We start from the raw sequence: 121,778 nt of genomic DNA, 5'->3' as shown, positions 1-121,778 counted from the left end.
CGAGTGACTAAAGATTTGAAGGCATCATTGGAACCGGCTATGAAAACAACTCCACCAACTGTAAAGTATGGTGGAGGAAACATCATGTTTTGGGCCTGCTTTGCCGCATCAGTGCCTGGCCAGCTTGCAGTGATTGAGGGGAAGATGAATTCCCAAGTGTATTAAAAAAATCTTCAGGATAATGTGAGAATGTCTGTACATCAGCTGAAATCTGTAGAAGTTGAGTGATGCTACAGGACAATGAACAAAAACACACAACAGAATGGCTTCAGAACCAGTTAGTATTTCCAAGGGTTCACATATTTTGTTTTTTTGGTTGTTCTCAATAAAATCACAAACATCCACTTATCCGCTCATAAACCCAGAAACTACACTGTCACTAGCTAGCAAAGACCTGCAATGTGGTTGCCATACAGTAATTTTCATAGATCACATTTTCACAATTTCAAAGTTTCTAAAATACATCTGGACTATACTTGTACATCTGTGTTAGAAACAGCATCAAATTCAATCAATAGTGCACATTAAAATATATTGTGTTGTTTGTGCAGTAGTTCTGAACAAAGAATTTAAAGTGGACTTGTAGTTGTTCTACTTGTAATACAGCATTTTTGTAAGCTAGTTGTATTGCATTGTATTGCATATAGGCCATCTTACAGATATCTTCATCTCTAAGTGTGGTTAATGTTTCTGTAGGCTAAAATACCAGCTAACACCCATGGTGGCTGTGAACAAAAACAACACTTAGAAAAACACTGATTCCAGATGTCATCAAAAAGGTGTGACGGCAATAATGAATATGCAGTAAAGAGTTGAGAAGCGAAGTGCAAAATGCCAAATAAGTTCCTGTACCTTAAGAACAAGGTATTTTTCAATAAAAGTCAAAACAATTCAGAATGCTCTCTATAGAAAATGAGAAGACAGATAAGTGCACATGAAAATAAACTGTTTTGAAGTAGATTTGTCTATTAAGTACAAAGAGTGCATCCAAATTCCTCTCTCTCTCAAATAGGTAAATTGAAATGGTTAAGAAACTAAGTTACCTTAGTCAGACTAATCAATAATTCTGTTTGAATGAGTAAAACAGCCAGTGTTACGTGATCATCTGTTTTCACACCATTAAATGTAAACAATGTAATACACTCCTTTGTGAGACTATTGATTCTGCTGTGATAGCATAGCAGGCCCCTGTTTACATAGATCAAGGGTTTGCCAAGATTACCAGGAGGTGCGGCATTCAGAGATAGGCTGTGGATGGAATCTGGTATGCAGCGTGTGAGCTCATCAACAATAGTGTGTCTATGCAGTGGGCTAGAGGGAAAGTGCCCTCCTGGGCTGGCTCTGTGATGGCACAGTGGATGCATGGCGATGAAAAGCAAAACACCTCTATTCAAAACAATCACTCTACAGTCATCTGAGAAAGAGGCAAGAAATAGACTTTATACTAAATTCTTCTCCTTAGAGTTACCAGGATTGAGGTGATTGTTTTCCTGCCAGATCTTGCCTGGGTAATGTTTTTGCAGAAAGAAACCACAGCAGGCCACATGGCCAAACGTTGCTCCTCTGCGTCTATTTGACTAACAGGTAGGGCTACAAAGATTTTACAAATATACTGTATTCTGGTCAGACATCCACATGGTTTGATAATTGCTGTTATCATTGGGTAGTAGCAAGTGACAGAAAACAAGAACAGAGAAAGTAGATCTATGTTTCATAGTCAACAGCTGCGATTAAATTACAAAAAAATTCAATCACATGAAGTGCCCCCCTTTTATGCAGCTCACTATAAGTTGTACACACAACCCTGACATATTGCCATGCCAAATCTGTGAGTAAGCAATTGTTTATTGCCACACAGTAGACAAAGAGCAACACTGGCATTCGTTTGGAGTCCATTTCCTGGATATCCAGTAAATAAAAGGCCAATAACCAGTCTGCTGTTACCTTTGTTTTGATCTCTACTAACTCTTCAAGGAAATATCCGTATCGTTACCTAAATGCTCTGCTGCATTCACGTACCTAGCTACTCACTAAGGCTATTTTTCTAGTGATTGGTGCAGGTGGTGGTATTGTACACATTTTTGCTAATATCAGTGTCTGCAGCATTGAGATAAGGAGAGTGTGAAGCAAAACAAATACTCATAGGTCATAAAATGAAAACTGTGAGCTTAAAGATGCTAAGCTGCTCTGTACAGGTAAAGAGGACAAAAGCAAAGTCATGTTATAATTACCTGCACATTCATCGCTAAGATCTAGAGTGCTCACATATTTATTTGATCCATTATTAATATAAAAACACTGATAGTAGCAGCTTTAATTGTTCTTTGTCCTTGTGCTAAACTAAGTAGGCATTTGCCTACATATTTTCCTGCATAACTTTTTCATAGTGGTGAATTATGGTGTGACACCTTTCTCCACTGTCAACCACTTACAAGCAGATTTATATCACCAGTCCTTACTGTGCCTCTCTCTACAATTTCATAAGTTATATTAGGCAGAAGAAAGGAAACAGGAATTCAGTCCCATGAAGTCTAATGTGTGAAAGGGATGTCATTTTTTGCTTGAGCCATGCTGTTTGTAAGATACATTGCCAGTAAATTTAAGCTGCGGTGGTGCTATTCATTACATTCACTACCCTAAAAAGAAAAGCAACTGATAATTATAGTAATATTCATGCACAGCAGGTGCAAAATATGACACAGCAGTGACAACATTTTTACATTGACACAGTGCACATTTCTCCTGTGCACTGTGTCAGTGCACAGGAGTCTCAGATTCACTGACTCTACATTCCAGTGTAGCAGCTGTACCTCACATTTCACATTGGTGTTCATAGACAGTACACGCAGTTCTCACGTGCAAGATACAATTTACTGCTCATGCTGTTCTTAATAAATATAGTTATTATGATGATATATTCAATGTCTAAGTAATCTACATTGCAGGCGAGGTATTCTTTAAAATGTCCACTTATTTTGTTTAAACTATCTAATGTTTAAACTAGTGTACGCCTTAATTTGGCTTGACTTTCCCCTTCTTGTGTTTATTCACATACAAACATGTCTCTGTGATAAATCTGTCAATAACCCATTAACTCCCAAATCATTCCAAGGCCGTCTCACTCGTTCATGCATCGCTTGTAAACATGTGTGCAGGCAAAACAAACAGCTGTGCCTCCTTTGTCGAGTTTTCACGATTTATTTATCTTACACGCAGAGATCCTAACTTTACAATCATAAAACAAAAGATTATGTGATTGCATAAACGTGTATTTTACAATGATTTGGATGTTAATGAGGTGCTGAGGCCTCATTTCTCCAAAAGGCAGACACACACACACACACACACACACAAACATTTATTTTTCCTCTACAAATGATGCACAAACCTCTTAAAACGGTTTAATAAAGTCTTGTTGTATGCCAATTTGAAAGAAGAATTTGTCCTGCACACTTTTCTTGTTAGTCACATCACGTTTTCAGACGAGGCTGAAGGGCAGAAAGCAGAAAGGGTGGTGACATGGAGGTGCTCAAAGCAACATAGAGAAGCAAACAAGTCGTCTTTTAAGCTAATTACAGGATGTTTGTTTGGATGTTAATGTGTGTGACAGTTATGAAAGAGGGTCTGGTGTGGAACATTCACAGATGTGCACTCAACAGCACCACTGCTGAAAAAACTTAGGGGAGACATTGTGATTTGCAGTGCACGTTACAGTTAAAGCTTAAAGTGTGCGACTTCTTTATACAATAATATTAACAGCACAGTGGACAAAAGACTACACTGACATTTGATCAGCAGGGTTCTGTTCATTTGCTACAGAGACTGCCATTATTCAATTACAGAGAGACAAAAGCACAGTAGGAAGTAGTGGATGTTTGCTGTAGAGCGTGCTGATGGAGACTATGCCCTGCAGGGTAAATGAGGGAGCAGTTGTCTGAGTTACACAGCAAAATCAATAAACAGCGCGTCACATTATTTTCCATGCAGTGACCACAGCAGGAGTTGATCCTGTCAAAAGATAATTTCTCTTCTTGCATGTCTCTTGTTTAATCTCAGCAACAGTGGTAAAACTGTCATTACTACAATACACAATCCATGTCCAGCTCTTTGAATGGGATGGCTGCGAGAGAACAGAGTGTCCCAGGCTGTGGTCTGAAAGTGATTTGTTGGTCAGAACTGTGGATGGGTTCACTTTAAATGGAAAAATGAAAACAGAGACCAACAAAAGACCTTTAAATTAGGTGTTATAAAGCAGGGGAGCCATGCTGAAACACTGGTTAGGGAAACATGTTACAATATTGAAGAGAACCAACCACATAAAGCCCATGATGCTGCCTAATGTAGGGCAGACAGGCCAGTTAATGTTAGCGAACACCAACATTGCACAACTGTACACCAACATTTGATGCCTTAGCTTTGTTAGCATTATTGAGTATATATGATCGGGTATATACATAATTTAAAGCCTTTAATCACTTTCTTTGTCTTGTAAATCCAGTAAACAATGATCATGTTCAACTTTTGGACTTCTCATTAACAGCAGGTGAAGAATGCCGTAATTGTTATACTGGTAACAACCAAGCAAGTAGAAGAAAGTAGAACAAGGACCAACCAGCTAATTCAGTCTTATTTCATTAAATTCCCTTTGAAGACTGCAGGAAAGTGGGAATTGTTTTAATATAAAGTAAAAATATCAAAACTGTAAAAGGGATATTGTATTACAACAATGGAGCACATGCCTATGCTATTCCCCTTTGAAGCAAACTGCATGACATGTTCTGTTAAATGTGTGTTTGCCCACAAATACACTACCGGTCATGGGTCACCACTGGGTCATCAGGTTGTCACTAAGCAGGGACGTCATGTTTTCAGGTCAATGAAAGTGGTCATTGAAATGTTGAAGAATCAACATAATGATTGTACCGGTTGGTTTGTCAGCCCTTCATTTTTGTTTGTTTATTAGGACGTCCCATACGATTACTCATAGTTACTGTAATGTAACAAAGCTCGTCTGTGTCAGACCTGCATACAAACCTGGTCATGGAAAGTGGGAAACAGGGAAACACAGCTATTACACAGTAGAGCTGCATAACCCAGTCTCTGTTGGCTGTGACTGACCCAGTTTTCCAAACCCAGAGAAAAAAATGATTATGCAGTTTAAGGGTGTAAAAGCATGTGACTTTAAAAAAGTATGTTTTATAATGGGACTACAAATCAGCTAAATAAAATATTATTAATGTATACCATTTGTAAAGTAGTGGAAAGACACTTAGTTGAATGGTGAAGTAACATAGTACACAGATCTTACCAGCTTTTACCCTTTTACTAATGGCATGATAGAGCTCAAATAAAATGTAAATGCAAAATAACATGCATGAAGAATGGACTTGAATATTGTTCACTAAACGTTTTGGTCTGAATTTACAAATGCAAAACTAGAATCTTAGGAAGAAACTAAATAGACTAATGAAAGATTCTGTCCTCTGATTTCCTCAGAGTCGTTTCAACAACAAGCTGAAAAACAATACCACATTAGCAGAGTCAGTGGCACTTACCGCATTTTGCAGTCAACTGTGTGATTTATGATCATCACCAGCAGTCCACTGCTCTCTGCTGCGGATTGGATTACAGATGCCAAGCCTATTCGTAGAAATATACCCCTAAATGACACAGCAACAAGAGTTAATTGTAGTAGCCCACACTCATGGTATAAAACAAGCTTTAGCAAATAATTCTTTAAGAGAACATATTAAGGCCCTGTAGCACAGTCAAAGTCAAATTAAAATGGAAATAAGATTAAAATAATAGCTGCAAAGCAATTATAATATCACTAAAAATGAGCAGCTGGGGCTAATGTTTTTAGTCTCTTACATCCTTTCTGTAACTTGGCGTATGAAATCTTCAGTCACTAATGTTTGTTAATTGGCTTCCACTTTTTGGATGGAAGCTGGTTAGCCTAGCTTCCAAGTTTATGCACATCGAGACTGCTAAACTAGCTACATCACCTTATTGGTAAAGTGCATCCAGAAAATATTTAGTGCTTTTTCCACATTTTGTTATGTTACAGACTTATTCAAAAATTGATTAAATTAATAATTTTCCTCAAAAGATACCCCATAATGTCAAAGCCATAACATATAAAATTTCTCATCTCTGGGGCACACTGTAACAAACTGCTGTAAATTTACAGTGGATACACAACAGTATTTCATAGAAATTGTACAATACTGTTAATTAATCAACCTTTATATGTAAATGAGCAGTTAACAGCATTTACCATTATTTTTAGTATTTATCAAGCTGTGAAATATATGTGCAATCATCCTTGTGCAAGTCTAGTCTTTATCCAGTTCAATCGTAGTCAAGGTTGTAGGTCACTGGTTTTCATAGCAGCACTGTGGTATTAATGTAGTAGCTCATACTAGGCTACTCATTTTTGAGCAACAACACATGAATGACCTAGTTTGACTCTGGACAGCTCCGGCTTCATTCTATGTAGAGTTTAACAAAGCCAAGGTAACGTTAGATATAAGATCAACTTTTAATCCATTTGCCTTCTGAAATTAGAAGTGTCCAGTATTGTTTTGTCTGTGTGTATTGTTAAACTGTTTAGATACTGTGATGTTAGATTGACCTGCTAAAATTGGTGGAAAGTCCTGAAACTTATTAGGTAAGGCTAACATTAACAAGATATTATTTGGTTTTTAAGGTCGTGTCTTCATGTGTGTAGCATTGTTTAAAAATGTCAAACTAGCATGTGATGTTATGCTGTGATATTTGTCATAAAAGTAAGCTTTATAGACAATTGAGTTGTAATAAACAATTTCATTTTATATTCTCTTTGTTGTTTCCTTTTCTTTCTTTCTTTTTTACATTTTGCAACACATACATGCAAAAGCTGCAGAATCTTATTGCTTCCAGTAAATGAACAGGAACATGCTGGCACATACTGTAAAAAACAGTAAGACCACAGTTATATATCGTATCTAATATACAGTAATCTACTGTACATGCACTGAAAAATATTGGCATCTCTGTGGCCAGTATTCTACTGTTATTTTAGGTGAAATTCTTTACAGTGTATCCTGTTTCCACTGATCATCCTTGAGATGTTTCAAGTCCACCTATGGGACATTTAGTTGATTGGACATGATTAGGAAAAGCATTCACCTCTCTATATAATGTCCCACAGTTAACAGTGCATGTCAGAGCACAAACCGAGCCATGAAGTCCAAGGAACTGTCTGTAGACCTCCGAGACAGGACTGTATTGAGGCACAGGTGTGGGGAAGGGTGCAGAAAATTTTCTGCAGGATTCAAGGTTCTCAATGAGCACAGTTGCCTCCATCATCTGTAAATGTTAGAAGTTTAGAAGTTCTGGTCTGATGAAACAAAGATTGAACTCTTGAACTCTTCTGTCTGGAGAAAACCAGACACCACTAAGCACCTGCCCAGTACCATCCTTACATTGAAGCATGGTGGTAAAATGTTTTATTTTTAATAAATTTAAACTTCTTTCACTGACATTATGGGGTATTTTTTGTAGATGTTTGAGAAAAGTAATGAATTGAATGGAATTAATTTCGGAATAAGGCGGACTGTGTATTTCTGATGTTGACCCACTGGAAATGAGTTTGTTCTCAACTTTTAGGATCTGTCACATCAGATATGATTTATAGAGCTATACTGGTTTTCCAAGCAGAACTAATACAATCACTCAATTTGGGAGCGACATGTCAAATTATGAAGCACAGATATGTGTACTTGTACATAACAAAGTGACAACAAGACAAAGGTCTTTGCTTTCACTTAATAACACTGAAAGGTATAAGCAGCCCTTGCTCTAATCAATTTTATGAGCAGTTAAACATTTTGACCCTTGCATCTCAACCCCCAGTTAACCTTGAAACTTTATGCATCGGTATAGCTTAATGGACGACTACAGGGTATCATGCGCCTGAAATACTTGGGGCATGATTATTTTCCAGGCAATCATTCCCGCTCTCCCATTATCAGTACTGTCAGTGAGGCTTATCTCTGCCTGCCTGCCTCACCAGTGAAGGGCTTGGACACATCCTCCAAGCAACCACCATGCATTGTTCTAATGAGGTTACAGCCTGAATCAAAGTGATTTGTTTGGGAAACGTTATTATGGTGGCCTTTTGGCTGTGTCCATAATTTCATCAGTGAAGCACTAATGCACAGCAAAGGTCTGATGGGAAACTGGACCATGCTGAGGGACTTTTTGACATCCTCACAGTGGCAGTTGCATAACCTGCATACCAGAGATAGTTGTGTTTTTAGGATTGAAGGATCACCTTATTCATTCATAATTAGTGCCTCAGATGTTGACATCAAATTAGTTTTGATGGTTTGTTTTGATTTAAAAAAGGTATTGTCCTTCATATTTTCAAAGGTAATTATTTTGATGAACGTCATGTTTAGTAGAGTGAACAGAGCATTTTACAAGAATGATCCTCATAAATAAATATCACAATGACTTTAAGAAGACAAGCAAGAGGAACTTTTGTCACTCTGACAAACCTAAACACATTTTCAGGGTCATCTTGTTACTGAAAAATATGACATTAGGTTGTTTTTGAACTAAAATACTAGAATGCTGTGTGAGAGCAGCAATTATTGACTTACAAATTAGTTAAATTACAGCATTTAATGGCGTGTATATTTAAAGACAGGTTCATTGTAAACTTTGACAAGTAAACCTAGCTATTACAGTAGTTAGAATGTATGTTTAAGGTATGCATCTTTTTACTTAAAATACCATAGTCTAATTAAATTTAATTTGTTATTTCCATGTGTTTGCAACTTCAATAAACTTAGTTACTATGACTTTACTAAAACTTTTTAGGAAATGTATTCTCTTAAAAACTAAGCACGACAAATAAAAAATTGTCATGGTGACAAAGGAAGCAGCTATTAACATTTTGCAGTGTTATCACGGTGACAACGCTAAAGACACATTAAACAGATTAGGGTCTGCTCTGCTACGCTCGATTTTACATCCTACAATTTGAAGGCACATGATAATATCTGTACTAGGACCCTCCCTAACTGATTAATGCCCAAAGTCTTGCATACGCCACACCCCCAAGTTTGTAACACAGGCTTTCTGTGTTACAAACCGCTTGGCCGCTTGACTTCAAGGCCAAGCGGAGATAACCTACTGCCAAGTCCTCCAATTTAAACCACAAAATGTGTTGTTTATCTCAAGTGTTCTCTAATCTGATTCCCCATTCACAGGGCATGTATTGTCAGTGCCTTCCAAGTTTCTATGAAAAGCTTCAAGTTTGGCTAAAAGTAACAACTTATTATTAATCGTGTGGTTCCATTTAAAGACACTAAGACCTTTCTCAGCAAATGTTAACTGTCTAACAAACATTTAGCATCTCGTTGACCTCCCTCCGAAGTGTTTATTGCTTCAAAACAACGCCACATTCCCAACAGAGAGGTCATTATTCCTAGTGCCACATTTCAACATTTGAAATGCTGCTTCCAGAAATTCAAAACACATTATGCCACATTACGTGTGGCTTAGTTTATTTTCAGTTTGTCTTGCAGGTCCTGATGAGCTCATTTATCAGTGACAAAAATGGTTATTCTAAGCCCTGCTCTCCCTCACCTTTCATACTGCACAAATTCACACATTTTGTTTGTTACTGGAACATTTTGCAGTCCATTTTAAACAAAGCCTTCCAGGTGGTGATAAGTGACAGACGGGACATGTTGTGCAGATATTGTCATTAAGTTATCTCTGTAGAGACATTTCTGAATCTCGCCAGGTATAAATGCAAGTGTGTATGCATGATAACTATCATCCACCCCTTCTTTACATGAAGTTATCACACAGCTGACAGTTATGTCAAGTTAAGTGTAATAAAATGTGTCACAACATGGCTGTGGTTTAATTATACTGTTGAATTCTGGGATGATGTGACATCATCTCCGTGAGCCTTGCTGACTCTAAGGGGCCTCCAAATTTTGGTTTTCTCATGTTACTACATGACATCACATGAAAAACCTCAGTTCGTACACGCTAGACGTTAACATGTTAACTTTTGTGCAGTAAGCATGTCAGCATGATGATGTTAGCATTTTGCTACAATACCTGCTGTGCTTAAATCCTCACAGATGTGCATGGCTGTGAACTCCACTTCAAACCATGACCTATTCTCCTGAGCTTGAATTAGTTGAATCATGCTGAGATTTGTAAGAATAATTAATCTGGGGTTTTGCTGAACTGTCCGATGCTTTCAGCTTCCACTATTATGAGTTTGTATCTGCATCAAAGTATGAAAAATATTTACAACTGCAGAACACATGTTATTCTGATTCTCTGGTGTGGTTTCTTTTGTCTGCCACATGTGTTTTATGTACTGGCTCAAAATGGAGATGAAAGTCATTGCATCTTAACACACTCATTACATTATAAAAAACTGCTTAGTTTGTGCACTTCTGAACTAAATATATTACTGTGTTCTTGTTTTTTTTTCATTTGCTTTATTCGAGATGAGTTTTGTCACATTAGCAACATCTGAATGTGATAATCAAGCATTTCAGATTCTGGTCGGCTGCTTTGAGCAAAGATAATGTCTGAACGTTCAATCAGGCCCAGCTGCCTCCACAGTGTGATCTTTGGCATAGTGCAGTCTGCATGTCACAGTCAAATCAAAGTATTGTGAATGAAGCCCTACATTCTCTAAGTGCCAACAGCACTGCTCTAAATAGAGATTTTTAAATAGACAATAGCAACTATAAATACCCACTAGTTCTGCTCCATTTTGACTTTTGTGGAACTCCTCTCCTCGCAGTTACTCACGCACTACTCCTGAACATGTGCTGTTGTTTATTTTTAGATGCTTTGAGGATGATCTCTTGCATGAGATCAGGTTCTCAGACACACAGTGAAAAACTTTTTTTTTTCTTTCCCTAAACAAAGTCACACAAATGAGCCTGTACGTTTTTTTGTGCAGTAGATTAAACTAAATATTTGAGTTGGAAGAACATAGACTTTCAAAGAAACATATGTGTATAATGAGAATATTTTTGTATAATTTATTGTTATTTTTTTATCATTTGTATTTTAGTTTATGCAACCCTGCATTTTACTGCAGATTTTAAAAACTCATATGAGAAATAAATCGAGTCTTGCATAGTGTACTTCTTATGTAAAAACATAAGCACAGCCAAAAACAACACCTGCACAAACTATTCACCACACCCCATAAATAATATGAGTTCAGTTTCTAATAGCACCTAATTCATCTGCCAGACAGCTTTTACAAGAACACTGTTTCCCAGGAACCGGAGAAGCAGAGGAAAACCTAATAACTGTTACCTTGTGATACAGTGAGAAGCTCATGATAATACACGATAAGTGAATTATTGTTTGATTGATGGTCCTCTGATTATCTACACAGCAGCTAATAGTACAGTAGATATACAATAGTACTGATGTCACTAAATACTTGTTGCATTAGACCTCAAAGATTTGACTGGTGGTGAGTGTTCAGTAATTATTCAGTCTTCACTATTTTGTTAAAATTACACCATACAACATTTTTAAAATAAAATAATGATAATAATTTTTTAAGACCCAGTAGATGTGGTCCAAAATGTTGACCTTCACTGATCTTCATCTAAGTCAAGAGTATTAACAAATATAATGCGCCTAAGACAATAACACAAGGAAATTCTGATCTTTCATGTCTTTATTGAAAACAAGTATAAAACCTCATTGTGCTAGGGGAAAAAACATGTGGCTAACATCTGTGTTCATTACATAAAACATTGTACAAGCAGGGTCTCTATGGCAGGAAATCATGAAGGAAGCCGCTACTTGTTAAAAAGAACATTGCTGCGCACCTGAAGTTTGTGAAAGAGCACATTGACACTTACTGGACTGATGAAACTATACTGAACTACTTGGAAAGAACACACATCACTGCCTCTGGTGTAAAAAGGTTACTGTATATCATCATGAAAATCATCCCAATCGTACAGTATAGTGGAGGAAACATCATGATTTGGGCCTGCTTTGCTGCATCAGAGCCTGGCCAGCCTACAATGATTGGGGGGAAGATGAATGAAGTGTATTAAAACATTCTTCAGCATAATGTGAGAATGTCTGTACGGCAGCTGGAACTTTGTAGAAGTTGTGTGATGCTACAGGGCAATAAACAAAAACACTGAAGCAAGTCCACAATAGAATGACTTCAGAAAAACAAAATCGACCTTTTGGAGTGGCCAAGTCAGAGCCCAGACCTCAATCCAATAGAGATGCTATGGAACGACTTAAAGGGAACCACACATACGAGACGTCCGAAGAAAAAGACAGAGTTAAAGCAGTTCTGCAGGAAGAATGGGCTAAAATTCCTACTGCTGAACAATGTGGAGGTCTGATTCACAGTTGAGTGTCAACCCGTTTTAATTCCAAGGGGTCATATTCTTCTTCCACTAACACTACGAGGTCTTTATGGTTGTTCTCAATAAGACATAAAAGATCAGAATTTGTTTGTGTTATTATTTTAGGCACATTATATTTGTTTATACTCTTTGACTTAGATGACGATCAGATCACATTATATGACAAATTAATGCAGCATACCGTGAAATTTCAAAAGGTTCACATACTTTGTCACACTGTATCTTGGTAAATCTTCCCTTTAAGAACAAACATTAATCTCCCGGATATCATCACATTATTCATGTGGATAAGTACGGCCAGTAAAATCCAGATATTCCTGTTCGTTTTGTTTAATTCACCCAGCATTTTAATAGACACTGTTTGTGTTTGTTTTTGTGTCTGTGTTTTTTTTTTTTGGTGAAAGTCTTGAGGACCATGTAATGTGATGCTCATGAGATGAAAAACTATCTAAAAATAGTCATTTATCACTGAAAAAGCCATAAAACACATAATCACACTGCAGAGTTAACAGCTGTAACAATGATGTTAACACATGAACACACTCTCCCAAGTCAAGTAAAGCATCATATAAATATCTGACTTGCATGTAATGTGCTGTGTTTTAAGGTAACCCCTTATCTACGGTGAGACTTTGTTAATGCTCTCTCCTAAAGTCTACCTTAAAATGTCAAGTGAGGTCCACTTTTGGATGTTTCCCCTGAGCATAAAACAAATGACACATCACTCCTGGATGCAAAACATCTGGAAGACAAAAGACTTGGAGGAGTTTAAACAGAGGCAGCTGTGAGGGAGTCCAGCAGATCAACTGATTTCTTCAACATGAATCGTGCTCTGATGCTGGTGGCGTTGTCTTTGCTGGCCACTGTGGCAGCTCAGTCTCCGGACCATTATGATATGGACTGGGTGAACAGCTACCGCCAGGGCTTCAACTTCCAGTGTCCCCATGGAGAGGTCCTCGTGGCCATCAGGAGCTACTTCAGTGAGGCGGAGGGCTCAGATCGACTGTGGTCATTTGAGTGTCAGCCCACACCTGAGGGTCTGGGGGAGCCCAGTGACTGCTGGTGGGACGACATCAACCGTGCTGGGATGGAGTGGTGAGTCTTATATCTTTGTTTTATTCATTTATTTATTGATTGAGAGCTGAAGCATGATGGAAGTCGATCACATCTGTTCAGGATTAGGAATGAAATCAGGCAGTGTGCAGTTTACAATTGTAACTTTTATTTAAACATTTAAATTTATAAACATCTATTTATTAGATTTTTAAGAATCTAAGCAGGTTTCACTTCAGTCTTGTTCTTTGCAGAGATGCAGAATTCACTTTGATGAACTGTTGCTGCAGGTTTTTCTCTAGTTTGTAATCACACAGCAAAAAGCACCACATAAAATGTGTGGATCAACAGAGATATAACCAGCAATTATATGAATAAATGATACACAATGATATACGGTCACAGTAATTCAAATCAGTCATCTGGGAACAATTGAGTCAGATTACACGTGGACAGTCAACATCACAGCACAAAATATCTGTGCAGATTAAGTGCAGATTTCCTCTTACCCTGGACGGCAGCTGGGAACACTTTTTAATTTGTTACACTAATTTATTTGTAATTTATTACAGTATGCAAGAAAAACATCTATAGCTACAACTTTTGGAGTAAATGTTGCTCATTAATATCACTTTTAGTCATTTTAAGATAAAATAAGATAAGATAAGATATTCTTTATTGATCCCACATTGGGGATGAGTTTAGACACTCACACAGTTTGGGCAGCGTTTAAAACCCAACACATTATCGCTGCAGTTGTAGTAAATGCCCACTTACTAACTTACTAGCCTGTAGATTGTCAGACTGTAGGGGATGACTGCACCCATCTCTTGCATTATGCTGCACATTAGACAGTAAGATCTATCAAAACCCCTGATAATGTGGTAGTGTGGGGGTAATTTAGTGTTAATTTGGGGAGACTGAGCCTGTCCTTTCTCCCCAAGGATGAAATCAAACGGTGGAAGAAATTGATGGTGTTTTGCCACATTCATCCGTTCGCACATTTCATGCACTGTTGGAAGACCAAGTCGGTTCAGAAGTGGCTTGGTAACTCCCCTGACCTCAAACCCATAGAAAATGCCTGAAACCACAAGAAATACAAAGTTCAGGATGTGCAGCTGTCCAACATTGGTGAGCTGGGGAACGTTTGTGTGCATAGTCACATGGGCTAATTTGTCAAACTGGCAGATTTGATGACCACAACATTGCACACGGTTCTAAAGGGAAACATAGAAAAGTACTACATGTTTGAAAAGTGATATGTCATAAAATATACGTAAGTAAACATTTTTGTTCTATTCTTTTGCCAATGTAAACCTTTCTTTTTCTATTGCGATTACTATAAATAAAACAATCAAGATGAACTAATTGCTTGTGCAGCACAATTCAGCCTGACAAACTTACTCATTTCAGTTGGCTAAAGCACAGTCTCAATCACAGATTTTACCTCACACTTTCCACATGTGTATTTTCCGTTACTGTGATTAAAAAAAATTGAACTGTGTCCACTGTTTTCTCTCATTCAAAGGAACAAAGCCAGGTCCTCCTGGGCCTTCATGACTCACTGTCTCTGTCCATATGCGTCTTCAACTGACAGTTCCTGGGAACATAACCAGTAACTTTTAACAAGATTCATCCAGCAGGCTGTGTCGATGGCTCTTCGGTGATATGTCATTGTATTTTATAGGCCGCAGCATTTTCCTGAACAACACACCATTCACAAAAACTGCATGGTAAAAACAGACTGGGCAACAGGTTCACTCAGATTGGATGACGGAAAGGAAAAATCCTGTCCCTGCTTTTTATTTACTTCTGGTGTCTGGTTTTCTTTATGCGCAGTCAGATCATCTCTTTTCATTTAACCCCACTCCAAATAACTTGCTGGCTTCGTATAAACATGTTCGACTAACTGTCAACTGAAAGGTTGACGTAATTAAAGGAATCAACCTTTAGAAAACCTGTTTGGAGGGAGAACCGTAGCTTGACATTGCTATGTAAACAGCAGCTCGAGTCATGAATCTAACAGATAATGTAGCTGATTCAGCTGTATCTGCTTCAGATCACTTTTTCCAAGCCGGAGCAGAAACACATTGGTGCTCTTCAGATTTACATTGAGTTAGGCTCGACTGCACCCCCTGCACTGATTCAGGGACACCGCTCTCTATCACTGTCACACTGTTTGAATTACACTGGCTGGGACATTACCCTGAATGACTGAAGACTGTGCCCGTGTTGCCATGACAAATTTCTCCACGTACACTGCAGCTCCTGCTGCCTGGACCTGGTATTCTCGAATAATGTGCTGTGGTGATAGCAGTGTGTATGGGCCATAAATTATCTGCAGTGTCAACAAACCAGTATTTATTCCAAATGATATAAACACATCTCTTGTTGGTCTAAAAAGTCTCTCACAAAAAACACTTAAGTTTTGTGTTTTGTTGGAATGAATGGAAGAAGCACAATGATTTTTTTTTTTTTAACTAAATGTCTTTCATGTGTCTCTGCAGGACTTCAACTTGCACCCGCAATGGCCTGGTAGCAGGAGTACAGAGCAAGTACTTTGAATCAGTTCTGGACCGGGAGTGGCAGTTCTACTGCTGCTATTACAAACGCCGCTGTCCTTACTCCTGCATGTACGTTTGCACAGAAAAATGAATACGTTAAAACTATGACATCGAGTTAGATGAGTTAAGCATTCATGTGAACAGTGGCACTGGGCAAATCTTTTACAAAACCTTGAACAAAACAAAGTTAGCTGTTGTCTTTGTTCAGATTTGGTGCTAAACAAGTCTAACCATCGTCTTTCTGTAGCTTTATATTTAGCTGACAGTCATGAGAAATAAATAAATGTGTTTCTCAAATTGTCAAATCGTTCTGTTTTTCCCATTTTTATTGCTTTCCACAGGAAGACATCTGACATTCCTGAATACTACAGAGAAGAGGGAGAGCTGGTGGTTCCCAGTTATGGCTACTTCATCCGAGGAGCACAGACCACCTTCAGTGGAGTGCTAAGGTTGGCTTCAGATTACATGTGGCAGCAGTTTCACTCTACCCAAAAACTGCCTAAATTCTCTCATGGCTGAGTTGGAAGAAGAGCTTTCAGTTGTGAGGCCCATGAGACCTGAATTTATTGTCAGACCAGGCAAAAAGAAACCATAAAGTTTGGTAATTTATGATGCTTAACTGACACGACTTGTCCTTTCACTTTGTTTCAGAGATCGGCAATGGAAGTACATCCTGTGCAGAATGACAGACTTTGACTGCGAATTTAGGAATTTATAGACTTGTAAGCAGTAATTTAACCTTTCACAGAAAGTTCTAACTAAAATGCCATGTTTACTCTTACATTTAAACAAAAATATTATACTGACATTACACATAACTCATATGTTTCATGTTTTCATGTATTTACTTTTAATAAATGAATCAACCACGGGCATGTGATGCCTGTATAACCACTGTTTTTAGTCTAGCGTGCACAATGACTTCACTGGGGATTGCTGTTTTCATTTAGTTGCAAGCAGAACTGAAAAAGTGGTTTTACAAAACAAACTCAGTTACTTGATGCTGTTCATGGTGGTGGAAAACACTACGTCAGGCTGCGCTCCAAGATTTCGTAGTTGAGGTCAGGTGACTTTGAAAGCTAAGGAAAAGGGCTCACGCCATTTTCATGCTCACAAAAAGGATAAAGTGAGCTGCAGTGTGACTGATGGGGATATTGTCTTGGAAAGAGCGTTGGCAACAGTCACGTATGTGTTAGAAGTAATAAAAGGCTCATTCAGAAACACTGGCAACTCGAGCTTCGCATGCAATGAAATGTGTCCCACCTGCTTTCAATTGACCTTACATCGCTTCTTTATTAAAGTGTCTTGTTCACTTTGGCAATTTCAACTATACTGTACTGAAACTAATGTAGCCCTCTGTTTAAATGAGATTAAAACCAGGACATTTATTTAAGGTAAAAGTGCTGTCTGCTCATTCATTTAGGATTTTTGTGACATTTTGCATCATGAAAAAAAGATCCAATAACATAACATTTCATTTCATGTAAGAGTATATTTCAATTCAAGCTAGAAATAAGAATAGGAAGTAGAATAGCATTGAGTCTATTGAATACAAAACTAAACACTTAAACTGTCTATTGAACAGGATAATGCAGAGTATCAGTCTTTCAAAAGAATGAACTCAGCCATGACGATACTAGCGGCTCCTTTGGGCTCATGTTGCAATGCTGGTTAATATTGCCATAACACACATAGACTGCTTCAAGGGATTCCTATATCAGCAGCTAATCAGTTTTTTTGTTGCAATATTTCTGCCCTAACCCTAACCCTAATTTGAAAAGTGGATGAAATATTTTAATAAGTATAGCATATAATGCAATTTCAAGTAATTAAACATTTCAAAGAGATAGTCATTAGTCATTATGGGAAATACATTTGAATTATTGTAAAAAAATGTTCATATTGTTTTCTTAACACTGACTCACTTCAAAGTTTCATCCTATGGTTGAAGGCTTGTGTAGCACAGCGTTCTCTAACCTTCTCTCTTTGTTGACTGGTAATGAATGGTTGGCTTTTTTTACCAATACATCTAATAGCATGTGAACTCAAGTGAAGCAGTAACAGAGCAAAATAAAGTGTCCAGCAGACACCTAGTCCTCGTGTTTGTCCCACTTGTTTCGAACGGGAACAGTAGCATTTCTTCACCAGCTTAACTCTTGAAAGTGAACTGAAAGCCGTTTGAATGGAGTGGAGTGATCTGGTTGAAGGTCAGCGGGCTCATTGCACTTGTCTTGAAAAGAACTGGGGACTGGGCCAGTAGCCTTCAGCAGTGTTTGTTTATGGCAACTGCTGTCTCGAGGCACATGGCCAAACAGCACAGCGTGACACAGCTGTCCCCTGAGCCAGTGGCCAGTGGACAGCCACACGCCTGCAGAGGCCTCTAGCCCTCAGAGACCCACTGTCCCTGTGGTGGAAACTTCCTTCCTCAGCTGGGAAAAATATATTGTCGTGGGATATATTGTTCTGCTTCTTCCTCTTCACTCTCCAATACGTTTTCATTTCGGCTGGATGAAAAATGATCCTTTCAAAACAATATTCACACTGGCTGTAATTAGAGTTTAGGGAGGAGCCACAAAGCTATTAAAGTCTCCTTACTGCAATCACTTTTAGAATCTGCAGTTATCCAACATATAATTAAGAGCTAAGTATACATTTATGGCAACAAAGCCCCATAGAAAAGAAGGGTTTAAGTTCTGATGAAAACCGGCTCCTTCCAGGGGGTGGCTGTAGATCAGGAGGTAGAGCTGCCATCCACCAATCGTGGGGTCAGCAGCTCAGTCCCAGGCTCCTCCTGTTCATATGTTGAACGGCCCTTGGGGAAAACATTGAACCCCAAGTTGCTCCTGGTGGGTCAGGTCATCACACTGCATGATAACTTCTGCTGTTGGTGTTTCTGTGTGTGTTTGAGTGAATGAGAAGCAACACCGGGAAGTGCTTTAGGTACCGGTACGGTCTGTGAGTGCTTGTTATCATCTACCATTTAGAACAGCATACATTAGATACACTTTGACTATGAATACTGAATTTAATTCTAATGCATATTTACTTCATGAATTGCAATCACAGTGGGCATTTATTGGATTTTATGTAAACATAATGTAGTCAAAGAAATTCACACATTTGAGAAGAAACTGAGGGCTTACAGTCAAATACTTAGGGACCTAACTTTTTATGTTGAGTAGCCTACTAGGTACTACGTGACGTTTTGTTTTGTTGCAGAAACAGCTGGAATGAATCTCAACTGAAAATATCTGTACCAAGTTTCATGTCACAACAACAGTCACAACACAGAGTGTATCAGCATCATATTGGTGCTAGAGAGCGAGTCTGAGCGTATCTAGTTTAAAATTAACCCTGAACTAATCAATCATTAGAATAATAAATATAATAGCAATGGAGCACTTGTATCCATCTTACAACTTAGAAATCATCAACTTCACAGCCGATGCATGAGTACATCCCTCTCTCCATTCAGAACTTGAGACCAGCTTGTGCAGTAAATGCCTGCGTTCATTAACTGTGATCCAGTGAAGCTTCTGTGCAGCCAGAGCTAAAAATCAGACACAAACAGCTTCTCAGAGAGGCTGTAACAAAAATCCTTCTAAAACTAATTTTAGTGTTACCAAACAGGTCAGTGCTCAGAACACAGTGCTGGACAAAAATAAATACATTCACATGTAGTCATTTCTGAACTATTTTAGATGTCAACACGTCGTTAGTGTCAATAGCTGCTCCTGTGCTCTTCCTGCAGTCACTAAATCATCCGACAATTCACCCACCTCAAATATTATAATACTGTTATAATTGTACCCTGCAAAGAACGCACAAGCTGTGTTGGATGTTTGTCACTTCTGGACCAAAATGAAATATTTTGGTAAACATTGGTTGGATTGCCACAAAGTCAAACCAAAATGTTTATTTACAAAGCTGATTTACAGAAAAGTTGGGAGTTTTTCTAAAATGCCACAAAAACTTGAACCCTTCAGTCATGTGGTAAAAGACAAAAACAAAAGATTTTCTGTGTCTGACCAACGTTTCTGCATTTTGTAAAAGTAGTTTGATAACTGCAACACACTTCAAAATAGTTGGGACAGATGCAGATGCTTTCCTTTTAATTACTAGGAGAGGTGATGCAACACCTTGAAGAAGGTGAAGAGGAACAGGTGAGCAGAGGGAGGAGGGAGACAAAGGTCAGGTCGGGTTGTTCTGTGGTACTTATGTATTTAGCATTGTGCAGAGGAATGAAGGTTAGCTGCAGCAAGACAGAATAAATGTGTGTGAATGAGAGAGAACCAAGTGGAACGGTGAGGTTACAGGGAGCAGAGGACATCTGACATGGGCTGTCCCTCTGATGGACTCATTCCTGTTCCTGTCCATCCTCATCACTCCCAAAGAGAACCTCAACTTCTTATGCTCTGCTACCTCCAGCTCTGGCTCGTGGTTTTTCTTCAGTGACACTGTCTCTAAGCTTTATAGCATCGCTGGTCTCACCACCGTCTTGAACACCTTTTCTTTTATTCTCGCTGATCCTCTTTTATCACACACCAACACTTTTCTCCAGCCGTTCCATTACTTCTGCTCCCTGTAACCTCACTGTTCTGCTTGGTTCCCTCTCATTCACACACATGTATTCTGACTTGCTGCAGCTAAGCTCCCTCGCCCTCCCTCTCGCCACAATGTCATCTGCGAACATCATAGTCCATGGAGATTCCTGTTTAATCTCATCTATCAGCCCACCCACCTCCACCTTGAACTCCTGTGTCACACCTACAGCACACCTCACCACTGACAGCTCTCATGTCTGACATACTTCTCTGACACTCCAGACTTCCTCGTACCACAGCTGCTTTCTCTGCACCTTGTCATACGCTTCTCTATCTCTATGAAGACACAATGCAACTCCCTTTGCCCATCCCTGTACTTCTCCATCAGCATCCTCAGAGCAAATACTCTACTGCCTCCTCTCCTAGACACTCCCATACCTCCACAGGTATGTCATCAGGACCAGCTGCCTTTCCACTCTTCATCCTCTTCAATGCCCTCCTCACTTCACTCTTACTAATCTTTTTGCTACTTCATGCTCCACAACACACACCTCTTCTACTTTGTTCTCTTTCATTTTCCTCATTCATCAGCTCATCTTCCCATTACACTCCTAGCACATGTCAGTACATTTCCATCCCTATCTTTAATCACCTTAACCTGCTGCACATCCTTCCGTTCTCTATCTCTTTGCCTCACCAACCTGTACAAATCCACCTCTCCCTCCTTACTGTCCAACCTAGTAAGTCCTCATCTCCCCTTCGTTTGGCCTTCGCCATCTCTACCTTCACCTTACGCTGCATCTCCCTGTACTCCTGTCGACTCTTCTGTCCTCTTTCTCTGTATACACACCTGGACTTCCTCATTCTACCACCAAGTCTACCACTCTCCACCTCCCTGATGACACACCAAGTACTCTCCTACCTGCCTCACACCTTCAACTTCCAGCTTCAGAGTCCTCACCCTATCTGATACTCTTTGTACCTCCAGAACAACCCTGACAATCTCCTCTATCAGAATAACTCCTACTCCATTTCTCTTCCCATTCACATCATGGTAAAACAACTTGAACCCTGATCCTAAGCTTCTAGCCTTGCTACCTTTCCACCTGGTCTCCTGGACACACAGCATGTCCACCTTCCTTCTCTGCTTCATGTCAAACAATACTTTAGTCTTCCCTGTCATAGTCTGTCAAGTGTTTTTTTTTTGTGAATTGAAGCCTGGGAAATTCATTATGTATTAATAACAAGTTCTTTTGGGGATGCAAATGCTTCTTTGGATATGAAAAGTAAATTTAAGGAGCACACTTTTAATTTTATTAAACTTCAGTTTACGTGCATTAACAATTTTTCGAACTTTGCCACTGGTCATTTTCTTAACATACTGTTTTCATCGAAGTAAAATGTCCTGTCCTCAGCATGTGAAGAAGTGAAAGGCTGTGTGTGGAGAGCTCAAGTAAGTTAGCACCCCTGGGTGTGACCCTGACCTAGCCCTGGGGCTGTACAGATAGCTTGTTTATTTTAGGGAGCCTCTGCCGCTCTCGCTGCTCTCACTTCAGGACAAAAACAGCTTTATTGTTTCATGTCTGACAACATGGGGCACAGTGTAGGGTAGACCAAGTCTTTCTATACAAGAAATGTACCCTTAACACATGTCTAAAAAGACAATCATGTGCCTTTAAACTATACATATAATAGAGAATATTAAACAGGTAGATACTATGGATGCACACATGTCCCTATAGTGAGAATTTTGCACACTGACTATAGAATGACTAAAGACATTAGAAAGATTTAACATCTCTTTCCAGATACAGTGTCCTTGTTTATCTGAATAATCCACAGATTCCATTGTTAGGAATTTTAACAAATCCCATTTCTTCAGCAGGAATCCATTCAAATCAAGGCTTCTAACCATAATTGCCATATCTGCACGACTAGATTTTACTATTAAGTTAGAACATGTTTTTTCTATTTTTGTTGATCAACATCCCCTAAAAAGGAAGTATTTTGGTTTTTTATTGGTTTAGTTCACATTAAAGTCAAATTAAAATGACATTTGCCTTCATTTCCCAAGAATGAGTCAGTTGCTTCAAAGATGTCGTTAAGGGACCTTAAGTAGGTCAGGACAGTGTGTTTACTCCTTACTCACTAATGTACATTATACACAAACATTTACCACCACAAGCTACTGGTCATACCAGACCAAATAAGGCTGTAGCAGTACAGAGCCCTATACAGTTCTGCTTTCGATGTATAAGACCATGATTGTGTTATTTCTCCTGTCAGCAGTTACAATGCATAATGTAGTGCCACTTTGATGGCTTGCTGGGGATAACCACAAACACTGGGTTTCATTTAAAACCTCATGAGAATCAGTTCCACCTGGCCCACACGTGGTAACATGCACAGTACACTCAGCCAAGTGTAGCTTTGAGTGAGATCAAGACACACAAAGGTTGTTGCCCGTGGGAGAGAACGAGACAAAAAGAAGCATGCGTAAACCTGTGGTTTGATGGGCACGGCACAGGTTATTAGAGTGGGGTGTGGCTCTGCTGTGATTCCTCTCTTCTCCTGTGGAAGTCATATTTCATCACAAAGGAGCACATGATGTTGATCCTCCCATCCGTCAACCTCGAGCAAAGCTGGACATCTCCACTAAGAGCTTATGGCTTATGGCTAGGCCTGATGACCAACAATAGACTGATTCCCATGTTAAACTGTTTCCTTGATGCTGCTATAAGCAACACTTTTGTGGGAATGCACATGAACAAAATGCTAATGGGAATCTTCTACTTCCCAAGTGTTACTGTTCGCAGTCACTGGCTCATGGGAAACAGTCTTTGCATTGAGGACTCAGGGGGGAGCTCTGTACTTCTGTTTACGCAATGGACTCATGTTCGTCGTGTGCTCACGTAATTATGGTATCAGATAATAGAAGCTGGTTGAGATGTAAAGTTAAGAATAACAGCTTACTCACTTTTCCCCCTCTGGGTCTGTGGAGCAAAAAGTTTGTGATTTGAGAATACAGCCGAGGCATTGTGGGAACAAGAGGTGTAAGCTGAGCTCACTGACCTACTGGTTCCCAGCCTTCCCGTTAGGCTTTCTCACTTTCCCTGCTTGCAGCGCACCTCCAGACAAAAGGTCCAGCTTATTGCTCTTGGATTCTTTACTGGGGAATTCTTGGTAGTAAAACAGCACAGAATAAATTAGACACTTTATGGCCTGTGATGAAGAGAGGAGAGAGAGTTGAATGGATCCATGGCGATTAAGCCAGCATCTGGTGTTTCCACTCATTCAGACGCTTAGTGGGAAATGTTTCGCCACAATATTTCCATTGGTGGGTTTGGCTCGCTCATTAGTGAGCTGCGATGAGCTTGTGGCTGCATTTCCAGGAAGGGCTGAGGATGAAACAAATGGTGCCACACGGAGCTGTGTCTTTGTTCTGCGGGACTGTGCCTGCAGGTGAAAGGTCAAGGCTGAGTGTGAAAGATGTACTGAAGCTTGTCACTGTGTTAATCTGTCTGTTGGCCAGAGGCCCAGGACGAGAAAAGGGCAGGACGAGTAACGGTATTGTGTTACACAAAACAGGCTCTTCTCACATCATGGAGATGGAGCTCATGTCTTAGCTGGAATCCAGCCGTGACCCAGAGTTTAGATACACTTCTAGAGTTTCTCAGGATGTAGAAAATACATCATCATCAGTGCTCACAGGACACACACTGACAGTCTTTACATGATGTTTTTCATTTTTCTGAATGGCTCAGTGTCCTCTGATCAAAACATTTAGAAGAGCAATCCGCTAGTTATACTCAGCAGATCGTTTACCAGTCATGATTTGTATTATCCAGATTCTGAAAACATTTGTATGATGTTTGAGCAATAACCCTGATGTCATATAAGACCAAAGATGTTTACAGAAACCCTCCTGTGGAAAGTTTTACATTCTTTGAGGATGATCACAAAGGTGCTGCTGAATTGCACTATGGGAAGTGTAGGATAATTTTTTTGTAGCTCTGACTCAAACAGAGGACTAAAGGTAGAATTATGTTTCACTAGAGATGCGCGTCATCAAGGGTGTAGTGGGTAAATGTAACTTGAGAGGGTTGGAAAGAGAGATGCAAACAACTACATACACATGAGTAAGTAACAGAAAGGCCAACCCCTCAGTCATATTGAACCCCTGAAACCCTGCAACAGCACCATCATCTACTGTGTGTGAAGTTGTCCGACAACAATTTCCCCATAGGAATCAATAAGTAACTGTTTAGCCTTGCTTCTAGCCTTTATGCTAAGCTATGATCTTCCTGGTTCCTGTTCAATCTTGAATGCCCAGACATGCAGAGCTGCCAAACTATTCCTTTAAAGCACATGCTGTTGCATCATTTTAAATCCCACACCACATTGCCTTATTTCCATTTTACAGCCTAACATTAAATATAATTAAAGTATTATCCTTTCACTGTTGTCTAATTAGACAATAACAGAAACCAGGAACCAATTACTTTACTTTCACACTATGATCTTTATCCTATGTGCAAAAGTCTTCAAAACCAATCACAAGAGACAGTATGTGAACCAATTTGGAAATGTAATGGTTTTCTGTATTAATTTGTCATAAAATGCAATTTGATGTTCACCTAAGTCAAAAGTATTAACAAATATATTGTGCCTAAAGTTATAACACAAAAAAATCTGATCTTTCATGTCTTAACTAAGAACAACCATAAAAACCTCATAGTGTCAGTGGAAAAACTATGTGAATCTTGGAATAATGACCCACAAAAAGCTAATTTGAGTCAGGTGTTAGCAGAAGTTAAGAAAATTAGTTTGTAGGTTTGGACTAGAGTTACTTTGACTGACAAAAAACATTTTAACTTTTTAAGTTTGCTCTGCACAAGAAGAATACGCTTATGTGAGCCAGAATTTCTTTTGTGTCATTATTTTAAGCACATCATATTTGTTAATACTCTTTGACTTAGATGAAGATCAGATTGGATTTTATGACAAATTAATGCAGAAAACCATTCAATTCCAAAAAGTTCACATATTTTTTTTACTCCCCTTTAACTAAACCTACCATTTCTCAGTTCAGTACATTCAGATGGCCCATTTCTGCTACTTTATTGGCCGGTTGTGGCTGGTACTGTAGCTTATGTGGTTAAAGTTTGAAGAGTTTACATGCTGCAGTATATATATATATATATACATACATATATACTGTCCTGTGTTATTTTGGACATCTGTGTGAAATTAGAATAGATGACTGTCACCGAGCATCTGCAGCTCACCTCCAACTTTAACTTCAGCAGCCTCTCACTTATCAACAGCCCCACAGAGATTTTTCCATATAATGACAAAATAAATTTAAATACATCTATTATAAATGATTACCTGTCACATCAGAGGCAGTGAGATCTTTAAAAGTGTCTCTCTCTTATTGCTTCTATGAAGAAAATCTACAATCTCTGTAATAGAAAATCAATATCACCTTGAGCACAGCGTGATTCCACTGCAGAGAACTTGTTTGTTCTGTGCAAAGCATTTGTGTTGAGTCTATTGTGGATATAGAAGATTTAAGTTGCACAAGCATAAATAATTCTCATGTATTGACCCTGCTGCTGTGTCACCACTGTGATGTAATGATGTCAAATAAAAGGGGGCTACATTATTTGGTCAGTGTACAACAGAAAGTGGAAGTGCAATAAAAAACTGTATTTAAAACGGTGGATATGTTTTGAACATGTTTTGTGTGTATTCCAACAAAAGTGTTTCTGTTGTTTTCCTCCACAACTCGAAAAAGCACAGGACGTTTTGAGGGCCAGAAACAAGCTCACTGGCTTTATTATCCACAACATGTCAGCCAGCCAGACAACAAAGCACTGAAGGATAAGCAAAAGTGGTGATACGAGCAGAGCAGGGGATTGTGCGCTCTTGCATCATCGCTGTCCTTTGTGTGAGACACCGTTTTATTGTGACGCAAACTTTACTTTACGGATACAACCGTGAGCCAAGTTTTAATCTACACGTGTGTCCACAGCTTCCCTCCCAGCCTGCATATTTACAGCTGGCACAGAGATTCTCCTCCGGCAGTGTGTAATGGAAAAGTACTCCAGTGTCAGCACAGCCATTGCCATTTCTACCACTATGTTTGGCCTTGGGCACAGCAAGAGCGAGACAATGAGAGATAAGGCCGTCTCTGTGAGGTCAGTTCCCCAGCTGTGTTTGTCCTTAGACAGACAGACACCTTTATCTCGTTCAGGACTCTGGGCAAGACACAAAATCTTCTACTGCTGCTAAGCTCCACTTTGGAGCCATTAGTGTAACAGGACAGATAGTGGAGCATCATAGATAGCAAACCAAGATTACAAATTTACTGTAGACCGCGGACCCATACTATCCTCTAAATTGCTTTCCACTTGTCCTGTGATTGTACACACACACACACGGGCCAGTATGTATTTTACAGCCCATAAGCACGAAGGGAGTTAAGCAAAAGTTTTACAATTTGTTGAACATGTGTTTTAGCAGCATTGGATTATTGAAACCAGTCAACCAACATACACACACACACACACACATTGTATTTTGTACCTCTAAAGCTCACTAATTAACACACCGTAGGAAGTTAGTTAATTCACACAGAAACTAGAAATTTGCACTTTGCACTGTTTCTTGGCTCGGAGCCACTGCCGACATCCAGCAGACACTCTGGGAGGTTAGTCCGGGAGTGTCATAGCTGTCTCGACTAATTAATCACAAAGCACCAAAGTGCTCAGTAGAGATGGGAGATGTGGACAAAACTATTTTCATAGTGATCTATATTGATGATTGTATAAATAGAGACACAAACACACATGTACTGTATTATTGTTATTAGATATCAAGGACACACACAGGGTGAGCAACACTAAATGTAAACAAGAACAATCTGTGGATTTATACATCCTTGAATTTCAAGGAGTTTACTAAATTATTATTAGCTGACGTCATGGTGGTGTTTGACAGCAAGATCACCGGTTAGAAACCTGTGGCCTGTTCATCTTCCTGTTTCAGTCTGGTGTGAACTGTGGCTATTGTATTTCGCTTGACAATATTCCAGGAGCTCTATGAAAGGGTAATAAATACAAATAGGGCCATTGCACAATACGGAAAAGTACTGTATGTCTGCAATTCGAGTCACATGTAATTGCCCTTTTGTGCAAATAGAGGCTTTCATTCAGTGTCGATGAATGAAAGCCTGATGAGAGATCAGGCAGTTTAGGGATGAATAGCAGAGAATTTGTGTTTATGGTTATGATTATGAAGCGTTTATTGTCAGTGCCGGCTTGATTCAGTGGCATCATATCTGCTGTGGATGGATTCATCTGTGATCAAATCACAACACAAATGATTACAGTAGAGATGGTAGTTATTCTGCTTGTGCCAAGACACCAGAAGATAGCAAATAAACTGCTACGGTAGGAGCTAGAGAACACCCTCTCCATAAATGACTGATGCTAATGAGCACACTGAAGTGGATGGACAGCAAAAGTTCGTTAGTTAGTTGGTTAGCTATTTCCAGTTACTATGGTAAGCTTCATATTTACCATGCAGACACGTCTCATTCAGCTCCAGACAAGAAACTGAATAAGCATATTTTCCAAAATGTTTTTCTATATTCTATTTCCAAAAATATTGAACTATTCATTTCAGCTCATAGCTCTCAGTTCAGCTGTGGCTGAAGGGATCAACTTTCTAAGCCGAGACCATGTTTTGTTTTTTTAATTTACCTGGTTAAAACACACACACCATCCTTTCTGTTCTGAGTCACGAATGCATTTGTGGTTGTACCAGCAAAACTGCACCAAAACCAGAGGGCACCTTGAGAGAGGAGGAAATCAACGCTAGAACAAATACCTCACCCAGAGGAAGTGACGACAAGGTGTGCTGAGCGGCTCTCCAGCAGCGCGGAGACAGTGGAAACTGAACAGAGGCAGCTTTGTTTGACAGAAGTTTAAATGTGAAGCTATGAGAGATGACATTACATCCAAAAAACCTCTTATAGTGGCTGGATGGAGCAAGCAAATGGCCTCTAACACAGAAACACGCTGACAGGATGCAAATAACCTCTTTCCCAGCGTTTGGATAAACACTCAGTGACACGTGTTGAGGGGCCTGCCAACTGCAACTGAGAACAAACATATTAAATCTCTGCCTCATAGGAGGGGGAATCCAACACATAACATCTGCTCAGTATGGGAAGTTAATAATCTAATAGTCTATCGCTGGTTTCCTTTTTCTTTGTATGTGCATGTAGAGGCAGAGGTAAAGTTTGACCCACGGCTGGTTGAGTGCTGTCAGAAACCAGTTCTCCTCGGTGAGTCGGGGATTTGCAGCGAGGCTTTAGTTCAGGCCACAAAAGGCAGATTGTGAAGCAGCTAAAAAAAGCGACAGGGCTGAAAAGACATGGCAACAGGTGGAAATTTGCCTGAAAGTGAGACAAGAGGCAGAGTAATTGTGACAAATGTGACGACGAGAGAGTCCAGAGCTCTCCGCATATTTATCACCGACCTAGGTCTCAGTGGAAAAACGTGCCACTTTATTTCAGACTTCAACAGGTTCAGTCAGTGTAACTGTGAGAGGTGGAATGCAGCCCTGAGACGCATTACTGACCAGCATTTGATGTCAGGTTTGGTATGTGACACATGGATGAGCAGCAAATTGTGTCCCCCCCCCTCCAGGTCAGGGAAACTCTTTGAAAATGTGGCGAGGTGGTGGAATGAATAATTCCTTCTCGCCAAAAGCCAACACATGAACTAACTCTGCAGTGGCCACATGAAGACATATTATTTCTTATTTTAGCTTCTGCAAAATAAAGCAGACGGTGTGAAGGGTTTTCTTTTTACTTTTTAGTTATGGCTCAAGCGACTGCTGTGTCAGTCAATACAGTCCAGTAGGCTACTTTACTTCATGTTCAAACACCTTCAAACTAATTAATTCACTATCACTAAGTGTCACTCTGAGCTTAGTGATAATAAAATGTTAGCTGGATAGAAAACATAATGGTACCTGCTCAATATCTGCAAGTTGGCATTTCCTCTTGTAATAGATTAAATAATCACATAATTAAAAAAGTAAAATCACTGATGAATCATTCATTTCTTACAACCTGCTGGACCTCTATCTGCTGCAGTCCTATCCGGGGGCTGATACACAGGTGATGACATAAACTTAGTGACAATGACAACAACATTTTCTAGAACAACAGAGTTGCTGCATCTCTCATCACCCAGCGTGGATGGTAATTAGCACAGACGGTCTTTTAGACAGTCTGCTCTCGTAGCCCTGTGTCAGGGTTTTGGGACGGCCCCGCTGCCTACATGTCTGTGCTCTGTGATTTCTACTGTGGGTGTGAAAAGTGAGATTTGTTTTGATCATTTCTTAAGAATCTCCGAGCCTGTTGGAAAGATGTTTTTAATCTCAACACAGGTGATGCGACACTCACGGTGCTTATCCCACAACTGTAGCTAGTGTGGAAGGTGTTGTGTACAGCAGACACAGATATAGGCTCTAACTGATCTCTACCACTGGGACAGTTTAGTTATCTACACTTCTGTCCTGCTCGTTGTGCTTAATAGCAGAGAACAGGGCTGAATAGCAGAGGACATAAGGGAACACGTGTCTCGATCAGTCTACCAGCCTGTAAGAAGTTGAATCTATATAGACTGCTACTGACTAATATCACAAAGAAGTACTTTCATACAGGAAGCAAACACTCATCTGAGTTTTCTCTGATTTCATCACTTGACAAAGAGACAGATCAAGACAGGGAGTTTACAGTGGTAACACTGAGTCAAAACCTGACTGTGACAGCTGGTGTCAACAATGGAAAATGAATCTGAAGAGGAGAGTCTGAGAGAAGGGTCCAGGTAGAGCATTAGAGGAAGAGGAGATCAGGAACATCCACTACTGCAATAATATGAGCATTTGAAGTGAACTGCACCCCGACTAGAGATTACACAGCAACAACTCAAGGTCATGTTGTTATGCTCACCTCCTTAATGACACCATGAATACACACTCACACACACTCACAATGAACCCTTCACTAACTGGACGGCAGCGAGAGGCCCTCAGCAAAATATGTGAAACAGTTTCTTCCCATTTTGTTACATGTAGCTCATGGTGTGTGTAGGGACACATTATATGTTCACTTCCAGTACAATAGAAACCATCTCTACCTAAACTACTGCAACATTTCAATATTGTCTTAAACAAAAAAATGTAAACAAATATATAAATAAATCTACCAGAAACTGTGAAATATCGTTATTCCTGGCAGAGGTAAGGATAAAATAACGATGGTGACGTCAACGAATACACAGATTAGTAGATCGATTTAAAATGAATTAATAAGAATAATAGCTGAGCTGTGTTTCTACTGTTTGGACATCGCGCCCCCTTGTGGTTGGTAATGGTCATGAACTACTTCCGCCTCTGCTTACGCAAATTCCGGTTGTGCAGCAGCCATTTTGTCTGTTCGGGCAAGTCTACCCTGACGGTTGCGAACTGCAGTTCCACCTTAGAAAACAATTTAAAATGCTGTTGTTGCATTCCTGTTTCATGTTATTTGCCGTCTAGTCGTCGCACAAAATTAACATCTATTTTTCTAAGTCCGAAGAGGGTCCCCCTCTTGGAGATAAATCCATAATTGAGCGTGAAAAACGCGGCTCAGCTGAGACATGTCGTGTGAAGAAAGCTACTTGGCCATCATACGCTATCTGACTGACGAACGGGAGCCATATGCGCCGGGGACGCCTGGTAATACCAAGAGGAAAATACGCAAGGCGGCTGCCTGCTACGTTGTCCGAAACGGGACTTTGTTTTATCAGCGTCGACTGAAAGGCCAGAATGAATTCACGGAGCTGGAGGTGGTGCTGCAGGACAGCCGGAGGAAGGAACTTATCAACGAGGCGCACATTATGGAGGGAGGGGAGCACCTCAACCAGCAGCTCACCTGGGATTACATCTCTCAGAAGTACTGGTGGAGAGGTGAGTCGATCAGGTCACAGCAGGTTAGTGGAAGTGGTCACCCCGAGGTCAGTGGATCTAAACATGAGGCTGGAAGCAGCATCTGCACTCAGCATCTAACATGTACGCCATGTACAGCCCCTCTCTGTCTCCATCTAGAGGCTGAGTTAAAGTGCTGCACTCTCTGGATCCTTCATGGTTACTGTTCATTTTATTTCTAAATGGTCTGCACTTATATAGCGCTGATCTAATTTGTCACAGTCTTCTTGGTAAAAAAAAAGAGCTTAGGTAAAAGTGTCTGTTAAGATTTGTTTATTGAAACCTGCGAAGCATTTCAAGTGGGATCTCTTCAGTCAGTAAAAACTTTGTCCCATTCAGTATCTCCCACATAGCCAGACCAGTATGAGGCAGCAGGTCTTCATATGATCTCAATCTGAAACTATGAATGAATTGTTCTAGTTTTGTTCTGGATTCGCCCTGAAAATCAAATCAAGCCTGCCCACTGTCTCCAGTACTTCATAGTTACTAATAACCACGGTACTGTGTTGCAGTCATGTCCAAAACACTGGACATGGACAAATATGTAAATTAATAAGTATTCACTTAAGAAATGCTCTTCAAGGTGCTGTTAAAGACGCTGTCCTGTTTTTGTTTTTTGTTTGACTCTCTCAGGTATCCTGAAGCACGTGAAAGACCACATCCGAGAGTGTACTCACTGTCAGACCAGGCGAAACGCAGCTGATGGTTCTGGACCTCGACAGTTCTCCCAGCAGGGGAGACGCAAAGCAGCCACGCACATGAATGAGGAAGAGGACGAGGATGAGGAGGAAGAAGAAGAGACAGATGATGGTTCCCTGTTCGCTGACTCGGCTTCTCAGCTGAGATCCAAGTTGAAAACTATGGCCGCCAAGCACGAACTGGTCTTTGTGAGTTTCCCTCCTCATCATGATGATGTGCGATACTGTCTGATCTACAACTAGATCTTTGTTGACATGTGGGTGTGTGCTCTTCAACAGGTGGACAGCAAGGGCGAGGTGAATCAGTTCCTGCCCAAACACAGCCAAACCATGTTGGAAAAACTCAACCAGCAGCGTCTCAGCAACCAGTTCTGTGACATCACGCTGCTGATTGAAGGAGAGGAATACCGCGCACACAAAGCTGTGCTGGCAGCGTGCAGCGAATACTTCAACGAGCTCTTTTTTGAGAAAGGGGCTGTGTCCACACACGAAGCTGTGGTCGACCTCTCCGGTAAGCTTTTGCTTTTGCGGGTTTCTCTTCACACTGTTGTTTCTCATTGGCTCAGTTTGAACCCTCACTCTTTTCTCTCCAGGTTTCACCAAGGCCAGCTTCTTACCGCTGCTGGACTTTGCGTACACATCCATGCTTACCTTTAATTTCTGCATAATGGCAGATATTGCCAACCTTGCCCGACATTTGCTGATGACGGAGGTGCTGCACATATGCGAGTCTGTGCACAAGCAGGTGGAGGAGCAGAAGCTGACGGTGTATCAAAGAGGAGACGTGCACACTGTGGTTTCAAGCCAACCGGCTCCTCAGGAGGGCCCGAAAGATGAGTCCAGTGCTTATGTGGTGACCATCCAGAGTGACGGCAGGGCAGTGGTCACCCACAGTAATGTGGCTGTAGCGTGTGAACCTCTGGCTTTTGTTGAGCCTCCCAAAGAGGCTTATATCGAAGAGTCAATGACAGTTGTCACAGAAGCTGTAGAGAGAGACAAAGAGCATGATGGGGTGGCTGCACAAAATGAAACCGTGACTCTGATCACTCACAGTGGACAGACTGAGCCGGGGGAGACTGTCACTGTTATTTCACACAGTGCAGACGGAATGGAGGGGGAGACGATGACAGTGGTCACCCACAGTGGTCAGGCCGGAGCCAGCGAGTCTCTGGCCATGGTGTCAGCCTGCTTAGCGATGGAGCAGCCGCAGGTCGCTGAAGCAGGAGCCTTTGTTATAAACGTGGACCCAGACAAGGTGAGCCCATCAGAAGATGTCAAACTGGCTCCTGCAGACGCGACCGAAGTCGCGACGCTGCCTCAGGAAACAATCATGTCAGAAGCTACGCCCCAAAAACGCAAACGAGGGCGTCCAGCGAAAGTGAAGAAAAAGGTGGAGGTAGAGGAGTTCTTGCCACTGGAGGAGGAGGATCCTTCTGCTGATGAAGCCCAAGCAGACAAGCAGGAGCCAACATCAGACGACACCAATAGACGGCGGCTCCGGCAGCGCTCTATCGCAGAGGGTGGTTACGCTCGTCTACACATGGGACTGGAGGAGGAAGAAGAGGGGAAGAAAGTCTCCACCCAGCCGCGTGTCACCACCCCGAAGGTGCAGTATTTCATTGTAACTCACATTATTGCATCACGTGTTCTGTTGACAGTGAAAATAACTTGACGGAGTGGATTAACCACCATAAACCTGCTTTTAGGTGGGTCCCAGGCCTGGGAAAAGGGGAAGGCCTCCAAAGCAACCTCTGGAAACTCAAGTGGAGGGACAGTCTGTGTCTGACGCTGCAACAGAACCAGAGGTCACAGCTGTGGAGAGTGCAGCAGTCGGAGAGGTCGGCACAGAGGAGGCTGCAAAGGAGGTGGCAGAGCCCGAAACTGGAGCCAAGCAGGACCAATCGTCAGAGAGTGCTGTGGATGGAGAGCACACGTGCTCCGAGTGCGGCATGTCCTTCCAGAGACGCTACTCTCTCATTATGCACACTCTAAAACACGAGAAAGCTCGTGGATACAAGTGCAGTGTGAGTACTGGTGCTGGTCAACATGTCACGTTTATTTATTCTTTGCAGTGATGTTCTGACCTTAGGTTTCCCGTGTTCCTCTTTTAGCTGTGTAGTAAGGAGTTCCAGTACGCTGCCTCTCTCCGTGCCCACCTGGCCCGACACAAGCAGCAGAGCAGCCAGCGAGCACCTGTCACCAAGCCCTCCGCAGAACAGAGCTCCCAGGCGAAGTTGGACGGCGATTTCGAAGACAAGACTTCATCACCACTTACCAAACGAGAATTTGTGTGCGACATCTGCGGGAAGACCTTACCGAAGCTGTACTCCCTGCGGATACACATGCTGAATCACACAGGAGTGCGGCCTCACTCCTGCAAGGTCTGTGGCAAGACGTTCGCCCACAAACACAGTCTGAAGATGCACAGGGCGCTGCACGACGTCACCAAACAGTTCCAGTGTAAATACTGTAAGAAGTCTTTTGTGAGCAAGCGGAGCATGGAGGAGCACACCAGCATCCACACAGGTCAGTGAGCACCAGGTTGAGTCTGTTTTAAATGTTAAGTAGTGAAGCGTTTCTTTTTCTGATTTGAGCAAACTGATACCTTATTTCTCTGTGCATACAACTCAAAAACCTGTCATACAACCACTGTCGCATGGCTGTCCTCACTGCTAACTACAAAATTAATTTACAGGTGAATCAAAGTATCTCTGCAACACGTGTGGAGCCACTTTCCATCGAGCTTCAGCTCTGAGCAAACACCTGAAGAAGCACCAGCCCAAGCCTGACGTCCGTCCCTTTGCTTGTGCTCAGTGAGTCTTTAAATGAAACATGGGTCAGGCCAGAGGTTTAAAGACAAGAGGTTCATGTGTAATTTACTCTGCTTAATCTCTCCTGCAGCTGTGACAAAAGGTTCTATGAGGCCAAAGATCTCCAGCAGCACATGAACAAGCACATGGGCCTGAAGCCCTTCCAGTGCCAGGTGTGTGGGAAGTGCTACAGCTGGAAGAAGGACTGGTACTCCCACGTCAAGTCCCACAGCGTGGCCGAGCCATATAAGTAAGTCTACCGCAGTGTGAGTCCATGCTGTGCTTCTGTTAACAGTGTCCGGAACATCGCTGCATGCTGATGACGTTTGTCTCGTCAGGTGCAACGTGTGTGGGAAGGAGTTCTTTGAGAAGGCTCTGTTCAGGAGACACGTTAAAAAAGCCACGCACGGGAAGAAGGGCAGAGTAAAGCAGAACCTGGAGAGAGAGTGTGAGCAGTGTGGAAGGAAGTTCACTCAGCTCAGGGAGTACAGACGCCACATCAACAACCATCAGGGTGAGACAACAACACGATGGTGTTCTCATTTCAGTCGTCTTTTCTTTGTCCTAGTGCTGATTGTTCGTTTTTTTTAGGGGTGAAACCGTTTGAATGTCTGACTTGTGGTGTCGCCTGGGCTGATGCGCGCTCTCTGAAGCGCCATGTCCGCACACACACAGGAGAGCGTCCGTACGTGTGCCCCATGTGTCAGGAAGCGCACATCGATGCACGCACTCTGCGTAAGCACATGGCCAAGTACCACGGGGACAATCTGCCTGGGAAAATAATGCTAGAGAAGGACACCCTCCAGTTCCACAACCAGGGCACCCAGGTGGAGCATGCCGTCAGCATCCTGGCGTCCGACCTCCCTCCCGAGCTCCGGCCACCCCAGCAGCCGGCCTCAGAGGAGATAGAGACGGTGCTGATCACAGAGGAGACCGTAGAGGCTGTGGAGGCCGTACAGGCTGTTCAGGCTGCGGCCGACGGCTCGGTGGCAACACTCTCCGATCAGGGCATCATGCAGGTTGTGAACTACGTGCTGGCCCAGCAGGCCCTGAGTGGGACCAAGCCCGAGGAGGCTCCCGAGGTGATTCAGACCATGGAGGTGGAGGTGGCTCATGTGGCCGAGGTTGAGTAACGTTTTGACAGCGAACACGCAGACTGATCCCATTATTCCTCCCAGTCTGTATAAAATGTAACTAAATGTAAAAAGATGCTTATTTTTCTGAAACTGTATATAAGTGTTTAAGTGAGCGGAGTATTCGCTGGCTGTTTGTTTGATGTGTGTGCACATGCATTCACATTTTTGTGTTGTGTATAAATACTTAGACAGACGGTAACAAGGTTTACTCATCAGCTGCATATGTGACTTGTGATGCTCAGGAGAAATAAAAGTAAAAATAATATACATCAATAATATACAACTTTTTCAAAATGGATTTTGTCTCTGACGGACAGAGATAAGCTGTGAGTTTTTAACATTTCAAACCTCATTGTGGCTTGAAGGATGCACAAATAAAATGCTGAGCAGTCACGTGCTTCTGTGTTCCACCATGAGAGTGGTTAAATTAAAAACGCTGACACCCTAATGATAAACATTTGTGCTGTGTTGAGTATTTCAGTGAAGCCACACTCACAATAACTGACACAAAGAATGATTAACATGCGATACAGCAAGTATGGATATTTATTTCAGATTTATATCAAAATACCCTTGATACATTGCAATATATTTACAATACATTGTACAAAAATATGAAAATGAACATGTTTATTGCTTTCTGACAATGCCGAGATGGTGAAAGTTGAACATGGGCTACAGGCCCCTGTGCCACACACACACTGTAGTCGCTAGTTATGTGGGTAATAACTACCAGGCAATATTCACATCAGTATGCTGTGTTCTGTGTTGAAAATTGTGCATTTTCTTTTGGGAGTCTTTCAAAAACAGAACTATACAAATTTATATACATTTATGACCATGTTTTGGCCAGTTATCAAAATGAAATAGCCCTCTACCAAAACATGGTTCATTGATAAAAAAACAATACTTGTACTAAATGTCCACGGCAGGAACCAAGCTTGCTGTCAAAAAGCAAACAACCACTTTTGCACAGTAAAAACACACAAAATCAAAACATCAGTCAGTATAGTAGTAGTAGTAGTAGTAGTAGTAGTACCTGTACTGTAAAACACTGGATCAAGAGCCTTAGGCCTGTATATGGCTACATCAAATGAACGAGCATCTGTCAGATACACATACTTCACAATCTGACACGTAAAGGTGATGCCATGGTTTTAACAGACATTTAAAAAAAGCTAAATATAGAAGTTACAGCAGAAAACATTGCCCTTAAATTGACATAATACTTCTGACAGAAAATGTTGAAATGTATACAATCAATGTTGACCGCCGCCACAAATAAAAACCAGTGTATTTGACTAACTTAAAAGTATTACAAACTAAAATACACTTTTGCTATGGCCCATAGCAGAAATATAAGCCCTAAGAACCCCTCTAATGCAAGTTTGTTTCCAGTCATGCATTAACATGGGAATGAATCATGAACACTTAACAAACCTCAAATCTTGAAATCCTCAGCATTTCTTAAGTGCTCTCAAGAAATTAGAACATAATCAAATGTACCTTTGTGCAACACCATTCATTTCTCCTCAGCAGTAACAAGAACCAGGACAACAATGAAAATAAGTGCATGTCTATGAGAATATGTATGTTGTTCTCAGCAGTATTTGCACTAAGAGCAGGTTTTCAAATGAAATGTTCCAAAGCGGGTGTGAAATGAGAAACGGGAACATTGAGAACAAGGCAGGTGACGTCTTACTCTCCCTCCTCCTTGATGCGCTGCTGTTTGTTGCGGCGAGAATCCAGGTCAAAGGAGAAGTCGGACCACTCGTCGCGTGGTGGAAAGGAGATGGTCTGGCGCAGAGTGAAACGCACGGCATCGATGACGCGTTCGCCTCGGGCCTCTGAGGAGCCTACGCTGACAGTGGAGGCCCCGCTGGTGGTGCGCACTATGTGGGAAGGTGGGGAAAAATCCATGGCCTGTCGGTGCTCCATGATGCCCTTCCAGATGATGTGCTGGAACTCTGCGGGAATCTTCAGCCTGGACAAGTCCTAATGGTCATTACACAGGGGAGCGTTAGTATTCGCAGGGGGAGCCACTCTTCTCTCTAACCCATCAAATGACTCGTGTTGGATAGGCAAGGGCTCACCTCCATGTTATAATTCTCAATCTGGTAGATGTTGGTTAGGCCCTGTGCTGTGAAGTAGTCCAAACAGCCTGCGCAGCCCAGCCGTATGAGGAAGCTGCAGGACAAACAGGCAGAGGAGGTTTTTTTAAATGATCATATCATTTATTAACACTGCACACTGACTCCTAGTATCTGCAGTTAGCCACAACATTTACTGTAGACATTTAAAACCTCTCAATAGTGGATTTATCATTTTAAACTTTACACAAACTTTCAGATTTTACAAAACTTTGAGCAATTAAATACTATTAGAGCTGTTTAGGGTTGCATTACTGTTGAATAATATGAAAACGTCCAATACTTTATACATTCAATATCAAACTATAATATAAAACTAAAATTATTCAAATAAGATCAAACATATTAAAACTTGACTCTTTATTGTGAAATATATTTCCTAGTTTTAGAGTTTATTTGTATTTAGTAAAAGAAATTGCTTTTGTCAACATGTGGTCTAATTTTATTAAGAATAATTTCCCCCGAGTGAACATTTATTTTCAGTGATAGCTGACTTGTCTTCAGTGACTTTTGTCTCTTTTAGAAAGCAAAACAACCCCCGACTGACCAACTAGCTCCTGTTAGCTGTAGCAGCCAAACGGAAGAAACGTAGCGACCTTAACACACTGCTGACGTAACATTATTGCTGCTAATCCAGGCACACAACCCTGTCTAGCTAGTTAGCTGGACAGTAACATTTGTAGCTTTATTAAGCCAAACGACAGGAAGCGTCAGTGTGGCGAGTTGTGTTTGTGTTAATATATATATATATTATTTATTTATTAACAGCAGCAGGTTCTACCTGGTTTGTTGTTAAGCTAAGACATAATGCTGTTATGAAATTAAGGAAACTGACTGATTAAAAATGTAAAAACTGGACGTATGCCTGTTTGGTTTGATAAGGTACCTGGAGATGCTGCTGTCCATGGGGTATGGAGGAGGGGGAGTACAGTGGGAGGAGGGCACCAGCGGAAGCTGTGGCTGCAGTGCGTGTGTGGGGCTCAGTGAACTCATGTCAGCGTTCATGGGGATGTGAGTGCCCATCATAGGAGTCACTGCAAAGACAAAAGGGGCTTCTGTAAGCTTTCTTCTACTGCTCTGAGATTTGGATATTACGCAACGTCAACTTAAACACATGGACGGGGACATGTAAAGGTTACTCTCAGCATGACTTATAATGCATCTTAAGTCCTGCTGGAGAGTCTCACAGCGATCAGCTTTTTGAGGAGACACTCTCTGGTAGTGGGGAATGTACGGCCTGAGATAGACAGGAAGAGGAACAAAGGGCCACACTTACTGTCAGTCAGGCCTCCAGACATGCTGGATGGGGTGAGTGTGTTACGCTGCTGGGGGTTGATGAGCTGGCTGACAGAGGGCAGCTTGTTGACTTTTCCATGAGTTGGGGAGCTGGACCCAAAGGAGGGCTGAGGCGGCATTGAGGTCCTGGGGCAGGAGAGAGGAGGTTAAAGGCCGTTACTATCATTGTCCTACAGACTTCAGCTTTAAAGACACAGGTCTGAGTATTTACTGTAACTAAAGACACAGAATATTACAGACTAAGTAAAAAAAAAATATATATATATTGTAGCCTGATAAATAAAAGTGCAGCCGCCACAGAAATAACAAAATAATCTGTTTTATACAGATGTTCAAATATGTTCCGTACATCACCAGTTTCTTTTTTAAAATACATTTTATTGAAGAACGTTAAAAACCAACACAAACTGTCTGTCCTGCAGTAACTATATAAAACATGTCCAGCATATTATTAAAGCCCACCCCCAGACATTATACATCTCATGAGTCCAGCTCTAGTGACAGAACACTTCCAGCTGAATACGCTCTGTAAGTCAAGTAAGATAGAAAACGTTTAAGCTTGGTTCCTGTCCATTTTCAGCCAGAATCAAAGGTTGGCTGAACATTTTACAAACGGATTCTATGCAACAGTATATTAGAAATATCTTTTTGTGGACAAAAATAACACATGCAAGGAAAAGATCAGCGGAGCCACTAGTTAAGGGTGGATAAACCAAGTCTGTCCAGCATGTAGCAACAGCTCTCAGTAACAGAGGTTTTCAGTGTCACATCCTCAGTGCAGAAGAAGTTAGAGGATCAGTAAAATCAAAGGTGATGAAAAGGAGACAGAGAGGAGGTCCAGGTAACTTGGAGGAGCAGCAGGAGGAGGAGGAGGAGGAGGAGGAATGTGGGGCAGTTTCAGGAGGAGCTGCAGCGCCGCCTCTGCTCTCCTGCAGATTCCAGGAGCTGGCTACCAAGGCGTGTTTTTATCAGACTGCAGGAGGAACCAGAAAGAAGAGAAAGCAGAAATAAGGGCTGATGGAGGAGAGAGGGGAGAGTGACCCCCAGAGAGGCCCGGGGGTTTAGAACTACAGCTTTATAAATGTTACTGGAAAGAACAGCAAAGAAGAGAGATACACACAGAAGGAAGGCGCAGACAGATGCAACTTAACACGTTCTGCATTAATACCAAAGCCCAGAAGGTGGCACTCTGTAAACGCAGATTACAGCACGTCACTGCTGGAATGTGCAGCGATGTTATTTAGGAGTCAGAGGGAAAGGAAAGGCCTGAAACATTCACTGTTGACAGAACCTTTTATTTCAAAGGCTGCGAGGGAAACATTGCAGAAATTACAGAAAAGAGAAAGTGGTGTTAACTGTGGGGACCTCAACAATGTCCAAACACAAAATGCATGCTAAGTAGTCCAATGTGATACTGTGACTTCAGAAAACAGTTAGTAAAATACACTAAAATCTAAATGTCTTCTTACTGGTTTATTATTCATAACATTTACATAACTACCAATACCTTAGTGACTGTCAGGAAGCAACAGGTAAATGAAATAGGTAAAAAAAAACAGCAAATGCCCACAGTGTCTCCCTGTGAGTCTGTCTGCCAGTGTCTTAATGGGAAACTATAACATAAGCAGTAATTATCATCACAGGCCTGTCAAACTATCATTTACACCCATCTCTGCTTTTTCGTAGCTTATAGTGAAATGGGCGTGGATGAGGAAAAGTGTGTGTGAACATGTGCGTTTGAGACAGTTTTAATTATGCTGAAGAGAATAGATGAGGCAGAGGCACGGATTTTTTTGGGTGCTGTTGTGCAAACCTGGCAGAGCAGCCAAAGGCGTTACCACGAACCCTTGGAAGCTCCTCCTTAACAAAGCATAGCCAGGTACATTTGTCACGATTCATCAGCTTTGGCTCATAGCCCATGAGAGAGCACAAGTGAAAAAAAAAAAAACCCCAAAAAAACAAAAAAAAACACAGCTCTACTTGATGCAGGGCCCAACCTGTGAAGTTGTCAGCACCGAGCAAATCCTAGGTAAATTCTCAGCTGCTGGTAAACACTGAATAACAACACTTTTAGAGCAATTACTATCAGCTATTGCTGCTTCAACGCTTCAGTGGCAGAAATAAATCTCATGCAAAACCTTTATCTGTGCAATCCACTTGTACAAAACAATGGGACCCCCCCCTAAAGGGTATGTGTTCAAGCAAAGACGCATTTACTTAGAATATGGCAGAGAATACATTGCTAAATACCAGCCATCCACTCAAATTCACTCAAGTTCCCAAAAGGTGAACCTTTTAATGTAGGTCTGTTTTCATAACGTACCTGAGAACAAAATCAATACTTTATGATAATCTGTACTGGTACTTACTGTTTTTGAAGTAGATTTTGTTGCTGCTGTCTGTATGATTCTATGGTATGTTGAGGAAGAAACTGCATGAGTTCCAGAGACTCTTTGATTTTTACCAAAATCTCATAAATTTCACGGCCTTTGATCTATAAGAAGAAAAGAAAGACAGTGGTCAGTGCTCCGACAAACTCACCACAATGTTTTAAAGCACCCCATTGAAAGCAAAGGGCCACTTACAGGCAAACAAAAAACCTCCTCATCTGTAGATCTTCTCTTCTTGATGGTGGACATCTGTATTCCGTGTGAAACCTGGCGCAAGGCTGAAAACAGAAGAGTAACGAATGAGTACAAGTGGAACATGGGGAACAGGTAACCTAAGCCAGAGCAGGAGGAAGCAAGCGAGGGGGAAACAGGAGGAATGGTTGAGTGGTTGGCAGCATTCGCTGAGCCCAGTGCTAGTGAGTGCAGTGGTTAAGAGTCCTCATCGCTGGCAGCAAGTCAGGTAAGTCCAAAGCCTGTCAGCCCACCACCAGCCCCAGCACTACTTACGGCGTTTCGTACCATCACTGCTCTTTGTGGCGTCTGTTACGTGCTGCTTGCGGATGCTGTCCTCATCTGCCTTCCGGTCTCTGCCTGGGCAGGCGCAGATCCTGGCCTCAAAGCACCGGCGGCCTAATACCTGACCACTGGGGAAAGGAGAGGGACACAGAGCAGGCAAAGCCCCGGTCAAAGACAATCCACCACCTAAATCGAGGCATGACAGAAAACCAACAAGGACAGGGCTAATGATGATGGTGTCTCTTACTCTCTAGTTTCCAGAGTGACAATGATGAGAATTGGGCGTCTGTTCATTCCACCCACGCAGCTCGAGTTGCACATGAAGTTGTATAAAATTGTGGTGAATTCTGTCCCCACCTGAGGAGGCGAAAGACACTGAAGGTGAATGACAAAACTGGGTGACAACGAAGTCAAACAGGTTTAAGAAGTTAAGAAGAAGAATGTAAAATGTTAAATGTTTTTGTGTTCTGATGTTTTAATGGCTGCTCTACATCTGACCAAGGGATAACAGGTAAAAATCTGCCTCTTCCCTAACATCGCACATTTACAGTAATGCTTGATTAATGTGCAATGTCTCAGTAAAACCTGTGTTTACAAGCATTCTTGTCATTACTGATCAGAATTCTCTCCAGCCACATCAAAAGTTTTAAAATTAAACTGCCATGTTTTAGGTTTGTGATACAAGATGAAGCCTAGGAAACGTTACACACAAAGAGAAGTGGACAGGGAATTTGTTTATCTATTTTTTATCCTACAGTCAGACAGTTTCTTTCTTAGATCTACACAAAGCCAGACTTAGGCGGTGGTTGCGAGGAGTCACTGACAGGGCATTCAGCTAGCCTTGCTCCAGGATAATAGACAGCTCACCTGAGGAGGTTCATAAGGAACTAATACGCTCTGTCTTCCAGTGATGGAGTCCTCCACATACTGGGCATGGTTGTTTCCCTCCACACGGATCAGATGGCTTGGAGGGGCTATCTGACCTGGAAGCAACAAGAGTTGTGTGATTGACGTCAACAGCAAAAAAACTGAAACATGAGTGGGAATGTGCATGAACCATAACTGACCATCGTTGAACTCGCGACTGAGCTCATGGTTCGGGCAGCGTTTCACCACTTCGGTCACATGTTCTGCTTTCTTGTAAACAGGCATGGCCCTGATAACGGCACCCTGTGGTGGAGTGGTCAGGACTTTGATCTGAATGGGACACGTCTTGGCAATTTGGCAATATAACTTCTTCAGTTCTGTTGAGTACTAGAGAAGAATAAAGAAGACAAAACACAAAACGTTACATGAATCACTTTATGTACAGACAAATCGATTTAAGTACATTAGGTATAAATATATATTTTAAAGTGAATAAGAAAAATGTTCTGAGGCTTTAAAACTAATTTTGCCTAGTTCTAAAAGCACAGATCAATCTGTGTAACACCTGTTGCCTGGACTATGCACTTCTGGTTTCCCCTGAAGAAAAATGGGTTAAAGACAAGACTGTGATTATGACCTACATAAATAAACACACACACACACACACACAAGTTCTGGTGCTAGTGTGTGTTGGGAAACCTCAAAAGATGTCTCATGGAGAGCCTCTGGGACTTCCGAGGAGTGCCATAAAATGGACCCCTCCAGCAGCAATTAAACTGGGCCTGGCTTTCATCTTCAAGGGAGGAGTACTCTGCTAAAGCGTCTATTGGCCACTCATCATACAGAACAAGGCTTCTGAAGAGGCTGGCAACCAAACGCTGCACAAGGTTGAGTGCAGCTTTCCTTGTGGGGTTGGAAGAAAATGACTCCGTTTGAGTACAGGAGTGAAGGACTCATCACAGCAGTCACAAGATCCATCTGGAGCCAGATTGTGATGGTTGCTCACACACACACACACACACACACACACACACACACACACAGGCTAACATTCAAGTCTGTAAGCCAGGAGTGATGAATAATGGATGTACCTTGATCCCTGGCACTGTTAGAATTGATAACCAGTAAGCCATCAGAAACACTGAATTGTTACTAATAGGCATAACCCAACTGTGTAAACAAACCATTCAAATCACTGCTGTGTAAGCAGAGCTTTAAATCCTCTATGTGCAGTAGACATTGAGTGGGGGTGGAGGGGAAATTTTTTCCTGTCAGATTCGTTTCTGAGTGAAGAAAAGTGAACATTGTGAAAACCGCTTGGGGCTGTGTTCGAGAACAATGAAACATAAAATTCCACGTTTATTAAGCTTGGTTCCAAAGAAAAGGCGCTCATCCCAGTACCTGTCTGTGCTGACTTCAAATATTACTCAAGTTTGGCACGGACATTTTCTACTCTGCTCCCCAGGCACAACCTTTCCTTTCATCAGGACAAACCCAAAACACAACCTTCTCATCTCTCCTATATTCTTGATGGCAAATTACACACTGTGCATTTCAGCCAGAGATGGATCCTCTAATACCAATGGGTTAATAATATCCCAAATTCTCAGCTATGCTCCTTTTCTCAAGTGACCTCATTATAAAACGTACATCCACAGGATGAACTAACACTACATGGTGCTACTAATGTGCACTGCTGGAAAGTTAAGACATTAAATGTTGAAGCAAATAGTAATGAAAATTAAAATTAAAACAGTATTATGTGTTTTAATTTGCCATTTGTGCATAAACACAAGTTGTTAACTTGATGTATGACTGATGAGCACAGTTCAAGCCCTGGGACATGTATGTCAACACGGAAACGGAGCTGATTCTTCCTTAAAATCAAAGCAGCTTTCCCAAAAGGTCTTCTTTAAAAAAAAGCCTAAGATGAATAGTTGTAGTTTCTAACCTGATACTCCCCGTACGCCTCTGTCAATCAGCTAAATGAGGTGGAGAAGCCAAGCAGATAGGGACGGGGGAAAGAGCAGAAGAGAAAGAGAGAGCAGAAGATTATGAGGGATGGAGAAAGAGAGCAATGCTGTGTAAAGGGTCAGTGCATAGTGTTTTGAATAATTACATTGTGCTGGTGTTGTGTAGCTGAAGGCGAAAACAGCACAACTCCAAGATCTAATCAGAGATGTTAGAGGCAGAAAAGACGTTTGTTTAGATCCTATCCCACTGTCTCAAACTTGCGCACACACACACCAGCGAACCATCCCAGCCCTGAAGCTACAAACTTTGAGCACACAACTATTTGCTGCTGGTGCCGTGTTTGCTCAGCAGTGAGAGCAGGAGCTGCTGCTGAATGCTGAAAGAAGCACCCGACTAAAGCTAACACTGTTCAGGGTGGAGTGCAGCCAGTTGACTGATGGGATTCAGTGGCTCACACAGGGTGCGGTGCTCAGGTGTTAACATGTAATTATGAGCCTTTCATTGGTCACAAAGTGAATTACACAGCCAAGAAACACACCGGTTCACAATACAGGGCTTCTTATTCACAACCATTTGTGCCATTTGTGTTTTTAGAGAAGGAAACTTTTTTAAGTGTTTGTAAGAACAACACATGACACATTTGTTCAACTGCACATGTGGCAGCGAGGCAGAAAAAAAATAAAGAATGACATGTGGTGTAGTTCATATTTACGAACTGCCCACTCTGACTGCTGGACAAACGAAATAAAGAGTGTGGTTAGTTCAGTAAGCTTGTGTAATAATGAAACAATGTTCTTAAAATAATCTAGCTGCATGCAACATACAATTTGTTCTGATGCTTGTGCAGTGCTGCATATGTGCAATTACTTTCTAACACATGCTGCACTTCGACACACAAACACACACTTCCCGTGCAGCACAGGTTAGGGCAGGCCCACAGCTGTAGCATTCTTTTCTCCCTGACAGCCGCTGCGGGCGCATGCAAAAGTCAAGTCCTGACAAACATCAGGCCTTAAACAAGCACCGTTTGGCGCCTCTGGTCTTGTCTTCTTCATACCTGACATGTCATGTCATGCCTAGAGCTTCTCCCAAATCTGTTTAATTCCACAATAATGCAAAGATTTTTTTCTCTCCTGTTTTCTTTGAAACAGAAGCAAAACACCTGCTTTTCAGAAGACATTTTTTGTGGTAAAATAAAATTTTACATATAACTCTGTCTCTAAAAAACAGTCATCAGTTCCCATCTTGACCACCCAGTCTCAGTGATGACATCTGTCCCAAGGCAAACCTGTAAACTGACATGTGGCATCATGTTTATGTAGCCACTGCTGAAAGACTCAAATATGTATCTGTCACTCTTGGGGTTAGCCAATTGAATGCTTATCTTCACCATTGCTCTGAGTAACTGTTAAATACAACTGAGTTCACTGCATTCAAAACTGAAAATAAAAGCCAACAAGTGGGACAGTATGAAAAATAAAATCTACATAATAACCCTGTTTGGTCTACTTGTGCTTCAAGGAAGTATAAAAGCTGCAAACATGTTTGTGTTATTCTAAAGTTTAGTCATCACACAACAATGATTTCTGTGATGAGAGCTCTAATGAACTCAGTAAGGATTTGGTTAGTTCTGATCCGAGGAATGCTTTTCTTCCCATGATGACAGACTAGTATCGCTTTTGTATTTATATAACTACAGCACAATCTTATTTTCTGTTGAGGTAAATCACTGCTGCAGGTATCTGTATAAGGATGGTTGTTAGGGGTAAAGAAAGAATCTTGTAATCTAAACTGTAAGAGAATGGGCTTTTCCACAACGATTATGGAGAAATCCCATAGCCCATATCATAAAAACCTTTTCAACTCTGCTTTTAAAAAAAATCCCCCTCTACCTTTTCCCATCTGTAGCTTTTAGGGCTTGTCTCCCTGTGATGGGCGAGTCATGACAAGCTTCTTGACACAAACAAGTCTCAGCCCCATCTCGTGAGGCGTGGGACGGGCCCGCAGATGTTCCAGGGACAAGTTGTGTCTTGCTGCCTTTCGCTGGAACACTCTTCTCTTTGAGCATAGAAGGGCTCTCCTCCTCCTCTGGCGCAATGTGAGAAGCAACCATCAAGCTTAACTCTCTCAAAAAGAGCCCACTCCAAGAGCACAGGGTTCAGAAAAGAGGCACGCAGTATTTACACAAGTATTATCTGCAGGTCCTCAATCCATTACTGTAATCCCCTGAGCTCTACAGCGTCCCACTGATAGCCCAAACCATGACATTACTCTCCTTTGACTACTATATGTGGTGGCAGTTAATGCACACTGCAAACACAACCAATCTTCAGCCTCAATACTTGCATCAGTCACCAACAATGGTTGCCTCATTGGCAACACTCCATTAATTTAGTAAAGCAAAGAAGATGAACCTGTAACCTGTGTATTCTTTGGACCTGGTGATTTTCTTTAACTATGGAACACCATGGAGACTGCAGGAGTGCCAACAAGGAAGCTGTGTGGGAGCAGTTCTGGGAAATGTTGACGTGTTGCATCTGTGTGTGCGTGTCTGTGTGTGTCACAGTCACTCTAGACAGGAAGAGGTTAAGGTGTGGGTTAGGGATTAGGTGTGTCTCCATAAGAACAGTCATCAAACAGCACAGTACACAGTCCACTAAGTCCTGTGGAAGATCCCACAGGTCTTCAAAAGGGGGCATTAACAGATCTATGCACAGAGCAAAGTTGTGACACCTTCAGTGGCTCTCTGCCATTAGTCCATCAGTCCAGCAGAGGAGTTATTGGGTTGAAATTATGGAAGCTTTGCAAAAGATCTCCTCAGATCAAGCGAGGGAGCCTCTTTCAAGATAGGAACCAACAGTGTAATCACTGTTCTTTAGAATAGCTGCTTTAGACCACAGGGAAACTGAATCTCTCTATGAGTCATTATGTAAAATTATCAGCATAACAAAATAATGTTCAGTGACGGAGAGTTCTGCCAGCATTTTGCTGTAACGTAACCATTCAATGAGAAAACAACTTAGAGGAGTATTAAAACAGTACCGAATAAAGTGTTATTGTTCTTAGATTAGTGACATTTCGTACGAGGAAACATAGAACCCATTAAACAAATAGTCTGAGTGTGACAGAACATTTCTGTAGCTCATTTATCAAAACCACAGACTAACTTAAATAAATCTGTTTCAGTAAATGTGTCTATTTTTCAGACATTTTCTTAATTTAACATACATTTCATAATCCTTCCAGAAGACGGAACTCAGTGAATAGTCTGATTTAGGCTATTTATTTCCCCAGAGTATACTGGGATAATAAAAATGAATTCAGTTTGATGGCTCTTGTATTGCTAACCTTTGCATAAAAAAGTATTTAGTAATGTTTTTTCATGTATATGCTGTGGTTTAAATCAAACACCAGAAAAAGACACAGTACAGCAAAAATACAATCCACTTTTTTTCCAAACCAATCAGACTAGTCTTGCATCATGTGTTATGACTGTGGGATACACAGTCTGGCAAAATACACAATACATATGTCTATGATGGGGATGTGTCCTAAACCAGTGTGGCTCACATTCTGGGGCGTGCCTCTCACAAACCACACTCTTAACCTCCTCACAGTTGCACATCAGACAAACACTTTTGTTTTTGGACTGTGAAAATGAGAGGGATGAGGCAGTGTGGGAAATGGGTAAATGTCACAATCCCACACTCGGCGTGGCCAAGGAATAAGGTGAGATTGCCCAGCACTCCCTGAGTTTAGTCTGTTTACTTGAAGGCACAGTGCATTTAATTCACTGCATTAAGCACAGCAGGTTTTTCAACAGTCCCCTTTGGACACATTTGGCACTGATGACTTGTATTACCTGTTATATATCAAACTTACACCTATCATAGACCATCTTTAATGACCATTTCCATTTAAGGTGTTTCATCCAAAGTTGACAATCCTAGATTTGGTGCATTATGTAATCAAGATGCTATGTAATTTTGATACGGTTGTTCTAATTTGGTCAGTAACCCTGCCCCGTCACCTGTAACACCCCATCCTCTCTATCTGCCATATCACTGTTCAATCAAAACTGTCCAAAACACGAGCTTAAAAAAAAGCTCAAGAAACAAACAAACAAACAAACAAACAAAACTAATCAAAATGCAAACGGGGACAAAAACCCCTGACACCTATGTTGTCCGCTAGGGTGCATTAATACACTGAACTGCACTGTTACAGTGTCTGCACAGAGCAGTACAGATTAGACACATAAACAACCAAACAGGTGGGGCTCTAATTCAACAGCTGTCCCCAGCTCTGTCATGCATAATGACAGAGCAGGAGGAGCTGGTTGTGTAGGTTTACTGAGCATCACATGGTGACATCTAGCTGCACAGGGCATCACCACACCTGGGCCAACTGTAAAGTCTGTGTACCTATGTCATCAACAAACTACTAGTGCACTTTGCGAGCCATATGAAGGTATCTGTGGAATTAAGATGGACTTGATTTTCATTTTAAACCACCTATCCATGTTATTTAATTTTTAATTTTCTTCTTTCAGCAAGTCAAGTTTCCTCATCCAAGAGTCTGAGACTTGCCTGGGGTTTAGTCATGATTTGAAGTTATACATCTCAAGTGACATTCTTCCCTGCCAGATGTAGTTGTGCAACGCAGTACCTTCAAATGATGTGCACCTAAATCTGCCTAGAGCACTGATAGTCAGATAAGAAGTTCATGTGTAAAAGTATCTCTTTAACCTCTACCCTGACAAATAACCTGTTTTGATGACAGTTATGTGTCTCTATGGGTCTGTATAAAAAAAGACATTTTTCTTTTCTTTTCTTTTTTTTTACTGTAGAGCACTGGTGGATGGCACTTATTATTCATATTTCAAACTTCCAATTTACCATGGTAAAAAAAAAATGTAATCTATACAAAAAAAAAAATCTCAAAATACTTAAAGTGTTTCTGTAATGCTGGAGTACATCTCTACACGCCATGCATTCATTTTTTGCCATTACTGTCTGACCGAGAGCTGCAAATGAAAACACTTCATGCACTCTGCACAAACTTTGGCACAAGCCAAAATGTGTCTTACCGTCCAGGTGGCAGACTTTGCTGTGCTAGACTGCTGGAAAGACACATCAAAGGTGTGGGGCCCAGCATAATCTGTGTTGGATGGGATGGCTGGTGAGGGAGAAAGGGCATCAAAAGTGGAGCTGGGCTGGGTGTAGGGTGATGGTGCTGTCACATTGTTCTGTGCATGGTCATTGTTGTAGGGGCTAGTAGAAGTTGAGCCGCCATTCTGGATGTTTTGATCCATGCTGTTCAGGAGCCCCAGGTTTGTATACTGTGACTGGAGACAAAAATGGAGGGAAAGGGGACAAGAGAGGAAAAAATAATGTCGTCAGCCATTACAAGAATCTTTCAAGATGATTAAATCAGACAAGCAGTTACATTAGGAAACAGAGGGACTGTCATCTGTTAGATACTAAATAAACATTGAGAATTTGACAAAATATTGCAAGGCTTGTCTTTTAGTTTTAAAATATACAAAGATACTAAAGGAAATTATTACACAACACCATGTTATTTCAGGTCAATTGATGAACGAAAACCAAAACCAAAAACACCCATTTAAGTTAAAGTTAAGTTAAAAAATGTATTTATTCATGATTATAATTAAGTTCTCAACAAAAGAAAATAAAAGAAGAAGAATAAAAAGATTAATGCTCAAAAAACGAGAGATACTCAGCTCTTTTGTTAAAAACAAAAAAGAAACAAAGATTAATAAAAATTCATAATATTAAATTATGAAAATAATTCATTAATTGCTTACAGTCTATCTCCTTGTTGCAACTTCTTAACACTGTCCTCATCTATGTTTGACTACAAACTAAACTGCCTCACTTTCCCATTTCCACAATCAAAACTATTCAGATGGAATTAAACATAATGGAGAATACACCTGGGTTGTAGCCAGTCCCTTCCTGCTAGCTCTGCTTGCCATTCACCCCATTCCTTTCCATTTATAAATGGCACATTCCTGGACGAGGCGCAATAGCTCTCACACTTTAGACAGCCATTAATCTCTCCAGGGTCTCTTGTTTATTTCAAGCACGGCTGACCACAGCTGTCCAGCTCACACCCATTAGACTGCCAGGTGTTAGTGGTGTGCCAGATGACCAGCAAAACACTAGGTAGGATCTCTATTAATCAAGGTAGTGACTAATGAAGCAATGTTGCTGCTTTATTACATATACGTAGACACACACACACACACACACACACACACACACACACAAATATACACAAACACCCAGGCAGACAGACACACCTGAGAGAGGTCATTCAAGTCAACCTCAGCATACTTGTGTAACAGTGCCACAGGGTAGCTAGATGTTTGGATGAGGGTCACTGTTTGTGCAGTGCAAGGCTGCTTAACCCCTAGAAACAATGACACCAGGGCTAATAAGAGCTTGTCTGCAGAACAATTAAGCAGGGTATGCAGGTGTTAGGAGACAAGTGTTTTGTGAAGGGAGCACACACGCATATAGACACATACTCTCAGAGAAAAAGCAAACTCCACTCTGGTGGAGACCCTATAGCCTTTAGCAGAGAGAGACTTCCTCAAACACAGACTCCCTTACTAAAACTCAGTGGGTTGAAGACTGGCCCTTTGCATTTGATCCCAGAGAGGAGAAACTGATAACAAGGTTATCACTTAAGTCAATTCTTTATTTTTATTAACTATTTATTTCTTTATTTTAGCTCACATGAGTAAAAACAAGTAAATATTTCCTGCTTTGCATGGGAACTGACAGTACAACACAATTTCCTGTTTGCACAGTGTTTTCCCGTATGTGAGGGGCCCGCAATCATAATATCACAGCGATTCTTTTGAACTGTGGCGCAATTCACTGCAGTTGCACTGAGGCGCTCAGCCATTCAGAGATGACACAGCCTCCCTCAGTACCTGATGCTGGCAGCTGCAAAGGTGGATGTGACAGGCACCAATTATCAATGTCAAATTATTATTCTAAAGAAAAGGTCCATGCTGGCCACAGACCAAACATAGATAAAAGGGAAATGAAGCAGAATACTTGACATAGAATACTTACCATTAAATATGGGGCCCTGGATAATGCTTCTTATGGTCTAAATGAATATAGGGATCAAAGATGAGGAATGAGGATAAAGCCATAATTGAACAGATAACTAGGCCCAGCAGAGCGTCACCTAAACTCATCATGTTTTAATGTTTAATTGACTGGAAGTGGGATGTCAGCTTTTTAAAAAGACTGTGAGGGAGTTTCAGAACTTCTTTGAGTTTCCTTTAATCAGATCTTATTCCACTATAATACAGAAACCATAACCACTTTAGCTGCTCTTAAAAATTCCTTCTGTTTATAGCTGACGCTGTGTTTAGGTCTTTGGGATGTCAGGCTGCTAAGCAGGAACACGGTAAATCAGCAGCCTTGACATCTTCAACAGCCATTAATAAAGTGTTTAAAAGGTTGTGCAGTGTGTTTGAGGCCTTCAAGCTCATTTCTTTGAGATAAATGCTGGGTAAGCATTTCAGGCCAACAGGAAAAGGAGACTGTTGACCTTCAGGGTGATGGCCTGTTGATTACAATGTAGGAATCTGAACTATCCAGAACACATATCAGAGATATTTTAAATACACATGGCAGCACTAATTTAAAAGTTACAGCTAGTGCCAACACAGTGGTATTTGGTATGGCATACTAACACATTAAAATTATTCCTGTTCTTGTATTTATTACTAGGCCAATAACTAAGTAAATTCATAGAAATCTTGCAAAGTATTGTATTTGTAACTTTTAGAAATATTATTTGAGAGTATTTGACTACAGGTAAACCTTACTCACTACAGATAAAGGATTTGTACAATCCTGTTAAAAATATGAATGTGTGTAGGATATCTGTCAGTTCTGACTCTGGATTGATGACTGATTAATTTGTTATTCCCAATGTTGTAGGGCAGCAGAGATTCTGTGATTTTGGCAAACACTGTGCAAGCAGTGCATATAACAGGAAAATACATGACAGTAGTTCCCCAGAGGACCATTCATGGTGGACTGTGCCATAAACTGCTAATCTGCCTATTGTTGTAAGTTTTTAATAGATAAAACACGATCATTTATTTATTAACTCAAACTAAAAGTCTCCCTTTGCATGTACGTGGTCACAAAACCTAAGAACTGATAAAACCAGAGATTGGACGACCAGTAGATGACAGGAACCACCGCAGACCTGGCCTGAGGCTGAATAGCTCCCATTCCATGCTCTCTAGTGACCTACTCCATGTACCCTGGACAAACACATAAGAGCATCTAGGGAACTGTGATGAGTGACCACGGGGGAGGTAAGAATTAAAGGATCAACAGGGGTTGGGGGTTGAGGTGGGGCTGGGTGGGGGTCTATCTACACCTTTTACCTGCTGGGGTGGGCAGAGCTGGTGATTGTATCTACATCAACACACCATTAAAGCAATTACGACCCTGAACTAAACAGCAGCGCCTGGCCAGCCAAATTCTAATGGCTGCAGCGGCTCCCAGGAGACTGGGGACGGAGCAACCTGATACCTCACACACAGGAGGGATTGAGCTGGACACCACTTAAAGACCCCCTGCTCAACAACTTAAAAGACAGTGACCTGACACACCTGCTATCTGCAACCTGCAATCTGAGAATCAGTCACCGCTCACTTGCATGGCATTACGTTTTTGTTCAGGATTTGGATGGTAAAAACACAGAAGCACACAACAGTTCACTGAAACTGAAAGAACCACTAAAAAGGGATCCAGAGCATCAAACTGACAGACAATTTTCATAAAAAAGCACATATTTTGTATCAAATTGACGAAAAATGACAGGTTTAGTTATTGACCAAACAATTCTGTTCTCAAATACAGACTAAAAGAGCAGATTTTTTTTTACATGCAATAAAGATTTAGATAAATTTAACTGATGCAAAAATATAAAAAATTCAAGGATGGTAGTATAGTAATAATAATAATGTAATTTAGTGGAAATAAAAATAAAACAAAAATAACTGCACTACATAATCTTTTATCTTTTTCATATTTAATTAACTTTAAAACATCCTTTAAGTGTTTACCATCAGGCTCTGCAAACACAGATTCATCAATCATCATATTTGCACTTTCAAAATGACAAATGGGAACTGAGATTTTTTTTCCGAACCAAATATTTAAAGTTTAGACTGACAAATTTTTTGTCTGTGAAAGGCCAGGTGAACATTTAATGCAAACTGTGAAAAGACAAAACAATCCACTAATCCCATTATCATTCTATATAAATTTAAATACGATTATCATAGTATCATGTTTTTTAATAATGTAAATACGCTACAAAATTATAGTTTTATGTTTCATACTTTATATTTAATGAAATACTTTTCCCGAGCCTTTCCATGACTGGCTGCTCATGGAGAAAATAAATCTCTTAGAAATAGACAAAATCACTGTCCGACCAGAGAGCAGCCATTTCATAAGAGAATATTCAGGTGTTTACATTCCCCATTTGTCTGCAATATGCACACAGATGTGCACTTAAACACACACACACACACACACACACACACACACACACACACACACACAGTGTCAACTGTAAAATAATTTTCCTGCTTTTTTATTGTAATTGGTACTTCATTAAAACAGGCTTTTGTCTTTACACTTTATAGTGTTTCTTTAATTTATACTTAATCGGCATTCCTGGGTTACCACTCTAATCGAACCTCTATCTAAACAATATATTACACAAGTATACAATTGTGGATTTTGGTATATAGACATAAAACTGATCACTCAGAGAACAGGGTATTTAAGTCCTTCGAGATAAACCATTCAGGCCAAGGAGTTCTGGGGAACCAACTAAAGGAATGGGAACTATGGCTGATGCCCTTTTACCAGCTTCTCCCTTCGTCTTACCTCGTTGTAAGACGTTGTGGTCCCCGTCTCCAAGTACAACATGTTGGCGCTGAGATTGAGCAGAGCTGCTGCTGTTTGCTCCACTGGCTCCAGGATTCCACAAATCTCTTTTCCTCACTCTAAAGGAGTGATGTGGACTACAGATGCAAAGTGGACAAGAAGAAGCATCTATAGGAATCTATGGGAAGGTCATATATACCTGGAAGAGAGGGGAGGGGCCTAAAGACCTACCTGTCCACACCCATCTTAAGGAGAATCACTGTCTCCTTACACTTCCTTTGAAACTCTGCAGTGCTCCTGAAAGCTAAAAGCACTGCAAATTAATTTATCGATGTATGTTGTTGCTTACTATATTTTTGATGTTCAAAATTTAAAAACGCTTTCATCGCATACTTGCATTTTTTTGTATTTTCCTTACCCTTGCTAATTAAAATATACCAGTGCAGAGTAAGCACAAGATTTTATGTAGAAAATACAGAAAAAAAAGAAGAAGAAAAGAAATCTCGAAAATCTTTTTGGCACTACCCTATCCTATGTAATTTCAACATGATGTCATTTAAATTAAGCCATTCAAATGACAATTATTGCACCCACACGGTTGGGTAATGTCAATATTATTTTCAAATGGACAGATTCCATTAATGTAGAAGAAAATAGGATAGATTAGAATAATATGATAAATAACTACAGAGAAAATCTCTGCAGAGGCGAGAGCTGCAGACTGGGGCTGTGAGCGAATCTTCTACACCAACAGTAAGTAGCTAGTTTCCATACGAATGGCTCCTCTCATCCCTTAAGCAATCTTGAGGCAGAACCCCCCCCCCCAAAATACAATGTGACTCCTGTAGATTGCTTGTATCTATCAGAGATGACTGATCTGATCTGTTTTGGAAACACGCATTGTGTCTGTGATACTGCAATGGTGCTGTGACTGACCAGACCAAACTCTTGTAACTGTAACAGCCCCAATACAACTGCCCTCATAAAGAATTTTGGCTTGGTTTAATTCTCTATATTCCAGCTAGCAGACTAAAATAGCTACAGTTCTACAGTAGATTTATGTGGAAGAGCCTTCTTTTACAATGGCTCAGGGTGACTTGAAAAGTTTACTTTCTACTAAAACCTTAAGTTGATATATTATCAGTTAGAGAAATATCCATGAGAAATCTGGTGTGGAGTGGAGGAATGCTGCAGATGTTAACATGAGTGGACAATGATAGCTTTAGTGGCAGATAACAAGTGATGAGACTTGGCAAGATGGTACACATAATTTCTATTACTACAGAGCCAGATGGCTAAATCTCTTGCCCCGTGGTCAGAGTGGTTTGAAAGTCGTCTGAAAACCAAAGCACACCTATGACCTGAAGACGGTGTCTCCAATCACCAGCCACACCCTGCTGAGGCCCAGAGGCTATGGACCTACAGGTCAGCCTGTCACAAAAGGCAAATCAACACTTTAAAGAGCCTAATTCAGTAGCCTCCCAATGTACCAAGCTTGAGTGCAGACCTAACCAAACCTTTTGAGCATGATAATTAGTTTAGCTAAACAAACTTCTAATTACATTAAAACAACATTGGCACCTGACAAGAACTTAGAGTACTCAGCATAAAGACAATGCTATAGTCAAACATATGTTACTATGCTGCAATAAACTTCAGTGGGTCTATAAATCAATACTAATGTTGATGTTCAATGTTCAAATGATGATGTTAACTGTTTTCCCAAATAAACAGAGAAAACAATACTGGACCACAAAATGAACCAATCCTTGTATAACTGTGTTTGCAGCCAAAATGAAAGAATTAACTATTATCGTTAGGTTGTGAATTTAGAATTAAAGAGCATAAAATTACTTCAGAGTTGGTGTATTGGTTAGGCAGGCTATACACTCAGAGTGCATCCACATCTCTATTAACTGCATCACCTCAAATGCTACAGCAGCAAGAAAGTCAGACCAGATCCACAGATCCAGGGGCTCAGACAAAAGAGGGTTTACCAAGGATTTTTCCCTTTAAAGAGGCTGCTCCTTAAGTCATCTAGATTAGTTCAGTATCAAGTGTCAGGCTGCAGTGCCTGGGAAGGCACAGACACCTGCCCTAAAAAAAGTGTGAGCTTCCATATGCACTGACAGACGCAAGCAGTCAATGGAGAGATCATCACTTGGGTGGCACTTCCTAAAACCCCCTAGTCAACAGTCACAAAATCCTGAATTATTTTTGTTTAAAAAGTAAATGTAAGCAGATTTTGGTTAATGCAAAATAACTACTGGACATTCAAAGGGAGAAAGTAGAGAGAATAGAAGTAGAGAGGGGTGCCAAAAAAGAGTGTGGTTAAGTAAAGTCCAGACTACCTGAGCAGAGTCATTGTACATGTTATTTTGAAAATGGCGGATGAGGTGAGTGAATTTGTATTTCAGCTTGCATTACAGTCCAGTGGATATTTTTACTTTATATGAGCTCATACAACTGCATTGATAAACAAGGAAGTATTCACATACGCAGCCTCAGACAGTAGAATGTATATTGTAAATTGTGCTCCACAATATTGTGTGAATATTATACAACCTATTCACAATATTCACTGAAGCTCTGAAAAATTCTATCCAAATTTAACCTTATCCTAATATTAATTTGTTCACAAATCAGTACTCCGTTTTCACCTAACCTCCATTTCAAGTACAGGTTCATAGTTTCCAAGCAATGTGCTTTTATCAGTAGTGTTATTCCATTGACAAAAAAAGTTTGATGGAGTTTGAAGTACTGAAAATAACTGACCACACAAAAATATAAATCAAGTATTACATAACCTATGTACAGCATTCATTTAAACAGAAGGAAAGCACAGGTAGAATCAACAATAGGGATAAGAAGTTTGTTCAATGTCGATACTGTCTAAATGATGTTATGAAAATCTTTTTACCACCTGTCAAAAAAAGTTTTTTTTTTTTTTTTTTTTTTTAGACACTTGCCTTTCAGGTCTTTTTTATCTTTAGATTTCTAACACCCTTTTAAACAGTGACTCTACGCTTTAAAGTTAAAAGAACAAACTGACTTAGTAAATGTCTCGCCTCCATTTTACAATGTGTTACTGGTCTAATTTGCCTAATTTGCCACTGTTCTTGATCACAGTGAAAATGCAAACACATGCAAGCACAAAAGTGACTTCTATTCCCTAATTTAGTTTCTGAGTTCAGATACTTGCCCTCCTTAATTTCTGGAACTAGTAGATTCAAATAAACAAAAAGAAACATTCTAAAAATATATTTTTTAATTTTTATAAGATTTTTGATATGAAAGACAACAATACAGGTGTACAATATGTAATAAATAATAATAAATCCTGTCAATTCTTTTCTAATTCTCACAATCCCCTTGAGTACAAAATTTTGAATCTAAATCAGATTTAATTTACAAATTGGTGCTTTACAAAAAATGTTTATGGGATTACTGCTGGAGCATGTATTCATGTCTATTCTGTTAAATGTAGTGACCTAGCTTTTTAGTTGAACCTGACATTATATCATAATACTGCTGTATAAAAGTAGATTTAAGCCTCATCTAAGCCGTAAGAAAGATGAAAGAGAAAACTGAACACATAAGGGCAATAGGGGCTCCTGCTGTCACATCCTCAGTCTCATACTGACTCACTGATTCAACAATTATTCAAGTTTACCACAGTAAGCACTCGCTGACTTGATAGTACGCATGAATAAAAAAACAAAAAACAAAAAAAATAATTTTGTGGTGGAGGCAAACTGGTGAAGCATTAAGAAATAAAAGAACAGCTTATTAAGATACATGTTTACCTGCAAAAAATACCATGATTAATAATCTCCACTGAGTTACTAAAAAAACAAAAATGTATTTGTCTAATGAAGTATTTCTCTGAAAAACCGAAAATTGTCCTGAAAACACCTAGAGATAGATACACTCACTTGTGTTAACAGACCTTTTCCAGGTAGGGTAATACAATGACTTCTAAAGCTGCCTTGAAAATGTCAAAGCAACATCTAATGCTTACATGATAATGGAAATGTGGCAGCATTAAAATGTATTTTTTTTAAGTGCAGGAAACAGAAAACTAAACTCCTCAGCTGCTCTGACTGCTAAACTATGGGGCAACAGCTATCACACAAGACACAAGAGGTGTGGTGAAAAAAGTAAGAATCCAAACACAAACATGTAATTAGATCCCAGAGAAGCTGTGTGTCGATTGAGCTACTCTGCTGTAAAGTTGATTCAACTCTATCCCATGTCTGAAAAAGATCTCTGTCCCTTTTCCTTAACACTGTGTTGTCCACGCACAGCTGATCAGAGCTTTATCTGGGTGTAAAATCAGCTGTTTAGGGTAGGATATAGCGTTTCTCCTGCCACTATTTCTGCTACATTCCTTCATGTTATTCTACCCTCTTCTTGCTCTTCTCCTCCCCCCTAGTTGCCACCCCCACCTTTACATAGAGAAGACATGTACTGATAGATGAGAGCTGGGACCTCTGCAACAGAGGCAGGTGCTATGTTAAATTGTTGCCCTGCAGCTACAGAAAATAATCCAAAAGAAAAAGGAATTTCAGATTAAACATAAACCCTACACAATACAAATAAGTCCCCCAGGGCACTAAACAGAGAGCTGCATTCTAATGAGTCATGAAAGAGGCACACCTCCACATGGGTAAAAGAAGAGGGGGGGTAAAATGAAAGGTGGGTTTGCCCACCACAGCTTTTCAAGAAAACAGACACTTGACTTGGTAATAATGATTGGGGCTTGGTAATTGGCAATCCGCCATGGCAGCAGGCTCTTAGCACCACACAGATGCTGCCTGAGTTGCTGGCGTGCCACCACACCACGCCCCTGTTTCAGTGGAGAGGAAAGTGGGTGGTGGGGGTGGGGCCATTAATCACCAGTTCAAGAGAGCACAAGCCCCTCTGGGGGATACGCAGGGTAACATTACTCAGCTCCTTGAACAAAATTTTTATTTGCTATATTTTTCCACGCTGGCTGGACAACAACATTCCTATCGTGGGAGGAGAACATGCACATCATCTCTCAGTAGCAGGACTGACAAAGTTATGTCCCTCAGTACAGGTCAAATAGAAGTGAGTCCATACACTGCACTGATTTCAAAATATCTAATGCCAAGAAGGATTTTTGCAGTTATACTTTCATTGAATCTTTACTAGAATGTGAATGTGAGTCCTCATTTCTCACAAGAAGAAAGCTTACAATCAACAACAAACAAACTAACACTAAAGAAAACAAAATTAATCAAATTTCACTAGTCTGGTAGTTGAATCATGAGGTAACAGGACTTGAGAATCTTCACCACAAAACTTCACTACTTAAGGGATATCATCAAACATGTGACTGCCTAAGTGCACATTCTACTGTCAACAGAGATAGAACTACCTGTCTCAGAGGGGCCACCCAGGTCAAGCACGACTCAAAAGAGATAATATCATCACCTTACAGACAACATCTCAGACAAAAACAGATAAACCAGCATTATTCATTGTTGAATTGCTCTGCACCACATTTTTACAACTGTCCTGGGGAAATTCCATTGTTAATGTGAAGAAGAAAGCAGTTTACACGTTCTGTGTTGAACGACATACGGAATTTACCACTAGAAGTCCCATAAACTCAGAGTGAAACTAATCACACAGGGTACATTTTTTAATCAGCCACAAGCAATATGACAAATGTTTTACAGAAATTTAATCATTTAGGAGCCTAGTTTTATGGTATATTTTCTGAGGTTTGGAATTGTCTGTTTAACTGTATATATTAATGGGTCATGCAAAATGTTTGTAATATAAATAAATATTGCCTCAAATGTCATTGTTAAAATCTATTTCTGTAAACAAAATGATTAACACAAATAGAAGTTAACAGTTGTGTTTCTGTAAATGACACAAGTGAGTATGATTTTGAGTGTTCATGGGAAGTCTGAGGCAGCAGGAATTGCTAGTGAAAAACAATTAAAAGTAATACAGCTGTTTTACGCAAACCTACGTACTTACAGAAAGCGTCTCATCTGGCTCATGCATGGTTATGCAGTCCATACTAATCTGAATGGTGTTTCCTGCAGACCCATCTGTTGGACTGTCCATAAAGTTCAGCTCAATCGGCTGGACTGAATGAATGGCAGATCTAAAATACAACAGAAATGTGAAACACTGAAAAACTTACCTTTTATAGCTTACTGAAATGTATATATTTGCATTTACAGCACAATGCTTGATTTTTATAGTATTCACTTACTGGTCCAGCATATCAAACAGTTGATTGAATACATCTTGGCTAAAGAAGTCAGCTGTCTGTGCTGACTGATTCTGGGACATGGTGGTGAGGAATGAGCTCTCCCTCCAGGACAATCGGGATGAAGGGTCCCTGAGTCTGCAAGGAGACATAATCAACTAGTGTCATTTCTAAATAATTTTACTGCTCATACTTGAATTCTGCAACATCTATGGTTGGAGTGTTTTTTTAAATACACATTTGTCATAGACAGTTTTTAAAGTTGTAATGTGGGAAAAGATTAATGGTGATATACAGGGCTGAGATTTGGCCACCCAGCCAGTGGAGGAAAAGAGGAGGAGGAGGAGTCCTGCTGGCAGCCATTCATGAAGAGCACTTCCATTGTGAAGAAGTCAGCCTGCATAATACGGAATATTTGTACTACACATAATGGTGATTATGCACCATTCAGAGAGAGGCACTTTGACCTGCTACCCTGAAACATTACACCTGCTTCAGAGCTCAGCCTGCCATTGTTCCTGCTGAAGTGGCGCACGCTGCAGTCTGAGACAGGCGGAATTTCCCCCACCGTCTATATGATAGGACTGCTGCAACTTCTGGTATGTGTGCAGCTGGACGGGCTGGGGGGGCATAATCTGAAGCTGGCACTATTTTAGCTTTTGGAATTCCCCAGCACTGTGTGAGGAGCGATATTAATACCAGACTTACAAACACAGGCATATCTAATGAAGCAAGTAATTTAACTTATGCAGGAGTTACATATGAGGGACTGGTGAGTTTAGAATATTGGCCGAGTTTTCAATGCCCAAGATACATGAAAATGGTTAAGTTAGGGAAAACTTCAAGAATAACAGTAAATTTAGATGCTTTTGCAATATTAGCACTGTGCTAACACTAAGCTGCTGTGATTACTCCTGGAAAACATGGTTTTAAAATATAGTCCAGTTAAGCTTGTGTTTGAAACTAAACTATAGTTAAATCATTTCTATATCGTTTGAACACTGTCAGTCAGACATATGTTAATTAATATACTTAAGATATTATGGTTATTAAAAGAAAAGAAAGTCACATGCAGTATTTTGACAGACATAATAAATACAAATAAATACACTTATATATCCCACCTGACCTGATCATGAGAAAACCCTGTATTTCTGTAGGGTTAAATCAGAGTTAGCAAAGTCACCAAAGGAGTAGATTTAACCAAAATAGATTTCGCTATTACTCTGCTAAATGACGTTTGACAATTCAGTCAAAGTAGCATTACCATTCATTTGTAATTAATTCTATTTTCACTTTTTGTTAAAGTTAAAGTTGAATGCTTTGAATGCTAACCTTAACGTTAGCTGTTAGCTTGTTAGGTTAGCTAACACTACAACGCTATTTAGCAAGAATTAGCCCAGCGCTAGCATTGAATTCCTTTATTGTAATGTCACTGTCGGTGATAACCAGCAAAAGTAATACTCAGCTGCGTGCCTTTCAACTCGGATACACTTCTGTCTCTCCGGCACAAATAGGTGCGCCAACTGTAGTTTATTGTAGAAAGGCTAAAAACCATAATATTACCTGCGGCGTCGCGGCTAAAACCAGCTAATCTGACCCGCTGCGGTGGCCCTTGTTAATTGTCATGGCAACAAGAGTCTTGGCACATGAAGATGGCGCTCGTTGTGTTTCTGTGAGTTCGTGTATTAAGAGACAGACACAACATAATTCACATATTACAGAACTAGAAACAAAATGTTGTGTTTATCTTTATTAGTGATGAATGGGAACATGACAGGCCTGTCCTGATAGGCCCTTTTACAACAGTAGCAAAAAGAAAAAGGAGAATTAGCCTAATTCAAAGACATCTACAGTAGGCTAATATAAAAATAGACTTGCTGGTGTTTAGTGAGAATACATAGTTTAATTAATGGATGACAGTCACATGGAAAACAGCAAACAACAGGTTTTGAACAGGTTTACATGTAGTCCCTCTAGTTCTCTGTGTTGTTTAAACTTCATTTGAGTTTGACTTTCATTTTACTTCGTATATTTGGCAGGACCTGTTCAACTGTTACTTCATTAACTTGGCTTCACAGCATTGTTCACTGACTCACAAAAGCTGTACATCAGGTTTAACATGCACAGTGTAAGACTATTAATACATTTCAATATTAAGCAAAGCTGGAGCCTACACCAACACATGTCCTGCACTGTGTAAGAGGGACTTTAACACAAAGACAAATGTGTCAACTGCACATTATGCCGGCTACATTTTTATATAATCATGAAGTGCAAATAATCAAATAATTGACCCTTTTTCATAGTTTTGAGCAGTTCTACACCACTGAAAAACAATTCAGATTCCCAGTGTTGGCTGTTGTTTGTCTGCTTCTGGGTGTCTGGTTACTCAGAGAGTTGTTCAGCCAGCCCGAGGCAAAGGCTGTTCAGCATCCACTTAAAGACAGCACAGCACCTCCAGACAAGACTGGGGCAGAGGTCAGCCCTAAACTGGGATGGCCATTGTCTTTTGGCAGGTTGGGCACACCAACCGATGAAAATGCAATCAAAACAAACAGCCCAGCCGATCGGGGCCCTTCTCCAATGTCCTTATTAATCACTTTTTCAAAGGCCTGAGACCCCCACCCTCTCATCTGTCAGCCCTGGCTGGAAGTGGGACATGACTGCAAAACAACAAAACCCCACCAAAGTTTCTCCTGCTCTTATAAGTGAAACAGTCTGAAGTCAAATCCTCCGGGGCAAGAGGACAGACATAAATTCCTTTAGGTATTGCAATGCAAAGAAACTAAGCAAGGAGGCAGAATCAGGGGACCAAAATGATGTTAGTTACAACTGAGATGTGAATAACATCTAAAAATCTTTTAAATCTTTAAAATGAATGCTACCAAAATGTTTCCTTCTCAGAAATAGATTAAAGCAGCACTGGTAGCAGGTTTTATTTGAAAGCACCATATAAAAGGTTCAAATCAGTTGCAGCTCAGTGATCACAGGTTGAACTATCTGTTCAGAAGAAGCGGCAAGGACACTGTGACATTGTGCGGAGAATATACTGAATGTCAGTCATGTGTCACAAGCCAAAAAATACACATTGGCTCTACAATAAGTATATTAATACAATAAGTAATATAAACACAAGGTGCAAAACACCACACAGACTCATATAAAATAACAATTAGTATTAATTTAACAGATAGTAAGATGGCATATCGTATCACAAACATCAAAAATAATCAAGTGCCGCAGTAAGACAGAGATAACCCAGTACAGTACAGTTTGTTAGCAGTAATAAATCAATATCAACAAGGTGGCAATTTAGTGCATTACAGGACAAATGAAGCTATCTGTCCAGAGAGCAGAGTCTTAGATTTAGAATTAGAAATTAAACTATGAGCCATGCACAAATATCCACAAATAAGACTTATGGAGATAGATAGATAGACAGACAGACAGACAGACAGACCGATAGATAGATAGACAGACAGACAGACAGACCGATAGATAGATAGACAGACAGACAGACAGACAGACCGATAGATAGATAGATAGATAGATAGATAGATAGATAGATAGATAGATAGATAGATAGATAGATAGATAGATAGATAGATCCTTTATTGTAATGATCAGAAGAACACCAAGCAACCATCTCGGATGCCTTGCAATATGTCTGCCACTTTAACCCCAATGGCCCTTTACTCATGTATTGTGGCCAAAGGTATCCCTCACTTTATAAATATATCAGGACAGAGCAGCAGCTGAGGATCCAGGCAGACACAACTGTTTTCAGGTTGCTTTAGAGCTTTAGGCTGTATCAGTGTGAACGTCAATGCAGGTTAAACAAATGGTCACTTCATTAATTAAGATGTTAATTTGGTTTTGATGTATTTCATTCCCATATGTGTAGCTTTCGTCAAATCTATTTAATATATGTCATTTAAGCAGCTTGAGGAATTAATATAGGCTAGTTTTATAAAAAACTGAAAAAACTTGAATACTAAATAAGACTGACACACACATCAGTATGTACTCACCGATGAAAGGAAAACTCTGGGTAATACTGCACAGCTGTGTAAGGTGAATTCATGTTGTCATGCCAAACTTCACTTTTCTCAAATCATTACAATGATCGGCTTGTCATTAAGGCACGTGTATCAATGACTATGCACGAGATACAAGAATAAATACAATTTTTGAAAAAAAAAAAAGAAACACAAATAAATAAAAAGTAGGCTTAGATTAAAGTGCCAGAGGATACAGTGCAGAGTGAAGAAAGTTTGAGAGATGTTTTGAATTTAGGTATTTTTTCTCAGGCTACCCTACAAATAGGAGGGGCTTGTGCCAGCTCTCTGACCTATCCCCTGCTACGCTTGTACAAGATATCACTCACTCTCAGTTGCTAGGATATAGATATCAAGCAACTACATTTGACCCGACACCCCACTCCACACCAGAAGCAACAAACACACACACACACACACACGCTCACACACAGCTAACCACTATCCTGAAAAGCTCACCCCTACCCTCGTCTTCCATGTGTTTCTCTGACCAGTCCCGATATTTCCACCCAGATTCCTGGGAGGTTTTTGTGGTTTGAGGTCCGTTGCATCACGCTTCTCTCTAAAAAGGCCCAGGAGGTGTGATGAACATTGGCATAAGGACACTCTGAACAGCAGCGATTGTTGATTTGGTGCCGATTCAGCAAAATAATTAGTCAGAGAGAGAGTGAAGAAGAGAAAAATCACCTAAATATTTGATTATGAGGAAGTGAAACACACTCTCAAACCAAGATCTCAGATGTCTAATGAGATGTTTGTGGAGTATAACAAATGAAATGAAAGTCAGTATTGGAAAACAAGAAGAAAATGACCCTGTATATGCTCTTCAAAATTGAGCACTTAAACAGATGCCAGGACAACAGTGCGGTCTGAAAATTCTTTACAATAGCCTACATAAAGTCTTTAATTTATTTATTTAATTTTAATTTAAGTGCACGTATATATCGTGCCACATCCTAGCACATACTTCCAATTCAAAATCTGACTTTCTCTCTCACCCAAGTAGTATGAAACTGTAAACCTAGAGGTCTTGTGTGGTTTTCAGAGATGATCAGCAGATGAATCAGCATGCTATAATAAAAGGCAGGGTCACAGCGGGGGGACGGATAATAAATAGATGTGGTGTATCCAGGGAACACAAACCTCTAAGCTGCTCTCTTGTACTTTTAATAAAGACATACAGCTTCTCTCTCTCCCCTCTGACTGTCTGCTGTGCATGTAGACTGTGTGCCAACCTGATGACGAGACACTGTGGTCACACAGCTGTCATTTCCATGATATCCTTTACAGAATTACAATTATTTGCAGCCAAACAAGGTTTCGCATTAAACATGTTGCACTTACTATCACACAAACATTTCCTTGATATTTAGAGGAATAGGGAATTAATAAAAAATATATAAATGTCTTCAAGTGAATCTGGACCGCTCATTTTTTTAGACTTTAGGCTTGAGATGCTGAAATATTTCATAAAGATTCATTTTAGTTTAGTGTTAGTTGTAGTTAGAAAAATCAAAAAAGAAATGTGTTTGTTTACAATAAAATTTGTTTACAACAACAAAATTACATTCCTTGCTTTATTTATTAAATTTTTTGTTTAGAGCAGGTGTAAACAACTGTGAAAACCTAACAAAAAACACAAACAACAACGACACCAAAAAAATCTATATAAAGCTCAGTAAAACCAAAGGCAGTTAAGCTGTTTTCACATCTTGATCTAAATCATCTTTTACTCTAAACTATTGCTTATAGTTGTTGGCCTACAGTGACAACGCTACCTGCGGCTATGCTGCCAGTGTTTAGCATAATGTTCACCATGGTCTCCATCAGCTTACTGTTAGTAAATGTGTTCAGTTAGGTTGAACTGTCCACTGCTGTTGCCATCACTGGTAGAAATGAGCGCCAGAACAAACACTGTGTTTTATTTTATGGAAATGGTCCTGAACAAAACATAATACTTTTGTAATATAAACGTGTATACATTTGAGGAGAAACATTCTTAAAAACTTATCTTAACATGGAGAAGTGCTGTCAAAGGCTCCTGTGACCTAGACTCAAAGATCATCTTAGTTTTTGAGTGAGGCTCGGCTGTTTAACCAATCAGAGAAGGCCAATTACTTCTACTTTACTAGAAAGTTTGGAAGCATTCAGACTTACTTATTACAATGTCACTGCACTGCATACGTCTGACTTTCTAAGCAACTATTTCCCCAAGGTCACTACAGTTAATACCTAATGTTGTTTGTCAGCTTCCATAGTTAATTAGAAAACTGCCCAGCTGAAAAATAAAGATCAGTCTATACTCACATGAGCAACAATAAAACTCCACTTGTGCAAACTTGGTGTGATTATTGTGTTATTTATACAACAAATTACCTGTAATAAACCTTTTACATGCAATGTGGCTTTGACCATGTCCACCTCTCAGCATAACAAGGACAAACTGACCTCAAGATGTCATTAAATCTGATATTTACAACGACATCTGAAACCCTTACATCATTAATTACTCTAAGGCTCAGGCGTTGGGACCCAGTCACCAAACCCCGATTACTTCATTTGACATGTATGTGCGTTTATGAGTTAGCAGCTACGTCAGTGACATCTCTGGTACTGTCATCAGTAGGAGTGCACATATGTCTAATGTGGTTATTATTCTCACAAGGCTTTGATTACAGAGTGCTAAGCTTGCTTTAATCTGCAATTGTATCATCAGTCAGAACCATAGATGGCAACCACTTTATGTGACTGTTCATCTCAATCTCGCTGCAATTCGTTTTGTTATGTTCTTTGTCCTGATGGCATTATGTGGCCCCATTCACACAGTCTTATTAATGTCAAGAGTTTACATACGGGATGCCAAAGAGCAGTTGGTGGAGCAGCTGATGAAGTAGCCTGCACCGTGGAGAGCTGCATTATCAGTGTCAGTCACATACACCATACTGTGGCCAATCACTCTCACACTGTGAGGGGGTTATGTGGGCATACTTGTGTGCGTCTATGTGTATATTCCAGTTGGTGACTAATGCAGGGGAAATCCAGATGAGTCAAAACTACCAGTGTCCGGTGCAGTGCTGAGAGGTGATAATTTACAGCCTATGCACTAAACTGCCCAGCAACTTGGCATTGTTCATAACATCCCTACAGGGAAACCTCTATTTTAACTGACAATACACACTTACAGTGCGTATGTCGGAGGAAGCTCCATAAGTCGCTAAATGAGTGGATCAAGTACATCGGTTCACTAAAAATACTGAAAAATAATGCAGATGATGAAATATTATTTAAAGATTTCTGTAGAAACATATAAATTCAGTTCCTGGAGCATGGAATATTTTCACCCTCATACAACAAGTTTTTCACTTCCATAACGGCGCTAAAGATGAAGTGCCCTGAGCTAGCACGAACTGTCCCATGTGACCAGAATAACTGGTCTTTCTATTCTCTGATTCATTATTGCAGTAATATTCAGATTCCCAGACAATTATTGATGCTTTCCCACGATATGAATCAACTTTTTTCATGTGTCTTTTGTCACAGTGACTTTACACTTAAGATCAGATCGTTGTCACATTGGGAAAATCTGTCTTGCCTAGAGCAACTAAAAGGCAGTGAGCCAGAACTGAATAATCCAGCCTGTATAACTAGCTTCAGTTGGAACCAAGTTTGTTTTTTAGACGTTTGCGCACCACACGAGTAATGAGTAATCATTTCCTAATTTCCTAGTAAAAGAAAATGTATTTTTAAATGTACAATTTAAAAAACACATTTTAAATTAGTTTTTTTTTTTTAATGAAATAACTGGTATTGTGACTTAAAAATGACAAACTTTCAAACTCTATTTCTTCCACATCAAAGCAATAATAACACTAGCATATTATAAAGTTGCTATAGTGAACACTTACCTTTGGGAAGGTAATGCTGAAAGAGTTTTTTGTATGCTGGCATACTTATAAAACAGATTGATCTAATCTGATCTGGTCTGAAGCCACACTCGAAGTCTTTATGGAGACAGAGAGTTTAGCTTAAAAATGAAAGTGAAACATACAAAATTTACAGGAGGGTTCAAATATATGAGAAAGTTCATAAAAGTCATGTAATCAATTTAATCTACAGGATTAAGACTGAATGCTGACTATATAACACTGCTGACAGTGATTCTACAAACAGACCCGTGTGTACAGTAGCTATATAGATTTGGATAACGAGCAGGCCTGAGGGATTTCAGACCAAAAAAACCACACACACACGAAATTGTAGATTAAAACCTGCTGCGGTTCAAATAGTAGTATTACTGGATCATTTTTATTTCTTCCTTAGGGGACAGAATCCCCCTACGGACTAGAGCATTTCTGGTAAACACAATCAAAGCTTTCCACCAACCAGTCCCAGATCTGAGAAGCAGACAACCAGTGAACCACAAACCATCAATCACAACTAATCCAACACTAAACCGGTCTTTGCTGTCTTTTGATGTAAGTCAACATCACTCATGGCGTGGGGTTAGCTTAGTGCAATATAATTTCACATTCACAGTGGGAAAATGAACTGAAACCTGAGCACATGCAACTGAAACAAGGATCTATTACCACATACGTTCGTAAGGAATAGGCAAATGGAACATTCAAGATCATTTTTTCCACAGATACTCAAATTAATGTGCTTACTGCTGAATCTTGATCATAAGCAAACGAAAGATAAAATATAACTATAAAATATAACTGGTCCATTAACACCAGAGATTAATGACATGATGCTTAAATTAAAACACACACTAAACGTATTGCTTTGCCTTACTAACCATTTCTAACAGATGATTTCTTAGGATTAGATGGTGATCATCTTCTCAATCGAGAGGAGGTATTAAATGAGGAAATTATCTGGACTCAGGACTGGGGGGTGGGGGTGGAGGGGTGATGATATTTTACACTCAAAGAGCAGGTGGTCTCAGGACCTGCTTCAGCACTTCCGTGGGGTAATACAATCTTTCATATTCTAACTTTCAGAAATATAGTCCATGATGTAAAAGTTGTGGACTGGTGTTTAGCAACCAGACGGCTGGTATCCTGGCAACAGGTTGACAAGTGTGATTGGTCTGCCCCTCAACCTATTAAAAAGCCTGTACGTGTAGAACATAATGATGCCTGGGGGCAGCTCAAAGACACATTACCCTCCATCCATGAGCATACACCCATCCGCATGTAATCTAAGTGAGGGGTTGATGTGTCCTTTGTCACTGGATACGCTTTAAAAATAAAACACGCTGTGGATGTACTGGGACGCTTGAATGAAAGTGGATATTTCAGAGGCATTTCTTCTCAGAGACTCTGATGAGTGGATGTGTATAGTTCATCTGAGACATACCCAAGCCATCAAACTTCAATATAACAATTGTAAGTTCAACCTATTCTGCATCGTGATCCCCGTGATGTCAGGAAGATATAAACGAATTTCACAGAGGACATGGTCTCATGCTTATTAAAATGTATAAATATAAAAAAACAAATCTCATATTCACATGAGAGAGCACAGTGCTAGTTTGGTATTACATTTCACGAGTCACAGTCAACAAAACACAAAAAAGGTGACCTTGATTTTTATTAGTTTTTACGTTCTTTATGCACAGAAAGTGACATCAACTCGAGTGGAAGCCCGCGTAATCCTTTTTTGCTTTGTCACAGTGACCACATGTGAAAGTGGATCCAGAGGAGGAGTGGGACGGGAATGTATTCAGTCAGGTAAACCAGAGTTCCAGCATGATAAGCTCACATGGCAAATTTCTATTAGTGAAAATAGGTTTGCCATTTTTCTGTGTGTTAAGGTGCTGTGGCTCGGATGTGTGAGCTTGAACGCGTCAAAGGCCGGTTCTCATCTTACTCTAACTCTATAGCCATGCATGATGTGTGTATCTGCTGCCAAATCATGCCAGTGCTTCTAAAGGTCTTCACAGCAGGTAATGTTTTCAGGATACAGATGCTGATCATGGAGAATGGATCTTCACAGATCTGATACGTTCATAAGCGACATTTGTTCACCGATGGTGTCAGTGTCAACCTCTTGCTTCACATCACATTACGAAAGTGGAGTCTGAGTCACTTGGCAGACACTCTGAGTGACACCTGGCTCAGCAGAGACACTGAGCTCACACACCTTCAGACAGTTTCTTACCCCTTTGGGACATTAGCACTAACAACAATCTAATCAGCCTTTGGAAACCGGAGATATCACTGCTATCTTTTCTTCACAGCATAGTTCTATTTTGTGGTGTTTGTCTGTGACAGCTGGTGGAATAGTAAGATTAAGAGTAATTCAATTATTGTAAAAAGCCTGTACAGTATAATATTTAGCTTTAAATTCATAACCTGTAACTTTACTTTACCATCCTCAGTATATTTCTGCTGACATTCTTCTACTGTAAGACTTTTTAAAGAAAATTGAACATTTTACTAAAATGTGAGAACAAGGAAACACACACACACACACACACACACACACACACACACACATTAACAAAACAAAATGTAAGCTATTTGGCTGAAAATGTCTCATTTTGGAAATATTTAATATTTCAAATATATTAGTATTGTAAAAGTAATTAACATTTACTTATCTTTATATATCTATAATGTGTGTATTATGTGTATTATTATGTGTATTATTATTTTTCACTTATAATTATTTTTATTAATAAAAAGCACTTATAATTGACACACACAAGAAGCAGCAAATGCACACTGTAAACATAGAGCTCAGAGGCCGGGGATACCTGCAGAAAAGGATATAGTAAATGACATGAGTTACCTGAATGACTTAATGTTAATTCTTTGAAGACTTTAAATCTACTCAACAGCAATGTGTGAGCTTTGTTGCCATAATTTTATTGTTTATGATATATTCAATATCATGTGATCTTCTTGGCGCTATAATTTACTAAAAGGTTTAACACATGGTGCTGATGAACAACTGTTGATGTTTTTATTAGCACCTAAACAAATCCACCTCTCAGTTCAGTTATGCTTTGGTAACGCAAACCCCTAGAAATAATGAATGCATGTTGCCATGATAATAGTGACTGGTGAAAGGAGGTGATCCAACTTTATTCATCACGTAAAAAGCCATTATCAAACTGAACAAAGCGTAACCACATGAGCATAAAACACAATGCAACATGAGGTAAAACGAGGTTTGCTATATTCAAAAGAGAGCTAACGCTACACTATTAGCTATTATTAGTGCTCTAGGTGTTGCCAGAGTGCTACTAAGAGAAATAAGCACAAAAGAGCAAAGACAACAGCATGTTATCTATGGCAGTGGTATTTGTGCAACTCAGATCACATAAACCTTTTAAACATATACTGTTCCTAAATTCTTTGCACAAAAATGTATTATTATTTGTGCCAATGTCAGTTTTTATAGATTTCATTCAGCACAAAATTATACATACTAAAGTATACAAGCTCTACCTACTGGTTGATTCTGTATAGTCATTGGTGTTTTTATTTTTGTTTGTACATGTGATAGGTAACCAGGCTTAAAACAAGTCCAGTTGCCACTGGACTGCAACTTTGGCATAATATTCACCGTGTGTGAACAAATGTTAAATCAAACTAATCCTTTAATTTATAGTTAAGCTGTTGAGTAACAAGGATAACTCTGTTGAGATCATCTGGGTCCACCCCACTGTTTTAATGTGCTCAGTAAATTGTGCTTGTGAAAATAAAAAAGCAGTGAGTGCCACATGAATGTCATAATAAGGGATAATAAGGGACCCAATTGTTATGATAATTGTACATTTAACACAATATACAGGCTGTGTAGCTCATACACAGGGTTGGCTTCTGCCAAGGCTTATAAAAAATACCTTAGGAGGCCACCTAATGAAAACGCTGGTTCTAAACAACAACAAAATAAAGAAAAATAAACAAACAAAAAGCACAAAAGGTAACAGTAGCCCATGTAACCAAAGCAACAAATGTTAAGCCTAGCACCCTTTTTTCAAACAACATAAAACAGACCAGACAACTGAGGTGTCAAGTCACCAGTTGAAATTCCTGGGAAAAAGTTAATCATATACTCTGTATAATCACATCTTGCCAAAAGAAAAACCAGCAATTACACACAGTAACAAAAAGTGTGAGCATTCAGTGTTTTTGAGGTTAATAAGTCCTAAGCCTGAAATGCATTGCCATGCTTGAATGACATATACTGTAGTTGCCTTTTGTATTTGTTTTTGCTTTGTAATACAAGAAGTCAGCATTAACCAAGCCGGAAAATAACAGGTCTGAAAAACAAATCCGTTCTTAAGACTACAACAGGCTGGTTGAGAAGGTTGCAAGACAGGTTTGTTGAGCCTCAGGGGCCTGCAGATCCCATTCGGCTCCTGCACTCGAGTCTGTCCTCATTCAGCTTCAACAGTACAGCCTGTAACTTCTGCATAAACTTTTTGAAATATGCGTTAACCTGACAGACACTCGTATACTCAGTAGATTTCCATGCCACTCTAACTTAGCACGAATCTGAGAAAACCTACCTACCTGATGACAAATCTCTGAACTTTCACTCTTTAAGCAAACATAGCTGATGGAAAGTTTAAACAAATGCATGTCCAGTGCTGTGGTGCAAGGCTGTGTAATATGAATTGTTGGGTTTGAGCATCCAAGATTCCTCTGGTTTTTGTTTGGTGAAAAAAAAAAAAAGTGGAAGAGTGGAAAATGTGATGAATATGTCATCAGCCAGCTTTTCCATGTAATCTACAGACGCCAAATAGCTTTTTTTTTTCAGCCCCACCTCATTCCGACACAGCCAAGTAACTGCGCTCAGTTGCAACACACACACACACACACACACACACAAATAGTGCACACATACACACACATACACACACACACACACACACACACACACACACACACACACACACACACACACACACACACACACACACACACAGAGACTGAAAACAAGCAAAGGCTGCTCCAGCACCTACAGATGTGTGCTAACATTGCAGGATAGGAGAGATATCAGCCATGCCATGAACTCAGACAATTAGTGAGAAACTTATCATCAGGTGTTTCTGTGAGGGCACGACCATAGAATGCAACACACACGCACACACACAGAGGTGTCATCACACCTCTCCTGCCTCTGTCAGTATTAGTCACAGGGAGTCGTCGCACAAAGAAAAGAGGCTTATCTTTCACCATGTGAGGCCTTTCAAAACACCACGCCAGCCTACTTACCCAAACAATTTTAAAAGGGGTTTGAATAGATTTCAGCAATGCCAGGAAGCACACAACTGTAACTCAAGTCATTTCGGGCTTGGTTCAAATCACGTTGAAGTGATGGGGGAGTCACACTGTGCCAGAGTCAGAACTGTATACGCTGTGGCACAAGAGGAAATGCCTGCCTCATGGCAGACTGAACACTACTGGAATGTAAACTCTGTCCGCACACAGACATCACACCCGTCAGAGCTGTCTGCAGCGGTGGAAGAGAAGCACAGTTTTCATGTACTTGAGTGATCTTCAATAAAAGATCTGAACTCTTTCATCCACCACTGGTTGCCTCACTATGGAAGACATTACAGTGTCATGTGCAGGAAAAAAAAATCCCTGCTCTTCAAAGCACTTTCTCAGCAGAAACTCTATTTCCAGGAACATCCAGCGAGCACCTAGAGCACGAAAGCATTCATTTTCCCTCTGTGTGTGTCTGTCACGGCTCCAGCTGTGATTCTAAGTAAAACACGGCTACATCTCATCAGTACGTGCCTGCAGATCTTATAAATCATGCCCCTGAAGGCTTCAGCCACGGGAGCCGTAACAAATGAATTCTGGTTTGCGCCTTCTATAAGCTTCGTGTTGAGAAAATATTTACTGTGCATGTAAAGTACGTCCAGGGGGTAGCCAGCTCATGTCTACTGAAGGTTAGCAACGGCGGACATCTGGTGAAATTGTAGCCCACAGCTGTCGCCAGCCTGGCATCTCCTTGCTCTCAAATTTATCTCCCGCCACTGGGACATCTGCGTACGACATGCCAGCCATATCAAGGGCATATTTGCAAACTGTGAGGAAGTTGCTGGGGACATTGTGGCTGACACAAGACGCCAGGGGGCTTCTTCTGCTACTGCTGGGTGGAGGGGGTCAGGGGGAAGGGACAGACGAGGCACTCACTTAGTGTCAAGACATCGCATTCTTCCCTCCTGTGACCCTCCGGGTCAGGCTGGGGGACAATTAAAGTAGGGCAGTCTTTAACCAGAGCTCAGACTGACATCTTAACCTCACCCATAAACTGCTCCACTTGCTGTTCAAAAGACCCTTAAGGCACAAATGACCACCGCTCAGACCAGCGCCAGCAACATTCTCAAAGGATAATAACACTATTTTGACATGTGGCTTATGTGCGGTGTGTTTTCATACTGACACACTCAAGTTTTGTAGTGGGTTTATATTTCTGTTTTGGTCTTCAGTTTAGGCTGATTGAACAAAAAAACAACAACAACAACAAAAACAGTAAAAGTGCTAAAATAATCATTAAGTTAATTCAACATAATAACATACTGTACTTATAAATAAGTATTCAAACTTTTAGGTTAATAAATGTGCAGTCGTACTAGCAACAAAAGTCACTTTCTTAACATACTATTGACAAAATTGGAAATGTCCATCCATCGTTTTTTCTCATCTGGAGTCAGGTTAAGGTAAAAGCAGGTTAAGCAGGGTAGCTTAACCCGCTCTTCCCGGACGGTTCGGAGACACTCCCAGATGTGATAAAAAGGTGTGTTTTGGTTTGGTTTGGTTTGGTTTCTACAACTCAAAGCTCTATATTTAAATAAAACTTGCCAATATGTGTTTAAAACGTACTATAACAAAGGGTCTGGACTGTGCAGATGTGCAGTTCCTGGGAGGAAAGCAGACTTGTGTGTCCCCCTGTTGGCCAAAAGGTGAATGATAAATGCTTAAACTCAAAGCTGCACTCAATGCAATTCAACATTGATTTAGGTTAATGACAAACTGGTGTGACCCATAACTTGGACAACATAAAATAAAGTGTTTTCCACAGTAGAAATAAATTGTTGTCATGGGAATCAAATAGCAGACGAGCAACGATGTGCATGTGTATTGGGATTTTAAAATGGATGTGGCTTTAGTGCGTATGTGCCTACATGTCCCCACGCACACTCTGCTCGTTTTCCTCCACTGCAGCCTTTCCAGCAGCCTGTCATCAGTGCTTAGCTGCACCACTGCTGACCGTCTGCCCAGCATTTAATGGGGGCATCCTAAAACAAGGAGCTGGATGACTGACATGGCAACACAGACTCGCTCTCATATACTGTCTGACATGTGAAATATGGCAGAGAATGCAACCTTCCTCAGCCCAGTGAGTGGTGTTGGTCGGATGTTGAATATGAGCCAGTATGGTGATTTTCATCAGTTACACAAGCTGCATGTACAGACTGGAACTGCAGCTCACTCAGCACACTTTCACTTGACACTTGACATTTTATAAGATAATCAGCCTCGTGCACTCTGGTGAGGTTTATTTAAGTAATGACACAAACTTATAGAAGACTTTGCGTGTACTGTTTAAACTTAGCTCTATATAGGAAACGGGTAAGCACACATTATGTTTGCAATGATCAGTTACTGTAAACAGGTTTTAAAAAATTCGTTGAACTACCAAACACTGCCATGAGCTATCAATATGCAAATGAGGTGTTACGTCTGTCCTGTCAACAGTAGCAGTCTGATCACATATGATATCATTTAATTTGTGTCTCAGTAAAATGTCTACAAAGTTTTCTTGGATTGCAGAGTTCTTTTTTAAAGGATTTGAATGTTCTTGTTTGAAACGTTATACTTCTACTTTATAAGTTCAGTTCAGATTTTCTTCACTATATGTACTCTATAGATTTTATTACAGTACAAAGCATGCTGTGTACTGAGCTTATAGAATTTAATTTAACTAATTGGCTACATTGACAAAGTACATGAGTTTCACATTCTCTTTCCATGTTTAAGCTTTTATAATATTCATCCAATAATAAAGTAAGTAGGTTAACAATAAAGCCTTTTCTTCTTATTGAGTACTTACACTAGCCTTTCGCGAATAATTCAGTTCAGAGCATAAATGCAGGAGAGTTACTTGAAATTAAACATCGTTACATAGTAAAAATATTATTTTTACTTTAGTTACTTTAATTAAGGATCTTACACCACCACAATATAACTTTATAGAATCATTTTATACTTGTTTCACAATTACTTGTGTTACTTGTATGTTTTGTAGAAGAAGACACCACTGAAGACATAAAAATATGGCAACAAATGTAATCAGATTTATTGCTGCTCTGATTTTACTATAAACAACAATGTATAGGTTGAAGAGTCACGTAAAGGTTGTACATTTGTTGAATGTCCCTCTCAGCTTTTGTTTTCCATAACAAGAATCCAGGGTGTGTTTGGGGGCCGCAACATTCTACATAGTTGGGAGGGTTAGTGGATTTGACAGTTCTCCAAGTGTCCCATAGCCCTGAGTTCAGTGAACACACTCCAGACACAACAGTGACAGCTGGGGGAGAGATAAATAAAAACAGTGTCTCTATCTCCATTACAAGACAGCAATCCAGACAACAACCCAGTAGCCTCTGTGTGCGCGTGCATGCCTGTGTATTCACACGCAGTGCATGTGCGAACAAACACTTGCACCCTTTTTCTCACACATTCACTCCTTCACACTTACTGTATTCAACGCTGCGAGGGCAACAGATGGAAAAACGAGAGAGGCGAGAAGAAGGGGAAAGTGTCACAGAGGATAATAAATGCTGCTGGACTCGGGCCGTTAGCAACCAGCATTCCTCTGACAGGTGTAACATGTTTACCAAACAAATAAGCAACACAGATGTCAGAGAAATGAAAATTGTGACTTGAGGTTGGGTGACCTGTGAATAGAAGTCTGGTATCCAAGCTGGCATATCTATGCGGGCTTTGAAGGTATTTCAGAGAGATGAGAAGACTGCGTGCCACACCACGATTGCAAGAGTGTCTCGCAGAATTTGTCTTATGTTACTTGCCCCAAGCATCCCAGGCAGCTCTGGTTGTTAGCTGGGGCCATCCAGGGTCACAGGCACTGATGGGCAGTTTTTAAACCTCTCACTTTCCCGATCAAATTCCACTTCAGGGTAGTGGGAAAATCATCTCACATCACAATCAGGCAAAATAACCACTTGGACCTGTCGAGTTCGACATGTAGACTTCCGCTGTAGCCTCTTTTGACCTTGACCTTCAACAAAACCACTTTAAGTTATCTCTAACAGGCCTCACCTTAACTACTGCTGCTAATTTGTCAGTTCCAGATTTTTGTTTTCTTACACATTTCAAACTAAACTATCAAAACAAGACTAAACAATCCTCCGTATTTCACAGAATTTCACAGTCTCTTTTAGATCCTGCCAAAACTAAACCAACTACCACTCTGGCAGCTGTTCTCAGAGGTGTGTACCACTGTCGGCCCATAGTCGTGTTTTACTCATGGAAAAAACTAAAGTGAAGCACAAGCCATATTATCTAGCCCAAGGCAGTAACTTACCTTTCCAGAAAGGAATGCAATCATTAGCTTTGAAAGTCATTTATCTTGTGAGTCCATGTGCTTCTCTTTGACAAAGCAATGATATACACTACATGGGTTTAAATGTACAATAGTTCAAGTTCTTTTCTAATCAATACTTCAGCCAAATGTTGTGAACCCTGTTGTGAAGTGTTCATAATTTCTAAATCTATCTATGATATGACGCTGCAAAAACCTCCTGCTCTTATCTATTCGTTGATCATTACATTAAAGCTGCATTAATAACTTTTAAAAACACTAATGGTGGACAAAATCAAACATAAAAGATAAAAATGTAATTTTTATCCCGACTCTGCAGATCTCCTTACCTGTAGTATTTTAGCCTCTTTCAGCTTACTGTTTTGGTTTCATGGCCCATAAGGTTTGATTCAATTCCTCTCATCAGCCTCATTTCCAGCTGCTGCAGATGTTGGGGATACTGGACTTGTATTGTTTAGAAACCCAGATATTCTAAAATGAGAGCTAATGTTGGAACATGTCTGCTGAATGTTGGGACCTGCTTACTACCATGTTTATTGCAAAAGTGAGATTGATCAGTGTTGTGTAGTTTTTACAGCTTTTCTGAATAAGATTTGCATCACTTGCACTATGATTTAATTTTAAACAAACAAAAACATCTCACGTTGGTTCAAATGAAAGCAGATACATGTGCAGTTCCTCTTCGGTTGTATTTCTGATAATTGGACGTGTGTACCTCCACCAGTGGTCAGTATCATCGCCGTCACTGAAATCTGGGACCAAAATTATTAAACTAACTTTATGTTATTACATGCGAAGCTAAGTGTGTTTTATTACTCATATTACCCAAACTAATTCTTACTGAAATAGTTTTACCGTTTTAACAACAGAGAAATATATTTTACAGTGTTAAACTATAAATTCTAATGGAAATCTAATAATGGTTTTAACTAGCTGCAGAACTGTAAAATGTTTTTGTTAATCAACACAAATCATTGAACATCTATATGCCTTTGTCTCCTCATTATTTATGCTTGTTAAACCACTGTACTGGGGTCTACACACCTTTTCCTCAGTCGTGAGTCTTGAGTACACAGTGTACACGCATTCTTGAGAGCAAATTAAAGCTTTAATTCAGATCTACCTCTAGGGCTGAACATAATAATCTCTAATGCTAAAAAAGAGCATCTGAGGACAAAGATGGTTCATACACAACACACCCACATTCAATCCTTGTCTCCTGCTTGCACATCTGCACACACGCCAGCCCATATTTATCCTATACCTGGTATTAAGAGTGAGACAAAGCACATCTATAGTAAATGTCAGCCATGTAAGGCTGTGCTGTAAACTAAAAGCTGACAAAAAACAAATAAAAAAAAAAAGAATAAAATGAAGATTGTAGCTCCATTAAAGTCCAATTCAAACATGTGAGAACAGGTCACATGCATCGTCTGAACAGCAAACAACATAATCACAAACATTACATCTTAGACGTCCTTCATTATTTTAATGATTTGCGACATGACAGTCTTTGAAGTGTCATCGTCATGCTGCTGCTCAGTATTTTTGGTAACTTGCCTCAACTGCAGCTAAAAAAAAAATAAATCACGACAATTAAAGAATGAAATGATTACAGCTACAAATGCAGTCCATGGAAACCAAACACAATAAACACACTTAGTTGGAAAGATTTTCAAAAAATACCATCACTTTGAATCATTGGGTGACCAAGTGAGTCTCGAGGGTCTAAGCTACACAACGTTATGAACGCTCATTTATCTGGCAGTTATTTCAGTTTTCTGAACATCTTTTACAACCTGGAGAGAAGAAATATGGATGAGGTGCGTTGCTCCAGGCCAGAGCAACGCTTGATCCAGGATTAGAGACACGTCCTCATTCTGGGAGGAAACACGTTAACCCCTTCTAACCCTAAGGTTATGATACACGATACTAACGCTGCTGAACTTAACCATATACTTTACCTTGTGGAATAACAGCTGCATTTACTCCTGGGACACTTGCTACTTAACCTTGTTTCCTGATGAGAATGCCTCAAGAGAGACTAAATACTGCAAGCTTAGTGTGTCAGGGAATGATGAAAGCTGAAGCTGAAAGCTACAATATAACTTCCAAGATTTTTATTTAATCAGACCTTCACCATGCTTTGACACCGTATTAATTTCCTCTCTGTAGTATTTTTAATTCTTATTGGTGATTCCTCCAGTTGCCTTCTGGATTTAAAGAGAGGCATTCACAGGGATATTACAGTAATGGCATTACTTTTTTACTTTAGATTATAATTTCTAATTCAGTAATTACATTGCAGTCACTGCTTAGAGTGATGCTCAGCTACTTTAAGGGTCAGCTTATTCTCTGTGTTATCATGCGTGTTACTTTGAGTTGTGTCTTTGGTTTGTGCGTTCAGTGGAGAGACTGGTTGATGTGCCTGTGTGGCAGGAAAGGCAGTTATCCTAAAAGGTAGAAATGCAGCTCTAGGCAGTTCCTAATAGTTTAGGAACTGCCCTTACTTTAGTAAGGGGTAAGTCGACAATGAGGAAGTTCAGTCAAAAAGTGGCGTGTGACTCATCCAGTGTTGTTGTGAAGTGGGACACCTGGAGAACTGCGTGCAGTCACCGGGGTTAACGTCATATCACGAGAATGCCTGGAGAGAATTTCTTCATATTTGGCACAAATGTCCACTTGAACTCAAGCATAAACTCATTTGAATTTTGGTGGTCAAAGGTTAAAGGTCAAGGTTACTGTGACCTCAAGCACCATTGCTTCAAGGTATTGAGACAGAATATGACAAAAACAACTTAATATCTTTAAATGTCCACTTGAACTTAAGGATAACATTTTGATGGTCAAAGGTTAAAGGTAAAGGTCACTGTGACTTCATGTCAATCGCATTATTGTGAACACAATATGATAGTAATTTAATAAACACACTTAGTTGGAAACTCACAAATGAACTGCTTAGAATACAAGTCTGATGCAAACTGCAACTTAACTGGATGGTGCAGTGATACATCCACAATGCTTAAGTCTAGTTGTTTGTTATATACAAAGATGTGACATTCGGGTTAGGATGTTTTGAAGCAGTTTAAAGACACTATTAATGTTGCTCTGCTGGGTAACAAAAAAAAAACAAAAAAACATTCTGCCTAGTACTTGTATGTAAGTATGTAAATATTTAAATGACTTATCAAGTACCTTTACCAATGCTGCTGTTTTTACACTGTATCAGTGCATGTCTTTTACTTTACAGCTAAATAAAACCAAAACGTGCCAGCTGTTACATCAAGGTCTGCAAACCACCAGTTGCTCAGCAATATAACCACCTTAGGTTGGCATGAAAATCAGATAATGGCTGCAGCATTAATGTATGTACACTTAACATGGGGTAGCTCCTTCAGCTAACCTGAATTCTGCTTTAGCACTGACGAGGTCAAGGTATTTGTATGACTTGTACTTAACAAAATGTGCAGGAATGTTGTGAGATTTATAAGTAAAACAGAATACGATACGTAAGCTTATATTTTCATGTATGTGGCAGGCTCACAAGACAAACAGATGATACCAAACAAGGCACAGTGACACAAGGTAAACACATAAATCAAGGGGAAATTCCAGCATTGCATGTACTGTAACAATACACTACGAATGATAAAACTAAAATGACAAATGTACCCCCATGCTCCAGTGAATCTCTAAGGGGCTGAATGGTATGGGAACGAGCTTTTAACAGAGACACCGGGGGAGGAAGAAAAGAGTCCTGTTGCGAAAGAGTTGAATTACCATATCACTGAGGAGCAAATACAAAGCTCCTTGAGAGCAGCGGGGGATCCGTCATCCAGTGAAGTGCGGTGTTGAAATGTGAATATTTCTGAGCACTCAGATACCAGACGTTGGTAATAAGCAGCAGGGGAGATCACACAGTTGTTTAAACCTCACACAGCACATCTTGAATGCAGGCTTCAATGTGGATTAAAAGCAAACCTGAATTCAGAAGGATCTTTGGTCAATTCTAATAAAATTAAGACACCTCTGTAAATAAACCTTATCAACATGACTTATAAATTACACCAACCAATCTGAATAAAAACAAAACCGTCATTATATTAACTCTGGAGGATTCAGAAGCCTATGTTTCCTCGAGCCATGCAGTAGCCTAGTTTGTTCTGATTCCCGAGGAAAGACATGAGGCCCACGTAGGCCTCAATTTGGATGGGCTGATTCAGGACCAGGACGCCGTTCGCCTTCCCAGGAACTGGCTTCATGGTGTGGACTTTCTGGGCTGCATCCCAGAGCTGCTCACGAAATTTCTGGATCTGCGGACAAGAGGACATAATTAAAAGAGGGACTGTTAGAAATCAAACAGAGCAAAATGGAAACATGCTGGACAGGTTGTGAAGATTTAAATCACATGCTTCCTGTATGCCATTATTTATTTTCCAAGTTTGTTTTTCTCCCTTCAGAAAAGACAAATACAGACTACTGCCAGTTGCTGTATGAAGAGTTGTTTGCTCTCACACAGGTGCAGTACATATGTGCTAGTTGGCCGTTAGCTGTAGTCTTTGCAGTGTGTTGAAGTGCCAATTTTTGGCCCAGACAATGCAACAGTCGGCCTTCCTGGCTGATATAGATCTTTACTGTCGGCTTTGTGACTCTCTGCCCCTTTTCACATTTTGCATTTACTGATAGGCCATCTTTTCCAAACCTCTTTTTCCAGCAATGTTCTGTAATTAAAGAAATATAATACAGATATAAGATTTATTTGTGTTAACGTAAATACCTTTAGATTATATTAGAACATGTAGCGTGTCTGTAGAAGAGAGATTTTGCAGTGTGCACTACTAGTATACACTTAACAGCAAAGAGGCAGAGTTCAGGGGTCAAATTCAAATGAGCTGCACGTGTATGTATGTGTTATGATTAAACTGTCTACAATGACAATATTCTTTCTCATTCATCATTCTTGTGCAGTCATGTGTATGTGTATAAATCCAGCCTCGATCTCTCTCACCTGTCATAGTAGAGGGACTAGAAGTTATATGAAAACTGAAACATTACGCAACAAATATCTGCATGGCACTGAATGTTCATTCAGTGAGAGATTGCTTCATGATTTGGTCTTCTCATCCTGACTCGACTGTTGTAACAGCTCATCAACATCTTGGTTATGTTGAAATTCCTGCATATGTGTGGAAACTCATTGTACTTGAACTGTGCTTTTGGCTTTTAAACACAATTTTTTGTCCTAGTATTATTAAGCGGAACTAGTTTGAGTGCTGTTGTTAAGTATCTATATACAGTATATGATACCTGGACAGATGTGCCAATTCTAAGTTTTGTGACCCATCAAAACCGATTAATTACACACGCTGATATCTGACACCTAATTCCAGTTAGTCAACTCTCTGTCATGACTCATCTGACCACACGATGAGTCTCACTACACTGTTGTTTTTTCTGATAATAGTTAAGTGTCTCCAGGGCTCTGAGTAGGGTACACGCCTCCACCTGGATTATAGAAAGTAAGTCATCAAACACACATTCTGACAAATTGATGGTTAATTCACCCGAATCACGCAAAAAAAACAAAACAAATTTAGTAACAGAACAATATCATGTGCAAAGAAAGTATCTACTTCCATCCCAATGAAAGGTCTGTGGATTCTTCTGAGTAGTCAGAACAGTCTTCCTGGTAAAAATGTTAAGTTTTATTCCAATGCTACGAGCACTACAAATAAAGTCCTTTCACGTTCACTGCAGTAGGGATCTACAACGTCTGCAAATACAACCACCACTATTTTTAAATCTATACTTACTATGTCAGTGTGTTTTATGTGAATGGGCGAGGAACTTGAAACAGTGCCACACTGTTATGACTGACGGTAACTTACATCACAGAGAGCAGCAAGCGTGTCATTGATGTTCCTCACTGGATGGTAGGTGAAGGTCATGAAGGGCAAGTCAGTGGCAAAGGGGTTCCACCTGGAGGTGAATGAGGGCTCTCTCAGCCGGTCCCAGAAGACTCGAACCCCCTCCCCTTCCCTCCTAAAAACACAGCAATACAGAGGAAATGACAAAGCGTGTCCCACCGTCAGTGACGCAAATGACAGAACTTCAGTTTCTACTGATAATGCTATCAGTAACAGATCAATTACTCACTGCTTTATGAAAACAAGGACTTGTTTTTTCTTTTCCACTGAAAACCATGAACTACCAGAATGTCTGCTTTGTCTCTGACTATATGTAGATATAGCTTATCATATAAAAGATCATCAACATATCATTGAACGTCATGCCGGGTTCAGATTACAGTTGTTTAACATATAGTTATATTCAGCAACAACAGAGCAGATTTTAAACCAAGTCAACTGAGTAAAGAAAATATCCACACAACACACACACCTACGTGGAAATAATGCAATTTTTAAACTACATATTTAAATGTATTGAACTCTAAATTAACATATCTGTTTCAATGGGAACTACAGAAGCACAGACAGACTCATACTTCCCTTTAAACTATTAACTATATATTAATGTTATAACCCTAAAACCTTTCTGTCTGTCATTGTGCCATCCAGTCTATAAATGTAACTGTTTTTTCCAGTTTTCTGTAGTTGTTGCTTCCTGCTTTTAGGTACTGTACAGTATGTGTGCACACAAAAACAAAACGTGTAGCCACCTTCTATAATAAAATTTAACACCTTCACAGACCAGTGACTTGGTTTCAAGATAGTAACATAAGTTTACATTATTTCCCTAAAGGGGGACTGCCAGACCTGTTGCCTCAATGGTAATAATAAAAAAATGGCACTAATCTGCCCTCTGGGTAAATTCTTAATGTGTGGGTAATCTCGAGTTTACTGGGATTAAAGGTAATGTACAGTGGGCTCATCATATTCTCATTCTTCTGTTGTTCTTTCTTTAGTCTTTTTAAAGTAAACACTGTAGGTTTTAATGAAATTGCCCTGGGGTCCTATCTTTCCTCAGCCTAATGAAACCTCAGAAGACTGAGAGCAAACAGACCTCTGAACATTCACTGATCCCATCTTTGAAATGATGATGGTGTTGATCTACATGCTGTGAACATCTTTACAATTCTCTGCTTACTGTTTGTCCATCAAGCCTGATCTAGGGCTCTCATACCTCCAAGATACGTGGGGGTGGGGTGATATAGCATCTTTGTTTCTGCTCAAAAGGTGCAGGTTCACAGGGAGTTCAATACACACTCCTGTGCATTAGGGCAATACTACCTGGAGAATATCCTAACAATCTGAAAGGTATCATTCAACTGTGTGAGGGATCTACCAGGATAAACAGATGTTTTTAAAGTAACACCTACACAGGGTTATAAAAAGACCTTTGGCAATTTTCTTCAGATAAAAGTCAGTTGTCAGTTTACACACTTTAACATTTCAGTCTTATTACACTGTCAAACGCAGAATGGACAAACAAGTATCCAAAAGAACCGGAGATATTAGCACTTGTGTCTACTGAGGCTGGAGGTATACGACCTATGTAGCGATAAGGAGCACGATTAAAAAAAAAAAAAAAAAGTCAGCTAAGCGTGCTAGTTTCTGACACAACATCTAGATTCAAGCACACACTGTTAATTCCCCACCCAAATTCCACTGACTCAGGTGACATCATATGACGCAGTTTATCAAGCACAGCTAAAGGAACAAAAAAGGCTTCATCAAACAGTTTTCTCTTACTGCATACTCATGATGTGCAAATTGAGTAATGGATCAGTCATTTTGCTAATGTTGTGCAGACTAAACCATTTTATTCATCTAGAAAATAATAAAACTAATAAAACCAGAATAATACTGAGTTGCAGCTCTCCATATGAACACAATAAACATTAAAAACATCAATCATGGTTATACAGTCTTAGTTACAAACATCATCACTCACCAAATAAAGGCTTGTTTTATGTGTCTGAATCAACTTTGTTACCGTGTGCACTCATTCGAAATAACGATGTTTTCTGTTGGACCGATATTTGGATTTCATACTTTTAAATATTCGCGCCTCACAGATGTTGTGTGACTTCATGAACTAAAAGTGGAATCATATCGTGGCCCAGTTATATTATCATCCCTTTCTTTTTCTAGCCGGCTGATCAGGTCCTGATTAACATAGAAGGTAAACAACTACTGGATAAACCATGTTTCAAAACAGAAGCTTGAAAAACCTGCAGTGACAGGTTTGACTCCTCAGTCCGGCATAATTACAGCAAAACAAAACAAATACTGTTACAGCAGTTTAATTATCCCATAAACAATACAAAAAGAAATGTCAGGGTGAAATCAAAGGTGTGCACACTGGATAAAACATTTAGTGACTGGTGTCATTTCAATTTTCACAACATGAGCGCTTTTTTGAAGCAATAACAAAACCAGGGGGATTCTGACTTTGCATCACTCTTACATGGAGGGATAATATTACTTTATATTTTATGTTTCACTATTAGAGAATAGGGACTTTTTTCCTTCTATTAGAAGAAGCAACCAAATTAGCAGGAAAGCAAATAAAAGCCAGAGATCATAATTTCCTTAGGGAAATGCATTGTTGAGTCATTTGCACTGTATCTTATGCAACGTAAGTAGTTTCTGCTGTTTACCTTTAACACTGGCAATAAGATGTAACCCACAGATCAGTCCTTGCTGCCTGTGTAATGTCTGAACATTTGCGTTTATTTAGTGCTCAGTGCTGTGTGTTGACAGCTTTCAAGAGACAACTTGCAAAACAATTTAACACCTACAAAAAAAAAAAAAAAAGAAGAAGATTATGGCAATCGAGCAACTCGGAGCTGGAGGAATAAAAATGCAACCCTGCAACATTAGATCTATAATGTACCTGACAGTTTGCACAAAAAGGCAACAGAGAGGATAAATAAGGATATAGGCGAGCGATTTCACAATGTTCTGATTTCCTTAATGATCTCTCACCACATACCTTGTGCAACAGCATTTCCTGCCAACCAGAATTAAACACCTGAGGCTAAACAATAGTGGTGTAGCTGTTGATATGTCATGGTCTCTGGGAGGGGCTGCATCATAATGCAATCATCTAGCCCTGTTTACACAAGTACTTGCAAAATGACAATGCTGCCGCTGAATATTGTGTGCCTCCCCCAGAAGAAATGCTGTGCGGAGAGAAAAGGGGACGGAAAGGAAAAAACACGGCACAAAAGCAAAGCCCGAGTTAAAAGACTGATTATATTTCAGCAAAAGAGAGTGAGGATGGTGGGGTTACAAGTGTACACACTGGCCTTTGTGAGAGCACACAGCTATTGCCCTAGTATAAATGGGGATATAAAAAAAGCTTTGGCGAATTCCACAGGTAAGCTATCACTGGGAGAGGGACCAGCCCAAACAGGCAGAGCAGGGCTGGGCTTTCCAGCCAGAGGCCTTGGACGTCTTCACTGTGTTTATGTGGCAGAGCTGGGGTTTGGACTTTCACTGCACCTCACTTCGACACAGTCATGAAAACACAGAAACGGTGAAAGCCGGCCACCGCCGCGTTCTGCTGTGCACAAAAAAACTAAAAGAAAGGCCTCCACTGACCCGCCTGGTGGTTAGTCGACAGTGTTTATACAAAACACTCACATGCATAAGAGAAACACTGTATTTTGATCTTAAGGGAAAGTGACGAAAAGATTCCTCCCCCGGCTTTCAAGCGCTTCGGACTCAAAAGTCAACACACAAGATAAATATCAAGCCCAGCTCCAGTTGTCATGGCAAGTGTCCCACATTGTCTCAGAGCAAACAAACAAATCTGCTCTGATTGCTCAATAGAGCCTGCAGGGTTGTCAGCCATCCATACATGTATCCATCCAACCAGGTTTCATTCACCATGTGAAAGGACTGGAGGAAAGAGATGAAAAGGTTGGAGGAGTGGCAGGAAAAACAAAGGAAAAGACAAAGAACTGAGTTTTCGCACAGTTTTTCTACAACATTCCTACCTCAAAAAAAAAAAAAAAAGGAAGAAAAAAGAAGATATTTACATTATTCATGATAAAGCTGCTCATGCAACCTCTCAAGCCTAAAACAGCAGCCATGTTGCTGTCGATGTCATGATGCAAAAGCTGTGATATCATAGCTGCAGGCTGCTGGCAAAGATATTTCCACCTTGAGTCCACACGCTGGAAGCTGCTCCACAAAGTGTCTGAATTTACAACAGCACGCCCAGAACATTATAAATCTACTGCTGTTTAGTAATTTATACTGTGTGTCCTGGGAGCAGCCTATGTGCAGACGTTGCCCTTGATCTGGGTTTTGTTTTTGAGGATAAGAGTGTTTTTATTCTTTCCGGTTTCCTGGTGCAGGTAGAACTACAATATCTGCCAATAAAAGGTACTGGTTATATAAACACTTCGTTTGAAAGAGGAGGATTTATTTACTCAGAAAATCCATCTCTTCTCTCCATTTTATCTTGCAGATCTCATGTTTATGAAAGTAAAGCTGAGGTCAGATTTACTGGGAATCATTCAAGGAAGTTCCTCGTCTGTTAGCAGTCCCCAATGTCGAAATGCCTGTGAGGCCTGTTTGGGATTGTTGTTTATTTGAATCCCTATTAGTAGTTACCACAGCAACTTCTTTTTCAGGGTCCATGTTAAATATGGTATAATAAACCACATAATTGCATACAGTAAAGAAACTATCACCATTACATCATCCTAACCAAATGACAGCAAAACCAAAGATATACTGCAGCATACAAACAAATAACACAAACAACAAAAGTATAATGATGCTTTTGCACATTTGCAAACAACGTTGAAGAATTGCTACTTTGCTCATTATGATTTAAGTAGTGGAAAAAAATAAGCATTTCAGTTCTTTCTTACAGTGGCGGACTGTAACTTAATAAATACATTTAGACAAGTACTGCACTAAGAGATATTATTTATTTATAGAGGTAAGTTTTATTCAAGGAAAACTTACTAAGAATTAACCAATAGTTCAAACAGAACACTAGTTATAAAGTATTTTATGGATCAACGTATCTCTGGGTGAGGAAACATAACGTGACATTCCCAGATAGGTGTGATTACAGCATGATTGAATAGAGATAGGTTTGTTTTAAATTATAATAAGCACAGTTAATAGCAGGGGCTGTACATCAGATTTGCTGCTGGGGAACTTGAGGCATGGACTTGAAAAAGAAGCTCGCATTTCGAAAGCACAGCAATATTATTACCTGTAAAATAATATTATTACCAACAATACCTTAAAAACTGGGAAGCATCTTTTGGTTACACCTCTTCCTATCTCTGACTCTTGTTTATTTAAAGCACAGTTGTCCAATCGTAGTACTGGTTAATAGGTTGCACAGATTGATTTGTGGCAACAGAAAACATGTGGGTACCTCCTTCAAAGAGGACTGGTAGTATGTGAGCACATCCTGCTTAATCCTACAAAAATGCTTTAATCATGTTTTAGTCACACATTTTTGGATCTTCTGCAACTGTGACTACATGATGGTCTGATGAGGTGTCCTGGAGCAGAACAGCTATGCTGATCACAGCTACTGTGGACTGCCCTCTGCTGTTTAAACAAATAAGCTGCTTTGGTGTGTAGAGGTGAGCCTGAACAGACAGACTGAGAGAAGGACAATTATGTTTGAAGCAGGTCTGAAGAACTAACTCTAACTGCAGATTTTCCACTCTATGTGATTTTACTGTTACTTTTGAGTGATCTCTGTATGCAACTGATAAGGCCCACTCGGGTCAGAGTGAGGGAGAAAATCCAGCTAATAAAACAGTTTTAAGTAGTTGAAGGAGCAGGCTAAATAAAGCATGATTCCCTCTGAAGCCTTGCTGAGAAAGAAAAAAAAAAAAAAACACCTCATCAGATGAGAAAGACGAAAGCAGTGCTGAGATTTTTCCCCCACCTTCATAAATATATATACTGTATTTCTTACAACATTTACTGAAGCAACCTCTAGTGGGGCTCCCTTAAAGCTCCACACCCAACTCTTTCAGACAGGAATAAAAAAAATACATAGGTAGGCTAATTAGTTTGTCTAGACAGTTTGGAAAAGAGGCACTTAAAACACATCTTTCCCCACAGATGCTGAATATACTGTGCTTTTTCCTTCATGGACGCACCTAGAGAATGTGCAGTGAAAACACATTCATCAGGACTAAAAATACTGACACTCCCTAAACACTTTCTATTGGCATTATCACAAGTTTGGGAGGCTGATGGAGGACACATGAGGGTACAGGCGCCAAATAAATGTACTGTATGGGGAGTTAGATATTCTTTGTTGTTGTTGTCTGGGAAGACTGGAGTCAAACGTTCATGAAGGTGTTTTCAGTCAATTCAGTAAGTTAATTTCTATTATAAAATACTAATGTCCTAAGTAAGCAGCTCCCCAATGTGCAGAAAAATAAGATCCATTATGTTGTGACGCCTGCTCAAACACTAATCTCAGACTTCATGGCATTTTACAAATCAAGTGTAAGAAACAACAGCGCTGCCTCTGTTTCTGCCAAAGGTACAGTCTTTGTTGCAGCCTGAGCAGTGAGGAGGCTTTCTGTGACGCGCACAGGCAGCTGCAGAATCATTCATGAGAACTTCAGACCGATGAGGGAATGGGATGTGGCGTGTTCCTGCCTTGAACTGCCGCTACCGAGGGTGCACACTGACATCAAGTGGTCAGATGACAACCGTCAGCAGACACATCAGCTGCAGCTATCTTGACTCCTCGCACTGTTTCTCATTAGCAAGAATATAAATGTAGCAGTCAAGTGATATTACAGTGAGGAGTTAAAATGTTGATGAGAAGAAACTGAGACTTCCTTATATACGTCACATTTGGATTTTACTCTTGATGGTTTTCTGGATCCGCTTTTAGGGAGAATTACCACCCTCACCTCTTCTGAGCGTTTTAGCTTCTTTCGGCTCGTTGTTTTGGTTTCTTGCTTCACTCTCACAACTTAGTGATGTGGAAACAAAGTCTTGCGTACCGTTACAGTGGATTAATTTTCCTGTACTCACTGAACTCTTTCTGCCAAAAGTAAAACAGAATGACCTAGACGGAAAAAAAAGGAGACGCTTCCTAAGAGAGAGACAAAGAGGAGAAAGAAGGAGGGAACAGTGAAGACGAAGACAGAAAGAGGAAATGTTTGAGGCACAAGTCTTTCTTATTTGAAACCGTCTCTTTAATGATGGACTCCCGGGCGGCTTTGACAAGCATTTTATGTATAATTTAATGTAATGTGCAGAGATAAAGCCTCCAATAAAGGCTACGCTCTCTAAGCTCTTCACAGCACATTACATTTTATTCATCAAATTAGTTTTAGTTGGTTTGCTATCCCCTGAGCCGTCTTTAAAAGGTTTAGATGAAAGGACTACATTAATTTTGCCACTAATCAGTTAAGTGACAGCTCCAAGTGACAGCTATGCACTCCTTAGCCCTAAAAAAAAAAAACTCTCGGCACACTTGTATCTGTGCCGTGCCTGTTTCAGCTCCTCAGTTCCATGTGTCCCTGCTTGATCTCGGCTACCCTGCACTAGTCCTCTGCATGCACATGCCTCACCGCGCAGCCTTCGGTAGCTGCTCTCAGCTTCGTTTCACTTTTTCACCGTGCATAACCTCGCAATCTTTAAAATGTACTGAAAACATTGCATTTTGCATTTCTCATAACATCTTCAGTGTCTCTGAAAGCTAGTGCACTTTGACGAACTGCCGAAAAATGTGTCCATGCTTTTTTTTTGGGGGGGGTTGGGGGGGGGGGGCTTAAAGAGCTTAAATCTTAATTGGTGAGGGAATTTTGCTTTTGTGAAACAAATCAGAGCAGATAATTAGGGCTAATATTTGTAATTGTCCAAGCTTTTATTTATTTTTTATTAATAACTCTACTGAGAGCAATCTTTGAGTAGACTTAATGTAGACGTGTTTTGCAGGACTAATAAAGTGAGGGGACTTACTGCAGGAGGGAGTGCTTTGGGAAGGTGAAGGTGCCGTGGGAGATACGGTCCACAAAGTTCAGCGGGATCCTGTGGAATTGTTCACAGTTGAACATGACAAAGTCGTATTTGAAGACCAGGAGAGAGAATTCTGTGATGAGAACAAGTCGCTCCTTTTCATTGTTCCAGTGATCCACCCTGTAAAAAGAAACAGTCAGTGTGTTAGCCCTACAGAGACTGATGATTTATTTAATCATTTTAAATTAAATGTATTGACTCTTTGAGTTATCAACCAAATGTGCCTATGTTAAACACTGGTTTAGGTCATTTAGTCCTTTATGGATCAAGAGTCAAATTTCTGTCTGACCTAAGCATGATGCACTTTCGCCTGAACCTGACCCAACCAAACCCTCTTATGTACTGCTGAGTCCTGTTGAGTTTGGTTCCTTGCCTGGAAAGAGGAAAGCTGGAATCCATCCCAAAAAAACAAACCCCAATCTTAAACAGGTTAAACCAAACATGAACATTATCACCATCACCGTAGTTAGAAAGGATTCATTTCAGGAAAACCTCTTTTTTTAAGGGATCCACTGCCATAAAAAGGGATTTTAACATTTCTGAGAAGCACAGTGTGATGTTAGTATTCTCCAGGAGGTACGTTTAATACAAAAACATATAAAGCAAAGCTGTGGTGTAATTATGTAGTGTAAAAGCTTCACAATTTCCTACAGTGCCCTGGGCCAGGATATTACAATAAGTATGCAAACACTCTGAAGTCAAAATAATAGTCACAGGAAAATCTAATTAACAAAAACACCTTTAAAATAACAAACCAAAGTCCACTTTCTCTTGCACCCTCAAACTATCTCCGGAAAATGTCACACTCTCTCTCTTCCCCCCTCACCACTGTGCAAACACAACTAATTCACAGTGGCACAGATTCTCTTGGAGTGGCTCTGTTTCTTACGGCCTGCTGAGTCGGGTGCACGTGGCCAACTCCAAGTGAAACACTCTTGATTGCTGCTGGCAGCCGTAGGCCAAAATAGACAGTTCACTGAACAGCCAAGGCATCATGGGTAAGGTGTGGGTGAAAAGCTTTGACTGTGCTAATGAAATGAGTGAACCTTGACTGGGCACAGACGTCATGGACAGAGGTGAGGTGTTACGGAGATCCAGGATCACACTGTGGGTGGGCTGCTGGCACTCAGGCTTGACACAACAACACAACAACACAGTGCCAGTCACGGTGAAGCCTGCAGTGATGCACCTCTCTTAAACAAACCGCAGGTTCTTCATCATCATCATATTTTTACTTAGAGAAATCATCTATTAAATAGAAATAGATTAAAGGCACTCTCATATCTCTACACTAAATATAAAGCTGGAAATAAATAAATACAAATACAAAAGATTAATTGTCCAAATAAGCAAAAAAGCAGATGAACTGACATCATCCTAGTTGTTTCAAAGCCAGCGAAAACCCTCAGCAAAGCCAGATTTGAGGAATTTCTCATGCTTTCCTGACATTAGTCACCGGCATCCTTTGGGGATATTCAGCAGCAGTGCCACAGAATTACCATATAATGCACTCTTTATGTTGCAAGAAATCCTACAGCAGCTTCTGCAGCTGCGATAACTGCGGGCCAAATGTAGGACAAATGTTAATGTGTGTTGGACAGAGCTGCATAAATGGGATGTATTATTCATTCTCACATGGCCAGCCTTTTAAATGTTTCCTGAAAGCTTGCGCAGAAGTGATACAACCTGACATCTGCAAGTACACTTGGTAAATGTCCTGCAGTCGTTTCATTTTCCTCTGTGTTCGAGTCAGAGCTCTACTTCGACGCCGACTTGTTAATGTGCTAATCTTGGAAAATAAAAACACTGATTATTGAATGAAAGCTTTACTAATATGCACATCTGTGCCTGACAATGCTAAGACGTCATGGTCCTCTGCTGTAAGACAACCAGCCTCTCTCTGTATGTGTATGCCTGTCATTCCAGTCATCCAGAACATATTGTATGAGTTACATAACATATAAAATATTAAAAAAAAAAAAAACCTATTAGATGTTCTTTGTATTCTGTGATACTACAGAATCGTTATTGAATGACTCACAACATTGTGTACACTGTATCACAGTTGTAATAACAGTAACAAAATCTTAATAAATACTAAGTACATAACATTGTGAAAAGACTCAGAGAAAATAAAATGTAAAATAAATGCCAAGGGTAGAAACCACTGTTGCACGCATTATTATCATTATTGTGGAGCAACCGTTTGTGATGAATAGAACCACATGGGCTCAGTAGTACTTTGTGTCACTTAACACAGTCCACCACCACATCCAGAAATGCAACCTGAAACTCTAATATGCAAGGAGGAAGCCAAACATGAATTCTTTGCAGAAACGCAGTCAAGTTTTCTGGGCCTGAGTGGCAATGTGTTCTGTGGTCATGAATTCACCTTTCAGCACATTCATGGGAAGGAACAGATATTATGTCAACAGATATTTCAGCAGGACAATGCTAGGCCTCATTCTGCACATGCTACAGCTCCATCTTATCTCAGTTCAATCATTCAGGTCTACATCCCCTCCCGTCCACTGCGCTCAACCGGGGGAACGACGTCAGGTGGTACCAGCACCACACAGTCGACACCAAGGAAAACTGTTCAGCTCAGTGATCCCACGATGATGCAATGAGCTGCCTATCTCTGCACGCTCAGCCATCTCACTTGCAATCTTTAAAAAACTGCTGAAAACAGAACTCTTCCGTATCTTCCTCTGCACTTAAAAAAAACAAAAAACCTTTCTACTCTTTTGTTCTCACATCTCTTGAAACAGAAACACTTTTTTGATAGCACTTTGCTTTGATGTTTTTTCTCCTTGACTTAGATTTTGTTTGCTTGCCTTGTTCCCCACTTGTAAGTCGCTTTGGATAAAAGCGTCAAATGACTAAATGTAAATGTAAATGTAAATGTACAGTAGTGTGACCTCATAGACATGTATTTATGTATGGTGCATCATCAAGTTGAAAATCTGACAACAGTGACCACGAACTGTTGAGCAGCTCAAGTCTTGTATCCAGCAAAAATGGGCAAATATTCAACTCTAAGACTGCAACAATAATAAATTCAGCAGTTCCCAATGATTAAAAAGTGTAATTAAAAGAAAAGGTGATGTTAACTGCGACTGTTAACATATGTTCATAAACTAAAATACAATTATGTTGCTCAGTGAAAACACTTCACCGACAAATGAATAAAAGTAAATAAAAGGTCATTTTAGTTTTTCTTGCATTTTACATCAAGTTACATTAAATTTTTGTCTGGAATTTAGATTTGTGTATAAATGCTATTAAACCCTCTGCCTTCCTGATATAAAACCTGTCTTTGCTTCTAGCTGAAAAACTCCTCCTGATGACATCATCTGGAGGAGTTTTTCAGTACATGTCTTCCTCATACTAGAACCATACACTAGGAAGGAAGTTGAAAATCTGTGAAGTCAGGAAAGAGGTTATAAATTTTTAGTTCGCCACAACACATGAGTGAATGAACAGTTAATAAGATTTCTTGTATCCGATACAAGATTTTCACTGGGCACACATCACACTGCATGTTGACGTGAACACAGGTGTGTAACAGGATGTGGTTTCATGAACTCACTCTGCCATCAGCCAAGTGCTTTTAACGCTGCCATCCACTTCTTTATCCACCAGAGCTTCGACGTCTTTGATGGCCTGATTCAGAGTGCCAGGCTGAGGAGACAGAAATGCACGGGTGTCATTTTCTAATTTCTCACTGTGACAATGTGTGTGTACGCACAGAGCTGAGGGGTAAAAGGCTTAAGGTGCAGCTGGGACTGGTACTCCAACAAAATGTCAGCGTGTCTGCGTGTCGAACAAAATAACAATAAACAAGAACATGAAGCCTCGGCATGTGGAAAAGGCTGCAAATAAAGGAAGCTGAGCGTGCAGCTCCTGCGTATAAATCTGAGCACCTCAGATATTTGAAGACAAGAGAAAGCGTCAGGACACAACACACCACACATTCAGACTGTCTAAAGCCATAAACAACCTGGTTTTCCAATGCTGTCATTTTTTACAACATGCTATTCTATCCTTACACTCTGTTTTATTATTTCAACGCCAAGTTTGAGAACTTAACCAGATTAGGAGTTCATAGTAAGGTCTTCTGACAGTCTTATTGTAATGTGAGCCTAGAGCTGAGCAGGCCTGTCAACACGGCATGTGTGACTGACTTTCCTAAGCAATCCAATACAGCAGGCCTGCAATGAACACTAGCTGATGATATACAGTTTATTGTTGACATTGTGTCATGTAGTTGTTGACTTATCACTGTGAAAACTTTCAAGGCTGCGTTTTGACTTGACTGCATAAAAAGGTTTGAGGTATGTCTACAAAAACTGGATCTGAAATCCAGGAGCAAAATACAAAACTGGACCAGTCTCAGGCAAGGAGGGTGGTGATCTTACCACTACACTACCCGGTCAACCAGGTGTTACAGGAAGTGTACCTACCTGTCTTGCATGTTTGCTTGTTTTTGTGTTACGTGCCACACCCACCCTCTTTCTCTCTTGTCTTTCTGTCATCTCCCATAGGGTCTCCGGGGGTCTCCTGAGCCTGAGGCCTTCACCACATCTCCTTCTTCCCCTCCCACCATCCTATTGGTCTTATCCATCCACCATATGCAACTTACATTTCATTCTTTAATCAACAGCATCTCATTTGACGGTGTGGTCCTTGCTTCTACGTCAACTAAAAATGATTCTAAGGAGCACAGGATGCTGGATGTTTGTCGGTGTCAATACTAATAATAATAGTGTGATAAAGCTGTACAGTGCCCTTTACTGGAGTGGGATAATTAATTCAATCATTTGGGTTTAAGATCAAAACATTTCTGCTTCTATTAGATTGTATTTACACCGAGATACAGAACAACATAGAGCACAGTGCCTTTTTTATCTGCTGACCTAAATGTTAGGTTTGGCAACATGTGACTGACAGGTGTTTCTTGTTATCAAGGTGTGCCCTCTTAGGTTGGCTGTTAAACAATACATAGCTTCTAATGACTGCTCTGACCTTGGGTTTTACCTGAACAGATCAACATGACGACGAGAGGTGGTTGGATGGATGGATACATATACTAATCACAGACTAGTGTGTTTTAGAGCTGTTCTTTCTTTGTGATTACTGGATGATTTATTTATGTCCTGTGATTTATGTCTGAATCAGTGAATTTGCTTTGACTCTACCTTTGTAAACAGGTCCCTAAAATATATAATAAATAGAAATAATAAAGTAAAACAATGTGACCACAGCTGTTCACTAAATGAAAGAATAAACACAGGTAAGTAACCTGCCACTGACTCAGGAACACGGACTTTGTACAGGCCAACAAATCACATTACACATCATTTCAGCACACAGTGAATTCTGGTCAGGTCTTTACCCTCAACACGAAGAACCTCCTGATTTTAAACTGGTCTGGAGAGGACACTGAGACGGCAGCGCTGTGGGAGCGGGGCCCTCCGTCCGTCGCTGGCCCTTCCTCTGCGGCCTCCGCCTCCTTTCGGGCCGCGTCGCCCTGCGCTGCCCGCTTCTCTGCGGGCTGAGCGTCCTCCGAGCCGGCGGAGCCGCCGCTGAGTGCAGGCTGCCCTCCGGGAGCTGCTCCCCCCTCAACTTCTGCCATGACGGGACTTCACACCAGCTCTGGAGGAGGATGAACAGCAGAGGTGCAGCTGATCATTAAGGGACATGCGGTCGAGAGACGCCAACTTGTGTCGGCACTTAGTGAGTCGGGAGGACTCAACGAGCTGTCAATCTTTCCCTCCAGAGGGAATGGAAACCCAAGTTTACACAGTAAAACTTTTCGGAAGAACATTTTAAAGTGTCATAACGAGGTTTAACTTACCACCAACGATCGAGGTCGCAGCACTCAGTCCGAGCCAGAGACAGCAGGTGCACGACTTCCTTGTTCCGTCTCGAACATGTTTGTTCAGAGGGCGTCAGCTGCTGCAGGTCTGCAGCTCAACACACCACACAAGCTGTGCTGTGCACTGATGTGACTGACACCGGCACAAACCACAAACCTGCACACTTGTTCAGATTACATTTACATTACTAGAGCACTGCCTAAATTAATCGATATATGGATATTTCTAATCCGTGTGTGCTCACTGTCTTTTCTTTATCTTTTATTTGTATATGAGAACCCAAATGTTCCAAGGTGCATGACAAAAGTTAGGGTTACACTTGAAGATCTGGTTTTTATCTCACTTGAGATATGTTATGTGACTTGATTTTGTGACTTCTCCTGTTTGCTGCATATCACTGCACTTCTTACCTCATTACTTCTTTTTGATAGAAAGTTGTTGTATGTAGCCGTTTAGTTTCAGCATTACACTGTTTGTGCTCTTTATTTTTAACCAGGATGTCAAGAACTCAGTGGAAATTACAACGATGCTTTTGGATTTACAGTATAATCCAGTTTACACTTTCAGGTTACTTGCCTGAAGTGTTTTGAATGACTAACACAGTTCAAATGCTAATTCCTGTGTCAGTCTGACATTAGATGATAATAAATTACAACTGGTAATAAAATTATTACTTTCTGTTTATAAAAAACAAAAAATATATACATATGTAAAAAAAATAAAGAATTGTGTTAGTAATGAGCAACATGTAGGACGTTTCCAGAAGGTGATAATCCAAAGAAAGTCTTGTTTTTGCCCATGTTTATTGAACATTTGTTGAATATGTTTTCTGGAAAGTATTTGCACTTCAAATGATGTTGGATGCAACTTATCTAAGACAAATCTATGCGTCGTGTAGCTTTGTCTGGAGTTTGTTTACCTTCAATGAAGAAAAATGAGGTTTAAAGTATTCTTTATTCTTTATATTTTGGACCATGCTTAGGGAAGCTTTAGGACGTGTGGGTACCAACCAAATGTCAAGTTGATATGTGCTGTGTTTTCTTCAGGTACTCAGGAACACATGAAACCACCCCTGTAGGCACAGACCTCTCACCACCAAACAAACTAAGGAATATTTGCATGATCTGGGTAAACGCCAGCGTTTCTATACTCGCTGTGTCATCGTGCTAGGAAGTTATTTCTGCCGACATGATAAACTTGTCCTGTGCTTTACAGTAAAGGTTAATCTGAACAAGACTGAATTAACCCAGTTAGCAGGTATTGAATATTTCATCAGCTGTTCTGTTAGTGCAGCATTGAGACTGATGCTTAGCGTGTATTTTAAGCTGTACTCAATAAGGAGAACACTTCCCAGCTGCCTGGACTAACCTTACAGATTTGTGCCACACACTCCACTGTTTATGAAAGATTTAGCTTGTTTTGAATCTCCTCTCTCAAGCTTATGTTCCCGTCTTGACATCTTTTCCTAAAATACCAATGAATGGCATTCATGATTTCGGGGCTATAAAACAATCAAGCAATTGTGGGATGAACAAGATCACGGAAAGCAAATAACACTTTTTTTTTTTCCTCCTCCCACAAATCCTTGAATAGCATCAACCATTCAAACATCAGTCTTCGTGTGCGCTAATGTCTTCTGACATCACACATAAGGCCACTCATTCCCAATCACAAACTCTTCCAACGCCTTGTCACAAGTTAAAACCTACTCATAATCTGCAGCCGTCAAAGAAATGCAGACAGATCTCTAAAGGACTCCTGCACAGTTGCTTAGGTACTCCCACGAACTGCAGGCACAGATTTTCATGCTCTTTGGAGCTGTCTGAATAGACAGTAGCTTTCCGGTTGGTATGCAGTCAACTAATTACTTCTAATCAATCCAGATCGTCTTTGCTTCACTGATGGGTTAATAATGAACTTTCTAAAAAAAAATTCTGCTTAAATTGAAGCATTGAGCCAAGAGACTAGAATTTCTTTAAAAATCCTCATGAAATCCACAAATCGCCCTGTTCTTCAAACTGCAAACGAAAGACCAGAACACAGCTGATTTACAGACCTGGTGGTAGTTTAATGAAAATATCTCAGCGTGATAGTGGCTTTGCACTGGATTACTGCTGTTTCACGCAGTAAGTAAGGAAACCGGTGAACTTAGGAACCCCTTGCACCATAATATATTGCATCATTTGGAGAAGCGAGAATAAGAATCATCCATATTGTTGTATCTAGGCCAAGTAATCAACACTGCATCACTGGAAATGTGCACTGTTGCCAAGCTGTAAGCATTTCAGTTGGTACTACTACTTATACTGTACCTCCTTAAGTGTGTGCTACACTACAGTCTGTCAATGCAGTTTTTGTTTAGTGCTCCCAAAAGACATTAATGTTTATCACTGATGAAATCTATCATGAATTAATAATGGGTTAAATAATACATGTCATATTTCCAGTGGGTGTTTTAGATAAAACAGTGCTGCATCTAGTACATTGTAGTAGCATGTTAGTGCCCCATGTGTTCAGCTTTGTAGATAAGTGCAGTTCATGTCCGCCACTAATAGTATCTTAAGTCTATCTTAGACTGATTTCTCAAAGCAGTGGGACTTTAGGGTCTATAATTAATATTTGAATAATAACGTGGGGCTCACTGACACTGAAAGACTAATCACCAGAAATCATCTCCCCTCAACTCTCGTTGTAGCTGCTTTCAGCTCAGTTTTGGATTTCTGGCCTCCAACTTTACCATTTCAAGTTTCTTTTGAGTCTTTTCCAGGAACAGCAGGGAACTGTTTTCAGCACCTTCTCTCTTGGTCATAGTGGAGAATGTAGAGGCCTCTGGGGAGACCAATCACAGCCGCCAACAGAAAAAAGACACAACAGAGTGGTTTGGTCAAATCTTGTCTTACAAACAAACAATTATTTTTTTTTATCATAACAAATGTTTTTTTCTTTCATTTTGTTTTTATTTTTTCACTGGTCGAAATGAGTTTTCATAGTTTTCAATAAAATGGCTGAGGAAATATAGTTCTTTGTGTACACGGGTCCTGTACCTCTACTGTACTGTGGATACAGTATGTAAGCAGCTTTTCTAATGAGACACAGTGGTTTCTAGTTCAGCTCGTTTATTTGTACTATGAAACTGAAATACACATCAGAAAGAAAGTGAGAGAAATAGAAATTCGAGCATGTCAAGTTAAAAAAGAAAATTCACCACATAAAATACAGCTGAAGTAACTCCTGAAATAGTCCATTTAGCAAAATCAAAAACCAGTTTACCTATAATTTTTTACTGTTTTTTACAGGTTAATCAAATTAAATGCAACATGTTAATTAAGCTGTATTAATTAAGCTGTTGAACAGTTGCAGGTAGGCAGATTTTGTTACAATCTTGCTCGTTCCCACTTCCTCCATTCTCATGCTAAGGAACCAGTTGGGCTTGTGTAAGGACTGAAAGCAGATGTAGGCATCTTTCAAAATGTGGAGCTATTGCTTAAATCACAAATGTATTGTTTCTGTCATAACCCTTTTCCACTTCCTGTCTAGATCCTCTATGTTTTCATCACTCACAGACCACAAACATGCATCTCAATAGACTCTGTCAAAAATGGTTCAATTTGTTCCCCTCCCAGAACTTCCCTCAGTCAGAGCACATCTTTACGTTCCATGGTCGACGCGATGTTGTGTCCAACAGAGGACCCGAGTTTCCTGCCAGGTTTTGGTCTGCGTTCCGTCTTCTAGCAGCCTCTCGACAGGCTGAATGAGCAGTTAGAGACTGGACTCCACCTCCTCTGCGGCTGGGACCCATCCACCTGGGTGTAGAATGTGGCCTCGGTGAAATGCGGCCCCTCTTGAAGTTGTGTGAGGTTACTAACCTCCTTTGTTACCCAGCCTTGACCCCTTCCTGGCTAAAAGTTCTGGCTTTCCACTTGTGACCTGCCCCTGAAAATGACCTGCAACAAGTTAGCCCGTCAATTTGTCCGACCGTTCTGCATCTCCAAAGTCGTCAACCCTTGGGTGGTGCGTCTTAGTCTATCCAGGCAACTGCTCATGGATCCAACCTTTCATGTCTCTATGGTTAAACCAGCATCTGATTGACACTAATAACCAAAGTAAGCGATGTCTTTTCCTTTTTCTCTTGCAGTATTTATTCAGGAAACTTTCTTCTCACCTGTTTCTCCCTTTTCAGACCCACGCCCCTGGCCTTCAAACCCAGTCCACCTGTGATCAACTCGCCGTACATATTAATTTACATTGTTAAATAATAAATAAAAACCCTTTTGGCTTTTCTACAGCGTCTGGGATTTTAATTCGGTCCTCCCTATTTTTCTGATAATTTCTGTGTGTATGAATAAATCTGTGGTCGTCTATCTGTATCTGTTTTACATTATATATATATATATATAATTTTAAATTAATTATAAACACTTTCTTCATGATGGGAATATTCCACACTTCTGAAGGACCACTGTGTGTTTGTGAATCAGGGCCAGAGAGTCTCCTACGACATGACATCATTTGACTTTACAGCTCAGACATACACACAAACATGTCCAGGGGCACCCACCCTTCATCTCCAATGTTTTTGGTGGATGAAAGTAATTCAATTATGTCCCAACACGTTTGTGTTTATCCATATTGCAGTGAAGCCTGATTTAACTCTTCTGAGATATGAGACGGGATCGGCAGATGTTGTGTGGACCTCTGTGACCCTGTAAGTTCCATAGTCATGATCTGTGTGTGCAGTGGTTTGCTGAGGCGTAGAAACACTGGCAGCATCTTTTCCTCCTGCTTAGCCCGTGAGTAATGCTCAGACCAGAGCGCGGGGGCTGGGCCATGAGGGTTCATTAACTTGGCTGAAGCCTGATGAGCTGGAAAACTCCTAACCTTCCACATTTCAGCCCAGCAGAAGCTCCACTGAGGACAGTTATTTCACCCAGCATGAGAAATGGCCTGAGTCTATGTGAGGTCTTATTTTGATCAGTGTTTAGGAGACAAGACAAAAACAAACTGGATATAGGGTGCATTTGTATGACTTCTATGATTTGACTATTATGCAAACGCTCTTCAGGTTACAGGACACGAGAACACAGCACATATGGTAGAAAGGAAACGCTTCCTTGTTGACATATTCCGTACAGGAAGAAATACCACAAATATTTTGGACCAGTCACAGTCATTCTCATGTGTTGTTTTGTTAGCTAAACTTAACTTTTACATTTCAGCTGAACTAACCTTAATTCCTTCAGACAACAAAGTGCATCTGAAGACCACTGTAAGTTGTCTTGAGTTGACAATGATGTGGCGTGGGAGAGCAGCACACACTGACCACTAGCTGACCACAGTGTTTACTGCCCAGAGGCTCCACTTCCAGATGAATGCAGACAACTGTTTTACTTGACCTTGACCATCACGACCGGCAGGCTGGGACCTGACCTGTCAGGTATGGTTCACAGGGATATTTTAGGTCAGTGATGGGGAGTTTCAGGAGAGTTAGTTTGGTGCATGGTGAGCCTTAAATTGATTTTACACACATAAATCAATGTGACATGGGGCTGTTATTTCTCAAAGACAAAAGGTTCAAGGCCCCGACCCTCTCCGCCCAAGATCTAAGACAAAATTTCAGAAGGAATAACTTGTGGTTCACAGGTTCATATTTAGGGTAAAGAGGTGACATGTGAAACTACTGCTGAGCAGTAAACACATGCTTTAAAAAGCAAGTAGATAAAATTAAACACTATTTTAAAAGTTTTTCATATAGGAGGAGTTAAAGATTTGGGAACTATGTTTACTCTCTTACTGGGTGTAAGCTGTCATGTCTGTCCATTAATGTACCAAAGCAAAGAGGACGTTACTGTAGTCCAGCATAAAACTGACACTCTTATACGAGTTTAAAGTTTTCACTTCTTGTAAAACTGGAGCTTTCTTGTTTGAGGAGACACCAGGTGAAGAGCAGTGACAGGGTTTATTGCTTTTCACATGTCCACTCCTTTCAGTTAGATTGCATTGGAGAACAAATGGTGAACTGCTTTGTGACATGCACGTCATAATTGATGTCTTGCTGTTGCTGTGCTCAGAAAGGTAGAGAGAAACATAAAACATGTCTAGCAAGCAAGTGGAGGAGTAAAGCTGGACACTCCATCTGGTAATTGTCATGATAAGCAGGAAATATGTGAGCGTTCACCTGAGAAGTGTGAGCAGTCATAGGCTAGACAAGCGAGGTGCTGTTAGGTGTATCAAAAAACAAAGACACCAATGTGTGTGTTTCACTAGGTGGGAGTCTTGTTCTGTGCCACATGCCTTGCTCAAACAATAAAGCAAATAAAGAAAAATAAGACTATTGTGTTTCTATTGTCTGTGTTATACCTGGCTGCAAATTGCCATGACAATAAGACAAGGAAGTCACTGTGATCACCAAAAACGCCATAGCAACAAGTTACCCCCTGTAAACTCAATGCATGAGTTAATTTATAAAAGGAATCTAGTCTGACTTCGTCTCCAATTCAAAAACATGGTTACAACAACACCTTACATATCACTAGTTAAAACAGATATGATTACAGACTACCTGACAGGTGGACCTTTGATCTTATTGTACAGCAACAGTACAACTCTGCCCTCTTTAACGTGACCAACATTAAGCAGACGGTTGTAGATTGAGTTAACATACCACTCCAACTCCAACTCCACTCCAGGTGTGACTACTAGTCCAGCAGTCTACTGGGAGGTAGCTTTCCTGTTCTTTCCATTATGGTGACGTTGCACAAATGCAGTATTAGGCTGTGATAGTCTGTACAGACTGTCAAGCTTTGAATTTTGGACACAGTCTTTTATGACACAGAACATAAATGTGAATAATGTTGAGAAAAAGCTCAAAATGTCAAGCAAAAGCAAGACAAATGCAACTGAAGGCAACTGAGGCAGGGAAGTAGAAAGGGCAGCTCAGTTGGTAGAGCAGTTGTCTATGAACCCCAGGGTCAGAGGTTTGACTCCCAGCTTCTCCTGGACACTGACAAGACACTAGACCTGAGCACGTAAGTGGGCAACACACAGAATACACAGATTACAGGCTGGAACGAAACACAGAGAAGTGTGATAAACAGGCAAAGAACAAAGGAAGATGTTGGATTTTATACTGATGAGAGTGGAAAAAGTGTTGACTGGAAACAGGTGAGGTGGCTGAGAGTGGGGCCAGGTGTGAGAGCGCACTGTATGTGTGGAAAACCACCAGAAGCAAACGTACAGCAGAGGTTTGACAAGACGGGACGCCGAGCCACCTGTAATCAAGTCACGAGCGGCGCTGGTGTAAAGACCACACATCTCACAGTGTAAAACGACGTGAGATGCAAGTGAGTATTTTAAAATGTTTGCAGAACTCCTGAGGCTGAAACCTTCCTGTAGTAAAGCGTGCACAGTTCGAAAGTAACAATGAACTTTGCAGACATTGCTGATCCAACTTTGCAGACATTGCTGATCCACGAATGTGTAAATAATTATTAATATTGTTGATCATAGCAGCAGAACAGAGATACACCCCAAATACACAACGTGTTTTTTCCCACAGGGCTAAGAGCTGAGCGAATGTGCTTGAGCCAACCTGGCACTGTGCTTTGTCCAGAGGGAGAGATAATCCAGCCACTGAGTGGCAGTGTTGCTCTAGTGATGATCCCACACGAGCAGAGAGCACAGAGAGCAGGAGCGAGGGGAGCCGACTCATGTTCTACATACGTGATTACAACTTGTTTAACGTGTCATGTCCTAATCAGTCAACTTCTACTAATCTAATCTACAATCTTACATTAATACAGAGCTGACTGGACATAGTAATAGTAACTAATCTGGGATGGATTATCATATATCTGCAGTTTACAGAGATTCCATTGTGTTACTGTACATTTGTTAATGAATGCGTACATGTCAACATGCCTTCGTGTTCTTTGTTGCTTCTCTTGCCATCCTGATTCTGTCTCGCCTTTCTCGCGTCACCTCTGACTGTAAAACAGACAGGCCCTCCTGGCATGTGTCATTACCAATCCAAACTGTTTCCCTGTGACATACTGTGTCACCCTGGACACTCTGACTGACTGCTCCCACTTGGCCCATCCGCACAGCAGGAGGCACTGATGGGATATCATATAAATTATCGTAAATTGCCATGTTTCTGATTAATATTAGGAGCAATTTAGCCTTGAGCCGAGCAAGACTGGCACTGAAAAGTAGCCAGAAAATGTCTGCTTTGATATGTGGTACTAACAGGAGGATGAAAGCCAGATCGGAGATGAATTAGGGGTGGCAAGTAACACATTTATTCTTAACTGCTGCCTCTGAGCAAGGCAGTGTATTTTCGGCTTTTTCAGTTTCTGTGCTCGTTTCATAATACGTAACCTTGATAAGCTGTGTAAGTAACTAGCCTTTTTCAATTTCATGTCTACAAAACATCTTTTTCTCACCGTAGTCATCACACAACAGAAACGTGAAACTTCTACAGTTGGATTCTCTGTTTTACTGGTTATTACATCATGGCAGTTTCACTGAAGGTGAGTAATATTAGTGGGGTTTCCTGGAAACATATGACCTTTGTCACTATTACTGGAGAATAGAAGTATCAGACTGCCAAGGATTAGCTAATAAACACACTGCAGCTCTGGAGCTGGTTTTTCAAACTATTGTTTTTTTGCGATCGGCCCCGTGTCCTCTGATGCTGAGGCGTCACTGTGAAGTCCTTAAACACACAAAGCACCAAAGCTTTCCCTAAGCATTGATGTAAAGTAAAAACTGTGATGTGAAATTAAACTTGAAGGCCAAGATGCACCGTAATTTGCGACGCCAGTTTCCGTCGTCCTTGGCTTGCCTGAGGTGAAACAGCCATTCAGGAATTCCTGCAAACAATGCTCCACCTCTACTTAGTGGAAGTTCACAGATTTGTCATGCAATGCCTGTAGGAATACAGTGCATTTTCTGCTCTGCTGCAAAATCGCTTTCTGCTCCACTGACATTCTCTTGCCCGTTTGTTGGGGCAGTGCACAGCCTCATGTGATTTATTGAGCTTGATTGCAAGACGAGCAGTAATTCACTGCTTCTCCGCCATCATTAACAGTGTATAATCCAGAAACAGGCCTGCCTAATTTCTATTGTTCGGTTCCTTCGTTTCTTGCTGTATAAATGGGTTTTCCGCTCAGCTCAGTTTCAGCATACGCCGCTTCATGCTCTGTTTGGTTGACAAACTTTTGTGTGCAATTGCGAAACATTAAACCGATAAGGTGCATGTGAGGATGTTGTCTCTGGTACGCCTCCGTCACATCATCGCCCACAGTGTCACTTCTAACAGAGGAGGAGGCAGCAAACACTTCCTTTTCAAGTGATTTCTTTGGGAATAAAAGGCAATATGAGAGCGAAGCCCCAGAAAATGAGGAGGAATTACAACAAGGTAGCCACGCAAGGCACCGGGACTTGGAGATGATGAAACAGAAGCCCACTTTAGAACAGAGAGCCCTACAAATCTTACAAGTCCCTCGGTTTATCAAAGTCAATCCAGGAGGCAAAGCCCCCCACCTTCCCAGTCATTTCAAGTCCTCGCACAACATCTGATCTCCACAGGGAGATGAAGTTTGAAACCAGATAAATAGTTCACCCCATTTACCGGCAAGTCGAACACCTTGATTTTCTCGAATATTTGTTCAGGGTAGCTGGGAAAGTTTCATCCCGAATTTGTGCTTTTGCTTGTTTGTGAAAAAAAAAAAAGACTGTGAAATGGCTACTAAAAATAGCTCCATTGACCCACTTCTTCAATAGGGCTCACAAGCACTGTTGAAAAAGATAGATCACATCACACAAGACCTTTATTAGAAACATCCACATCATCTTTTCAGTATGTTTTTGAGGTTATGATGACATCACCCACATCGTGCTTTTCATTTCTTTAAATGCTCAGCAGGGCACATCTCTGGTTTCACTTTGTGTTTCTGTAAAGACCACGCTGTGGTTTTTCCGCTGTCAGTGATCTGTTTGAACGCGGACAGGACCGCCTTGGAAAGTACTCAGAGCAGCCTCAGACTAAAAGCTGCTCTCGTCAGGCTGTTACGGCGGATTGCAATAACAAGACATCTTTACTGTTTGTCGTTCACAGTTACAGGTTAGGTTGAGGAGAGAAATAACTATCCAACCAGATCCTCAGAGCAGATCAAGAACGTTTTACATGGGGTGACAAAAGGGGCTGGAGAGCTGTGGTGTACAAGACAAATGCACTACAATACAATACACTTTATTTTACAATGACATGACAGGAACTGAACAGTTGGCGACAGGCTGGTTGGGAGTGTGGGGGCAGCTGAGGGACAAACCCATCAAACAACAGGGGCCCTCTGCCCACTTCTGCCCCCACATAGATCTGCCCCTAAATGAACAAATCTAGAAAATTGTAAATTTGAAGCGAGCTAGCATGAGGCTCCAATTCAAGCCACATCCAGGTAACACTCCTTCTCTCTACTACTACAAGTTACTCTGCTACACTCTGCCCAGGTCTTCAACTATTAGTCAACCACACAAATACTATTGAAGATCTCTGATTGGTTAGAAGAGTGAGCCTCACTCCCCTTCTTAAAAGCTGCACTGATGCCTGTTCTGTGAGTCTGACATCTCCACCCAATAAGATAAGTACTGAGAAACGTTTCTGCTACAAAAAAAAAAAAACACGTTATCGGCTGCAGCTTTAAGCTCAGACAGGAACATGTGGGAATGTCACATAGAAAAGGTCTGGAAGCACTGATCCACAGGGACCTGCAGGGATGTGTGTCAGCTGTTTGGTTGACTTTGTGGCAACACAGTGGAAAGCAGTGAATGGCTTTTATCCAAAATGGTCGGCTGATTTTTTTCTTTTCTGCTTGACTTACTGAGAAGTCTTTGAACTTGTCTCGGGAGGAGTGATAAATCAAATGCAACAAAGGGGAACTTACAAAATCTTCTACAAAGAATCGAGACGTGAGGATGACAAAATAGCAAACCCTGTATTTTCACTTTACAATCACACATGATTCATTTTCTTTTCCTACAGGCTGCAGCACATTCTGTATAGGCCGCTTTTACAGAGCTGCTAAATCCACATCACTATGTACTCATGAATGGTTCTGCCGTGACAAATATGTTCTGAACTAAACATTTCTCCAAAGTGAGCTGCAAGTCATTTAATGGAAGCAATGATAAGTGTAAAATCCTGGACAACTCCCCTGACACCTTCTTGTAGATCTGAATCCAGACAGTGTGCTCTGAAGTGCTGCACTTTCATGGGAGAAAAAAGAGGCCTGCTCCTATGGCAACAGAAAATCAGTTAAATGAAGACAAACAGGAGGCCTCTGAACCTCCACCTACGCATGCACTAAAAAACACAACCTCCTTTCACAAATCCATCAATGTGGTAACTTTGTAGACTCGCTGAATGCTAATGGCTGGTAGCATGCACCGCTTAAATAGGTCACGACTGGGAATAATTGTATTAACTGCTGTAAATAGAAATAAACAGGGCAGAGTGAAGAACAGTAATGGCTTGTCGTGATCTATTCAGAGGCTTTCTCAGAAAATGGCGGAGAAGTCTTGAGGGAGGCACTCAGTGTCACAATTTGGCTTTTTGCAAAAACTGCCATTCGCTTAAGGAAGCCAATTATGAACAGAGAGGGGGGGGGGGGGGGGGGGGGGGGAGTCTTTAAGACTAGAAGTTTTAACCTGATAACATTCTTCAGAAAATGAGCTTCACATTTGAATTGACATTTGCTCATATCTCAATAACACAGATAATTTGACTTTGGAGCTTTTATTGTACTTTACCTTACATCTCTCACCTATTGTATAGACAAACAGTGATGAGAGTGCTTTGTGCTTCAGAGTGAACTACTGGGAGAATGTGAACTCAGACATTTGGTTATTTAGAGTAATCAGGCCAGTGCACTGTTTCTGTTTTTGTGGATCTTTCCTGCAAAGTTTGAATGTCATGACTGGTCATGAGACACAACGCCAAGAACAAGCTGTTCCCAGAGCAGACCACAAATATGTGCAGTGGAGAGTTTCACAGAGAAAACAGCAGGAAGTGGATCTATTCTTCAATCGTCCGAAAGTGAATCCAGCTGCTCAGATGCACACACATAAAACATGTTTGCACACACGCTCTTTAGCAACATCATCACTGTCACTCTGTGTGTTCCTCAACAGAGTCATGATGTATTCCTAGTAGCAGCTGGCACTTATTTCCTGGTTTTGTCTCAAACAAACTCGCTTTGCCCTGCTGTCCTGGGAGCCGCATTTACTCGACAGCGCATTCATAATGTTTGCTGGTCAAGCTGCTCTATACTCCCTTGCTGACGAGAGCAAGGTATTCTTTAAATGTTTGAACAGTTGGCTCCCAAGTAGTCTGGAGGTAAAAATAAAGACACGTGCGCGAGGCTTGAGAGCTCCGAATGCCATCTACTCTTCATCTTTTATCTCCTCTGGGATCCCAGTCGGGGGCTGATGGTTTTGAAAACGCATGCACTCTTGGCCAAAAGCAACAGCAAAATGGTGATATGTAATTTTGAGGTTACCTATGGTATAAATGCCTTCCAGTATGAGCAGTGTTGCAGATGCAGATCATGACTTAAAAGGTCTAAACTGTGTTGAGATCTCAAAAAACACTATTGAAAATTCCCATAATATAAACTATTGGTCAATCTGCAGTTGCATTCACTGACAAACTGCATATACTATATATATATATATATATATATATATATATATATATATATATATATATATATATATATATATATATATATATATATATGATCTAAATGTTGTGCACTGTTGCTAATAAATAAACCATAAATAAAATAAAATAAAGCTTTGGACATAGGCCCGATCTGAACATCTGTGTGCTGGTGAAACAACAGAACACTTTTGTTGCGCAATAGATCCTCTTGTGGTATTTTACAAATAGGCTAATTGCTGACTTCTATTCAAACACCAGAAAACCATGTTTTTCTTGTACACTTTTGTTTACCAGTGGTCAGAGTGAAGTGGTCAGTGTCCCCATCTGCTATTGTGCCTTTGTGTATCCTATTGCAATATCCAGCTTGGTGAAAACCTGCAGACATTTGAACTGTTTTACCGAGTTGAGCCACTCTAAGGCACAGACTGTGTGCCTTATAGTGGCTTTTCCAACATTTCCAACCACTCGGGTTGGAAATGTTGGTTTGTTGGTTGGGTGGTGGGATCACCTGGATTAGAAGGAAACTTTATACAGACAGGAGGAACTATAAGCACTTTGGTGATTCCTTCACTTTACACCTTTACCCAGCACTTTAATTAATGACTAAATACCTGTAAAACTAATCACATGTCCATTGTGTTTCAAGTGAGCACTACTGCTAGGTATTCTTTTAGCATGTTGATGTTTGGATTTAGTTCAAATACAAATACAACTGGATTCTACTTCAACAAACTTAATCCAAGCAAGCTCAATAGCTTGAAGAGGCCCCACTTCAAACACTTGATCTGAGGAAAAAGTAGACAGTCATGATCACTATAACAGTTATTGCCAAGCTGCATTGTGAGTTAATGGCTAGTGTGCCAGCAATTCATCAAGTCATCTCATTTTGTGTTTTTTTCCACTAGTGATTTCGATTGGATGCTAGAATTGGTTCATGTAGCGTGATGCAGGCTTTGTTCATGATTTCTTCAAACGCTATCTTTTCAAGATATTGCTCAAAATGTTCTCGTCCAAAAGGTTGAAAAAAACTATTTAAAAGGTTAACTTGTATAATTCTTCAGGAAAATAACAAAACCTTATTAAAATCATTGATGGCATTATTGTATCAACCTAGTGTTTCTGCAGCATCACTGTAGATCTGTGGAGACATCAGCCGACCCAACATCTCTTTTCCTCATATCCTAATCATCAGGCTGCCCAAACTCTGCCCTGGAGAAAAACATTTGACAGAAACAAAACATGGATCCCTCCAGTTTTTAAATATATGTCTGGGGAACATGTGAGATGAAGACACAGTGTGAAGGGTGACATGTATAAAACATGAGACGATCGGGAGAGCGGGGGGAGTACAGAGCACTGCCTAGGAGAACTGTCTAAATATAACGTGTATGTCTGATTTATGACCCCCAACCTTTTAACCTGAACATTTTAAGCCGCTAAAGTATATTTCAAATAATTTAAAAGAGATGTCAGCTGGCACTCTGCTCATCCTCACTCTTATCTTTTCTTCTCTATTCTCAAAGACAATATATTAGCTCACACAGAGGAGTGCACACGGGAGAGCCGCTTAACGTGCACAATGCACATCTTGTCATCACAGATAGACAAGTACTTGCTCTACATATACAATGAGAAACCTAATAATAATGTAAAAGTCATGCAAATGCAGAATAAGAGCAATTGGTGAAATCTGTTCGAGTGGTTTTTCCCATTAACTGTTTCTGAGAGCAGGAGCTGAACATTATCCGCATTGTTGGAATCCCACGTCAAGTCTTTGCCACTCAAAGGATATGAGATCAGAGAGCTGACAGCTACACAGCAAAACACATTATTATTTCAGCTGGCGTTGCTGCTTCCGTGCTGCTCTGCAACCATTTTGAGTCATCCCTCACTCCTGCTCTTAATTGTTAATGATTTCTTCAAATGCGAGCCAGTATCGCTCACACGTTCCCTCAGAAGGTGCCACATTCCAAGATGTAAATCCGAGGTTAATCCACAAATTAGGTTTCGGCTGCCAGGGTGCGTGGATATTGTGAGAATGGGAGAACGTGCCAGGAGCATGAGAGTGTGCCGTCTACCACGCAAACCTAAAGCTCAAAGTACATTTTCAAAATGACTTTGATAATGTAGTTCTGAATCATTTAATAGTGAGATGGAGAGCATGCAAAAACACATATGGCCACTGAGCGACAAGTAGACTGATGTTAAAAACATGGTTATCCTCAAAAGAGCTTATTAAAATGAAAGAGGAGGTGGTGGTGGTGGTGGGGGGGGGTTGCTTTATAATCAGACACATATTTCTGACTAGACTCAAACTATAAACAAGTACAGGAAATAATCTGTCAAACATTCAGAATGAAAACAAAAAACGAGGCTAGACAAAAAAACAACAGAGCTACAGGTCATAAACCAAAACAATGAGCTGAAGGGTGCTAAAGTGCACCGTAGAGGTGAAGGGAAAAGCAGAATGAGCTGATGAAATGTGGCACAAAAGAAAAGGTTTTATCACTTCAAGTGTCCCAACTCTTGAGTTATTGGATGAAACTAACTGTGACTAATTCCCCAGTTAACTAACATGAATAAAACATAACAAATGAACCCACAAAACTCTGCTGGAACAGCACCTGATCAAATTCCTCCAGCACATAAACTGAGTGTGCATTCCTTCACATCACTCGAGCTACAAAGACGGACATTTAGCGGAAAGAGTGATTTAAAAAAAAAAAAAAAAAAAAACAGAACAGGCTGCGATGGGCGAGAATCAGTGGGAATCGAGATGTGAGCTTCTGATTTCAGCCACAGATCTCAGTTTATTAAATACTTCCTGTGAGCTTTGTGCCGCTCTGCTAACATGTGAAAGATGTCTTCAAAGAACAGTGGGACACCTATCAGCCTCCTTCAACACCTTCTTCACAGTAATTACCCTGAATAAGGACAGTCAAAAAAACAACGAGTTGCTAGGAAACTGTTGTAGAACGAAGCCAGGGAAGGCATTAACGCTGACCTTTAGCAGAGGACAAGGTACGAAAATGAAAATGATGTATCACATTGTTCATATTATGCATCAGGAACTTCAGGGTAGCATCACAGAAATCAGTGGGTTTATTTTCGACTAAAACAACACTCACTATTCACAAATGATTGAAAATCAATGAGGCACATTCACAGGGACTTTAAACCAAAGTCAATACTATAGGTTGCTGTGTAATACTAACATCAGTGGCTTGAATCACTGTTTCCGTGACTCGCGGTGTAAACAAAGCTTCACTCCGCGAGCCTGACGTACAAGTGTTGACATCTGTGCTTTGTCTTCCAGTTACCGACGCTGAAAGCTTGATTCGAGTTCCCTAAACTCTGGTATGAATTTTCAAACACACACCAGGCGCGCTGACCGCTGCTGCCGACCGCAGGAACAGCATCATGTTTGAAATAACAGCAGAGTTTCCATCAACATTTGTTGTGTGTGGCCCTGTAGCTGAACTGTGCTGAGGCCCACTGAGTGAAAGTCCGGTCAGATACTGTTCAAGAGTATTTTTAAAATCAGGTCCTTCATCTGTCTCAGTGACATGCGCTAATATGAGAGGTCCACCAGTGAGTGCCACAGGGCTGCCTGCTGGGAACGGTGGTTTTTCATGTAGGGAGAAGGGAGCAAGCTTCTTCACACCCTCACACCGGTTTCTAGATGGACTGATAAAGAACAACACAAGGCGGATGTTGTTTCTCTGATAGCAGGGCTGCAAACAAGTGGTCGAAACGCTTCACATGAGTCATATTCACGTGATGGCCAAAGTATTTCCAGCCCTCCAGCACTCAATCAGTGTTGTTTAGCTGGAGTCGGACACACAACAACTAAGACACTAGACAAAAATACTTTCTCATCAAATACTATCAGGCTACGTCAGCCTGTTTTCATTCCTCGGGCTTTGTCACATCCTTTGGCGTCTCTTACCGTCACTGAAGGTTCACCTTTACATGCCCCAGGAGTGGCAGCATTTCTATCACAGGTCTAAGAAGACCGCTCCAGGAAGCAGTTACTTTATCTTTTCATGTAATCCTACATTTATTTGTTCCTGAGTCCAACACAACTGTTTCTGTGCGTAAAACTGTCAAACTGTGAAGTTTCCATCACGGTAACAAGTAATAAAATGACTGTTTCACCACGACAGCTCTGACGCACAGTCACCATCATCCCTACACATCAAATAGTGATGTAGAAGCCTTTATCAAAACGAAACAGCAAACAATCGATTAGGTGTCAGTTTTTGATGCTAAAAGCTAACTGACTAACGGTTTCCCCCTGCTTACAGTCTTTATGCTAAGCTAAGCTGATCACTGCTGGTTGTATCTATAATAGGTGATTAACAGACTGTAATTTACAACTGAGTCCCTTGGTTAAAGGAGCCTCCACATGCTATTTTCAGCTTCTGAGAGATAGATTTATGTATCAGACGCCCCAGAGACCAAATGGCCATTTACTGAAGTGTGGTTCATTCACAGCACAGCTACTGCACACAGCCTGGGAGACGTGATCAATAACCATTTGATTAAACCATAAACCCTGAGAAATGAGGAAAGATTAAAGAAAGGCGACGGCCCCCATCTTACAATCCTCAAAGAAAGACCAGATCCATATTAGGATCCTCTTTGTTTGAGTTATTTCTTTATTTTGTTCATTCCTATAATTCACTTAATTTAGGAAAATGTTTTGTATCTGTCACTGATCACTGTCGTATCAACTCATGGCTGTTACTGCTCTTTAATACCATCACCTTCAGTGGACAGGCAGATGATTTGTCTGCCGCCCCACAGTGAGAAGGAGAAGTGGAAAATGTGAATTCTAAAATTCAGAGGAGCTGTAGCGGCATTGTGTTGATGCCTTAACATAATCCGCTCTCTGAAGTAAATGGACTCCGTCATGATAGCACACACAACCTGTGACATTCAGCTGTTTACGCACAAACGTTGGAGTGGTAATCCACAAAATCCCTCCAAATCCCCTTAATCACAGCTGGTTGAGCCTGAACAAAACACTGTTAGTCTAAATCACTCAGTCAGGAGCGTTTGATAAACTGGAGACCTCAGCCCGTGCGAGGGTGCAGGAAGTCAGGCTTCAATCTGTTTTATTTATCACGCAGAGCTGAATCATCAGTGTCCAGTAACAGTATATCGATGATGAATGATTGTGCTGACTTTATTTATATTTTATGTAACTTCTGCACTTAAACTGATTGTGTTGTTGATCCGTGCGTGGATCAACAACACCTCCATCCTTTACAACTATATACTGTACAGCAGCTTGTTTGTTCCTACTCTCTAATACGAGCAGGGAAACGCAGACATCGCTAAGTGTGACCATACTTGGTTAAGTTAAGGCACAAAAACAGCAGTTTGGCTTTTAATAAGGAGTTTGCTAAAATAAGTCACCTTTCTCATCAGGGTTGCAACAACAAACAACTACCTGGCACAGGGAATCAACAGTATATAAGAACCAACCTGCCTACTGGCACTTGAACATAAACTAATAGTTCAGATAGAGCAAATGTTGACGAGCAATCAAGGGGATCAGGTTTCATCCTGTGGGGACCATGAATGTCCTCAGTATCTCATCCACTAGTTGTGTTGGTGATGCGCTGTGAGCTTGACAAAAAAACTAAACAGACCTTATTAATGCGAGATGGAAACTTGTTGATTTAAGTTCTGCATCCAGATAAGAGAACGTGTCTAAAAAAACACCCAGAGCTTTGTCAGCAGACCCTGTAATACAGTGAACTGCTGTTAAACAATCAGTTTCACAACAACACTGAAGGACCAGAGGAGAGAGGGCGGCATGCGAACCTGAAGACACAGCAGAGGTGCAGATGTTCAGGCACGACACCTCATCTCCAGTAATCCAAGCCAAAGAGGTGGAGTCGGATGAGTCTGGAGTGTTGGAGCAAAACAGTGATGGGGAAGGGAGGGGCGACAAGTTAGATGTGAATAATTTATCACTGATGTTTCCACTGCCTTTGTTCTACGTCCAAAGGATCTGGGTTTTAAGTTTTAATAGCATTTGTGGCTGGACTTATTATGCTTGATCAAATAATTCTCGGTCCTGGGATTAAAAATAAAATAAGTATTCTTTTCTTCTTTTTTTTTTTTTATTATTGAGGCCATGTGGGTACAGCCCATTTCTCTCTACCCTTCACCCTCTGATTTTAATTCTGCAAAACAAACAGTACAGAGGTGTCTTGGGTGCTTCATCAAAGTTGCTCAATCATTCATCGATTTAAACATTTACTTTGGTAAAAGTTCACATTATCACGTCTAACTGGAGACGACGGGTGAAGTGGGTGAGACGCTAACTTCCACTTCATTCTTAATCTGTTTCTGTAACCTTCTGCTTTGTTCAATGAACAAAGTGCTAATCCGTTCTTATGCAATCTTCACGCAGTCTTTATATATATATTGCACTCTTAAAGCCATTTAAATGCAAACCTGATGGTGGCCACAGAACTGCAAAGTTAGAAGAATAAAGAAGAAGAAAAAAAAAAACACATTAGCTTGAGAGCTGGCATTTGAGATCATTTAGGAGATTGATTCTATCTTGTTAGAGTGTAATTATCACACAGGCTTTATGGTAGTGGAGAAATTCAAATATAAAGACGAAGCTGAAGTGATCAAGAGGCGTTTCGTTTCATCATCTGGGGTTAACAATCAACCTATGATGTCTGAGTTTCCAACATTATTTCAATTCTGCACTTATGACAGAATTCAGGCGCCTCAAATACACATTTATTAAAAGCTTACGAGCTAAGAGAAAGATTGCTAGATGGATGTAGGCAGGATTTAGTGAAAGGGTAACTTCTATGGCATTTTGCCGCAGGAAAAATTTCAATTATCTGACCTCCTCTGAAATAGAAAACAGAAACCACATTCACATGCAGAGCTGTCTTCAGCTGTGACATTATTACCAAAGGTCAGTAGGCTATCCATCAATAAACACATGCTGCTCTATGAGGAAAAAGAAAACATCTCTTTTCAAATTAAGAGCGAGCGTGTGATTACCAAATCATTATCAGATCTGCTATCGATGAGCAGAATATTAAATCAGCTGCTGCCCGACGCGCTGTCGCAACAACCACCAGCTACAAGAGGCCACGTGCACAGTACGGCACTCACAGCCAGAGTCAGTTACTGACTAAAAGTGCTGGATAAACAGTTCAAACATTAGCTGGAACTGATGAATAAACACATGAAGGAGTCATGGAAACGTACAGTAAAGGCAAATAAGAGACAGACCCACATTAAACACTGACAATTAAGGGTCCGGTGTACAAACTGAACCGCTACCTGAACCAGTAAGAGGTAATAACTGTTTTCCTTGGCACTATAGAATAACACAGACTTGTTTATATGGTCTGGTACAGAGACACTTGCTGCACCTACTTAAATGTTATTTGTGAAAGTTCAGGTATAATTGCTGCAAACTGTCAAGGAAACAAGAAGCCGCATTCATCTTGCAGCCACAGTTCGAACGTTCAGATATCTCGTCAGCTGGCTTAATCAGTCGGAGTGCTTTAGTGTGAGAATGAAAGTTCACACTGAAACGCAAGGTTCTGCATTAAATCCACAAACGACTCTCTGCCTCTTACCCTTAGGTCAAGAGGTGACACCTCAAAGAGCGCCTTAAATCATGAGAACTACTTTACCTTTCAGTGGAGCTGCAGAGACGCACCTACACTAAGTCAGTAAAGTCGGAGGATTTATCTGGATCTCGACACTTCCCCCGTGTTGCATATAAATCAGCCATCATTTGGTTCGACTTGGTGGGTTCGTGTGAGCCTGACAGCGAGACCATGAGTGCTGAGGGCGAGTGAGTGATGGCTGGGAGAGGTACAGTGGAGGACAACACGCTGCCCTGCACTCACAGCTAGAAAACAGAAACACAAGGCGACTTCAACAAATACTGGACGTTCACAAGTCGGAGTTTAAACAGGAAATTGTGTTCAAACTCCAGCTGAAATCCCAGCTTTCTGTTTTTACCATTGCTGGTTGGTTCCTGTAGTGTTCACTGGCAGACAAACAGACAAACAGAGGAGGCTGATTTAATTTTCCAGGCTGTAAAATTAGAAATTGGTGAGTAGTTGGAACACAGAGCCTCGTGGGCTCCAGCAACAACTGGGACAAAAATAACCCTCAGTTTAATGAAGTCAGTGACAGAATAAAGAGATAGAAACAATAAGAACATATCTAATGTCCATTTGTTGTAGAGGTTATGATAGACTGACCTGTACGTGGTTCATTTGCAAGAGCTGCTGTTAAAAGGGAAACTATGACGCTGCAGTGTTTTATTCTCTGGAACCAAACCAGGTCTTTGTCACCTGCTAACACCTGCTAACAGTGCTATCACCGCTGATATTCAGTAAAACGCCAGGACTGTGTCAGAGCTAACATTTTAAAACTTGCTCTTAAATTTGCAATGGCAGCTACACTGTGGTGAAACACACCGAGCGCCCACCATTGGGCAAACGACCTTAAAGGTCGACATCACTGATTTTTTCACGCATGGCTCAGATTTGGGAGGTTCATGTGTATGAATAGATGTCTGGTGGTTCATATTATGGAGGTTACGCCTGCAGATGATGTCACCTGATGTAAAAAAGTGTTTTTTAATTTGAGTTGAGTTTGAGCTTTAGGAAATCTGCGACGTTGTCAACAGACAGTTCACAAGTTACTTGACAACCTTTTTAAATTTGAAAGTAATTTTGTAGCTGTGTTAATAAATACGACTGCACAGTGACTGCGTAACAGCTGTTTACTTTGACTCCTTTTTTCCTGCATCATCAACCAGGAGTCGGACCGAACTGCAAATTAAACTAAGTTAAAAACTGTGTGTGCAGCAGGTCAATGTTGTGCGTTTCTTCATAGCGATTCACTTGTGAGGCGTCTCACTTTTACTTGTCCGTTGGCTTCTTACTGTTTGAAGAGAACAAACAGCAGGTGTATTTAGTGTGGATCTGTATTTAATAAGTCCTTTTAGCTCTACCAAATTCCCTGTAAATGCTTTGCTGCTCTTGGCCCATGGCTCAGTAAGAGGTGCTGGAAGCCTGAGGAGAGGGGATCCACACATCATCAGTCAGCTGAAAAAAGACCTGACTGTGGGAATACAGAGACGGGAGCGCCCGACCCCACCAGCAGGACTGTAATCTGACAGAGAAAAATGAATTGAACGGGTATTTGTGCTGGACTCTACCCATTGTCCCCTTCCTGTGTGTGGGAGTACGTGAATGAAATAACAAGATGGGGACAGATTTCTTAGTGAGGACTGTATAACTGTAACTTAATCACTGGTACTAGAGCATCGCTCATGGAGCCCAGTTATGAATGGATGCCCTTGGCAAAGCAGGGCAATTCAAAGGAAGGTTTTTTGTGTATGTGTCCAACGTGGGAAGTGGATTTTGTGTTAGTCTGTGATAGAGTCTTACAAAGATGTATTGATAATTCGCTCTCACTGCAAATAAACTCAAGTAATTATTAATGCCACAGTTCCACGCTGTGTTTTATTTAGCTGAACAGAAGCTTCTACTGACACTGGCCGCTTAACAAGTGCTCACACCAAAGCTCAGACGCCTTGTATTAAATCCATTATCAATTATGAATCACTCTCTAGCCTGACTGGAGTGGATCCGCTTCAAGTCTCTGTGATACATAGAAACTTCCAGTGTCACCGCGTCCACTGGTGCAGCTGGTTCTCATGTAAATGATGATGACATTGTGAAGCTAACCTGTTTGTATCAGCAGTTACTCGCCACCTAC

The 121,778-nt window shown here is 40.5% G+C and overlaps 5 protein-coding genes across 7 annotated transcripts; 2 read left to right on the top strand and 3 right to left on the bottom strand.

Moving 5' to 3' along the window:
- The first annotated feature begins 13,201 nt into the window (after positions 1 to 13,201).
- On the top strand, positions 13,202 to 17,496 carry dpt (dermatopontin). Its single transcript, XM_026344848.1, has 4 exons — positions 13,202 to 13,538; positions 16,004 to 16,129; positions 16,402 to 16,509; positions 16,712 to 17,496. Exons 1-4 carry the CDS (start codon positions 13,264 to 13,266, stop codon positions 16,776 to 16,778), a joined length of 576 nt encoding a protein of 191 aa, XP_026200633.1. The 5' UTR covers positions 13,202 to 13,263; the 3' UTR covers positions 16,779 to 17,496.
- Positions 17,497 to 31,325: 13,829 nt separating this feature from the next.
- zbtb11 (zinc finger and BTB domain containing 11) lies at positions 31,326 to 36,690 on the top strand. Its single transcript, XM_026345642.1, has 10 exons — positions 31,326 to 31,635; positions 32,287 to 32,540; positions 32,631 to 32,862; positions 32,945 to 33,957; positions 34,058 to 34,375; positions 34,463 to 34,877; positions 35,047 to 35,164; positions 35,253 to 35,411; positions 35,500 to 35,675; positions 35,753 to 36,690. Exons 1-10 carry the CDS (start codon positions 31,326 to 31,328, stop codon positions 36,292 to 36,294), a joined length of 3,537 nt encoding a protein of 1,178 aa, XP_026201427.1. The 3' UTR covers positions 36,295 to 36,690.
- A 124-nt stretch (positions 36,691 to 36,814) lies between these two features.
- tp63 (tumor protein p63) lies at positions 36,815 to 55,628 on the bottom strand. Of its 3 annotated transcripts, none has more exons than XM_026345637.1 (12): positions 55,462 to 55,628; positions 50,580 to 50,837; positions 43,717 to 43,903; positions 43,517 to 43,632; positions 42,897 to 43,006; positions 42,641 to 42,777; positions 42,329 to 42,411; positions 42,113 to 42,237; positions 39,724 to 39,869; positions 39,334 to 39,481; positions 38,391 to 38,484; positions 36,815 to 38,292 (listed from the first exon to the last, which is right to left on the bottom strand). In XM_026345637.1, exons 1-12 carry the CDS (start codon positions 55,501 to 55,503, stop codon positions 37,996 to 37,998), a joined length of 1,743 nt encoding a protein of 580 aa, XP_026201422.1. In that variant the 5' UTR covers positions 55,504 to 55,628; the 3' UTR covers positions 36,815 to 37,995. The 3 variants fall into 3 exon arrangements, with proteins under 3 accessions (XP_026201422.1, XP_026201424.1, XP_026201425.1); XM_026345639.1 differs by having other exon boundaries at positions 42,653 to 42,777; XM_026345640.1 differs by lacking the exon at positions 39,334 to 39,481 and having other exon boundaries at positions 38,154 to 38,292.
- Positions 55,629 to 61,344: 5,716 nt separating this feature from the next.
- Positions 61,345 to 66,045, bottom strand: LOC113152431 (tumor protein 63-like). Its single transcript, XM_026345682.1, has 4 exons — positions 65,752 to 66,045; positions 61,721 to 61,855; positions 61,480 to 61,609; positions 61,345 to 61,359 (listed from the first exon to the last, which is right to left on the bottom strand). The coding sequence occupies exons 1-4, from the start codon at positions 65,802 to 65,804 to the stop codon at positions 61,345 to 61,347; spliced, it is 333 nt and encodes a 110-aa protein (XP_026201467.1). The 5' UTR covers positions 65,805 to 66,045.
- Positions 66,046 to 81,478: 15,433 nt separating this feature from the next.
- Positions 81,479 to 99,357, bottom strand: tprg1 (tumor protein p63 regulated 1). The gene is made up of 6 exons (XM_026345641.1): positions 99,241 to 99,357; positions 98,779 to 99,038; positions 96,973 to 97,064; positions 93,324 to 93,500; positions 85,269 to 85,422; positions 81,479 to 83,693 (listed from the first exon to the last, which is right to left on the bottom strand). The coding sequence occupies exons 2-6, from the start codon at positions 99,016 to 99,018 to the stop codon at positions 83,499 to 83,501; spliced, it is 858 nt and encodes a 285-aa protein (XP_026201426.1). The 5' UTR covers positions 99,019 to 99,038; positions 99,241 to 99,357; the 3' UTR covers positions 81,479 to 83,498.
- Positions 99,358 to 121,778: the final 22,421 nt, after the last annotated feature.

This window comes from Anabas testudineus, chromosome 4 (assembly GCF_900324465.2).
Source record: "Anabas testudineus chromosome 4, fAnaTes1.2, whole genome shotgun sequence".
Lineage (NCBI taxonomy): Eukaryota > Metazoa > Chordata > Actinopteri > Anabantiformes > Anabantidae > Anabas > Anabas testudineus.
This window is presented reverse-complemented; position numbering and strand designations above follow the sequence as displayed.

Coding starts and splice junctions, on each gene's coding strand:
- tprg1 (XM_026345641.1), bottom strand. CDS start 99,018: ATGGCAGAAGTTGAGGGGGGAGCAGCTCCCGGAGGGCAGCCTGCACTC. Junction 97,065..98,778: donor GGAGGTTCTTCGTGTTGAGG/GTAAAGACCTGA, acceptor CTGTCTCCTCAG/CCTGGCACTCTGAATCAGGC. Junction 85,423..93,323: donor CCAAAGCACTCCCTCCTGCA/GTAAGTCCCCTC, acceptor CTGTGTTTTTAG/GAGGGAAGGGGAGGGGGTTC.
- dpt (XM_026344848.1), top strand. CDS start 13,264: ATGAATCGTGCTCTGATGCTGGTGGCGTTGTCTTTGCTGGCCACTGTG. Junction 13,539..16,003: donor AACCGTGCTGGGATGGAGTG/GTGAGTCTTATA, acceptor GTGTCTCTGCAG/GACTTCAACTTGCACCCGCA. Junction 16,130..16,401: donor CGCTGTCCTTACTCCTGCAT/GTACGTTTGCAC, acceptor TGCTTTCCACAG/GAAGACATCTGACATTCCTG.
- LOC113152431 (XM_026345682.1), bottom strand. CDS start 65,804: ATGAATTCACCTTACACAGCTGTGCAGTATTACCCAGAGTTTTCCTTT. Junction 61,856..65,751: donor CCAGAGTTTTCCTTTCATCG/GTGAGTACATAC, acceptor GTCTCCTTGCAG/ACTCAGGGACCCTTCATCCC. Junction 61,610..61,720: donor CTGTTTGATATGCTGGACCA/GTAAGTGAATAC, acceptor GTTGTATTTTAG/ATCTGCCATTCATTCAGTCC.
- zbtb11 (XM_026345642.1), top strand. CDS start 31,326: ATGTCGTGTGAAGAAAGCTACTTGGCCATCATACGCTATCTGACTGAC. Junction 32,863..32,944: donor AGCTGTGGTCGACCTCTCCG/GTAAGCTTTTGC, acceptor TTTTCTCTCCAG/GTTTCACCAAGGCCAGCTTC. Junction 33,958..34,057: donor CGCGTGTCACCACCCCGAAG/GTGCAGTATTTC, acceptor ACCTGCTTTTAG/GTGGGTCCCAGGCCTGGGAA.
- tp63 (XM_026345637.1), bottom strand. CDS start 55,503: ATGTTGTACTTGGAGACGGGGACCACAACGTCTTACAACGAG. Junction 43,007..43,516: donor TTCCTTATGAACCTCCTCAG/GTGAGCTGTCTA, acceptor TCGCCTCCTCAG/GTGGGGACAGAATTCACCAC. Junction 39,870..42,112: donor CAAAATCTACTTCAAAAACA/GTAAGTACCAGT, acceptor CTCCTGCCCCAG/GACCTCAATGCCGCCTCAGC.